Source organism: Talpa europaea (assembly GCF_964194135.1).
Source record: "Talpa europaea genome assembly, chromosome: 4".
NCBI lineage: Eukaryota > Metazoa > Chordata > Mammalia > Eulipotyphla > Talpidae > Talpa > Talpa europaea.
Window position 1 is genome coordinate 138,118,910 of NC_140070.1, and position 130,674 is coordinate 138,249,583.

The 130,674-nt window shown below is 36.8% G+C and overlaps 8 protein-coding genes across 10 annotated transcripts; all 8 read right to left on the minus strand.

Annotated features, from left to right (window-relative positions):
• Positions 1–35,263: 35,263 nt before the first annotated feature.
• On the minus strand, positions 35,264–35,590 carry LOC311169308 (uncharacterized protein; the record flags this gene model as incomplete). Its single annotated transcript, XM_084231128.1, has 1 exon — positions 35,264–35,590. One exon carries the CDS (start codon positions 35,588–35,590, stop codon positions 35,264–35,266), a length of 327 nt encoding a protein of 108 aa, XP_084087254.1.
• A 4,843-nt stretch (positions 35,591–40,433) lies between these two features.
• LOC311170371 (uncharacterized protein) lies at positions 40,434–40,813 on the minus strand (the record flags this gene model as incomplete). The annotated part of the gene is made up of 1 exon (XM_084232735.1): positions 40,434–40,813. Exon 1 carries the CDS (start codon positions 40,761–40,763, stop codon positions 40,434–40,436), a length of 330 nt encoding a protein of 109 aa, XP_084088861.1. The 5' UTR covers positions 40,764–40,813.
• A 3,157-nt stretch (positions 40,814–43,970) lies between these two features.
• Positions 43,971–44,255, minus strand: LOC311169313 (uncharacterized protein; the record flags this gene model as incomplete). Its single annotated transcript, XM_084231135.1, has 1 exon — positions 43,971–44,255. The coding sequence occupies one exon, from the start codon at positions 44,253–44,255 to the stop codon at positions 43,971–43,973; it is 285 nt and encodes a 94-aa protein (XP_084087261.1).
• A 5,045-nt stretch (positions 44,256–49,300) lies between these two features.
• On the minus strand, positions 49,301–97,561 carry LOC311169310 (keratin-associated protein 19-5-like; the record flags this gene model as incomplete). 2 transcript variants are annotated; one of them, XM_084231131.1, is made up of 2 exons in its annotated part: positions 49,301–49,365; positions 97,432–97,561. In XM_084231131.1, the coding sequence occupies 2 exons, from the start codon at positions 97,559–97,561 to the stop codon at positions 49,301–49,303; spliced, it is 195 nt and encodes a 64-aa protein (XP_084087257.1). The 2 variants fall into 2 exon arrangements, with proteins under 2 accessions (XP_084087257.1, XP_084087256.1); XM_084231130.1 differs by lacking the exon at positions 49,301–49,365 and having other exon boundaries at positions 97,256–97,561.
• LOC311169312 (uncharacterized protein) lies at positions 56,846–57,259 on the minus strand (the record flags this gene model as incomplete). Its single annotated transcript, XM_084231134.1, has 1 exon — positions 56,846–57,259. The coding sequence occupies one exon, from the start codon at positions 57,257–57,259 to the stop codon at positions 56,969–56,971; it is 291 nt and encodes a 96-aa protein (XP_084087260.1). The 3' UTR covers positions 56,846–56,968.
• On the minus strand, positions 60,424–60,726 carry LOC311169866 (uncharacterized protein; the record flags this gene model as incomplete). Its single annotated transcript, XM_084232110.1, has 1 exon — positions 60,424–60,726. The coding sequence occupies one exon, from the start codon at positions 60,724–60,726 to the stop codon at positions 60,424–60,426; it is 303 nt and encodes a 100-aa protein (XP_084088236.1).
• LOC311169867 (uncharacterized protein) lies at positions 84,341–84,637 on the minus strand (the record flags this gene model as incomplete). The annotated part of the gene is made up of 1 exon (XM_084232111.1): positions 84,341–84,637. The coding sequence occupies one exon, from the start codon at positions 84,635–84,637 to the stop codon at positions 84,341–84,343; it is 297 nt and encodes a 98-aa protein (XP_084088237.1).
• LOC311169311 (uncharacterized protein) lies at positions 90,488–90,790 on the minus strand (the record flags this gene model as incomplete). 2 transcript variants are annotated; one of them, XM_084231133.1, is made up of 2 exons in its annotated part: positions 90,488–90,579; positions 90,706–90,790. In XM_084231133.1, 2 exons carry the CDS (start codon positions 90,788–90,790, stop codon positions 90,488–90,490), a joined length of 177 nt encoding a protein of 58 aa, XP_084087259.1. The 2 variants fall into 2 exon arrangements, with proteins under 2 accessions (XP_084087259.1, XP_084087258.1); XM_084231132.1 differs by having other exon boundaries at positions 90,488–90,790.
• Positions 97,562–130,674: the final 33,113 nt, after the last annotated feature.

Sequence of the window (130,674 nt, forward strand, 5' to 3'; positions counted from 1 at the left end):
ATAAATTTTATTGTTATATTCCCCATACAATTGCAGCCCCCCCATTCTGACCCCAATCCCTCCCCTCCTGCCCCCGCCCCCCTAAAAGTGTCTCTGGTTCATAGTTTTTTGTTGATTTTGATTTTCACTTTCTTATAGTTATTCATTTTCCTGGTCCCTTATTTAAGTTTTCTAGATTCCTGCTATGAGTGAGACCATCTGGTATTTTTCTTTTTCTTTTTGGCTTATTTCGCTGAGCATGATCCCTTCCAGCGCCATCCATGTTGCTGCAAATGGCATGTGTTTATCTTTTTTGAATGCTGAGTAATATTCCATGGTATATATGTACCACATCTTCTTGATCCAGTCATCTATTTTTGGGCATTTGGGTTGTTTCCAAAGCTTAGCTATTGTAAACAGTGCTGCTATAAACATAGGGGTGCAGGTGTTCTTTGGAATTGATGTTTCTGTGTCCTTTGGGTAAATACCTAGGAGTGGAATTGCTGGATCATATGGAAGCTCTATGTTTAGTAGGTCCAGAAATCTCCACACAGCTCTCCACAGTGGTTGGACCAGTCTGCACTCCCACCAACAGTGCAGAAGAGTTCCTTTTTCTCCACACCCTCGCCAGCATTTGTTGTTGCTAGTTTTTTTAATATGTGCCATTCTCACTGGTGTAAGATGGTATCTCATGGTAGTTTTGATTTGCATTTCCCTGATGGCAAGTGATGTTGAACATTTTTTCATATGCCTGTTGGCCATTTGCATTTCCTCTTCAGAGAAGTTTCTTTTTAGCTCTTCTGCCCATTTTTTGACTGGATTATTTTCTTTTTTGTTATTGAGTCTCATCAGCTCTTTGCAGATTTTTGTGATCAGTCCTTTATCATTAGTGTTGGGTGCAAAAATGTTCTCCCAGTTGGTGGGGTTTCTCTTTGTTTTTGTTATTGTCTCTTTTGCTGTGCAGAAGCTCTTTAATTTGATGTAGTCCCAGCTGTTTATCTTTGCCTTCACTATCACTGCTTTGGGTGATGTGTCTGTAAAGATGTCTTTGATGTGCAGATCACGTAGTGTTTCGCCTATATTTCCTTCTATATATTTTATGGTTTCAGGTCTTATGTCTAGTTCTTTAATCCATTTTGAGTTGATTTTTGTGTATGGTGTGAGGTAGTGGTCAAGCTTCATTCTTTTGCATGTAGCGACCCAGTTTTCCCAGCACCATTTATTGAACAAACTTTCTTTGCTCCAATGCATAGTCTTTGCTCCTTTGTCAAAGATTAGTTGACCATAAATCCGTGGGTTTATTTCTGGATTTTCTATTCGATTCCATTGGTCTGTATGTCTGTTCTTGTTCCAATACCATGCAGTTTTGATGATTATGGCTTTGTAGTATAGTTTGAAGTCTGGGAGTGTAATGCCTCCATTCCCTTCTTTTTTTTTCAGGAGAGCTTTGGCTATTCGGGGTTTTTTGTGATTCCATATGAATTTCATCAATAATTGTTCTATTTCTTTGAAGAATGACATTGAAATTTTGATTGGAATAGCATTGATTCTGTATATTGCTTTTGGAAGGATGGCCATTTTAATAATGTTTATTCTTCCAATCCACGAGCAGGGGATGTCTCTCCATTTCTTTGTGTCTTCTTCTATTTCTTTTAACAGTGTTTTATAGTTTTCTTTGTATAGGTCCTTTACCTCTTTTGTTAGATTTATTCCCAAATATTTGATTTTTTTTGTTTCAATAACAAAAGGGATGGTTTTTTGATTTCTTCTTCTTCAGATTTATTGTTTGTGTATAGGAAGGCTACTGACTTTTGTGTGTTGATTTTGTATCCTGTCACTTTACTGAACTGATTGATGATTTGAATTAGCTTTTCTGTGGAGTTTTTGGGGTTCTCTATGTATAATATCATATCGTCTGCAAATAGTGATAGTTTGACTTCTTCTTTTCCTATTTGGATTCCTTGGATGTCTTTCTCTTGTCTTATTGCCCTGGCTAGGACTTCCAGTATTATATTGAAAAGCAGTGGTGAGAGTGCACATCCTTGTCTTGTTCCAGATCTTAATGGAATTGCTTTCAGCTTTTCACCATTGAGAATGATACTGGCTGTTGGCTTGTCATAGATGGCCTTTATGATGTTGAGGTATGTTCCTTGTATCCCAAGAATTTCAAGGGCTATTATCATGAATGGGTGTTGCACTTTGTCGAAAGCTTTCTCAGCATCTATTGATATTATCATATGGTTTTTATATTTCTTTTTGTTGATGTGTTGGATAACGTTGATTGATTTTCGGATGTTAAACCATCCTTGTGCCCCTGGAATGAATCCTACTTGGTCGTGGTGAATTATCTTATGGATACATTGTTGGATTCTGATGGCTAAAATTTTATTGAGGATTTTTGCATCAGTGTTCATTAGGGAGATTGGCCTGTAGTTTTCCTTTTTTGTGTTGTCCTTGTTCGGTTTTGGTATTAGTGTAATGTTGGCTTCATAGAACGTGTTTGGTATTGTCCCTTCCTTCTCAATTTTTTGGAAGAGTTTGTGAAGGATAGGCACTAATTCATCTCTGAATGTTTGGTAGAATTCATTTGTAAATCCATCAGGTCCTGGGCTTTTGTTTTTGGGGAGGTTTTTGATTACCATTTCAATTTCGCTAATTGTAATTGGTCTGTTTAGGTGTTCTATTTCTTCTTTATCTAGCTTTGGGTGATTGTAGAGTTGTAGGAATTTGTCCATCTCCTCTAGATTATTAAACTTGTTTCCATATAACTGTTCATAGTAGTTACTGATTATTCTTTTGATTTCTGCTGTGTCCGTTGTGATTTCTCCTCTTTCATTGATGATCCTGTTTATTTGTGCTTTCTCCCTTTTTTCCTTTGTGAGCCTGGCTAGGGGTTTGTCTATTTTATTGATTTTTTTCAAAGAACCAGCTCTTGGTTTCATTGATCTTTTGGATTGTTTTTTTAGTTTCAATTTCATTTATTTCTGCTTTGGTTTTTATTATTTCTTTTCTTCTACTGGTTTTGGGGTTTTTTTGTTGTTCTTTTTCTAGATCTTTGAGCTTCGAGATTAGGTTGCTTCTTTGAGTTCTTTCTTGTTTCTTGATGTGAGCTTCTATTGCTATATATTTTCCTCTTATTACTGCTTTTGCTGCATCCCATACATTTAGGATATTGGTGTCCTCCTTGTCGTTCAATTCAAAAAATTTTTTAATTTCTTCTTTGATCTCCTCATTAGCCCAGTGGTCTTCCAGTAGTGTGGTTTTTAATCTCCATGAGGTAGGAAAGTTCCTTACCTTCTTTTTATGGTTTATTTCTAGTTTGATGCCTTCATGGTCAGAAAAGATGGTTGATATGATTTCAATCTTGGTGTATCTGTTGATGTTTGTCTTGTGCCCCAGTATGTGATCGATCCTGGAGAATGATCCGTGTGCGCTTGAGAAAAATGTGTACTCCGTTTTTTGGGGGTTTAGTGTTCTATAGATGTCTGTTAAGCCCAATTGCTCTAGGTCTTTATTTAGAGCTTTGGTTTCTTTACTTATTTTTTGTCTTGTTGATCTATCCATTGTTGATAGTGGTGTGTTGAAGTCTCCCACTACGTATGTGTTTTCTCTGATGTCTGTTTTCAGAGAGGACAACAGTTGTCTGATATATTTTGGTGCTCCTTCGTTTGGTGAGTATATGTTAATGAGTGTTATTTCTTCTTGAAGTATTGTCCCCTTGATCATAATGTAGTGACCATTGGGGTCTCTTTTTATCTTTTTGAGTTTGAAATCTGTTTTATCTGATATAAGTATAGCTGTTCCTGCTTTCTTTTTTGGTCCATTTGCTTGTAGGATTGTTTTCCATCCTTTAACTTTGAGCCTATTTTTATCTTTTGTAGCTAAATGTGTTTCCTGGAGACAGCAAAAGGTTGGGTTTTGTTTCTTAATCCAGGCTGCAACTCTGTGTCTTTTTATTGAAGAGTTTAGTCCATTTACATTTAGAGTTAATATTGATATGTTAACATCTGTATTTGCCATTGTGTTTGTCTTTCCTTTGATTTTATTTATTTATTCTTTTAATAACTTTTTTTTTTTTTGGCCTTCTTTCATTGTTATTCGTCCCTCTGAGGTTCTGGCTTTAGGACTCCTTGTAGTATTTTTTGGAGTGGGGGTTTAGTTGCAATGAAATTCCGGAGTTTCTGTTTGTCTGGGAAGGTCCATATTCTTTCTTCAAAGAGGAAGGAGAGCTTTGCGGGATAGAGTATTCTTGGTTGGCATCTGTTTTCTTGGAGTCTGTTGACTATGTCCCTCCACTCTCTCCTTGCCCGTAGTGTTTCTTCGGAGAAGTCTGATGTCAGCCTGATTGGCTTTCCTTTGAATGTTATCTGTTTCTTCCCTCTTGCCAGCTTCATTATTTTTTCCTTGTCCTGGATTCTTGGGAGCTTTACCATTATGTGTCTTGCTGTATTTTTTCTTTCATCGTGGAAGTTTGGTGTTCTTCTTGCTTCTTGTATATCAATTTTCAGCTCCTTCTTCACATTTGGGAAGTTCTCTTCAATTATCTTTTTGAATATTTTCTCTGTTCCTACTTCTCTCTCCTCTCCTTCTGGTATTCCTATAACTCTTATATTTCCTTTCCTCATGGAGTCAGATAGTTCCCGAAGTCTTTCTTCATTCTTTTTCCTTCGTACTTCTCTTTCCTTTTCTGTTTTGGTTCTTTTTATTTCTGTGTCTTCAAGAGCACTTATTCGTTCTTCCATTTCATCAATTCTGCTTTCATTGCTTTTCCCAGAATTCTTTAGTTCTTCCACTAATTCTTTGATCTCCTGCATTTCTTTTACTTCCCTCTTTAGGGACTCAATTTCATTCTTCTGATCGTTGATTATTTTTCCCTTATCATTGTTTTCCTTTATGACTTCTGTCAGTTTTTTAATCACGGCAATTTTAAATTCTCTTTCTGGAAGGCTCAGAAGTTCTTCCAAGTTACTGTCGTTGCAATCTGGGGGCTGGTTTTCTTTTTGTTGTGTGCTTTTTCTCTGGAGAGTTGCTAGGTTGCGTGTGGTTCTTCTCCTCCCTACTGTCTGTTTTCTAATTTGCCGTATGCGTTGGGACACTGTGTTGTTGGGACTGGCCGGCATCTTGGGTGGGCTTCTCTTCTCCCCACTGGTTCCTCCAGGAGTCATCTGTCAGTTTCAAGCAGTCTTTATTGGAGAAAGGTCCCTGTCCTAAAATGTCGATGTGGGGACACACTCCCCTGTGCACCTGGTCTGCCCCGGCGGTGGGTTCCTGCTCCCCCTCTGGGCTTGGACTGCAGGCCAGAGGGGGTCTGGCGTGGGCGAACTTCCCCCGTTCACCTCTGGTTCCTGAGGAAGCCTTCTGCAGGTAGTCTTTACTGAAGAAATGTCCCTGTTCTAAAATGGTGATGTGGGACACACTCCCTGCACGTCCGGTGTCAGGCACACTCTTCTGCGTGCCTGGTCTGCCCTGGCTGTGGGTGCTCGCTCTCCCTGTGGGCTCAGACTACTTGTTCGTAAGGGGCCGGGTGTGGGCTAACTCCCCAGCTGGCCACTAGCTCCTTCAGGAGCCTGTGCTGGCTACAAGTCGCTAGGTGGTGCCAAAGATCTCTCCTAGAGCCCTTGGGGAGCTGATTTTCCACCCCGTGGGACAGGGAGCAAAGCGGGGATGGTAGGGTACACCTCAACGGCTTTGGGGTGCTGTGTCTGCCTTGTGCCCCACCATCGTGGGGAACCCACGCCCCTAATTTCGTGCCCCGGGTCTCAGTTCAAAGCCCTCAGTTCCAGGACGCGGGCTGTAGCCCAGTTCAGTGGCACGGGAATGGCGCCTTTTGCACCGCTCCCGTGCCTGGGCGCCTGGTTCCTGCTTACTCAGGGAGGGACCTTCACCTCAGTGAGGACCTCCGAGCGTCTCCCCGCAAGCCTAGGTCGTCTCCCAAGCCTAGGTCGCAGGCGCGGGGACCTGGGCAGCTGTGATCCTGGTCTGCACTTGCTTTTTAAGCGCGCCGAGCGCGCCGCTATCCAAAAAGCTTACCGGCAGCCCGGGCTGTGTGCGTGTCTCCCGGGGTCTTTGTTCTTCTCTAATGGCGCCCGGAGCCGTTCGCTCACCGCCGCGGCGAATCCTGCAGGGTTCGCCTCAGCTCCTGTTCAAGGGGTGTGGTGGCTGCAATAGTTCCTTTCCACTCACCGTCCCGCTTGCTGCGTCGTTTGTTCTTGTTGGCCGTTTTGGTTTTTGTTTTCCTCCTCTCTGCCGGTCGGAGAGTGCCGACTTTGTGGGCGGGGGAGGGGAGCAGTGTTCTGCGCTTCCCTCCCTTCTAGTCCTCTTTTATGGCCACTTTCTTCTTCGGGTAGTTTGCTGGAGTCACCCGTTTATCTTCCGTGTCCCAGTTCTCACTGGGACCTGCCGCTTTTCCTCCCTATTAACTTTTTTTAATGGGAGATCTTACTCGCAGCGTCTCCTCGCCGCCATGTTGCTCCGCCCCCCGCAAATGGCAACTTTTTAAATAGCTGAATATTATCCTATTGTGTATGTATAATACATGTGTTTATCCACTCATCTGTTGTGGGTCACTTAGATTGTTTTATATCATGGCTATTTTAAATAATGCTGTAATGAACATTGGGGTACACATATTTTTTCCACTTAATATGTTCATATTCTTCAGCTAAATACCCAGATGTATAATTGCTGAATCATATGCTATTTCTATTTTTAATCTACTCTATTCTTAATTCTCTTTTGTTGAGAAGCCTCCATGCTATAAGAGCTGCACCATTTATATTTGTACCAGCAGAGACTGAGATTTCCTTTTTCTCCACATCTTTTTTTAAAAGATTTATTTATTTATGCATACAAGAACTGGGGTACAGGCCAGAGGTATGGGGGTGAAAGGATCTACCAGAGACAGGGTGGGGAGTAGAGTAGGCAGATTGACTGAAACACACTGCTGAGGGGAGCAGCGGGTGAGACAGGAGAGGTCTGCTGTGCCATGTGTGTTGCTCCCTGGCTGGCCAGGGATAGAACTTGCTCTGCAGAGGCTGAGGACAGCTTTGTAGACTGCTTCTTAACCCCTTGCACCACCAGGGAAGCCCCCTTTTTCTCCACATCTTCACCAATGCTTATTATTTTTGGTCCTTCTGATAAGTCATCTAAACTAGAACACTTATTTTACAACATATTCAAAAACAAAATCAAAACAAATTAAAGGCTTAAATAAAATACAAGAAACCACAAAATACATAGAAGAACACAAAGATAACAAGTCATTTGACATTGACCTTAGAGTCCTCTTTGTTTCCAATGTCAAGGGCAACAGAAAAAAAAATAACGAAATGAGGCTACATCAAATTAAAAAGGATCTGCACAACAAAAGAAACCATCAACAAAATAAAAAGGCAACCTACTGAATGGGAAAAGATATTTGTAAATCATATATCCAATGAGACACTGATATCCAAATACATGAACAACTCATACAATTCAACAACAGAAACAAAACTATCTGATCCAAAAATGGTCAGAGGCTCTAAATTAATATTTCACCAAAGAAGATACCCAAATGGCCGACAGACACATGAACAGATCTCTTTTGTCACTTACTAAGGGAATGCAAATTGAAATCACAATGAGGTATCAGCTCACACAGAATGGTTATTACCAAAAACTATATAAGAAATGCATTGTTATTATTAATAGAGTTCATATTTGTGATATTCATCATATAGTTTTGCATGTGTAACAGAATAATTGTAAATTAATAATGAGAAGTTACATTCATTATTAAATAGAACTATAAAATAAATAACAAACAGCAATGCATGCCTCAGTATCTCTGAAGTTTGAGAGAAGCAATGGACAAAGTAAATAAACCCTAATTCTTCTTAATAGAATTTGCATAAAATTGGTATATTTTATACTTTTTTAAGGAAACAGAGTGAATTTGCTATCATTTGGCTGGAGCATCACAGCAGCGTGGTAATCTGAACTTGAGCAATTTAGAATTTATCATTTCAGACTCATTACTCCATTTCAATATGCAGCAAAAACATTCTGAGCATGACATATGAGAGAGAAAAAATATTCCATAGTCTTAATTTTCTTGCTGGTTTGTTTTGTGTTCTCTCTATAATTATGCAAAATCCAATTACCTCAGTCAATATCATAATAGTTAGAAATTTCTAATCTAGCATTTATGAGAATGTAGTAGCCAAATGGGTTCTGTGAGAGGAGATAGTGTCTTACACAAGGAAACCTGCTCTATACTTTAGTTCACTGTGTGCACACGCTTGTCTGTGTGCAGACAAGTCAAAATGGAAGTGGGACCTTCCTTTCACTATGCACAATTCCATTTCACCACACTCTATGTCACACCACTGTGCTTCCATGTGTGAGTCACTTGCACAAATAAATATCCTTGGGTCCTTCATCCTGTCTGCTGCTGCATCCATTTACAACATTTTCCATCAATTATTCTGCATTCTACCGGTCTGTACAAAATAAATTTACATCTTTGTGATTTGTTCATGGCACAGATTCCTAAGAGAATGCTATATATTATCCAGGATATTTAAGAAAACAATGTTCAATCTTCCCATGGTTTCAAATGCTAGAAAATGTTTTATTACCCAGAAGATTGTGACTATTCACCAACATCAGAAGAATGTGATTTTCTTTATTCATTTTACTCTTTGCATAGGGTGACATGGTTAAAAATAGTTTCAAATGTAGAGCAGAGTTTACAATACACCACTCATTAGTTGTGTGATCTTGGACAAATCAATTATTTTGTACGTCAGATGTTTTACATGTATTTGTCATAGATAAATATATACATAAATATGTATAAATATATACACACACATATACATGCATGTATTTGTATATGTAATATATAAATAAACAACATGAACTAATGAGTAACACAACTACTCTTTGTGACATGTTATTTCATGGTTTGTAAGAGTATGTTGCTAATCCATGTTGTGAGAAGTGAAAAATCTGCAAATTTGAATTACTCCTTTTAAAAATACCATGAAAGTGAAAGATAAAGGATTCCAATTTTCACAACTAATTTTTATTGTTGTCTGCAATGAAACTTTTTTTTAAATTCCATGATCTTGTTTTCAGCCAGCCATAAAAGCCTAACAATATAATTTGTTTTTAATGGTGTTACATTCTTCAAAATGTCTTTTACTCCTTTATACACAATTGCTTGTAATGGTCATTATTAAGAAATAGCTGCTGCTTCGAGGATAGGACATCCATCTCCTCCAGGCAGTTTGCTTCTTCTCTGCAAGGTTTCCTTGGTGCATCAGGAAGCTTGACACTCTAAGTCTTCACACTGTATGTGTGACACAGCAAGAGACACATAAGAAACACTAAAATAATAATGGACATTTTGGCCATCAGACAATTTCTGAGGGATAGAAGATATAGAGTTAGTTTGCTATATTTAAAAAATAATGCATATATGAGGAGCTGTGCTCACTTAAAAAAGATTGAATAAATCACTAAACTTTTATTAAATGAAGTTCTGTGAGTAATAAGTCATGTAAAAATTACAGTTGGTGGTAAGAGTTGGAAAAATAATACAGGTCACAAAGTACAATACAGTTCTAATACGTTTGTGATCAGGAGAATTCCAAATGATAAAACATGAAAGTTGAGTTGCAAATATTATCTCAAATGAAATAATGACTAAAGCAATCAAATAAATATGCTCACTTATTAATCTGCCTGAGAAATGTACATTGTTTTGGCCACAGGATAATTTAAAACTAATGCTCATAAAGTTTTATTGATTCCTAGGTTTATGTAACAAAATCTGAATTTGTTAGCATGGTATCCATGACCACAAAACCTGACTCGTTCAAGTTCTACCAGTTTTGCACATGCAAAGAGCAATAGAGAATCCTTAGCCTTCAGCAAAGGATTGTGCTTTGAGAATTTCACCTGTCCTCTTTCTCTCCTGTGACCTCACTCTGCCTGTCCAACTGTATTATCTTCTAGCTCCTAACTTAAGCTTCACTTGTTCTGGGAAATGTCTTCCAATAGTCCTTTTTTTTCTAGTGAGATTCCACCAGTCTAGTCAAAGTTATAGTTAGTTTACAAAATTGCTGATAGCTGTGTGTGAATTCCATTGCATGTTTCCTTATACTGCATCCTGCAGGCCTAGTATAAACCAAAGTAAACAGCAGAAACAATGGATATTTGTCTGCAAGGAGTTCCTTTCTTCGTTTTGAAACAATCTCTGAGTAGATGCTGGTTAGCACAAAATAGTTGGAAGACACAGCTGAAGAAGTTCACAGTCAGAAAAGCACTCACATCGTGTATTAGATTGAGATTCTGAGATACTTAGAGAGGAAAAGCTGTGCTGTCAGTTCTGAAGCTTCAGAATGAAGATATTTAGTATATGGTCTGCACTGTCACTATTGTCACTGTCAATAGATACTAAAAGAATTGAAGTCCTGTGGAATACAGAGAACAAATCAGATGTATTGGAGAAAGCTCTCAAAATACCCAAGAGATATTAAAGCAGGATCTATATAAAGCAGAAATATTAGAGCAGAGACCAGCAAGTGGTCTCAATTGATCTTGATTATTTGAACCATTGTGAGAAGATAACCCAAGTACTACTATTGCTTCTCAGTCTAAGAGGGTCAAAGAATGATATGATTCCAACAGACAACTTAGACATTCTAGAACTGAGAAGCTTACCACAAAAAAAAAATAAAAATCATTTTCACTTTAATTGTAGCTGAACAGATGATTATAATTGTAAACATAACAAATACTCTGTTCATATGCAATGATAGAATAATATTTGCCAAGGTAGTAGTTCAAATTTGTTTTAGAGTTATGAACTGTAAATATATTTATTTGGAAATCATCAGTAATAATATCTCATTTATACTTTTTTTTTTACTTTTTTACCCCCAAATCAAATGGGGACAAACCAAAGATCACAGTTAGGAACTATCACAAGCAACTCATTCCCAGGATATATATCTAAATCAGTGATTCTCAGCAGGGAATAACTTTGGCTCAGGGCGACATTTGGCAATATCTGGAGATAAGTTGCCACCTGGGCTGGGGGATGGTGATGCTGCCTGCACTTGGTGGGAAAAGCCAGGAATGATGCTAAATATCTTATAATGCACAAGACAGTTATATGCTAAAGAAGTTTCCAACCCACATGAAAATAGTGTGAAGATGAATGGAAATCATGGATAGAGGAAATCATGAATAGAGTGAGTTCTTGGTTAAAGTACAAAAAAAAAAAAAAAGCAGGGGGGAGGGTATAAAAAGAAAAGGACAAAGAGCAATTTGACAAAGCACATGATTAAACACATGAACTATGACATGATCAGAAATAACAAGATGGGCCAATAGTTTAAAAAAGATTTTGGAAGTAAATTTTTCTTACACCTGTGTTGTGTTATCAGAATTGCACTGGAGGCTATGAAGGACTTATTAGCAGAAAAGAATATGCATAGGCACTTTTTTAAGAAGTTTAATTACTCCAGTGAGTGAAAGTATTCTTGAGCTGGGAATCTCTACTATAAACTGACCATAAGAATCTGAGAAAAAAGCTTTTAATTAACTCTGAAAATAACATTATAAACTACAAGGAAGATTATTTAAAAGCATTTTTTTTTCTTTATTCAAGTGGATTGCAGTCATTTAAACTGTGTTTTTAAGAAATTTGAGGCTCCTGGTCCAGATTTTCTAGAAAACGGAGCCCTTGATTGCTCATTCAAAATGTCAACTGGTGTACAGTATTTTGGTCAGATACGAGTCTTGCTTTTGTGAAGGCATTTTGTAGATGTAATTAACATTGACAATCAGTTGACTGTAAAAGAGTTTGCTTTAATGGGATAAAGCAAAAGCATGGGGGTAGGGAGAGCAATACCCTAGGTGGAGATTTATGGCTGCTTTGATGGGTGGTGATTTACATCTGAAGAGATGTGAACTGATTCCTGAAATCATATACAGTGTTGTAAGCCAATGTTCACAACATTCGTTGTAATGGTACAAAATAAATTAAAAAATAAAGAACTAAAAATGGACTTAAAAAAATAAATGTAGGTGGTCTTCCTTCAATCAGGAAAGGACTTAAGAGCAAAAAGGAGAGGTAGCTCAGAGAAGAAACTCTGCTTCAAGATTGTAAACAAAAACCCTGCAGTGATAATAAGATCTAAGTGACATTTCACACACACACACACACACACACACACACACAAACTATATACAATGTCCAGCAAAAACACAAAAAGGTGTGTTTTTCATTGCTTATCACTAGGTAAATGCAATCGAAGCCACAGCTGGGATATCATCTCACACCAGTCACAATGAATATTACCAAAAAAATAAAGAAAAGAAAAAAATAAATGTTGGCCAGGATGTAGATAAAAGGGAACTCTTACACAGTGCTGGTGGAAATAGAAATTGGTACAGCCATTTTTGAAAATAACATGGCGTTTCCTCAAAAAAAAAAAATAGAAATGTCATAATCCAGCAATTCCATTCCTGGGCATTTATCCAAATAATTTGAAAATATATGCTTCCTTATTTTCATTGCAACATTTTCACAATGGGCAGGAGTTGGAAATCAACCTAAGTGCTCATCAGTGGGTGAATGAATAAGAAGATGTGGTATAAGCACACAATGGCATTCCACTCAGCTATATAAGGAAATGAAATCTTCCATTTGCTTCAACACAGAAGACCTTGAGGGAACTGTGCTTATTATGCTAATTATTCTGCCATAATCCAGCTGCTGGGGGATGTACAGGATCCCAGACTCTCAAGAAATGCATTTTTCTCTTTCTTCCTTTTGTTCTTTTTTTCAGTTCTTTACTTAGTCTTACTGCTCTCTAAAACACTTTTCTTCACGGACGGTTTTAAAATTGTGAGGTAACAGGGGCCTCCCTGATGGCTTAGGGGTTAAGTCTCAGCTCTATCACTGCTATGCCTTAGTTCCACCCGCAGCCAGGAAGCTAACTCACATATGGTGCAGCAGACCTCTCCTGTCCCACCCACTGCTCCCTTCGGCAGTGTTTTTTAGTCAATCCACCTGTTCTGTTCCCCACTCTGTCTCTGGTGAATCCTCTCATCCCCTGCACATCTGACCTACACCCCAGTTCTTCTATGAAAAATAAATTAAACATTGTTTAAAAAAATAAATTTAAAAAACAAAATTTTGAGACTATAGTGGTTGCTCATACTGCCTAAGTTTCAAATGTACAGCTTCCCACCAAGACGACAATATCTGCCACTGGGAGTCCAGTCAATCCCGCCACCCTCCCATTAGTCCAGAGAGATGGACGCAAGAGCCCATCTCTCAGTTTCCAAGAATCCTTCTTGAGAAATCTACCTCTATATTTATTTACCTTTTAAATTTAGTTATCAGGGGTAACTTTTTTTCTCTTATAGTAGCTTCCAAGGTAAGTAACTTTGCTGACTTATACCTCCTGGCTTCAATTTCTTCATGTTTGTCAGTAGAAAAATAATCTATTCGGTATCATTAGTCCAATAGAGGGGATATTTCATAAAAAGCACATGTTATCTAATAGAAGGCAGTGGGAAAATGATGTCATGTCATTCCTGCTATTATTTTTACTAGTTTTAATCTACATATTTGAAAATATGGAGATTTCTTTGGTGGATAGTTAAAAACATGTACTTATATTCTTAATACAGCTCAATTTTCATCTTTATGTAGTGTTTTACAGCTTGCAAGTTTCTTTAATACACATACATTATCTTATGAACACCATCTATTGTATGATACATGTATTTACTACTTTCACAAAGGCATGATCATGTCTTTGTAACAGAGATTTGCAGGTTACTACAATAATATTCATCACTAGAAAACTTTCCAAAGGACTCTAGGGCATTAGCTGTGAAGTCCCACAATTTCAACAGTAGATTCTAATGTTTATCATCAGTCACAGGGTGGCCAGGTTCTTCACATGGTGCAATGTCACAAAATGATAATAACTCAGGGCCTCCCCTGGTGGCACAGCGGTTGAGCGTTGGGCTGCGAAGCTGCCCGCAGCCTCTGCAGTGCCAGTTCGATCCCCGGCTGCCGGTGAGAGTCCCACATGGCGCGCTGACCTCTCCTGCCGTGCCCACTGCTCCCCTCAGCAGTGTATTTCGTCAGTCTGCCTGTTCTGTTCCCCGCTCTGGCTCTGGTGAATTTTCTCACCCTTCCATGCTTCTGACTATGTCCCGTGCTTGTATAAATAAATAAATAAATAAATCTTAAAAAGAAAAGATAACTCAAAGATGGAAACCCAGGAGATCCTCTGCTTCAACGGCAGAATCTGCTCCTTATATTTCCCTAAATCTGGTATAAGTTCTTTGTCAATGATGGGAGAGTTGTAAGCCAATGTTCACAACATTCGTTGTAATGGTACAAAATAAATTAAAAAATAAAGAACTAAAAATGGACTTAAAAAATAAATGTAGGTGGTCTTCCTTCAATCAGGAAAGGACTTAAGAACAAAAAGGAGAGGTAGCTCAGAGAAGAAACTCTGCTTCAAGATTGTAAACAAAAACCCTGCAGTGATAATAAGATCTAAGTGACATTTCACACACACACACACACACACACATACACACACAAACTATATACAATGTCCAGCAAAAACACAAATGACACTACAGAAAGAACCATGGCAGTCATTGTGGAATTTGTAATGATCTTGAAAGGTATGGGGAAAAGAATAAAGTTTCTTGCATGGGAAGTCTGAGGGAGAGGTGATGAAGGTAAGAGAACCTCTAGGTTGGGATTTAAGATCCCAGAAAAACAGAAGATATGATTCTGATTAATTTGTTTTTAGGAACTGGTCTGAGATAGTATCATCCATTATTCTAACCTTTTATGCCTTACTAATGGATGTGACATCTATACATGATAATTCAAATTAATTTATCTCATTAATTAAATTGCTGGCAAGAATATGTCACATATATTAAAACTGAGTTAAATTTCTTGGGAGTTGGTGGTGAAGAAGACACATTTATATGTTATAAATCTTAGGAAATACTTCATTTTTAGAAATCACTTATCTCCTCAAATAAATTATTTAATATAATTTTAATTCTGAATTCTCAAAACATTGAGCTAGAATATTTACCAGGATAGAGCACTTAGTGCAAGCAGAGACAACTGGAGGCGTTGAAAAGTACTCAGACGAAAAACTATAATTTAAAATAATTGCCACCCACCTTTCTTGACACCTTTTAAAAATATTACACATATTCAAAGGGAATATATGTGGGAAACCAGAAGAATTAAAAAAACAATACTCATGCCCTTAAGATACTTAGAATTTTGGGGCCTCCCTGGTGGCGCAAGAGTGTATGCATACCACTGTGAAGCTATCCACAGCCTCTGCAGCATAAGTTGGATCCCCAGCCAGTCAGGGAGCTACCCACATGGTGCAGCAGACCTGTCTTACCTGCTGCTCCCATCAGCAGTGTATTTCAGTCGATCTGCCTGTTCTGCTCCCCACTCTGTGGTGAATCCTCTCACCCCCACACACACTTCTGCCCTGTACCCCACTTCTTGTATGCATAAATAAATAAATCTTTTAAAAAGACATGTAGAATTAATTAAGGAAATAATCAATCTATTAATATAACCCTAGAGTATGAGGTAGAAAGTTTACATCAGTCATCATCAGTCAAAGTACTTTGACCCATAATGTGTAAGACCCCAGATGAGTGTAGAAGGCTGACAAGACAGAGAAGCTTCCTGACCTCAGAGAGCTTACATTCCAGGGCTGCTGCCCTGTCTGGAAACTAAGTCAAAAAAAACCTAAGACATACCTGTTGGCAGAGCTCCTGCCCACCTGTGACTATGCAGGTGCCTCTCTTTTTCTTTCTCTTCCTAATAAACCTGTGCTTTTAAAATGTAAAATAAATAAACAAATAAATAATTCAAGTCAAAGCTGGCTGAGTTAGTACTACTAACTCAGATAACAGTTTGTCCTGAGTAAAGGAATCCTATAAAATGAAGTAATATCTTCATGATTCAAGCTATTCATTTTTAAAGAGTCCCATTTTGGTTTTAGTTAATATTCAACCTGCCCTTTTGGATATAACTAATTATAAAAAACATGGTGAATAGTGTTCCAGTGAAATAAGGGACTCACATCACATTGACAATGCAAATTTAGCTTGTAACACCTATTCTATAAAATGGGAATTACTGTATGTGAAAATAGTAGAACCCACACATAACCATTACTAGATTAACACCAACAGTGAGGTCAAATAAGGTTTGTACCTTTTTTCCAACTCTCTCACCCTTTCACTCAAAGGGATGGGCATAAGGTAGATGCAAAGTGATGACGTTCTGAAAGGTTCAACAAATATGTTTTTTTCCTTTGTAAAATGCCATGTTGCTAAGCAACAGTTGTGCATGGGTATATTTCTTTCCAAAGCTTTCTACCATGAGAACAGTCTAGGTTTTTTTTTTTTTTTATTTGCAATTACCAGGGTATCTTGAGAAATAAATGACAAGTCACTAAGCTTTGCTTTGTGTTTTGCATTGAATTTAATAGCAGAGGAGTGTCCCACTTGACACGCAGATACAGAGGTGATTGCCAGCAGAGACATTTCCAAGAGCAAATGGAGTCTGATTGATGATATGCCTCAAAAAGTACATCAGTTGTTTTTCTCCATTATATCGGCTACCTCTGATCTGTATGGAACGCTTGCCCTACGAAGGCTTTACTCTGGAAGGCACAAAGAAAATTGTGTTTTCTGTTATTGAGACAAAACCTCTGTTTCCTTGGGTTCAAATGTTAAAAATCAACAGGCTGACAAAGCCCTTTCTCCAGAACCTTGGTGCACCACACACTAAATCTCTGATAGGTTTCCTCAACAAAGAATAAGTTGTTGTATTCAATTTTACATTTGCCATATGTGCTGAATTGTAATAAAGCTACATTTATTTTTTCAGTTTTGTTGACTAAGGAAAAAAATTTCAGTAATAGCATAACCAGGGGTTATGTTACAGTAATTTCAAAAATCTATGCCCTTTGATAACCCAAAAGAAAGGCCTTTTGCAAATGAAAACTTTTTCTGTCAGAGCAGTAAACTGATTCTTTTCTACACATCCTGACATGTTACTGATCTGGCATTGATTTGGAGGGGAATTGTTCTAAGCAAAGTCCAAGATCCCCAGCAAACTGGCAATAGAGCACAACCACCCAAAGCCTGTGACTCACGGGAAACTAAGTCATACTCAACCTAATTTGAAGGCATTTCTAGCCTAACAGAAATGTCAGTCTTCATAGAATAAAGATTTAAAGCTTGTAAATAAAGAATGGAAAGTTTGAAGAGTTTTATTCCAATCTTAAACTGGCTTTCAGCTGGTTTATACATGCTACTTAAATAGAAACTCCCAGTCAACTTCAGGTCTTTGGACTCCAGGATACTAGAAGATACCAAGAGTACTCTTGAAGAATAGCTAGAAGACCAAGGAGATGATGAGGAAGAGAGGGAGCAAATGAAAGAATGTTGGAAATAATTTTTAAAATTGTAGAGTGGAAGAGCGAATTGTAGAGTGAACGCGTTGTAACACGCCCCCTGGTGTACATAGATGGAACTACAGTCACTTTGCCTTATTCATTTTATTTTTTTAAATAAAATTTATTTTTATATTCCCCATACAATTGCAACCCCCTTATTTTGACCCCAATCCCTCCCCTCCCCGCCCCCTCACCCCCCACAGAGTGTCTCTGGTTCATAGTTTTTTTGTTGATTTTGATTTTCACTTTCTTATAGTTATTCTTTTTCCTGGTCCCTTATTTAAGTTTTCTAGATCCCTGCTATGAGTGAGACCATCCGGTATTTCCTTTTTCTTTCTGGCTCATTTCTCTGAGCATGATCCCTTCATTTTGCCTTATTCAATAACAAGGGCCTCAACAAACATGTATCAGGTAATTTCAGAGATTTTTGAGTGAAAAAAATCATATATATTCTTCCCAGAATCATAATAAAATATTGGTTTGTTCATTCTTTTATTTAATAAATATCTTCTTTCTTACCTCTGCTCTTCAAACCATCTCCCTGAAGTAAGGAATGCCCAACTACATATACCAATAAAAAGTTAGACGCTCTGCATTAAGCAATAAAGCAAATTAAAAAAAAATAGTTTGTGATGAAGAGATTTGTTTCTTCTTTTTTTCAGAGTACACCCTCCTTCTGGATTATACTTGTAAATTTTTTTTTTCATTCCAAACACTGCCTTTATGTGAAATATGGAAGCATTCTGGCAAAATTTGCCTTCATAAAAAATTTGCCTTTGCTACTTTTTTTTAAATATTTATTCATTTTTACAAACACTGGAGTACAGGCAAGAGGTGCGGAAGGGTGAGAGAATTCACCAGAGACAGAGCAGGGAGCAGAAAAGGCAGAAGGACCAAAATACACTGCCGAGGGGAGCAGCGGGCGAGACAGGAGAGGTCTGCTGTGCCATGTGGATTGCTCTGAGGCCGGCAGGGATCGAATCAGCACTGCAGATGCTGCAGACAGCTTCACAGCGCTGTTCTCAGCCACCTGCACCACAAGGGGAGGCCCGCCTTTGCTACTTTTTAATGAAGTATTCTGTCCATTCTCTGCTTCAAGTCATGGCTCCTGTTCATTAGCCATGCACAACATATTTTTGATATCTATTGCAATTTACCCAAAACTGGAAATGCTAAAATACTATAGAGAACTATTCACAACTGGCTTATACTAGAGTCTCCTTCATTTTTCTCATGTCTGGTTCAATCAAAAACTGGTGCTCTCAAGCAAGATGCATTTTCTCTCTTTTGTTCGACTTCTTAAAATTCTATTGAATTTTACCAACCTATATTCAATCTAAATTAACCACTGAAGAGCCTCCCCGGTGGCGCAGCAGTTGAGCACTGGGTTGCGAAGCTGCCCACAGCCTCTGCAGCGCTGGTTCGATTCCCGGCCACTGGCGAGGGTCCCACATGGCAAGCAGACCTCTCCTGCCACCCGCTGCTCCCCTCAGCAGTGTACTTCGTCAGTCTGCCTGTTCTGCTCCCTGCTCTGGCTCTGGTGAATTCTCTCACCCTCCCGCGCTTCTGACTGTACCCAGTGCTTGTATAAATAAATTAATTAATTAAAAAAGACCAGAAGGGAGACATTATTTTAAAAAATAAATAAAAATAAATTAACCAGTGAAGACTGAAAACAATCTCTCATTTCTCATAGTCCACAGTTTATACCAAATATCCCTACTAACATTAGCAGAGGAGGGAGAAGGGGCAGGAGAAGAAACTTGGATTTTGAATCCAGATTCAAATTCTAACAACCTACTAGCTGTCTGTTCTTGGGTGGGTCACTTAGACTCTTTGATTCAATCTTCCATTCTTACAATGGGCATAATAATGTTTACAGAACTTATATAACAATACCAAGGTATCTGGCTTAAATTAGGTAATACATGCTAGCTCTGCTACACTATTTTGATATATTTCTATTATTTCATTTGCCTCTTCTAAGGTTTTTAGTATATTTAATGCTAGCTAATTTCATTTACCTTCTTCAACTGTAATTCTGTCCATTTTAATCATTATAAGGTTAACACTTTAGAAAGCTACCCATGGAATTTTCAATATCATTTACTCAAAATAGAAAAGGAAAAATCTGCACTTCAATAGTGTAGGCTTAGCTACATCAGTCATGGTAGCTAAGCCATGAAAGAAACCTAAATGCTTATCTATCAGCAGACAAATTGATCAAGAAAACGCAATATGCATGCACAGTGGGATAGCATTCAGCCTTTAACAAGTAGGGAACCCTGCCTTCTGTGATGACATGGATGAACCTGGAAGCTATTATGTTGAGTTAAATAAGTCAGACACAGAAGGACGGATGCTTCATGATGCACCTATATGAGAATCTGGCAGAGTCCAACTCAAGGAAGCAGGGAAAGGACAGTGGGTGCCAAGGTTGGGGAGAAAGGACATGAAGAGTTATTATTCAAAAAGTAGAGAATTTCAGCTGTGCAGAGTAAGCCTTAGAGATCAACCATACAATATCCCGAGTACAGCTGGCAATATTGTATTGTCTACAAAGAAATTTTCTAAGGGGTGAGAACATTTTAAAGATGATGAATATGTTTGTAACATAGATCATGATAGGTGATGATTTCATGGACGTTTACTTATTTAAAGTCTCAACAATTTGTTTATTTTATTTTAAGTATGTATGGCTTTTTGTATGTCAATTCACACCTCAGTAAATGGGTTTTAGAATGAATAAAAGAATAGCAGAGCAGGGAAGATTCCACTAAATAAGAACTGATAAAAAGATATTACATTTTCCTAGATCTAGAAAATATTACAATTTTCAAGTGCTAGCCATAGTATTTTGCAGCTGCATAAGAACATTGCTTATATAAAGAGGAGTTTATTAAACTTATCAGAGCAAGTTTTTAAACTCCACATGAAAGATGAATGTTTTCATTATTTCCTGTTGAACAATGAGGTATATGTGAAAAACAAGCTTCCTTTTATGAAACTGAGGTATATGTGAAAAACAAGAAGATTCCTTTTATGAAACTGTTGCCCAAACTTTGACAAGAGTAAAAGTAATACAGCAAAACATTTCCTCAGTTTCCTCTCTATTGTGGAAGACTCAACTCTTCCTTCATAGGCTCAAGAAACGATATAGACAGGGCTGCTCTTCAAATTATATCCTCACAGGGCTGCACTTCAAATTATATCCTCATTGTTTTGGTGACTCTAGCAGATGAACACTAAGATGAAACAATTAACTTCAATATGAAAACTACTCTCTATTTTCTTTCCTGGTTTTTAGATAAAATTCTCAAAATTCTTTCAATCAGTCAAAATTGAACATTAATAAAGATTACTAAAAAAAAAATTCCAGTTAAATGATCTTCACAGAAAGATCCTAACAAATAAAAACTCAACATCAAATGTAAATACACAAATACATTGTTCAAATAGAAGCACATCTGGCCATTTACCCAAATGCAGTTGTTTTTGATACTTGAAGTTTCTCGTTCATCAAGGAATATTTAAATTCATTCTGTGTACTTTTACAACATAGCCCTTTAATTTAGAGATATACTATAGAAAGAATTTAGAGGCAAACATGTTGGAAAGAACATTTTTTTTTGGTCTGTTTCAGTACAGGAAATATTTAGAACAACAAATGAGGAATTTGGATTAAGGGGATAAGATAAATGAAGAAAAAGATGGAACACATAAAAGAAAATTAGTGATGTCTAAAGCTATATATATATAAACAATGATATATGTAGACATTGTTAAGTGACAGACACAATCAATCCAACTAACATATCTATTACCCTTTTTGTTCTGAGAACACTTGAGATTTCCCTCTTAACAAATATTGAGAATAAAATCCATTAATATTAACCACAGTGATGACACTATACCTCCGGTCTCCAGCACTTATTCATCTTATAACTGGAATTTTGTTGCCTTTGGTCATCATCACCCCATCTGCCTGACACGCAGTCCCTGGTATCCACCAGTCAATTTTATATTATTTCAAATTTGACTTTTTAAAATTTCACACAAAAGTGAGATCATGCATTATTTGTCTTTATGTATCTGACCTATTTCACTTAGCATAATGTCCCTTAAGTTCATTCATATTGCTTCAAATTATTTAGCCTGAAGTGGTGTTTTTTTTTTTTTCAAATGGTGGATTAAATTCAAATTAAGTGATCCCAGATGGTTCAGTTTGAAGCCAGTCATACTAATTGCCAAGCACTATAACACAAACTAGTCAAAAAGTGCATTCAAGTTTTTTGTTTGTTTGCTTTAACAACAACATTGATTCATGAAGAGAAAGAAGATGTCTTGAAAATCAAAGTCAGTTAGCCCAAGTTACCACAAGTCATGAATTTAAATATTCCCTAGATTCTAGTGGACACCAGAAAGGCAGTTATTTTTTATGACTTTGTGCTTCAGGTAAAACCAGAGATATTTGGCTTGAAAGTGGTAGCATTTGTAAACCACTTACTAGCTAACCTGGCAATTAACAGAGACAGGTGATAAACATGTCAGGAAATTCTGTTAATATCAAATTAAAAAAAAAAGCACATCGATTGTATAGAAGCATATATTTCATAGTAGTTACTAGAATCCCTAGCCATTTGTCTTAAAAGGATATGCAATTTTTAAGATGTTTGGCTGCATTTTCTAAGTAAAATTCAAATATTGAAAAAGAAACTCTTCTAATGATAATGGCAAAAACAAGATCATAGAATGTAAAATTACCTTTGTCATAAGATCATAGGACACCTGCTTTTAGAGCTCAGCGTGAGGATGGATTTGCAGTGGAAGCTGTAGATTGTACTTGAGCAGGAAACATGAATGATGTTTGATGCCACTCTTTGGGAAAAAAGTTGGATAACTTAACTGCACAGATAGAGTCACAACTGTTATCATGTTGGACAAATGTGCTTCTAAATAGAAAGAAGAGATATATTTTGTTAAGAGTTAAAAGACCATTATATCAGCTGCATCATTTAAATTGGCTTTGAGAAACAATTGTACCTACCTCATCATTACAATCAGGTGTCAGTGGGAACAACATGCATTATTGCTAAAAATAAGAAATTATTGATCGCATAGAAGGTTCAGTCAACAACACAAAACTATGATACTTTAGAAATCACCACTGTTTGTCATCATAGTAAGTGGATTTGACATAAAAATACAAAGGGAGGGCCTCCCTGGTGGCTCAAGGGGTTAAGATGCACCCTATGAAGCAATCCACAGCCACTGCAGCTGGAGTTCAATTCCCGGCCAGCCAGGGAGCAACCCACATGGCGCAGCAGACCTCTCCTGGCTTGCCTGCTGCTCCCCTCAGCAGTGTGTTTCAGTCAATCTGCCTGTTCTGTTCCACACTCTATCTCTGGTGAATCCTCTCACCCCTCCACACCTCTAGCCTGTACCCCAGTTCTTGTATGCATAAATAGATAAATCTTTAAAAAATACAAAGGGAAAAATAATATTTAACATAGCTATTGTATAAAATATGAATTGAACATTGGGCCAAAGTCAAGCAATTGTTAAAAAGTTATTGCATAAACACAACAACAATGTCGTGGCAAAACTGACTTCCTAAATTGAAGAGTTTGCACAAATAGGTCAAATAGGGTGTATTAGATACTGAATACTCATTGAGATCAGATTGCCATTTCTTCTTACATTTTACCATAAATGTGGATCTCCCCGTGTAGGGTAAAGAAAATGTCAGGCTTTTCTGCCCTTCCGCCATCAGGATAGATGATGGATCCTTGTCCTGAATGCATGCCTGATGGCGGGCACCTGGAATAGGGTGTGGGCATAGGTAGATGGGATTCAGCTGAGCTGAGACTGTGCTTTTTAAGGGCGGCATCACGGGGACGCCAGCAGCAGCAGCAGCAGCAGTAGAAGCCGAAGCCGAAAGAGAAGCCGAGAAGCAGCAGAACGAACGCCAGAGAGCTCAGCCTCCCAGCCCCCCAGCCAGCACCCCTGTCTGCCATATGCCTGGTGAACCCCAATAAAAAACCTGCAAAACTACTGAGGACTCTGACTCCTCCCTTACCCCGTCTGCATGGGATCAGAGAACCTGCACTGTGTCCTGTCCTGCCCTTTACACCCCCCCAACCCCAAGAGACTGTGTATGAGATAAAAAGAAAACATAAACATAACCTAGCATTGCTCTCCATGTTGTAGAATTAATTTGCTTGATTAGCTTGGACTGACTTGTTTTAATTCCTATAGTTTTTCACTAGCATCCGACTTGTTTCTGAGTGCTAGTACCAGGGGTATTTGCTTTTGTCATTTGTGTGGTGTTTCTATTTTTCTTAACACTCAGAATAATATGTAAATACATATATATATATAAACTACTATATATATCTATAGTTACAAATTTGTATAAAAATTTATACATATAAAGACTGTCCATAGCTACTAAATGCCCCCAATAGAAAAACATATCTGTGATATAACTCTCACATGAAAAAATCCACCAGCAAATATGCTCTTTGAATAACTTATCATACTTCATTTCAGTCACGAGAGCACCTCAGGAGTTTGTGACTTTCTTCCCATAGAAACTTCCTTCCATAGGATATATCTGAGCTAGAAATGAAACAATCTGAAGACTGTGATGTGACTTGTAAAGTATCAATATTTAGATTTATTCAACAACTAGATACAGAACTAGTCATTTGGTGAAATTGTTTGAAAGAAAAATGAGTCAGTCTTTAAAGGTCTTGGTCTACAAATGATCAAGACAGTTCCCAGTGATGGGACAAAGATGCCATAACTCAGGGGAAGCAGAATTTTCACATGTTGTGAATGGGTGTTGGAGCACAAGAAGATACATAGTCTCTGACTAGAGGCCAGACTGTTAATTACACTCCACCTTCCAAACTCATTTCCTTAACCAAAATGAGAATGCGGAGAAATTGAGGTCGCAATATCCCTTGCAAAGTTTCTGTGTAAGCCCAGGTTGCCAATGACCACAATTTGCTCTCCATGGAATTCAGTTGAATAGTAAAAACTGAGTTATTGGAGCTTAAATGTCACTCTCTGCACAATGATTTTACAAATCCTCAGAAGTGGAGTAGGTAAAGCCTACAGCCTTTACATCTCAAGTGGCATCTGGGCCCCCAAACCTTGTAATGTTCCCTTGATTCCAGCAAGGGAGGGCCTCCTGCACATTAACATGTTTTAATATGGGGTGCCTTTAATCAACTTTGTGTCTATTAGAGGCAATATTTCAATCCTCAAAGCCTTGGCTTTTATCTGACCCTCCTTGAGATCCTATAAAATCCCTCCATGACATGAGGTAATACCCCAACTGCATTTCAAAAGATTATTCTGGTTCACTAATTACACATGCCCACTTCTGACATTCTAAGAAGTTACTTTATGTAAACGTGACCTGTCCACCCTTATTCAAAACCAAACTCTATTGAAGGGTTAACTACTTCAGCCAAGCCCTGGGCTAGACACATCTCAAGTAGGCAATAAGAAGGGCAAGAATAGGAAGGGTTTAGTCCTGCTGACTGTGGGTCAGAAACTTTAAATGCATTAATTCATCCAATACAATCAGCTTTTTAGGTGATACCATCATTACCCTCATTTCACAGATGACTTAGTGAGCTTAAGTAATAACAGGCTCAAAGGCATCACAGCTATTAAGTGCACGTTAGATTTGAGCTTAGGTAAGCAGATTCAGAGCTTCTGTGTTGCCCTCTTTCCTGCACTGATGTGGAGAGCCATGCCCAAGGGGAGTTGATAGAAATTTCTTGATGGTGATGTCAAGCACATTCAGATCAAGGAATAGTTTAAGGCATGACTTGTGTAGAAGGTCTTGATCTTTGCTGACTTTTCATCCATGCCCTTTGGTGTCTCCTCTCATCCCTGTCACATCTGTTCTTATTTGTTCACTGTCTACTTGCTCCCTGTAGATAGCAGCGTTCTCGCTCACTCACACATGAGCTCACTCTTTTTTTTGTAAATGTAGGCAACATGTTTATGCATTTTTTACATTATCATCATCATCATCATCATCATCATCATCATCATCATCATCGATGTAACATTGTTTTTTCAACACCACACATGATTTAGGGGAATAGGCGCACCTCCTCAGTCTATACCACCATACCACACTCTTCACACTGCATGTCCCCACCCTCATTGGTCTTATATTATTTTCCCTGTCATCATCCCTTTCTCCCCAACATCTGTGTGTCCAGTGTGCCGGGAGTTGGTTGGAGTAATGCAGAGACTGTCCTCAATCCCTAGGAAATTAATTGAAATTCTAACCATCATCGCAGGCCAAAACCCTGAGTTAAGTGGTGATTTAGGGGAATTTTCTTGGCCTATAGAAACTAATTCTTCTCTCTCTCTCTCTCTCTCTCTCTCTCTCTCTCTCTCTGTCATCTGCCCATCAATCTATCTGCCTATATTCAATACTGTTTCATTATAATGTTGATAAGAAACAATCCTGGTCTATGTTGAATAAAAAGTCATTATGGGAAGACCTGTTTTCATTTAATATAATTTTGATTAAAATCAGTATCTAAGACCCTATCAACAATGTGAAGTGAGGATTACAGATTCATACAGTAAACTATTCTCTCCATAGTGTATATAGAGTGTGCACATGTATTTGTGAGTATGTGTGTCCATATATATGTGTGTGTTCACATATAATTGTACATAAACAGAGAGAGACTTATTTTAGGGACTGGTTCATATAATTCTGGGGTCAGGAAAACCCAGAAGGGGAAGAGAAAGCTGGCAAGCTGGAAGCTCAGGCAGGACTCTATACTGCAGTCTCCATGCAGAATCTCTTCTTTTGGAAACCTCAGCTTTTGCTTGGAACGGCTCCATACTGGATCAATTCCAAACATATTATGCAGGGTCACCTCCTTTACTTATTGCCAGTTGACTGTAGATGCTAATCACACCTCTAAAATAGTCTCACAGCAACACTGAGATTGTGTGTGATTAAATCACTGACTTCTGTAACTCAGGCAAATTGACACGCAAACAAACCATCACAGGGGACTGACTGAGGGTTGAAATAACTTATCATGTCACTTACTTACAAGGATCATCCCCTTATTTTTATTCTGGGCTTAACCTGGTTTGGAAGAAAACAGGTAGTTTCACTTTAAATTACTTTTTTTGGTCGTTAACATCATTAATTATTGGGCAGAATGAGGGGAGAGAGGAGGGACTACTTCGTAGACAAGCCTCACTCCAGAAGAAGTATCCTGATCCAATATAGAACCTGAAGAGGACTAGATAATTCCTTTCATTAATACTGGTACATGAAATAGGAATTAAGATGCTACCTGGTCCTGGGGCTTTGATAAAATTATGCAATGACAGAATAAATCAGAATTCATCAGAATTATAGCATCCACAGCAGAAAGGATGGTGCCAGCAGTGTCCAGGAATAGCCATCACTGACTCCAAGAGTGGCTAAAAGCCACCACAACATTAATGGGAAAGCGATTTTATAACAAGACTACTGCAGCCCTGGCTTGGTTGCTATTCTAGCCATCCTTGCATCTCAGTGTCCAGCAGAGTTTGTCAGTCTAATGTCCCAACTTAACCACACGGTCTTTGTGTTACCCATATTCTCAAAGAGATTCTTAATTTTCAAGTGATTTTTACCTCTTTCAATTAAGGAACATGTTAGATATTTCACACTTCTCCTTGTATTTTTTTATTTCTGGAAGATAAGTATGCTAAAAGACAGTGACAATAGTTTGATAATCTTCTCTTTACTTCATTTTTTTAAAAAATTTATATTCCATTTTATTAAGTTAACATTGGTTTACCACACTGTATATGATTTAGGGGTGTAGTTTCATAGTTCTTCAGAAGCTACCACACCTACCACCAAAGCACCCACAACCCTCCACCCTAATCCATTGCACCCCGTCCACTACTCTCCTTCTGTTAGTCTCAGTTCTACAGTCAGATCTCTGTGGTTTGCTTTGACTTAGGTTTGTCAGCTCCTTTGTTTGGTTTCTCTGTGAACCACATATGAGTGAAATCAGCCTGTATTTGTCTTTAATTCTGACTTTCGTGGCTTAGCACCATTCCCTCCAGTTCCATGTTTGTTGTTCTAAAAATATCACATCTTCTTTATCCACTCATCTGTCATTGCCACTTTGGTTGTTCACATATTCCTTAAAATTAGTGTCTTTGCACTCTCTGGGTAGATGTCCAGAAGTGGAATTTCTGGGTCCTATGCTGGATCTATTTTTTTTTTTTTAATATACTGAGAAACCTCCATACTGTTTTCCACCTGAACTGGACCAATCTCCCTTCCCACTTACAGTATACGAGGGCTCCTTTTTCTCCACACCTTCTTTTCCTTTTTATTAAAGAGTTCTTTCCTAAAATCTCTGAACAGAGCCCTGGAGTAAACTAGTGGAGAAAGTCTTGATTTGAGTACAAATGACTCGTAATGGGGTTTGAATCATTTATTATACTTGTATTTTTGGTGTATCAAGAAGGCTATTTAAATCTTAAATCTGGAATATTATTTCAGTTATTTTAACATAAAATTATAGTACAAAATAAATTCAAATCATAATAGGAAGCTATCAAGTTTAATAACCATCTGGTATTACCGCTATGAGTTAAAAAAGAAAATGAGATATTTCACTATATGAGTGTATAATGAATTCCAATGTGCATGCATTTATAGTTGAATAAACTTGGATATCACTGAAGGAGTTACACTGAGCAGGGGAAAAAAATATCAGACATCAATATCAAACGTGACCATACATAATAAGGGTTATCATGAAAAAATTGTGTATCAGTTGAGAAAAGTATATCAGTTGAGAATTTTTTTAATGTTAGTTTTTGGACCATGATAAAAGAGTGCTTTTTATATGCTTGGTCTTACAGGATGAAAATATATTGTTTCTTTGGAATTAAATAGTGAAAAATATATTATAAGAACATAAAAGTATGAAGGTAATAATAATGATAATTAAAGTGAAGTGTTATTGTCTGCTAGGTGTGTCCAGCCATTCTTTTGTGGTTGCAAACATTAGCCCACTTACTTTTCCCCACATTACAGGGAAAACTAGGAAATTATCCTCAATGACAACATCAGATAGCAAAAATGAGGCTTAATGTGATAAAATTAATTGCTCAACATCATGGATTTAAACAACAGTTAGGTTGCTATTGTGATGTCAGCAGCAGAACTTCAAACTTTGGGTTTCTGGCCATTAGTAATGGACTTGAGGGAGAATGGTATCTTTGAGACATAAATGGAGTAAAAGATGAGTTATCAGGACACTTAGTGGAGAATATTAGCATGAAAACATAAAATATTTGAAATAGAGAAGGAGAATTGGTGATGAAGCATATAAATAGGGAGAATTAGTAGTCAATGAATAAGAAGTGGAGAGAAATTGAGAGCTATTTTCATGACTGACTTTTTAATTTTGGAAAGTGGGTGGAAATGTCAGAACAGAGGGTCAGAAAGAGTTCATGTATGAGAAGAAGAATCTATCTATCAGAACATGTTGAGATTCAGTTGCCTGTATTGACATTTTTGAAAACATTTTCCAACAGAAAAATAGCAAGAGAAAGGCTAGATTGGGAGAGATGTCACATTACGCAAATAAAAATACAATGTGCCAGTCAAATGTGAATTTCAGGTACATGATTTTAATTTTTAGGGTATGTTCCATGTGATAATTTGCATTGTAATAATTTACAACATATTTTGTTGATCTGAAATTCAAATTGCACAGGTTTATCTGGCGTCCCTACAGACTGGACATTTGAGAGTCTTTGGTGTGCAGACAAGAGAACACGGATTGCTTTGAGAGGATGGCATTACCAAAGAAAAAGATTTGTTAAAAGGAGACACTGGGCCTCCTTGGTGGTGCAGGCAGTTGAACGCTGTGTTGTGAAGGTGTCTGGAGCCTCTGCAGTGCTGGTTCTATCCCCAATGGCCTCGGAGCAACCCACATGGCGAGCAGACCTCTCCTGTCTCACCCGCTGCTCCCCTCAGCAGTGTATTTTGTCAGTCTGCCTGTTCTGTTCCCCGCTCTGTCTCTGGTGAATCCTCCCACCCTCCCATGAATCTGTCCTGTACCCTGGTTCTTATATAAATAAATCTTTTTAAAAAAGGAGACACTAACTTTTGGGGTCTAGAATAGAATCAAAGTTTCACCCCTCCTCGTCTACTCCCTTTGCCTTATGACTTTGTAGTGTTCTCTCACTCTCGCTCTTTGCTCAGCTAGAGTCCATGCTTACTCAATAAAATAAGGCAGAACTAAAGGTGTGTCAGTTCTGGTTTTGGCTAGCCAATATTCTTGCAGATTGTGCTGTCATACCAATGCGATCTCCCTGACAACCTGATCTAGCTTATGGGAGAATGACACGTGGAAAAGAGCCAAGTCAGCCACTGACCCAAGCCAACCATCAGCCAACCCCTGTCATATTAGTCAACCCAGCAAGTCCATCTCACTTCCCCAGCTCTCAGATGAATCAGCGTTAAAATTCTTGCTGTATATCACAGATTTTATGGTGGTTTGCTCCACAGAAATGTCACAGCTGCATGCACAGAGCATTTTTATAATCATCTTTATCATATGTGCTAAGGTTCATGAACTTGTGCTGAGAGCGAAAACCCTTCAATTTCCAATTTATCATTGCTTATTATTATCTCATACCTCATTATTCTATGATTTGGAATAAGTCATTTAAGCTTTTCAAACTATCATTTGTTTCAGCAATGATTACTGATAGTGATTAGAGCAATATCTGTCTCTTAAATTCAGTTACACTGGAACAGCCATGCCAATATCTTAAACTCTGAAGTTGAAATGTGAACAATGTATGGCAGGCAAAGGAAGTATGAATGGAATATGTTTTTATTTTAGTTATATTGAAGTTAGTTTATGTTATACCTTCATATCAAGCAGGGTGGCTAACATATTATAAATGGTTTATACCTATCTATGGAAAAAGATTAATAAAGTAAGATGTTTAAAATTATAAATGTTTATTTTTTAATTTTAATTAATGAAAATAAAACTTTTAATTTAATGGAGAATCTGGCATATTAATGAATAATAGACTGGCTCCATCACAGGCTCATTCAGTACATATTTTATGGAATATTTTTCTGTATATTTTATAAAAACACAAACATTGCTCCAGGCCCTGAGGACTCCATAGGAAGTAAACAAATTAAGTACATGTCCATATGGAGCTTAAATTCCCTAAGGAAACCAATATATCACACCAATTGGTAATAACCTCTGAGAGGTATAAGATACATCAAGGACTAGAGGCCAGTAGAAGCCCTGGAACTTAAATTTGTGCATGCAGCCTTGTGGGAGAGTGAAGGCATCCCAGGAGGAAATGTAATAATGCCTCTTTCAACAATTTCTACAGAAAGATTTATGAATTTTTAATGGAGATATTTCTCTTGTTACCAAAGGTAACCACTATAACTGCACAATAGAGTTTAGAAGCAATATAATGTCTAGATGAATGTGAAGTGACTGGCCTCAAGCTTTCTGCTTTTTTCTTGTAAACACTAGATCTGGCTTCGAATCACTTGGACTTACCACTAACTAGGTGACCAGAAATCCTACGTGGTCATGATTATATATCCCTGGTCAGTGTTGGAGGAAAAGGGACACTCCAAGAGCCCCCTCTGGTGACCACTGAAAGCAAGTTTGCTTAGGCTGATCTCTGAGGTTAAATAAAGATCATTCTGAAAGCTGAAGAGCCTGCTCTCTGAGGTCAAGGAAGAGCTAAGGACAAATATGTGAGAAAGGTTACAGATGGTTCAGGTGATAGCCCGTCTGGATCCAGTGTCCACTGAGCTTTCTACATGCAGGGTCCACTCTATGGCCCATGCTCTTCTCCATGCTGATTTATTGACTGAAATATCTTAGATTTCTTTCCATAGCAACACACTGAGAGCTGTATTATTTTCCTTACAGTAACAGCATTAGGTGCCATCCAGATGAGAAACTTAAGAAACCATTTTAGGTCCAACCACCAATGGAGAGCTGTGTGGAGATTTCTTGACCTACTAAACATAGAGCTTCCATAGGATCCAGCAACTCCACTCCTAGGTATTTACCCAAAGGAAACAGAAACATCAATTCCAAAGAGCACCTGCACCCCTATGCTTATAGCAGCACTACAATAGCACTACAATAGCTAAGCTATGGAAACAACCCAAATGCCCAAAAATAGGTGACTGGATCAAGAAGATGTGGTACATATACACCATGGAATATTACTCAGCAATCAAAAAAGATAAACACATGCAGTTTGCAGCAACATGGATGGAGCTGGAAGGGATCATGCTCAGCGAAATAAGCCAGAAAGAAAAAGAAAAATACCAGATGGTCTCACTCATAGCAGGAATTTAGAAAATCTAAATAAGGGACCAGGGAAAAGACTAATTTCAATAAAGTAAAAATCAAAATCAACAAGCAACTATAGACCAGAAACACGCTACAGTGAGGGGAGGGGGAAGAAGAGGGATTAGGGTCGGAAAAAGGGGGTGGGAATTATATGGGGAATATAACCAAAATGAAAATGCAACATTATACAAAAATGAAGAATGATGTAAGAATTATATAAAATAAAATAATTCATAAAAACTCAAAAAACTATGTATTACAAAAATATATGAAGAAACTACTGTAAGGTATACATCAATTATTATTACTAAACAGATTATCAAGCTTATCATTGTAATATTATATTTTTTATAAAAACAGTTCTGATTCTGGATACAACTTCAAAAAAAAAGAAACCATTTTAAACAAAGGAATTTTAACAAAAAGACTAAAGGGTAAGAGTAGGTTTTGAATCCTGGAAACCACAGAAGAATAAAGAAGGTATAGTCCTATTCCAGGTGACAAATGATTACTGTATGCATTAGAAAATGGATGTTTTGTATTAGCATGTGTATTATTATATATTACATGTTATATATGTAAATATATATTAAGGAGGTAGCACAAAAGATTTACTTCTTTATATGTATTAGTGGAAACGGAGATGAGAGAGGAGACATGGAAAGCTTCTACAGATTCTGACTTTAGTGGCTAAATGGATCATGATGCCATTTTCAATCAAATGGACAAAAGAACCCATAGATCTCTAGTCCATAGCAAGGTGTGTAAGTAGGAAGAAACGTAAGTTAGTATATAACTACATTGCGCCTCAGAATCTCCACATTCACTCTAAAGCCACAGATAGATCCATGGTTTCACTCTAATCCTCCAAGTTATTAAGATGAAAAATTATATTTGTTGACTATATTTAAAAACAGGTTTTAGGTGAGGGGGTTCCAGTGGAGGATGGCTGGAGCTCTAGTGGGGGGTGTGGTGAAATAATATATGATTATAGAATATAAACCTATACCCCTAAGACTTATACTGTGATGTAAATCAGTATTACCTCAATAAATATATCTAAAAAATAGATATCTCAAGAATCTCTATACTCAAAATAAATAAATGACCCTTTTATTCAGACTTGGGAAAATAATCAAATATTCTGAAATTCTATTCTGTGTGCATATATAATAAATTATTCTCTGGACTGTCCTTTTATGTTAATAGAGCACATTTCATTGATTAGAGATTTTTTAATATTGATTGCCATCATTGCATCGCCATGACAAATTTGAGCTCAGTGATGAAATGTGACAATGATTATTGCATCTCTGATGCTCTTTTTAGAGAGATTTTATTTTTGGTATGTAGATTTCAAGAAATTATTGCTCCTCCACTTCTATCGTTTAACATTAATCCCGGATCCTAAATTATACAATCTCTATACACCTAACATTATTACACCTTTTTCAGAATTAAGACCCATGTCTTTTTATTTAAGAGATTTCCTCCCTACTCCCTACTTGCATTTAGAAGAACGTATATTCTGACAATTCATTTATATAATAAACAGGAACAAATTTTATTTCTAGAGAACTATTTAGGGAATACAATTTAGGAAAATGTTTCATGTTCCTGGCTGTCAATTCTTTAACAATCTAGCCATAAATATAAGCAGATTTTGCAATGTGCCTCTAACAACTATAACATTCAGGGGAATCACTCATTGTGTTTGGCACAAATCAAATTTAATAGTATCTGGATACTTCCAGGACAAAACTAAAAATGTCCTCCAAATAAAACCAACATTTAAACTTAATATGTATGGTGCTCAGGAGATATTTAGCAGGATCTAGTGTCTCCAGGACATGACATGGTGCAGTCATATGCCATGTATTCCAATAAATGATTCTCTAAAAGGCTGACTATATTTTCAGTTTTAACAGAGCAAGTTGTATTTATACATCAAGCATGTGTGTGATGTGCATGCCCATTCACATGTTGCTAAACTTTGGAAAATGGAAAATGAAAATTTAAGAACATGTCACTATTGGAAAATAATAATGAGAGTTGTTATTATTAGTCTACACACACCATCCCACTGAACCTTTTGGTTAAAGCATAAAATAACTATCTGAAGAACTCCTCTACTTTATTCCAGGGATTTAGAACCTCCTATGATTTAGATTTCAAAACCTAACTACCAAGATTAAAGGCACATCAAGGGTTTCTGCTGGCAATTCTTTGAATCTTTGCCATCCGGGGTAACAGCACTGGCTCAGGTGTTCACACTGTTTTTTATGCCAATAGTTAGGACACATTCTATGTGACTTTATGAAATCTTCTCCTTTATTTTATTGTTCATTTGATTCCCTTGTTTGATTCTCTGATTTGAAATCTAAACTACAAGCTAGGTGAAAAGGGAAGAGTTTTCTGTGAGAAATTATTCACACAATAATCTTCCTCCTGAACCTTTACAGAAGGATAAAAAGAATTTCTCAAGAGGCAAATAGTAGGGGTCCAGGTTTGATTTAAGTGGATCCAGACATGTCTGGTCATGTCAGACAAACTAGTGAAACAGGTTCTCTGGCCACCTTAAACATTGGCTAGGAAACTTTAGGATTCAATCCGTTCACAGTTGATCTTCAAAGAAGCCTGACCCCAGCGATGCATTGATAGAATATGCCTAAAAGAAAACCTCTAGAAACTTCTGGGGAGAGAAAAAGTCCTGAAGCAAGAAAGAGCCAGGTGCCCAAGGAACTGAGTAATGGAGAACAACCTGAGGAGATTTCCATCAATAAGGCATCTTGTCTGTTAGTTTTGTTTAGTCTAAGTATGTTCTCAAACTTCTGTAACATGGTGAACTAGAAACCTTTGTATCACATAGACCAGGTAAACACAGACCTTGGAGCTTCTTAAGTAATTTGTTTATGTTACTCACACAAGATGTTGAAATAAAACAAAGATATCAAAAGAAACCAAAATATTTATATTTTACCCAAATAATTTATTAGACAAAAGCAAAATACAAGTTGTCTATATGCTCTTGCTACAAATATAACATCATATTAATGGTAGCCAAAAAATTAAACCGTAATGAGGAGGTTAAGCAGGAATGGTTACATATACTGAATATACACTTAGATGATGGATTCTGAGGTCAGGGATGGAAGCACCAAATATTCATGGAGCAGTTCAAGCAATCATGAATAGCTGTCAACTGATTTTGGAGACAACTTGATAATGTTTTTAGAAATGAAAGCACAAGGTAGACCCGCACCTATTGGAAGGTTTGCCCCCTGCATATAATTTCAGTAGTTTTCAGTAGGAACCAGAGAATCCATATCCTCCACAGCAGGACGGGCGGCAGCAGCCATATTTGTAGCCCCCATATCCAGAGCCATATCCTCCGAATCCTCCAAAGCCAGAGCCATATCCTCCGTATCCTCCAAAGCCAGAGCCATATCCTCCATATCCTCCAAAGCCAGAGCCATATCCATAGCCTCCATAGCCACCACCACAGCTGGATTTGCAGAAGCTTCCACAGCCCTGGCCACCAAAGCCACCGAAGCCACCGAAGCCACCGAAGCCTCCGAAGCCTCCGAAGCCATAGCCGCGGCCTCCATAGTAGCTGCCATAGTAGCTCATGGTGTCAGAAGTGGAGAGTTGTTTGCTATTCAAGGCAAGAATCAGACTGCGACTGTCGACTCCTACAGGGAGGCTTATATACCCTGTTCAGAGAATGTGATACAACACGTGTCCTCCTAGGGTGTCACGCCATGAATTATCCTCGCTTGACACAACTCATGAGTCTGTTGTCCTCTGACAACCCTCACAAAGAATGTTGGAACTTGCTTGGCTACCTGGTTAGGCTTCTCCTGAGCACGTTGCTTTAATTTTCTGAGAAGAAATAGTTGTTTCTTCAAAGTATTGACATAATAACCCTCAATATAATTAACATCACTTGACCTCAATCTCATTAAATATTGTTGAATTGCTGATGAAATATCTGTTCCTCACAGCCCTTTTGAAGAGTTGTTACACAATTGATTCTGCAAAATATCAAGAAAAACTCAAGGCTTTTATATTTATCAATTTCTTCAAAAAGAACTCATGTTGTAGCCTGAGAACAAAGGGTGCATCTCTCTTCAGAAGGTAAAAGAACACGCCATGTCAAGAAGACTTGGTTCACCTGCTGTGCATGCCCGAAGAAACAACAAAAGTTACCTGATTCTAGTGCCTTAGAACCATGCACAATTCATTGACTTATTCTTGGCTTTCCACTTGTTTTGCTTTAATGAGAAGACTTCCCAGGGATCTTTTTCTCATACCGCACCGTTTCCCCTAATCTCACTGCTACTACAAATGCACATTATACTCACCTCCACATCCCATTCACCCCCCTTTCTGCACTTTATCATCTATCCATGTATCTTACATTTTTTTAAAATTTTACCCAACTGGGCCTCCCTGGTGACACAAGGGGTTAAGCACAGTACTATGAAGCTGTCCACAGCCTCTGCAGCACTGTTCGATCCCAGGCCGGCCAAGGACCTACCCACATGGCGCAGCAGACCTCTGCTGTCTCACCCGCTGCTCCCCTCAGCAGTGTATTTCAGTAGATCCGCCTGTTCTGCTCCCCATTCAGTCTCTGATGCATCCTTTCACCCCCAGCAACTCTGGCCTGGACCCCAGTTCTTGTATGCATAAATAAATAAATTGAAAAAAATTTCACCCAACATCCTCTCTCCACAATTCATTACTGCAGCCAGATGCACCTGTGAAGCAGGTGAATAGGTTTATCCTCCAACCTAGAAGCTCAAGGCAGCACTGCTTTCCACCCATTTACATCTCCATAATCAAAATATTACTCTTGGCCTTGTTTCCTCTTTACCTAATTTCTCCCCATTTTTTTCTTTTTAGGCAATTTCTAACCAGACTTTCCTAAGAAGTGAAGTAGATCTTTTAAAAATTTTGAATAGTGTTACCGTGTAAAGCATATTCCAACTCCTAAAATCATCTAAATTTTGAAAGGACTTGCAAAACCTGCAGAAGTTAAGAAACATTTAACTATGTGATATGACAGTAAAAAAACAAACAAAAACCAGAGAATAAAGAGACAGACTTTGAATACATTTGGCCTCGCTTTCAGAGTTCCTCCCAATGAGTGAGTTACTAATACCCAAAGCTGATTCCATGCCTGATTAATTCCTGAAAATGACAACCTATCTTAAAACTTGGTACTTAAAAGTTTTGTTCTATATTTTTATAACCATATTGATAAACTTATATTTACCAGTAATATTTGAATGCATATTTTTCAATGAGTTTGTGCACTAACCTGACCCAGTGTCTAAACACAATGTAGCATTTAATTAGCTTTCAACAATATATTTTGAATGAATTATATGACTTTAACTTACATTAAAGACTTTAACTTACATTAAAGCAAAGACCAAGCACATCATTATCTGAATGACTTACTGGCTCTTCTAGAAATCTTCTAAGGCTGGATTGAAATCCAGAATCCAAAGCACTATGGTCTCAGAGTGTCATTTAACTTAACATTAACCTTCAAACTACGTCCTACACTAGTCCAACTTCATTCCATTTTTAATCCTCATTGTAGAAAATCAGCCAATTGATAAAACATGTTTTTATTTTTAGTGAATCATTTAGAATTATGAATGCTTAATGCTAAATTACATAGCATTTAGGGTTCCACACTTTCTTGTGTATGTAGCATTGTCAGAGCATGTGACCATGATTAAGGACTATTTGTTTTTGGTTTTCATTCATAAGACCATCTCTGCTTTATATATGAAAGTGAATGGGGTCAAATGAAAAACTTCAGTAACACAATAAATGCTAAATGTATTTTCAAAGAAGAAACATGACTCTGGAATGCATAACATAAATAACCATGGCTTTGACACAGAATTTAAGATTGAAAAAACATGAAACAAATCTGCTTTTCCCAACATAAACAACTAAAAAATTCAATTGGAAATTCCTTTGGGACTTATCATTTTTCTGTCCAATCAGTGGATCAAAAACAGGTTTGGATCATTATCATTTTTAAGAAGTTTTAACTCATGATCAAAGTTTTATTCATGCTGATGGATGTTTTTACATTTTCTTTGAAGTAGAAACTTATTATAAATTCATGACATTTTCTCTCACCTAAGAGGTAAATCAATACAATTTTAAATAGAACACAATTATGATAATATTGTTTATGCTAAGAATGTCAAGCATAGCAATAATTGTATTGATTACTTCTTATCAACCCCATGAAACCTGTCACTGGAGATATTAACCAAAGGAAAGGAAGATCAAAAATCCTATTCTAGGGCCTCCCTGGTGGCGCAAGAGGTTAAGACGCAGCACAATGGGGCAATCTGCAGTCACTGCAGCACAAGTTCAATCCCCGGCCAGCGAGGTGACCCACATGGCACAGCAGACCTCTCCTGTCTTGCCTGCTGCTCCCCTCAGCAGTGTATTTCAGTAGATCTGCCTGTTCTGTTCCCTACTCTGTCTCTGGTGAATCCCTTCACCCCCACACCTCTGGCCAGTACCCCAGTTCTTGTATGCATAAACAAATAAATCTTTTAAAAAAGAGTCCTATTCTACTGAGTCAAACTACATAGCCTGATACAGAAGAGTGACTTGGGTCTATTTTGCCTTCTCATCTCTCCGAGATGCTACATGGAACTCCAAGGAAGTATTGGCTCAATGAAAGAAGTTAAGATGTATTGTGTTAATCTAGAGTTGAGTTTTAACATTGCTTATTATTTAGTTACATTCAAAAGCAGATCAATTAGAAGTTGATCGGTACCATTATGTCAATCACAACAATCACAATGTTAAAGAAGCATAGGTGTTAAACTAAGTAAAGAAATTGATGTCCATGACATCAGCAGTGATAATCAGCTTTTCTTATGATCATGATAAAACTTTCAAAATGGTTTATTTGACAATGTTCAAGGAGAAAATAGCGTCAGCATAGTGTAATTTGTATTGATCATAAGCTACAACACTGTTCACTTGAAACCTATATAGAGTTATAAACCAATGTTATATAAATATTTTTTTGAAAGAGTCAGCATAATCTGGTAGAATACTAGGACTTGGCACAGTAGGGTCCTGACATGAATATAGCTACCAGGAAAAATCACATAGTCGAAGTTTCCCTGCATACAAGATTATTGAACAGCATTGCCATGTTTCATTGTCTCATTCAGCTCTTGCAGTCTACAATTTATTTTTTGTTCTTAATTTACCACATTTGTCCAGTTTATACCAGATGTCACTAAGTTCAAGTTCATATCACTACTTGAAAATGCCATTAAAGAAAACCAGTATTTTTTCAGATATTTTACCTATTTTATTCCTTATTCTAACACTACCAATAAAATGGCAATTTTTGAAAGGATGATGTTTTACATGAATTGAACATTACAAATTTTAAAGTTCTGAATAAGTTCTTGAATGGCAATTTTTGTCTTGAAATCACACAATGTCTGCCCCTGATGATATTTTTGTTCATTTATTATCCTTTCTGGTTAAAAATATATCACTTTAACTTCTTGGTGATGATGATAGTGAAGAACAGTGTTTCCACAGGAGGGCAGCTAAGATAGTGAATTGAACGACCAGGGTCATATTTTATTACATAGTTTGACAATGACTTTTAGGTCAGTTTTATTTTATATACACAATAAACTCAATGAAAACAGAAGATTGTGTATAAAGGAAAAGTATGGGTTGGAAGACGTTTTCTCTGATTGCAGTTTCATTTATTTTTCAAATAATTTATTTTACAGTTTTAATGATATGACTGACTAACAACTATATATAGGTATATCTAATATCACTAAATGTTATAAAATATAAAAAGAGACAGCAAAAGTTTTTGAAGGAGGCAGAGAATTAGTTCCAAATTTTGATATCCACTGAGAAACAGAAATAGGTGATCTATGTAATATGTAAAATAATCACATCTATTAAAATGCATATAGATTTAGAACTCCATAGCTGATATGTTGTTGTTGCATTTAATTCTAAAGGTTACTAGCTAAAATAGAGAAAAAGAGTAATATTCTATGTTCTGAATTACAAATGCTCAAATGAAACTTCTTTTCTATATGTTAATATATACACACGTGCACACATCCTTGTGTGTTGCATTTCTAATTTAAAAGCAATAAGATTTGCATAAAGTACATACACATCATGGTGTTAAATGAACAAAGAAAACATTTTTTTAATTTCAAATTATGTCATTTATTGGGAATTCTGCATTACATCATCCGTTAGTGCTCCAAATCAGGAAGCCAGGACTCATGATGTAGATCAATTGATACATTACAAATTCTCTGAAATTATTAGATTTACTTGCTAAATGGGCCTAGAGTAATCTCTAGCCCATTGACAGAGACTGTGCTGGCAAAATCATTCATAGTAACAGATGTAGGTCAGGGACAGTAGTTCAGTAGGAGCCGAAGAAGCCATATCCTCCATATCCTCCACAGCAGGACGGGCGGCAGCAGCCACACCTGTAGCCCCCAAAGCCAGAGCCATAGCCTCCATAACCCCCAAAGCCAGAGCCATAGCCTCCATAACCCCCAAAGCCAGAGCCATAGCCTCCATAACCCCCAAAGCTTCCATAACCTCCATAACCCCCATAACCTCCATAGCCTCCACAGCCACAGCCACAGCCCCATCTGCGGAAGCTGCCACAGCCACAGCCACAGCCCAGGCCACCGAAGCCTCCATAGCCGTAGCCTTGGCCACCATAGTAGTTGCCGTAGTAGCTCATGGTGTTGGGGGTAGAGTTTGTTTAGCTGTTCAAGGCAAAATCTTCAATGTGAATGCTGACAGCCGTACAGCTTTGCTTATATACTCTGAGCAGAAAGATATCACAAATCATGTGACCATTGTTTTGTACCATTCCAAATTACTTCAGGCAACTCATTAATCTATTTGCTGACACATGGAGAGGAGCACATTCATTAAGGTTTTGAGCTGGCTTAGTTGCCTGGCTAGAATGCCCTTGAACTCATTCATTCTCTTGTGTTTTAATGAGAACAAAAAAAAAAAAAATGTGACTTCAAAGTCCCAAAATAAAAATTCCCTAAATAGAATATCCCTCATTACTGAGCATATAGAGTCATTCATATTGAATGGTGCTTTCTCGTTAAATATTGTGTTTTTTTCACTTCCTCACCATTCTTTGGATTATTATATTTTACCTCCATCTAAATTCAAAGACATTGATCAAGCTTGCTATGCAAATCTATCAAATTCTTCACATGTCAAGTTTATTTCTCAAGTTGCCTACACACACACACATGAAAACTGTTTTGATTTAATTTCTCAAATTGTTAAATAGCCAATTGGTATATCAACTGAGCAAAACTTGCTTCAGAAAAAGAAATGATCCTCAAGAATAAGCTTGTTATTATTTAATTATACTCATTGAGTTAAGATTGGTTTACATTATGTTTTAAGAGTACAGGCTCACACTGCTACGCATGTGGATTATCACACCACTCCCACAACCCAGTCTAACACTCCTCCACATAGTCCATAGGACCCTCCTCCTATACACTCTGAGCCCCTTTGCTCTTTTACATATATGTATGTAAATATTAGGCCACTAGGGAGGTCCACTAATTAATTTCTATTAATATGTTAACATGGGGGCCTCCCTGTTGGTGCAAGTGGCTAAAACGCAGCACTGTGAAGCTACCCGCAGCCACTGCAGCACTAGTTTGATCCCCAGCCAGAGAGGTGACCCACATGGTGCTGCAGATGTCTCCTGACTGCCTGCTGCTCCCCTCAGGAGTCTATTTCAATCAATCCTCCTGTTCTGTTCCCTACTCTGTCTCTGCTAAATCTTTTCACACCCCCTCCCCAGCACCTCCTGGCCTGTACCCCAGTTCTTGTATGCATAAGTAAATACATCTTTAAAAAAAATGAAAACTAGCAATTAAAAAAAAATACATGTTAACCAGGGCTCTTAAAATCCTGATGCCTTGAAAATCTCCAAAAATGAATATGCAATGGTGAAATCACTAAGGCAGGGATGTTAGGATGCATGGATGGATGGATGGATGGATGGATGGGTGGGTGGATGAGCCAATGTACAAGGTAGATAGGTGATAGCTAGCTATCTAGAGGATAGCTAGCTAGCTAACTAGATGATAGATAGATAGATAGATAGATAGATAGATAGATAGATAGATAGATAGATAGATAGAATCTTGGTAATTGGTAATGTAGCAATTAAGAGTTTTGATTCTCTGTACCAGGGAATAAAACATCACAAAAGTGGTAATGTCTCAAAGAATAGGAATCCTCCACATCCCCATAAATTCAGCTATGTTCATGGGAACTGAGCAAGACTTTGAAGATGCTCTATTTGGTTGCACAAAGGGAGAACATGCACTGAGATAGGAGGCTGCGACCCAGATTCCAAAGATGGTGGTGTAGGTCCTCTCATTGTCACTAGAACTCATCAAATACTGTAGAAGCCAATCACTTTTCTGAGCATTTTTTTAAAGATTTATTTTATTTATACAAGAACCAGGGTTCAGGCCACATGCGCGGGAGGGTGAGAGGATTCACCAGAGACAGAGCGGGGAGCAGAACAGGCAGACTGAAGAAATACACTGCTGAGGGGAGCAGCGGGTGAGACAGGAGAGGTCTGCTCTGCCATGTGGGATTCTTGTGGGCCGGCTGGGATCAAACCGGCACTGCAGAGGCTGCGGACAGCTTCTCAGCACTGTGCTCAACCACCTGCGCCACCAGGAAGGCGCATTTTCTGAGCATTTTTTAAATCTGTAATGTGAGGCATCTGACACTACAGCCAGTGGATGCTCTAGTTTCACAAGTGTATGATGTGCTATTGGAAAAAAATCAGACATTTTTCACCAAATTAAGCAAAATATCTTAACTTTTTATTATGAACTAGATATGTCACTTGATTTGGGAGAAAACACTATTATTTGTTTGCGTATTTTTCTCATTTCATTAACAAAACATCTCTTCATGTTCATTTTGATCAGTTTTATAATAAAGCTCTTTGGTTACCCATGGATTGAAAAAATTTTCAAACTAATGATGATGGTGAAGAAGAATGACAAATCACTCCATGAAGAGCCAGGACAATATAGGAAAGCCAGTAAAAAATTTAGCTAAAATGTATGGTGTTAACAACATCAAAATGAAAAAAAAAAATTCAGTTCATTACTGACTTACAGATCAGTTACTTGGTGAAAATGCAAAAATAGCGTGCAGAGGAGTGTGGTACACATATCAATTACATGAAATGCAAAAGTTGATGCAAAGTACTTTACTTTTGTAATTAGTGGTATGGTTTGATCTCTGGCCATTCGTTTAAGATTACAATAAAAATTGCATTTTAAATTAATGGTTTCATTATTAATTTTGACTGAGTTAAGAAATGTGTGTTAAATTTAATAAACACATATTTAATAAGTAATTATAGAGATATATTAAATTGACCTTACTTTCTGTTTTGACAAATCTGAATATTATTTAAATAAAGCAAGTGATTAAAAAATATTAGCAAACTCATCATTGGGAAAGTTTTTCATTTCATCTAGAATTTTTAGTTTTTTCATCTGTAACATACTCATATGTTTTTAAAATAAAAGAAAGTTTAAAGCCAAGGAGACAGTTTTCCTTATTGACTATTGAATAGAACATAACCCTCATCACCTCCAAATAACTGATTTGCATGAACAAACCAAAAAACATATTTTGTTTCCAAATTTAATGTTTTATTAGAAGTGAACATATAATCCAATCATTATAAAAGCGACAACAGAGTGTTCTATGGTTATTATGAAGATACAGGTTTAAATTGAAAATGATCTAAAATGTTGAGACATTAAATACTTTCATCAAATAATTCCAGCATGATTTTGGTTGTCCAGTTATTAAGCTCCAATTTGGGAAGTTCTTTACACTTTCATATGTTGGGTTGCAGGACAGTAGTTCAGTAGGAGCCGGAGAATCCATACCCTCCACAGCAGCACGGGCGGCAGCACCCATATCCGTAGCCCCCATAGCCAGAGCCATATCCATAACCCCCAAAGCCAGAGCCATAGCCTCCATAACCACCATAACCACCATAACCTCCGTAGCCTCCATAACTCCCAAAGCCTCCATAGCCTCCACAGCCCCATCTGCGGAAGCTGCCACAGCCACAGCCACAGCCCAGGCCACCAAAGCCTCCGTAGCCGTAGCCACGGCCTCCATAGTAGCTGCCATAGTAGCTCATGGTGTCAGGAGTGGGGAGTTTCTTGGCTGTTTAGGACAAGAGTGTGAATGTTGACATCTGCACAGGTGTCCTTTTATACCTTGATGAGATCACGATAACACACATGTCACATTTTTGTGACGTTCTTTGTGTTGCTACTACTTAACACAATCCTGGCATGTGAAGAGGCCCTCAAACTCATTAACGTGTTTGAGCTTGCATTGTTGCCTACTCATGGTGTCCCTTAAACATCGCATCCCTTTTATGAAAAGGAATTGCTGTATTGTCAGAGTTTGTGCATGCCAACCTAAATAGAACAGGTATCTTACAGAACACATTTGATAGCATTGTAGTTTAAAATTTAGTATTGCTTCATCTCTGGCTTCCTTGAATAGCTATTCTTTACTTATGATTACATGAAAGGAATTGGTTAAATTCCAGACGCTACAATTTATCTTATCCTTTCAAAGACATCCAGTTCCTCATGGCAATGTTCCTTTTCAAGCTAAAGAAACATTTGAAAACCAGGAAACATCAGCTCACCTGCTGTGCACCAGTACAGAACTTCAGGAATAAATGTTGAAATAGAGCCATCTTTTTTCTATTATTTCATAGCATTTACAATCATAAATAATATTTTTTGTTATTGTCTATTAGTTTTGAAAATGTTAAAAATACATTTTTAACATGGTGTAATATTGTTCAAATATTAAAAGTAAAGCACAGCTATCAAAAATATTTTTTGAAGAGAAAGCCTGTTCAAAATACCTCTTTTTACATCTTGCCTCCCTTTCTGACATATATATCCACTACCCAAGACGCTTCCAAAATTGCAGATTGGATCTGCTTCTGTGCCTCTATATTTCCAATTTCCTCCCTTTTCCTAATCAATATATCTGCTTTTTATTTTATTGATTTTCAAATATCACTTTGCTTAAGTTTCTTCTTAGGGTTTGGCAGTAGATAAAAGGTGATATCTATATCTCTCTATCTCTATATAAATATATCTTTTATTCTGCTCAATTTTCATCCAATTATAGCTTATAGTATTACATGTAAACCATTATCTTTACAATAATATTTTTATGGTAACATTCTGTATTTTCCCTTTGTAAGAATCAGTTACCTAGTTTCTACTAAGATATTAAATATATTTATCAAGATCTTAGATATTGAAAACATATATGTTTCAAAACCCTATGAAATTCAGCAAAAAAACGAACAAACTATTAATGCTAGAAATGTCCTCAGTATCCCAAAATTGGAGGTGTGATGTAAAAATACAGAGTGGGGGAAAAAAGAACTAATTGAAAACAAATTGACCTTCAGTTTAGTTTGTAAGTATTTAAGCACAGATACCCACAACTGACCTGACTCCTTGTGAAACCCCACCCATGTATGCCCTTATCTTTGACTAAGCTTCTGAATTCTTAACTTTATATAAACTCAAATATACTGTTCAATTATTGTTGAGTCTACAAAAAATTACGAAATTATGCATTTTCCCAACTGTACATGTTGCCTGCTGTTCAATGCAGTAGAAACTCAGTTGCACAAGTGCTGAATGGATGAAAACATTCTAAGGTCCCCAGGGGCAAGGATCTTTTATTTTGTAGACCTGGATAGCTCTGTGAATTCTCCTGAGGACGTAAAAGAGGAATTGGTTAAAATCAATTTTTTGCTTTAAAGAAATATATAACCCATCATTTCATTTGTTCTTTTGTTGCTGTTTAATGTCGATTGCAAAATACACAAATCTTAAAGGTACACACTGGTGACATTTTGCATACATTCATAGGCCATCTATATTACACACTTCAAATTACCCAAATTTGTCCCTTGATGCCACCAACAAATATTACTCCCTTGAAGTTCACCTGTTCTTGATGTCACATAATGGAATCATGCAGCATACTAGCACTATGTCACTCCCCCAAATTATACTATACATCACTGCCTGTGAAATACCTATTTGTTGTTGCATGTAGTATTAATCTTACTGCTTTTATTGCTACAAAGTAGTTCATTGTATGAAAAGAACTGTTAATTGTATGAATAGTTACTGTTCTGATCCTTTCTTCATAAAAGAATAGTAGGCTAGGGCCTCCCTCCTGACCTAGGGGTTAAATCTCAGTGCTATCACCATTACTGCCTGTGTTCCATCTTGGTCAGGGACCTAACTCACACAGTGCAGCAGACCTCTGCTGTCTCGCCTACTGCTCCCCTCAGCAGTGTATTTCAGTAGATCTGCCTGTTCTGCTCCCGACTCTGTCTCTGGTGAATCCTCTTATCCCCTTCACCTCTGACCTACACCCCAGTTCTTGTATGAAAAAAAAAAGAATACTTGGTAAGTATGAATAAAGCTCCTATGTACCTTATAATTGAGATCTTTTTGTTTTATAGCCCTAGGCATTCCTTTACTTTGGGTATACCTAAGACATTAAATCAAAGTGAAGTAAGAAATCACAAGAAAATCAAGTGCTTTCAATGCACCATATTCTGCCTTTATAACTGTGCCTGATATGCATCATTTGAGTTAGAAACCTGTTGTATTGTGTTCTCCCTAAGATAAACAATAGTTCTTCTCTGGAAATAGAGATAAGCTGGAATTACATTAAATAATGTGTCTTAGTTCCCTCAATCATTAAGAGTAGATAATAAGAAATTTTATTTCAGAACCCAAGTTTTTATTTTGTCTCTGGTACTCATATGACACCTCTTAAGTTCAAAATAGGAAAGGGTTTGCCTGGGAAGTAAATGAGAAAGTGAATAAGTGGGATGATTTCATGATTTTAGGGTGTGTTGAGAACACATCATCTTATGAACAGATGGCAGTCTTCTACAAACAATAGATTCAAAGACTACCTGGAGGCACTGCTTACACACCCACACTTCTCCAACTTGTAACCTAGATTATATTTGGGGAATAAAATATTTTGTATTTCAATTCTCCTTATACAATGTTTCATGCCCCATTAAAACAAGGTCTGAGATTTATTGCCCTGGAAAAGAAAATAAATGGTACCATCTAAAAGCAAAACAATGCACAGGGTAGAGAAAAAGGGGTCACTGATGAGGGAGGGATGAGGCATTTCTACTAGACAGGAAAAGCAAAGAGAGGTCCTCATGAAACAGCAGGGGAAATACAGAAAGAAAGCAAAAAAAAAATAAAAATTAAAAAAGAAATTCTGTAGTATTTCCCTTAAGTCCATAAGAGATCTAGAAAATCAGTATATTCAAGACTTAATAATATGAAAACACCACATTACACTTGGTCAAACACCTTTTCCAACAAGTTATGCTGATTATTAGTCTTCCTTATAGCTACGGAAAGTCTTTCCCCAAAATGTGGAGAAATACTATTAATCACTAGGAAAGAGAGTGGCTATTGCTGCACTCTGTCAAACTAAGCATTAACTCCCCAAGAGACAGAACCATCACTTCTCCGGTACAGTCAATATAAAGCTAACCCTTTGCACTCCGCTGTCCCCTCTCAGGGGACATCGGAATTCTAGCATATCACTCGGATGTCCCCTCTCAGGGGACATTGCAATTTATTAGTGATTATGGGGAATTGAGGTTATTTCAATGCAACTTTTTGAGACATGCATGTTTCCCTGAAGTTTTATCTTGAAATGGCACAAGAAATTAAATCAAAATATCGTAAAATGGTTCGGAGTGCAAAGGGCTAATATTATCTGGCTAGAGTGACTAGCACATAGGTCTTACTAGCTGGCTGAACAAATTTACTCTTTATTTTTCAGTGATATTATTAGCAGGTAGAATGATACCCCCATGTATCTTAGGTTTTCTGAACACTCTTTGGAAATAGTTTTTTTCAGATATGCTCACTATTTATTAATGGGGTGTTTTCTTTTTCATTGTTAAATTGTATGTTTTTTTATGTGTATTTCTTGGCTATTAACTCTTTGTTGGTCATGAAATGTGTGAATATTTTCTCTCATTCAGTAGGACATCTTTTTAGTCTACTTAGGTTTTCTTTTACTATGTAAAGGCATTTTAATTTGAGATCAACACAATTGTTTATTTATTCCTTTATTTCCCTTGCTCTGAGGGCTGAGTCTCCAAAAACATCTTTATTATTAATTTCATGAAATGTATCATCAGAAAACATATTACTGTGTTTTCTATTTTATGTTTTGTTGTTTCTGGTCTTCTACCTATGTCTTCAATCAATTTTTGTGTTTGAAGTTAAAAGATGATCCAAATGCTTTCTTTTACATGTGACTTTGTAGTTCTCCCCACAATATTTGTCAAAGAGACTCTTCTTTCCACACTGTATGGTTGTGACTCCTTTAGCATTAAATATTAATATATGCGTGGATTTAATTTTGACTTCTATTCCATTGATCCATGTGTCTATTTTTGATCCCAATAGCATATCATTTTAATTACTATTGCTTTGTAATATAGTTTAAAGTCAAGAAAAATAATTTCTCCATTTCTGTGTTTTCTCAGGATTTCTTTAGTAGTTATTCAACAAATCTATTCTTACATTTAGTAAATACATCTGGAGTCTTTGCATCTTGATATTTTAATAACATTTTACCTTAGAATTATTTACTAGTGTTTTTCTTTTTACAGATTCAGCTAAACTAGAGAATAGGCTCAGTATTCCAAATAAAAACTAACGCTACTAACAAAATAAGGTGGTTAATGTGGAAAGCACATCAGTCCTTACAAACTTTGCATTTATATTGTTATTATATTGAAGGGATACATAACCAAAATTCAGGATTGCTTTTCTAGAGGTCCAAGAAAAGAAATGTATTGTGAAAGGGAGAATCAGAACTTAATTAAATAAATAATGAAACCATATCACCACTTCAAATTAGGAAAATTTATTGCAAAGAGAATAAAGAAAGAAACGAAAATTGAAAATACAAATAGGGCATACCAGGAAACATGAAACAGACAAACGTAAGATGATAGATCTTCTTAAACTCAAAGATGCTAAATATTTTCAAAGATGGCTTGGTTCAAGTGTTAGGTTCATTTGGTTAACCATCTCATGGTCTCTGATGCTGGGCACCCAGAGAAGGATTTCAGTAGAAGCCAGAAAACCAGTATCCCCTACAGCAAGATGGGCGGCAGCAGCCATATCCATAACCTCCATAGCCAGAGCCATATCCATATCCCCCATAGCCAGAACCATATCCTCCATAACCTCCAAATCCAGAACCATATCCTCCATAACCTCCAAATCCAGAGCCATATCCTCCATAACCTGCAAAGCCACAGCCCAGGCCACCAAAGCCTCCATAGCCATAGCCCCGGCCTCCGTAGTATCTGCCGTAGTAGCTCATGGTGTTAGGGGTGAAGTTTGGCTTGCTATTGAAGACAGGATCTGGAATATGAATGTCAGCACATGTAGAGGGATGTTTATATACCCTGTTCAGAGAATGTGATAAATCACGTATATACCCCACTTGTGTAATTTTTATTACACCTACTAGAAACAATGCATTCATTCATTGTCCTCTGACACAGGCAGAAGCCTTCACACTCATTAAAGTGTTTGAGATAGCTTTGTTGCCTAGTTAAGGGGGCCTTTAAAAGTCATTGCATCACTTTATCAAATCATTAAGTTGCATACTTTAAATATATACAATTTTATCTGTCAATTATACCTCAGTAAAGCTGGGGGAAAAGTTATTGCATCATTTTATAAAGACAAATTGCGTATCTTCAAAGTGTGGACTTTCCAGACCCTAGTGTCAGGCATAGAAATCACATTTGATAGTGCTGTGTTTTTCCATTAAATATTGTTTCACCTCTAGTTTTCTTTTGATTGTTATTCTTCACTTACAAATAAAATAAATGGGTTGAATCTAAAGCTCTGTAATCTATCATGTATTTTTAAAGCACTTTATACTTCAGTCTAAAAAAGAGAGTTATCTATTTATTTCAGAGCTTGGGAAATAGGAAAATTTGAGAGTCAGGAAGAATCAGCTCAATTGTTTTAAATACCAATTGTTGGAAACACTAAGAAAAAGAAAGAAGTTTTTTTTTTTTTTTTTTTTTTTTTTTAGAATATTGACCATCATACCTGGTATACTTTTAACTTTTCATACTACTTTGAAAAACAAGAAAAAGCATTTTTGCTGTTACAATTGATGAACCAATACTGATAATCATTATTTAAAATTCACATCTTATCTAATTCTTTGTATTGTGCAGTTCTATGTACTTTGACAAGCATGGGATACAATTGTTCAGAAATTGAGGGAAAATCATAATCATCAAAATTTTATTTCAGAAGTAGCTTTAATTATTTATAATAACCAAGTTATGGAAATAACCTAAGTGCCAAATAACATATGAGTGCATCAAAATGTGGTATATATACACAATGGTAATTACACAGCTCTGAAAAAAAAGATGAACTCTATCCATTTCCATCAACATGGATTGACTTGGAAGGATTATGCTAATAATATCATGTAAAATTCTGTTTTATCAGGCAAACAGAAGAGTATAGTCCTCCAGTGGTGACCTTGAAATTTATCTAAACTATAGGTAAACATGTTTGACATTTTCAAATGAACCCCAATTTTTTAAAATAGATTGGATTCAGTAATAATTACTGGTTACTTTCACTCAAACATAGATAAATGAGAAATTGAAATTTCAAGAGTCTACATCATAACATCTAAAAATCAAAATAGAGGTAGTCTATCACTTTTAATTATCACTATGATAGTTGACCTTTTCAAGGACATATGACCAGGATTTTCCAAATGCTTTATTTGCTCTTACTCATGAAAGGAACTATGAAATGAGTAGGATAGTCAGATGGTAAAGTAGAATGTCTGGAGTGCGGTGAAGCTGGGCCAAGTTCAGCAAGTCACACCCTACTAGCTTGCCAGTTTTGGCCCATAACAATTCATTTCACTTCTTGGCAGGACTTTCCCATCCAAAATGGTGTCCATCTTATCATTATATCATTACCTAGGTTTTATTTAATTTGTTTAACATGTTTAACACAAATAAAATATATTTACTTTTGTTTTATTTCCTAAATAGAATGATTTTTGAAGCATGGTGGCATATGTTTCTTAAGAAAGTATTTATTTGGCTTCCCTGGTGGCGCAGCAGGTTGAGTGTGGTGCTGTGAAGCTGTACGCAGCCTCTACAGCACAGGTTCGATTCCCGGCTGGCCAGGAAGATACCCACATGGCACGGCAGACTTCTGTCTCGCCCGTTGCTCCCCTCAGCAGTGTGTTTCAGTCAGTCTGCCTGTTCTACTCCCCACTCTGTCTCTGGTGAATTCTCTCAGCCTCCCACACCTCTGGCCTATACCCAGTTCTTGTATAAATAAATCTTTAAAAAAAAAAGTACTTATTTGAACTACTAACAAGAAAAGTCCTCCTTTTGTAGAAGGGTGGTTAAATAAGTCAGCATTACAGGCACTTGCTAGATGTATAAAGCTTCAGGTCAGCCATGACCTCAACACAGATTACTTCACTGGTGATAACAGAGAGGTTTAAATTTCACTGGTAAATTTTAAATTATATCGATCAGTTGACAATACTGAAGAAGAATGTCATGTCACATGATGACAGATCAGGAAGAAAACATGATCTGAATTCACAAAAGCAAATTCATTTTCAGTGTATATTTAAACATACATTTTATTCTATGACTACATAATCTTTGAACAAAACTGAAAAGCACTTGCAATTCATGTTGGCTTCAATTTATATATGAAAATATATACAGTTAATATTTCAATGCTCAATGTTGTTGACCTAAAAGGTCTTAATAATGTACAAAAGGAAAAGCTTCATTTCAAATGACTGCTATGGTTAACATATTGTGTATCTATCTAGTTATACAGATGTGTGTATGTATATACCTTTTATATGTGTGTGTGTGTATATATATATAATATATGCACAAATTACTTTAGCTTTTTTTGTGAAGTTATTTTCTTCATTGTTGGTTTGGTGCAATTTTCTCTTTTGAGTAAAATAAGAAAATGAAAATAAAAGCCATCCATGCTATTTTAATTTAGGATCCTTTACTGCAAAAGAACAGTGAAATTCCACAACTATGAATATCTAAACAGGGCATACCAGGAGACAAGAAGCAGATGAAAGATGGTAGAAGTTCCTAAAATCTAAGATCCTAAATATTTTAGAATTTGTCTTGTTCAAGGTGATGTTGTTCAGTTCAAATTTTTGGTTCATTTGGTCATTTACCTCATGGCCTCTGATGCTGGGCACCCAGAGTAGGATTTCCGCAGAAGTCAAAGAAGCCAGATTCTCCACATCAGAATGGGTGGCAGCAGCCATATCTGTAGTCCCTACAATCCCCATGGTCAGAGCCATAGCCTCTGCAGTCTCCAAAGCCACAGCCATAGCCCCAGACACCATAGTAGTTGCCATAGTAGCTCATGGTGTTCTGGATGGTGAATTTGGTTTGCTGGTCAAGGCAAGATCTTGAGTGTGAACGCCAACCCTTGCAGGAGAATGCTTGCACACCCTGAGCATAACTTGTGATAAATTATGTTTATTTTCCCTTGTGTCATTCTGTCTATTACCTTTAAAGTTATGTCATTAATCTACTGTCTCTGACACACACAGAGACCTTCATTCTCATTAAAATATTTCAGCTCACTTGGTTCCCTGATTAGGATACCTTTGAGTCTGTTGCTTTGTTTTTATGAGAGGAAATGGCTGACTCTTCAAAATTTGTACATTTCAAGCCCTACATGGAATTGCTTATTACTGGGTACATTACATCATTTATATTTTATGACAATCCTTTTATAGTTAAGCATTTCTTCTGTTCTGTCCTGTGCCAAGAGGATAATTCTATCTCCAACTAGATTCACAGATAATTGTTCAACTTATAGGTACTAAATCTATGTTGTTCAAAAGCAAACTTGTTTGTCAGGGTTAAAAGTTTAAAAAGCAGGCCTCCCTGGTGGCGCAAGGGGTTAAGCACTGCACTATGAAGCAATATGCAGCCTCTGCAGCACGAGTTCGATCCCCGGCCAGGCAGGGAGAAACCCACATGGCAAAGTAGACCTCTCCTGTCTCGCCCACCCGCTGCTTCCCTCAACAGTGTATTTCAGTTAGTCTGCCTGTTCTGTTCCCCACTCCGTCTCTGGTGAATCCTCTCACCCCCGCATCTCTGGCCTGTGCCCCAGCTTCCAGCTCTTGTATGCATAAATAAATAAAACTTTTAAAAAAAGAAGAAAAAAAAGTTTAAAAAGCACATCTATTCCAAAGATATGAAAAGAGTTTAAATTTAAAATTAGACATATATTGATTTTTAGCATGTCATGTCTTTCATCCAAATATCGCTGATAGTAAATTGAGTTTGCCGTTGTTAGTAAGTTCTATTGAAGAAACACCAATAGCTTGGACAGAATTAAAATGATCCCATTTGTCCTATATAACTCAGGTGCATCCTGTGAGAGTGATTCATGACTAATTTAGGGTTGTTTGAAATAGAAAAGGATATTTCACCTGAGAGAAAAGACTAGATAAGACATAATGGAAAACCTCAACAGTCAAATAAGAATCAAAGTCATTTCAAAGAATAAAACTCAATAGTGTCACATAAAACCAATACTAACATTAGTAGTTATCAACACTAAAATATTACAAAATAAATAGAACAAATACTTTTGTTTTAGAGTTCTCTAAGTACAAACAAAATCAAAATGGAGGCATCCATTTGGAAAATGCACTGGTTTTATGCTTGGTTGTGAGGCCAAAAGTAGATTAAACATTGACTTTCTAAATATTTTCCTTCTTTACTCTTTTAGAAAGATTCCTTTGAAATATACATTAAGTAACCCTAAGATAATGGGTAAGAAAGAATAAAATGTGTTTTAACTTCGGATCACTTCTAATTTTAACATATATAAAAAGGAAATATTTGTTGTTCATTCCAAAGATTTTCCTATCACTCAGATAACTTCAATAAACAATGAAAATGTAGTTTACAAATGTATGATAGTATAGTGTGGGAGAAGTTTCACGCTTTTTTTTTTATTTTGGCTAGTTTTATTTATTTATTTTTAATTAATTAATAAATTTTATTTTTATATTCCCCATACAATTGCAATCCCCCCATTCTGACCCCAATCTAATCAGAATTATAATTTTTTATAATGCAATATCATCCTTCTGTGATGATACTGCCTTGGATAAGCATGCAATAGGTTCAAATTATATGCAGTTATATGGGTTAAGGTCCCTTCAATGGAGTTAACAAAATTAATCTACAATGACATGCTCATGAGAAATACAACATCTGAGAGGAATGATGAAAAAAATGACTGAATTTATTTTTTTCTGTCTTCCTGTAATATAAATTCAAATCTATCTAATAAAAAGCCATGGTGTTGAGAACTGAGTTTTAATATTATTCATTCTTCATTTACCTTGAAGTAGAAGTAAATTAGAAATTAAGAAGTGGGAGATTATATACAATAAAATAATATTAACCATAAAAATAAAATAAAACACAGTAAGAGGTTGTTCATCTAAAGAGGGAATTAATCTCCATAAACTCAGCTATAAAATTGTACTGCTTATAGAAATATGACCAGAACTTTCCAGGTCATCAACACGTTGTGAATAAACAAAGAAGGAGAATCAGTTTTGATTCTACGGTAGAATCAGATTCTGGAGCAGTGCACAAGAATTCAGGTAAACTGTTTTCTGATATTAGTCTGACACATATGATACTCAGTGGACTCTAGGTATCATTTGCTATTTGGAGTTTCCCTACCTGTACCCAGGGGAGCAGGTAGGTCCTGCTCTCACTTCTGTTGCCTTTGTATTATGATTTCACCATCTCCAACAAAATGCCATTCAAATTTTAAAAGACAAAAAATATTTTATTACATCTCTCATGTAGTCTATTCTATGAAATCCCAACAATAAGATGCTTGCCTTTTGCTGAGTGGCTATTGAATGAAATGACCCTTAAATAATAACTCTTGGATGTTTTCAATTGACGTATCCATGTATTTATTTTCATTCACAGTTGCAAAGGGCTTTAATATCACCATGAGGATGATGCTCATGTTGATGGTTAAAAAGAAGAGCATCATTACATGACATAGAGAAACACTGCCATAACAGATAATGAAACACATTAATATTTTGATATTACATATATTTTAGTTAACTTGAAATACCTCTAGTAAGTTTGTGAAATAATTATTGTTAGCTAAATGCCAAGTAAAATAAAAGGAAATAGCAAATGAATCATATTACACCTAGAGATTCATTTAAAAAATATTTGTCTTTCTTAGGAGCTTAGAGAAATACTTTGGTCTGCCACTGTTCTTTTTTTTCCCTCCACAAAGGGTTGCCTAAAGACAAATTTTGAAAGAACAAATTATTTATATATTTTCAACTGTATTGACAATCAAATTTGGATGGCATTGAAAAGTCAAGTTATATTTGAGGAATTATTGTTTCATTTCAACTTCAATTTATTATTCTCCTTATCTCTGTCTTATTTACCTATCTGTTAAATAACTATTTAATATGCAATAATTTATATTAATCTCTATATTGAAGTCTGAGTATTATATATATTTATATATGATTGAGAATAAGTAAATGAAACAGAAGCTATATTTGCTGTTTCAATTAAAGGGGTTTTACAGACAATTATAAATCAGAGACATCCTGCAGGGGAGGAGCGGGGAGAGGGATCAGAGGGAGGGAGGGAGGAGCACAGGGGACTGAGGTGATGGTGCAAAGGTGCATTGGTGAAGGAAATTCTGTGGGGACTACACCTGGCGGGGGGGAGCAAATATTGTTTAAAAATGAACAATGATGCAAAAAAATAAAATTAATATATCAATTAAAGGGGTTTTATTAAAGAAATTGAGGAGATCTGATGTAGAAAAGTGTGTGCAATTATAAATGTACTGGAAGTTTTAGATGCTAATTATTGAGTATAAAAACAAAATAATCTTGATTGGTCAAATGATTGAAGTTAGATTTATCAAGTACACTTATGGAACCAGATATCGGATTCAGTGACATGAATTTCAAAGAAGCTACAAAGCCATATCTTCCATAGAGTAAAAATAAAAACACTGAAAATAACCAAATATTTCTATATTAAGCAAACAATTTATTAGACAAAAGCAAACTACAAATTTTCTTTTGCTAGAAAGATGACATCATGGGGCTTCCCTGATGGCTCAAGAGGTTCAGATGCAATCTATGAAGCTTACTGCAGCCACTGCAGCACGAATTCCATCCCCCCCCAGGGAACAACCCACATGGAACAGCAGACCTCTCCTGTCTCACCAGCTGCTCCCCTCAGCAGTGTATCTCAGTCAATCCACCTGTTCTGCTCCCCACTCTGTCTCTGGTGAATCCTGTCACCCACCACACCTCTGGCCTGTATGCATAAATAAATAAGTTCTTGTATGCATAAATAAATAAATCATTTAAAAAAAAAGAAAGATGACATCATGGTAAAATAGTGGAAAGAAAATAAATAAAAATAAGAAAATCAACTGGAATGGTTATATACATTGAATATGTATTGAGATGGCAAGTTGTGAAGTAAAAAGGAATCAAATACTCATAGACACAGTTTAGCATTGATAAATAGCTATCAATTTATTTCGGAGAACATCAAATGGATGTTTGAGGAGTGAAAGCACGAGATAGAACCAAACATGATGGAGATTTCCCCTCCACTTATAATTTCAGCAGTTTTCAGTAGGAGCCGGAGAATCCATAACCTCCACAGCAGCATGGGCGGCAGCACCCATATCCGTAGCCCCCATAGCCAGAGCCATATCCATAACCCCCAAAGCCAGAGCCATAGCCTCCATAACCACCATAACCACCATAACCTCCGTAGCCTCCATAACCCCCAAAGCCTCCATAGCCTCCACAGCCCCATCTGCGGAAGCTGCCACAGCCACAGCCACAGCCACAGCCCAGGCCACCAAAGCCTCCGTAGCCGTAGCCGCGGCCTCCATAGTAGCTTCCGTAGTAGCTCATGGTGTCAGGAGTGGGGAGTTGTTTGCTGTTCAAGGCAAGAATCAGACTGTGACTATCGACTCTGACAGGGAGGTTTATATACATGGCTCAGAGAACATGCTACCACACGTGTCCTCCTGGGGTGTCACGTTTCAAGGGAATTATCCTCCCTTGAAACAACTCATTAGTCTGTTGTCCTCTGACAACCCTCACAAAGAATGTTGGAACTTGCTTGGCTACCTAGTCAAGTTGCTCCTGAGTATGTTGCTTAAATTTTCTGAGAAGAAATTGTTTCTTCAAAGCATTGACATAATAACCCTCAATATAATTCTTCATTGCCAGTCAGTAAACATCAGTTGCATAAATATTGTTGGTTTTCTGATGAAATACCTTATCATAGGAATTTTGGGGAGTCATCACACAATTGATTCTACAAGATATCAAGGAACAAAGTTGAGACATCAATTTCTTCAAAAAGAAGCATGAGGAACAAAGTTGTGTGAGAACAAGTTGTGTGGAGAAGTCTTGGTTCACCTGCTGTGCATGCCCGAAGAAACAAAACTTACTTGGTTTTGAGAGCACGATTCATTGACTGATCCTCGACTTTGCATACCACCATTCTTGTTTTGGTTATAATAAGTGAAATTAGTCAGAAGGGGAAAGATAAGTTGGTATTCCTTATATACAGAATATAGAGAAACCCAACAAGGGCTGAGATAAAGCCAAACCTCAAATCTAGGTCTTGAATGCAGACTACAGAACTGAGACATCCAGGGGAGGGTGCAGGGAAGGATTAAGACTGAGTGGAGATTTCTGGACCTACTAAACATAGAGCTTCCATATGATCCAGTAATTCCACTCCTAGGTATTTACCCAAAGGACACAGAAACATCCATTCCAAAGAGCACCTGCACCCCTGTGTTTATAGCAGCACTGTTTACAATAGCTAAGCTATGGAAACAACCCAAATGCTCAAAAATAGATGACTGGATCAAGAAGATGTGGTACATATACACCATGGAATATTACTCAGCATTCAAAAAAGATAAACACATGCAGTTTGTAGCAACATGGATGGTCCTGGAAGGGATTATGCTCAGCGAAATAAGCCAGACAAAAAAAGAAAAATACCAGATGATCTCACTCATAGCAGGAATCTAGAAAACCTAAATAAGGGACCAGGAAAAAGAATAACTATAAGAAAGAAAATATCAAAACCAACAAACAACTATGAACCAGAGACACTCTATGGGGGTTGGGGGGGCGGGGAAAGGAGGGATTGGGGTCAAAATAAGGGGGTTGTAATTGCATGGGGAATATAAAAAATAAAATTTAAATAAAATGTGAAAAAAATAAAATAAAAGAGAGTACAAGAATGTTGCCAGGATTATTAAAAAAAAAAAAAAAAGACTTAGTGGGGAGGAGCACAGTGGAAGATGATGGTGGACTATGGGTTCTTTGGTGGTGTTGCACTATGCTTATAACACCTGAATGGGGGGATACTGTACTCCCAAAGAACAAACAATAATCTAAGCCAACATTACCTCAATACAGATAAACAAATGAAAATATAGCACATATTTTTCATAAATGAAAAATTGGAATCAGAGACTAAAAGTGATCAGAACTCCTGAGAAGACTTCTCACAGTTCATTTTCTTATCCTGGATCTCACAGCTACTACAAATGCACTTATACTCACCTCCATACTCTATTCCCCCTCCTCTACCTTTTATCATCTATCCATAAATTGTACATCTTCTTTCAAGTGTCCCTTAAAACATCACCCAGTGTCCTTCCTCCATGATTCATCACTGCAACCAGATAAATGTCTGAAGCAGCATAAATTCAAGATAGTACTGCATTCCTTCCAACTGCATCTCCACAGTCAAAATAACACAGTTGCCCATATCATTTCTTTGTCTAAATGTTACTCATTTTTTTAATTTCAGACTATTTTTTAAAATTTTATTTTATATATTTTACATCATTTTCATTTTTGCACAATGTATGCATTTTCCTCTTGGTTATAGTCCCCCTACAATTCCCACCCGCCTTGTTTTGACCCTACTCCCTCCTTTTTTATTTCAGACTATTTTTAATTAGACTTTACTAAGAAATGAAGTAGACCTTTATAAGATTTTGATAATATTGTTACTTGTTGAAAACATATTCCATGGGGCCTCCCTGGTGACACAGAGTTTAAAGACAGAGCTATTCAAGCTATTGCCAGCCACTGCAGCACAAGTTTGATTCCTCAGCCAGCCAGGGGGGTGACCCACATGGCACAGCAGACCTCTCCTGTCTCACCCGCTGCTCCCCTCAGCAGTGTATTTCAGTAGATCTGCCTGTTCTGTTCCCCACTCTGTCTCTGGTGAATCCTCTCACCCCACACCTCTGGCCTGTACCCCAGTTCTTGTATGCATAAATAAATAAATCATTAAAAAAAAAGAAAACATATTCCAACTCCTAAAATCACATGACATTTTTAAGAGTTACAATTGCAGATAGTTACGAAACTCATATGGGTGTGTATATGCATGCATGAGCACACACACACACACACACATTATTAAAGTGGTTGGTTTCCAAAGTGGCATATGATTCAGAAATATAGGGTCACACATTTCAGGTGTATGTCACCACACTACACCCAACACCAAGGCACCCACAGTGTTCCACAGTAGTCCTTTGTGACCTCCCTCTTCCTCTTCATTAGCCCCAGTTTTATAGTCAGATTTCTGTCAAAATCAACCTGAGATTTATGTAAGTAAAATAGATAAAAATATATATTCTATTGTTCTGAACTATTCATTCTCAAATGAGATTTTTTCCCCTATATTTTAATATAGATGCACATATGTATAAATTATTGTATGCATTGTATTTCTAATTGAAAAACAGTAAAATTTGCATAAGTATGTATACATAACTGAGTGAAATGAACCACAAAAAGTCATATTTTCAATTTCAAATTATGTCATTTATTGGAAATTCAGCAGTACATCATCTATTAGTGCCCAAGAAACGAGGGGAGGCAATGCATACAAGCTGATAAATATGTAGTCTCTGAAATTCTTAGATCTGTCTTGCTAAATGGACCAAGAGTAATCTCAGCCCATTGGTGGAAGAATGTTTTTGGTCATTTCATTAATGGTACAGATGTTGGGATCCTGGTACAGTAGTTTAGTAGAAGCTGGAGAATCCATATCCGTAGCCCCCATAGCCAGAGCCATAGCCTCCATAACCCCCAAAACCAGAGCCATAGCCTCCATAACCCCCAAAGCCAGAGCCATAGCCTCCATAACCCCCAAAGCCAGAGCCATAGCCTCCATAACCCCCAAAGCCAGAGCCATAGCCTCCGTAGCCTCCATAGCCACAGCCACATCCCCATCTGCGGAAGCTGCCACAGCCACAGCCACAGCCCAGGCCACCGAAGCCTCCATAGCCGTAGCCCCGGCCTCCATAGTAGTTGCCGTAGTAGCTCATGGTGTCAGGAATTGAAAACTTGATTTGCAATCAAAGGTTTGTGTCCTGAGTATAAATCTCAGCTCAAGTACAGAGGTTTTTATACCCAAAATAATGGGTGTGGTAAACCACCCAGACCTCCCTCATTATCATTCCTCAGAAAAATTTCTTGAGACAAATAGTATTGGTTCTTTTGCTTTGTTTACTATGCATGAAATAATCTTCATCTCAGTAAAGCTTTTAAATTGATTTTAGCTCAATTAGAATTCTCTGATTAAGTTATGTCTATAATGAGAAATATTATTTGCAACTTCAAAGACCAGACATCAGCATTCACATAACCACCACCTCCTTTAGGCTCATCAGAATGGAAATAGACAATCATGTGCTGGCACCCAAGATCTGATGACATTCCTTTGCTCCACTTACGCTGTGTCTCTGTTTCCCATAATGACTACCTACCATTACTTGAGGTATGCAGAGCACTAATGTTGCTCTTATAGCCATGCTTCATTTGAACCATATTCACTTGAGATATCAAATATCTAAAAAATTTGAGATACAAACAACTTCTACTTGACTATTGTGTACTCGAGGCCAACGTGGTAGTGATCTTGCTAAGTGTCTCTCATATTTCCTCTAGCTTAGATTTATTTTTAAATTTTTAACAGATAATACTTGAAATCTTGATATTTCCTTTAAAAAAATAACACCTGAAACTTTAGGAGAACAAATAAATATTGTATGTTCCCTGTATTTGAGCCTATTCAAAATCAATAATGCCCCAATAAAATAAATGATGGCATTCCTTACAATGATCATGACCTCAAAAAATTCAAGAATTCTGTCTGATAATTTAGAAGTGGTTTCTGAGATCCATGAGTATGATAATGCTGGAAAGATAGAAATAGCTCTATTGATGTTCTTGTACAGGATTAGGTAGATGAATAAAAATGTGGAGAACTGGAGTCAGTGAGTTTTCTGAGGTTAATCTAGACATACGTTTGAAATTGTGAAATTTGAAAAATTTAGACATTATAAAAACCCATCACCACCAAAGGTTGAGCAAGTTAAATAAAAATGTTACGGCTTTGCATATAAAATGTTTGTAATATTAATGGGGTGTTTGATATTTCACTGCCAAGTATTTTATTTTTGGGAACCTGTTACTTAATGAGTAGAGACATATTTGAAGTTCTTTTCAGGAAGGCTTAATTACCACATGATTCAAGATTATTATTATATTTTAGAAAGTCACAAGATAGGTCATTATTTCATTCTATATTCACAAGTCTGAACTATTGAACTATCTCAGTATTATGTATATTGATCAATCAATCAAAACACTGGTATTAGCTACATCCTATTCAGAACTAATGCAGTTGAAATAAATTTGCCTGATTTTCAAAATGCCCTGTTAATACCAAATGTGCTGCGCTGATCTCTATACTGAAATACAATACATGGAAAAAGTTAACAAATCCCTCAAAATAAAACTTTCAGTAACACTGACACAAGAAGAAATAAAAAGATTACTTTTCATGAGAAAATTAAATTTGTATTAAAAAAGCAGAGTTCTAACAAAGACAAGTCCAGGTCTGAATAGTTTAATGGTTAATTTTAGCAATTACTTAAGGAAGAAATAAGACTAATTTTACACTGATTCTTTTAGAAAATAAACTCAATCTAAAAATCCAGATAAACGTACACACATACATTAAAATATATAAAATATATGCATAATATAACAATCACATATATATTATATATACATAATATGTATGTATAGATGTACACATAGTATCCTTGCTAATTGAAAGTTTTTCTTTCTAGGATTTCAGTTATCTGCAATCAACCACGATTTAGATTACTTAAGATTTACATAAAATTAAGTATCAGGTTAACTTAAAAATGTTTAGTGTGATTTTTAATTCAATGTCCAATATAATGTCTCAATTGCAATTATATCATTATTATAGATTTCTAAGAGTACAGTATAAGGTTTTGGTACATAGTGGCATACTTACAGAGATTTTGTTACATGTTTAACTTAAAGCAATAAAAATGGAAATAGCAAAGCTTTGGAGACAGAAAATCAGTCCCCCAAAGTTCTGAACAATAAGCAGATGATTTTTTTCCTCACCCTATACAAATAACGTATGAACAACTAGTCAAGTAAAAATATTTAACAGGATTTATCTGATAGAACAGGTAGACTCTTCAGTTCCTTGGTTCAATATGAAACACTCACATAGACATGTGATATCCATTTTCCTTATGTGATTCAGAATACTACAGATATAACAATACTGTGAATGTAAACAGCAGCTAAGTGGTCAAATAAATTAAATTTATAATCAGACTACTTATAACCATAACCTCAGCCCAGGGATTTTAGCACCCAAAATCATTGCCATAAATCAGAGTTCCCATCAATATAAATTTTTACTAAGAACTCAAAAAGCCATCTAAGCCATATTTACTGTCAAGTAAGTACGTTCAGTGATGAGTGATAAGGCTTGGGGCTGGAAGTCTAACTCACAAATACCAAATAGGGAAGAAGAGCAGACTAGGCAAGACCAACAGTCTCTCTTTCTCAAACTAAATCTAAGATATTTGTTTTTCACTGATTTAATAATAGGAATAAATGGTATCCTCAGGAAGGGAAATATTTCCCTTCATTTCAGATATCAGAAAACAGGAAACTTATTAAGATAAATGACTAAAGTTAACACCATATTGTTATGCCATATTAGACACATTTATTGGAAAATGATTATAGATATTGCTGCCAATATAAAATACACTAAAGAAATTTCAGATGACAAATTAGTATCTGGAGAGTGAAAGAAGTAGCTGTTGTAGAAAAATATCCAATATTTATGGAATAAGTCAAAATTGCTATTGAACAGCTGTACATTTACAGACAGCTCTTAAATCTTATGCCAACAAGCTTGTAAATCTGTAATTTATCTTCCTTGCTTGTTATGAGCTGGAAATAGATTTAACAGAGGAAACATTTGAAAAGTTGGATTTTGTTGTTGGGATAATTCCCAAGAGTCTTAAGTCCTACAATTTAGTAGAACCCAGAGTTCCAACAATGTCCATAACAACTGGATGGCAGATTTATATCCACAAGCCCCATACCCAGTGTCACATCCATACTTTGTTCTTACAAGTCCCCACATCCACAGGTGTAGTAATAGCCCTGGCCACTGTATCCAGAGTCCATGCCTTCTAGGTAGTTCTCAGCTGGCTTATTGTATAAATCGTTGAGGTTTCATGATTAAAGATATTTAAGCATCTTCGGTGGTGTGACAAGCCTTAGGTACTCTATGTAAAATATTTATACCAAATAATACACACAATACATTTCATTATGTATGGGAAAACCTCAGTAATTTGCTTTCCCTTATGTAAGAGAGCCTCAATTCTATTAAAACAAGGCTTGCTTTGGTGGATCCATCAATATTTCCTAATTAGTGGTATTAAGTTTTAATTCTGTTCTACCATAAATTCATCTTCAGTATAGATTTCGTACTTACTGTGTCTGCAAGGGCCACATGATATCAATCATGTTTTTAAAAAATATTGTATTTCTTTCCTGACATCTTTAGTAAGTCTCAAAAGCAAGTGGAAAGAATACCAGCCCTCTGTAATCCTGAGTTCATGCTTCAGGGATATTTTGTGCTAAACCACTGAATTATTTTATCAGTTCTCTTTTAAAGAAAAACATATAGTCCCATATAAACACCTATTTCAAAGTCTATCTCTAGATTTTCTCCACCAGTGATTATATCTTGTTTTGCTGTAGATACTTGGTGACAGGTCAGACTTTAATACTTCTAGATAGAGTCCATGTAAGATTTGTTTTTATCTCCATCAAATATATAGCACATTAAATCTATGTTCAACAATTCTTATTGAATCAATGTACCTTCCTTTGATCAATTACACACAAAATCTCTGCCAACTTGGCAGTCAGTGCATTTGGCATTCTTATAGGCAAAGAGATTCTCCTTTTCACCCATAAATTCACTAAGGACACATTTTTTTAAGTGTTCACAATTATTTACTTATTTATTTATTTGCTATAATATTGGATTACAATTTTATATATGATGTAGAGTATAGTACCTCCCTGTTCAGGTTTTTAACACATCACACCCACCACCAAAACACGATAGCCCTCCACTCTAGTCCATTGTGCTCCCTCTCCACTTGGCTCTCTCTGCTTTCCCTATTCCTTTGGTGGCCTTCTTTCTATAGTCAGAACTCAAGGATTTGCTACTGGTTTGGTTTTATCTGAATCTTGTTTTCCTATATTCTACAGATAAGTGATACCTTCCAGCATTTGTCTTTCTCCTGATTTACTTTGGTTAACACACTCACTTCCAGTTCCAATCATGTTGTCATAAGTGACAAGAGTCTGTCTTTTTTTTTACAGTTGAGTAGTATTCCTTTGTGTGTGTGTGTGTGTGTGTGTGTATATATATATATATATATATATATATATATATATATACCACATCTTCCTGATAAATTCCACTTTTGTAAAGATAAACTTCATATCCAAGTTTTCTAAGAGTGGTAGGTCTCCATCCAAACTCAAGAGTTTCTCTCCTTTTTCTGGCTCTTTAAAACTCAAATTAATTTAATAGGAAAAAAATTGTAAAAGAATGTTTTGCTGAAGTTGCTAAGGCAGGTCTCCCTGGTATCACAAGGGTTAAATACAGCACTATCAAGCTACTGGGAGCCACTGTGCTGAGTTTGATTCTCAGCCGCCCAGGGAGCAACCCACATGGCAAATCAGACTCTCCTGTCCCACCCCTGTTTCCCTCAGCAGTGTATTTCAGTACATCTGCCTGTTCTGCTCCCCACTCTCTCTGATCAATCCTCTCACCCCCACACTCTGCTGGCCAGTTCTTATATGCATAAATAAAATAAATCTTTTAAAAAAAGAATAATGCACTCTTATAAACAAGTAATAAAGTTGCTAAGACTATACTAAAACGAAATTCTTTTAGTGTTGCAATTTAACCATTTACTGTTATTTCAAACTGAAAAATAAAGCATCAGTATCAACTGAAACCTAAGGTGCATGAGAGATCAATAGCATCACTTATATTACAGAATCATGAAAAATGTAACACTATTCATTTTTAACACTTAAAAAATAATTACCATCAAATAAATTCAAATAATTCCTTGAACTATCTTGTGTCAGTCATTTGAAAGAGTTATGCCAAAGAAATAGTCACACTAAAAACCTCCTACTCCAGAAAGGAAATTTAATTTCTTGATTGGATATGTTCTTAATTTTTCTTCAGTTACTGGGAGAGGAGAGGAGTGGGGTAAGGAGAATTTGTAATGTCCAAAGAAAAAAACTTTATTGAAAATATATTAGAGCATTAGAAACAATGACCACATGTGAGTAATTCAATTCTCCAGAGAGGAATCTTAAGTTTCAACCAAAGAATCCACAGTCTTGTTACTGATGCTGCTGCCACTGTAGCTGTTGTCACTTCCAGTTTTTGTGAAATGTCCCACCAAACTTTTAAGCTTTTTATGGAATTCAAGAAAAACATATTAAAAACCTTTTGGAGAAAAGGATCCAGAAATTGAACGTCCTGTTTCTAAGATTTAGAAAAATCAATAGGTCTCTCAAAAGATATCAAATCCACATCTTCTGAGACCAGAGTCAAAGACCACATTTCTGACAGAAGAACCATGATCTGAACACAGTGGCTTCCACAACCAGACCCAGAACCTGAGGGCAGGCCACAGTCATCAAATTCTGGGCTCATAATAGCAACTAGTGTCACAACTAGACTTGTGGGTGTGGTTGATGGTTGTCTAAGTTCCCCTGTGGGTGAACTTACACCTGCAGAGTCTTTTATAAACCCTCAGTGATAGTGTGGCTAACCATGCTGATTTACTTCAAGTTTATTCAAAATCAAGACTTTTCTACTATAGAAATCTAATTAAACTACTCTTTCCTTAATTAGAAGAGCCTCTATTAAGGAAGTTTAAAATTTTAATTTGATATTCCTGCTGAGCTTGCTTTTCACAAAACCTATTGTTCCCATAATGAGAGAGTTGATGGACCAGGAGAAGCCAACCATGACTTAATCCGCAAGTCAACTCAATGTCAGGCTTTGAAGAATCAGGCAGCTCTCCAGCTACATCACCTGAGAGGGTCTCCCAATTCAGTCCAATTCTGGGTCATGGGTTCTGTTATCAAATTAAGTGATGTACATTATTTCTATCTCTTTAATATTCAAAATGTCTTTTAGATCTATTGTTTATTGAAGTTACAATTTTATATGAAACTATAATTAATTGAATATGACAAGAAGATAATTGTCTAATAATATATGTGTTTATTTTTGTCATGCAAATTTTCTCAACTATCTCATGTTGTATATTAGCATTTATTTCCTGAATCATGTTTCAATCTTTTAGTAACATAAAAATATTTTAGGTATGAAACCTTTGATTTTCACTTTTCAGTAGACCATCAACAAGACCAGGATATTTATAAGCAAAGGTAGTAGGAAAAATGAAAATATTTTTATATTCTTCTGTCAATTCTACTTCATTGAAATATATCAAAAAGTAATAAGAAATAATTAAAGCATTTCTACCAAAATGACTCTTTGCATTTGCAGGAACAAAGAAAGTTTCTCATCTCATATTTTATTCTTAAAGAAAAATCTTATTTTATTTATAGTTGATTTGTTCAGTTGATTAGTTCCTTCATTTCTTCCTTACTTTTTTTCTCATTTATTCTGTTCTTTCCGCATGTACTATTACCTCATTCTAATGCTGTCTATGCTATGTATGTATGTATGATACTTTATGTATCTATGTATCTATCTATCTATAGTTTATATTGAAGTAAAAATAAAGATACAACCCAGTGTAGAGGAAATTGTTATGTACAATTAAAAAAGATTCTACTGAGGAGGTAGAATTTGACCTATGTTTTAAAAAAGATTAGTAGACTCTAAGAAGGAAAGTCATTCAAAAGAAAGAGTAATCAAAAAATAAAAAGTAACTGAGACATTCAAGGAATAAATATGTGAAGATATTGTCCTGATTAATTTTAGTATTAATTCTTTGGACATAATTGTTCTAAAGAACAATGATAAAATGTGATATAAAATAGGAAAAACTTCATGACAATTTTGAAATGATATTTTAATTCAAAACTCATTATATGCAGGAAACTCAAAAGGATTAACAAAAATGAAACATGATTTGCCATGTGAGCTAAGGACTTCATTAATTGGCATGCAACACATTTTTTTTTTATTTTTTAAAAAGATTTATTTATTTATACAAGCACTGGGTATAGTCATAAGCGCAGGAGGGTGAGAGAATTCACCAGAGCTAGAGCGGGGAACAGAACAGGCAGACTGATGAAATACACTGCTGAGGGGAGCAGTGGGCACAGCAGGAGAGGTCTGCGAGCTATGTGGGACCCTTGCCCGTGGCCGGGGATCGAACCGGCGCTGCAGAGGCTGCGGGCAGCTCCACAGCCTAGTGCTCAACTGCTGTGCCACCAGGGGAGGCCCATGCAACACATTTATTTAGGAATAGTGTGACGGTGCTAATAAATAGAACATTTTCCTGATATTGAATCCATGAGGATGTTGAGACATAAAATTCTGCCAACACCACTGGTGCTGGTATTCATTCTCAAGCACACACTCTTCATCATTACACTTGCTAGTGGCCAAGATTCTCTCCTCAACCACTTTATTCAAGCTCCCCTGAGCTCTCTCTGAAAAAAGTTTCAACTCTTGTCTATAAGAACTGCAAGTTTCATCCTCCTCTTAAATGCTACCAACGGAATTTTTTATTCCAACCAAAACCTGACTATAGGTTCCTGATTTCCCTTTTCTTATAAGTATTTACTTTAAAAAATTGCAATTGTAATTCCTTTTTCAATCCCATTGAGATGTATCCCCCACAAAGGTAAAGATCTGTGTCAAAGATTGGGTGTCATCTTTTTTAAAGGTGCACTCCCAAGACTTCGCAAGAGCGCCAGTATCTGTGGGAGAGAGAGGGCTTAACTTCATGGGCTGTCACCCTCCAATCTGTAAAATGATCACCTGTCTTGAAACGTGAAATGTTTGCTTCTTCTCCAGATAAGAACATAAGATGAGCCAGAAGGTCTTCAATATGGCCACAATCCCTTCCCACCTTATATAAAATCTTCCCTACCCTGGTCCTGCTCAAGGATATTCTTCTCACCTCATTTTCTCTCTAAAACACCTGCTCACCTCTGTGTACATTGGAACTGAGGTCATTTGTGTGAATTATCTTCTCCATACTGCAGTAATATTGCATAATACCTCCCTTTCCATCTTACCGGTAGCCATTTCTGTTTCTCTTTGACACTGGAAGCCGGATAACTAGCTACAAATCAAGGAAGATAAATAAAATACAAGATATATGATGCAGAAGAACATTCAGATGGAGTTAGCCCATTGTAGGTCACAGATTTGAGATGCTAGGAGATCACCTAGTTCTACTGAAAAAGTAGAACCCAGATGCTTTCCATCAGTAGAGTGAAGAACCTTCCATTCATTGGGGGATGACAGTAGCCATAGACATAACCACCAAGAGCTGATGAGACTCAACAACAACAAAGAAAATAATCCGGTCAAAAAATGGGCAGAAGAGCTAAAAAGAAACTTCTCTGAAGAGGAAATGCAAATGGACAACAGGCATATGAAAAAATGTTCAACATCACTTGTAATCAGGGAAATGCAAATCAAAACTACCATGAGATACCATCTTACACCAGTGAGAATGGCACATATTAAAAAAACTAGCAACAACAAGTGTTGGCGAGGGTGTGGAGAAAAAGGAACTCTTCTGCACTGTTGGTGGGAGTGCAAACTTGTCCAACCACTATGGAGAGCTGTGTGGAGATTTCTGGACCTACTAAACATAGAGCTTCCATATGATCCAACAATTCCACTCCTAGGTATTTACCCAAAGGACACAGAAACATCAATTCCAAAGAACAACTGCACCCCTATGTTTATAGCAGCACTATTTACAATAGCTAAGCTTTGGAAACAGCCCAAATGCCCAAAAATAGATGACTGGATTAAGAAGATGTGGTACATATATACCATGGAATATTACTCAGCATTCAAAAAAGATAAACCCATGCAATTTGCAGCAACATGGATGGCGCTGGAAGGGATCATGCTCAGCGAAATAAGCCAAAAAGAAAAAGAAAAATACCGGATTGTCTCACTCATAGCAGGAATCTAGAAAACTTAAATAAGGGACCAGAAAAATGAATAACTATAAGAAAGCGAAAATCAAAATCAACAAAAAACTATGAACCAGAGACACTTTTTGGGGGGTGAGGGGCGGGAGGGGAGGGATTGAGGTCAGAATGGGGGGGGTTGCAATTGTATGGGGAATATAAAAATAAAATTTATTATTGAAAAAAAAGATCATATTTTATAAATTACAAAAAAAAAAAAAGAGAGAGAGAACACCACTGGAGTCATCATATAACACAGGTAACCAAGATTCAACCTAAGGCTGTTGTGGTTACCATAGTAACTCATGCAGGAATGGAAAACTTGGTTCAATAGTGAAATATATGTCCTAAACTTGAAGATTGCAAGAAACCAGTATATGTTTACATTCATAGTGAGAGTGTTCAAACCACAGCAGATGAGCTTCATGCTCTCTGAACCTAAATCTCTGATGAAAAACAGTACTACAGGTTCTTAACTTTATTATTCAAACACAGTTTCAAACATGCAGAAAGCCAATTTTTCCTTTTAATTGATATAACTTGTGTCATAAAATCAGTCTATATATGAGAACATTAATTTTATTTTCAAAGCTAGAGTCTACACAAATTGCTGCATTTAAAATGAAATCATCAAATCCCTTGCATTGGGCAGCTCATTCCTCAAATTACCAGGAAGTTAAGATTTGTCAGGTGATGTTCCCATCACTTTGTCTACAAAAGAATTATAATTTGCACCAAATATGCTTTCTCTTTTTTAAAAATTCCAGAAGCTAGCATACAAATGGTAAACTTATTATGTATAATTATTTAATTTTGAAGCAGGAAACAGAATTTGTTTAGAAGAAAGAACATTCTAGCTCCCTGCATATTATATTGATTAAATTTTATTAGATTATGTTGAAATCCTAATTTGTAGCCTTTGCTCATTCCCGTGATGTAAATATTCTCACCATGGCCTCTTTCAATCCAAGAATATGATACCACTACAGATGGAGTTAGAAACAGATGCTCAAAAATGACTCTTATGAGTCATTCTATGTCACTTTCAACACAACACCAAAAATATGTACACTAAAGGGCAAGTCAAATTCATGTTCAGTTAGAAATGACTAAATTAATCAGTTCCATTGAGTATCACAGAAGACTAGAAGGTTGATCTGAGTGAAAATAAATAGCAACTGGGCCTCCCTGGTGGTGCAGCGGTTGAACACTGGCCTGCAAAGATGCCTGCAGCCTCTACAGCACCAGTTTGATCCCTGGCCACCGGGGGAGGGTCCCACATGGCATGGCGCGCAGACCTCTCCTGCTGCCCACTGCTCCCCTCAGCAGTGTACTTCGGTCCTTCTGCCTGCTCTGCTCCCAGCTCTGGCTCTGGTGAATTCTCTCACCCTCCCGCACTTCTGACTGTACCCAGTGCTTGTATAAATAAACAAATAAATCTTAATTAATAAATAAATAAATAAATAGCAACTAAACAATGTGTTCTTAAGCTTCCTATAGGCTTCATAGCTAAAGAAATGTTAGTATGAATTCAGAGACATGGAGAAAATATCTTGAAATGCATTTTTTTAGACATAGAAAACTCACGTGCAGCTTTAGTCTATTTTTTTTTTGTTATAATAGACTGATTTTAAAAAAAAAAGACTTATTTCTCACAGTTCTAAAAACTAGATGTCCAATACCAAGGAACCAGCAGATTTGGTCCCTGGTGAGATTCTCCTTCCTACATTACAGAGAGGTGTCTTCTTGCTGTGTTTCATAAAGCAAAAGTGACGAAGCTCCCCTGGGTCTCATTTATAAAGACACTAATCCCTTTTATGAGATTTCTTCCTCCAAGGCTTAGCCAATTCCCAAAGGCCTCCCCTCCAAATGCTATCACACTGGAGGTTAAGGTTTAACATATAAATTCTGGGAGACATAGCCATTCCATGGCAGTGCATTGGAATGAATAAAAAGAAATAAAGTTTTATAGGTCCATGAAGAAATTGTAATAAAATGTATCTCCAGAATTGCCGCAAGAAGGGTTAAGTAAGGCAGTGGTATATAGTTAGTGCAGTGGGAGGGACAATATGCAGCATGAGTGATGAAATTTTTGTATAAAAGGTAAGTTCCCACTGAAACTAATGTGCCCTTTGCATGGTGTATAACTTCCTCAGTAAGCCAAAACAAGGTCTCAGACATGTCACTGATGATGTCAGAAAATAAAAAAAAAAAATTATATCACAGAAAGGACTGTAAAATTCTGAATTCTGAAATGCTAATTATTCTTCACAGACGACCTACAAGGACAGTATCACCTATGGAAAGAGAAACAAGATTTTAGATTTCTTTTACAAAAGTTTATTAGGGAATATGTCCAGCAATATCACAAGAGATAAAGAAGGAAGCTGCGTGTCAATAACAGCAAGAATGAGGTTATCCAGCCCAGGTGATAAGATTCTGGATCAGGGGGGAAATCTCCACTGATTTAGAGGATTGTGATTCTGTGTTACACTATGATTTCTTCTTCAATGGACCAGGACAATCTCTTGAAGATGTCATTGATGATCTTGATGAATGTAAACAAATCACTTGATGAAATAATAGCTGAGTTTTGATGCAGTGACTGTTTTCAGAAAAATCCAGATGACCAGTATCTTCCATAGAAAGAGGGACGGTAGTAGCCATAGCCATCGCCATAACCACCATAGCCATCAAGACCATAGCTGGAACCGTAGCCATAACCCAGGCCACCAAAACTACCAAGGCCATAGCCAAGGCCATAACCCAGGCCACCAAAACTACCAAGGCCATAGCCAAGGCCACCATAGTAGTTGCCATAATAGCTCATTGTGGCAGGGGTTGAGGATTTGGATTGATACTGAAGGTAAGTTTCCTGAGAATGAGAATCACCAGCCACACCTGGATTTATATACTGCCTCAATGTGGGTGTGGACCTCTAGAGATGCCTCTCATTCTTACTTATTTTCACAAATGTGTGAAACATTCCAAATACTCCTTTGTCTTGTGACTTTATAATGTTAATGCTACTGAGACATATTTTCGTTTACTTATTTTCTTCATTTGCATTTCTTGCCATTAGAGTCTTTCAATAAAAGGTTATGACTATCAAGTCTTTAAAGCCTACAACTCTTTGCATAACACACTGGACTGGATTATTAGATGCAATATTCCTCGTCTTGCATCATATCTAATTTTTCTCATTTTGAGCTTTCTCATTCTCTTCCTTTAGAAAGTGACAGAACACTCCCTGTAAGCCAAAACTCATTTTTCAATTCACTTCTTGGAGTTTGAAAAACCTCTATATAAAGCCACACATACCGTTAGCTCCAATCCTAGTTCTAGTCACCATGTTGTGTCACTTAAGTTCCTCAATCTCTTAAATTATCAATTTTCATATATGTGCAAAGAGAATAATTTCCATCCATGTTTTTGCCACTTAAGCAAAGCTCCCTCTGCACAGAGCAGAAAGCTCTGTATGCTATTTTTTCCTCTTGGCTCACAAAAGTAATTATACCAAAGAAATGAACATAGGACCATGGGCAATTTCTTCCACATTCAAATTAAAACAACAAGAAAAAATATATGTGAAATGCATATCCATTAAGTGAATAAACAATGTCTTTATCATTGGGGGGAATCTATACTTCATTAATTCTGGAATATTTGAATTATAATAATTTTGAGTCACTGCAAGAAGTGATACAAAACTTTTACAGAAGTTTTAGTTTAGTCTTTTATAGGCAATCAGTAATAAGAAGTATAATGCAAAAGGAAATATATTGCTGATTGCAAAAATACTAGCTAAATCTAAGGGGAACAGTCCATTCTGGTGAATAAATAAAATATGAATCAAATTTATTACATCAATAAAGTAATTTTATTGGAAACATTCACAGATTCTAGTTACCACAATGTTTATAATGTGGAAATGATGAAATTAATTCCCACTAGTATAGTGAAATTCTATCAGGGAAATAGATTCTGTGAGTTGAACTTAATCCTGAGTACTCAATCTGCAGGATGGTTGTTTGGTTGAAGATACAAGCAAGGCTCACAGGAGAGTACTTTTAATAAAGAGGTCAAGACTGAGATCAATCTTGATGAAATCAAGAGAACAGAAGATGAACAAAGTTAAATAATGAAGGTTCAAAGATTATAACAACTTATTGAATTGAATGGAATGTAAAGAACTAATTTCTTCCATAGAGAGAAAGCAGCCCTTAGTCAAAGTTTCAGTCATGATGTTCACCTGATTTCCAACCCAAACCAGCCATCTCAAGGGCAGTCAGTGACCTTGTTAACTCACAGGAGCTAGAGCCCAGATTTAATGGGGAAAGTGTGCTTCCAAGTCCCAAGAGGGCTCAAAATGATAACTATAATTCATCCTTGAGAAGACTAGTTAGCAGAAGCAAGTTTTTAAAATTAATTTCCTAAGAGAAATGCAAAAAAAAAAAATAATGAGCAGCTTGATGTTGTCAAGGTAGGTTTAATTGCAGTTTGTTTCATTAACACACTTCATAATTCATACTACTTAGTACTAGATCCTTTCATGCTATCATTTCTATGGCACCCTTGCTATTTGACCTTGAAAAAGCATTTAATCTATTTTGTTTTCTTTATGATTATGTTTTTCTGAAAGACTGAGTTGTTAAGAATTTCATGAAATAAAACAGATTCCCTATAATTAGAAGCTAAACAGAAAACATATAAGGGAATTTTCTCCAGTCGTGTACACTTACCAAGAATTTATCCTAAATTGTGAGCAATTATTCCCAATGGAATTCCAAAAATATAGTAAGATAGTGAGGGCAGGGCTCCTGAAAAGGGAATAAGGTCAGTGAAAACTTCTTATTTAAGGAACAACTTAAACTATCTAACATTTTCTGAGAGCTGGGTGCCACAATTTGCAGGTCAGTGTAATTTTGGTGGAGGAAGTAGATCTTATGGAGACCTATGCTACAGGAATGCAATTCAGGGTTAGTTGACTAAATTCAAGTTTTAACACAGCTGAGACTCAAATCTGAAATTAGAAAACCTGTCAAAAGTTTGAGGAGTATTGCATAGTCCTAAAATTTCTTTTAAGAAAGTGTATTAGCTACATTATTAGAACAATAATTTCTAAAGAATTTTCCCTAAGAAAAATAATCCCAGAGGAAAAACAATTTTCAGTGTGTAGATTTATCAATTACAGACTGCAAAACTTACATAATACATGCTCATCTTAAAATATGGACAAAAAACAAAATTTGCAATGGCAATAAAATAAGTTTTTTTTTTGAAATATGCCCAACATCATTACCAAAAATAACTGAGTTATTTTGAGATATTTTGAGATAACTTTGTTATACATTCTAGAAATATAGTTTCACTCTTCTATAAATGTATGACACCACACCACACTGAAGCCCAAAGTCTAATGACCTTCTACCACAATCTATTAGACTCCTTCTATCCTTTGCTCCTAACACCCATCTCATTCCCCTAAGGTAACTTCAGTTTAGAGCAAATTTTTCTGTAGAAAAGAAAGTACAAATATATTTCAATGAGAGAGTAAAAGAGGAAGCCACGGTTATGTCTGCCAATCCATCAATCTATAGTTAGAAGTAGGAATAGAAGTCAGGCCACCATGACTGACTGATGGACGTTCACAGTGCCAACAGTTGCCCAAAGATTTTTATATTCTCTCATGGAGGGCAGTGCTAATCACATAGTCAAAAATTCTTATTGAGTTGAAATAATGTCCAAAGGGTAATATTTTAAAAACCCTAAAAATGGAAAGTTGGACACAGAAATAGTTGAAGGTGGAAAACACAGAGGCCAAATTATATTGAAAACCTGTGAAGAGTGTAATGAGAGGCAAATACCTGGGTTAAAATAAAGAAACAAAATATCAATAAGCTATTTTAAAATAAATATTGATCAAATAATTATATCGATTCACCTATAAATATTGGCATAAATATACTTAATTTTCAGAAAATTATTACTAAGGATTTGCAAAATATCATACTTGGGTGTGTATGGAAATCTCTTACATAAACAAACAAAATGAAACTAAATTTGTTCTTATGTCAATAAGGAAGTTTTATGGGGGAACAGGCACTAACTCTCACAAGGGGACTAATGAATTAGCAACACTTCCAAAATGCAGCCATTCTGAAAGAACTCTAGTTTCTTTGATGATATTCTGTGGAGAGGAATGAGCCCTGTTTTCTTCAAAGTGACTTCTCTAATGGTGTATGACGTTGGCATTCTTGGCAGTTAATGAGGTTAGCAATATGTTTGACTTTGAAGACAGGAAGAAGAGAAATAATAAGTTCACCAGTTGGAGTGATAGAAAGGTTCAAATATTTTAGTGACTGACAGACTTTTAGGTGGAATCAAATGAACCAACATCTTGTATAGAAAGAAAGATGGTAGCCCTCCTAGCAAATCTTGCATAGCCAGTGTGGCCATAACCATTGCCACAGCCACATTACAGGCTTCTAAAACCACAAAGAGTGTGGCTGAGGCCTCCAGAATAATAGACATGGAAGCTCACAGGTTATAGGATCTTGTAATTACATTCATTTTTAGTCTGTTTTCCATGAGGTCCAGGAACTTTTGTAAGCACTTCTCTGTGTGTCTCTGGGGTTCTTGGGAATCTGGGGCTATTCTTATTATAACATTTAAACCTAACCTGCTCTTTTTGGACTTTAGCTGGTGCTGTAACTTGCTGGTACAAGGCTTTTCTCCATTGCTCAATTCACCACGGGAAATGGTCCAAAGTGAAGTAACTACACCCTCTTGTCTTTGAGTGTCCTCCCTTACTATCATAGTTTAGCCAATTAGAAAAGGATGAGTCCTTGAACCCAATTTTATAACCCAATTATAACATACAGAGCACAAATTGTAGGGATTCCCTGCCATGATTGTCGTCCCAACAGCATCACTGTATCATATTAACCCACATCAAGCTTTGAGCATTTCATCAAAATATGTGATTTAAATGGCATCTTCCCCATGGAAGAAAATGTTTGGAGTCTATTTCCATAGTATCTATCTCCAAATTTCAGAATGGTCATTTCACCTCTAATTTTAGTCTCCACTAGATCAAGAAAAATCACTGATTTCCCCATTTTTTTTTACCTTTATAACTTTCTACATCTCTGAACTAAAATCTGAAGTCTCAAGTATGAACTATATTAACTTCCATTGTTATCATGAAAAAAAAATTAACATTAAAATTAACTTTTATTATGACGTATAAATATATGAATTTTATACATGGTTGGATTTGTGAAAATAGCACCATGATAAGGATATGGGACAGTTCCACCACTCCCAAAACTATCTTGTGTTGCCACTTAACGGTGGCATTTGATTCCTGCCCACAATCCTGTCACCTGTGAATCTGTTTATTGCTAGTTTGACTTTTTGGAAATATCAAACAAGTGGAGTCCCTGGTGCCTTTCAGATTTATGTCTTTGATATTTATGCAATTTATAGTTCTTTCCTTTTAATTTGAGTAGAATGCTTTGTACATATGTGGCACAATTTATCTCTTCATCATTTGAAGGATGTATAGGTTGTTCCAGTTTACAGTTGCCATAAACCATGCTGCTATAAACATATGAGCAATGTTGTATTAAATTAATTTTATATATTTTAAACACCAAATTTATCCTCAATAGAGAAAAATATTATCAACTCTAAAAGTAATTCCAAATTATGATTATAGAAAAAAGTCAAAATGACTAAGTATGTATCTATGTAGTACCCCAAAAGGAAAACCTGTTCAGAAGTGTATAAATCAGCATCTTTTTAAAGGCACTATTCATATAACTTTAGAATCTAATTTTATTTGCCAAGTATTACACTTTTGGCTGTAACAAAAATGGATCCATGCTGGTTCAATAAATGAGCTCTTGCTCAGTTTTGTAAATTGCACATGTATTCTTTGCTCTGAAAAATTCCAGTTGTTGCCTGATGCCAGAATAGGCTCCTCCACCTTAATCCCATTATTGGGTATCAGTGAGACAATTCTCATCCTTTAGATATCAGAGAAAGGAACCAGATCCCAGTCTATTGTGTACATAACTGAAGAAAAGTGATATAAAACACATGAGTGGTTTTACTAGAGCCCTGATCATTCATGTAAAGGAAAGTGAATAGTCTCTTTAGAATGGGCATTCCCACTTGCCAAAAAAATAAAGAATCTAGGAAAAACCCACAGCCACGCTCTTAAACCATCTGCTTTTATCTGTAGTTTATTGAGCTATTTAGCTAATTCTTCTAGATTGACTTTGAAATTTCTGATAGTCACTGGAAATATCACATTTGTTATATGTTAATTCTTTAGTAAAATCTGAATTAACCTCTCTATCATATATGGTTGGCAGCAGATGTTATATCCATAACCACTGAGAAATGTATCTGTTCCCAGCAAAGGAAAGACCCAGGTCCCGGGGTTGCCATATCCATAGCCACAGACTACAATACCTGATTTTAGTAGCTCATTGTGTCAGGAGTAAAAAATTAAAATAATTTATTGAAATAAATGATTGGAAATGAAATCCATAATTGATTTCATTATTTTTTAATTAAGTCTTACCAAGGAAATGAAACAAAATGATCATTCATTGATAAGATGTAGATATATGTTTGTGTGTATGTATTCATTTAAAATCACAATTGTATGACTAGGAACCAACATTGCCTAACTGTTGAAACCTTATCAGACAAACACTGAATACATCTCTGTAGAGGGGAAATAAAAGCGTATGGAGATTGACTTGTTCAAGGTTAGTGAGTAGTGGAGCCAAAACTCACACTGTAGTCTCTTTGACACCAAAATTTGCTAAATGCCAACTATTTTTTTTGAGGCATAAATTACACGTAGCTGAACACATGATATAAGTACAACTCTGAAATAAATTGTCTTATATATGCAGTTGTTGACTATGCAGACATCATAGGCCAGTGGTGGCCTTACAGGCTGACATCTACTTTTCAGCGCTACTTGGAATACCCAGTTATCAGGTAACCAAGACCCATCTATGCAACCTCCTCATCCATATCTACGCTGGTTGCCCAGGCTTCTTTAGTAATTTCTATTGTGTTGTATTATGCCAGGAAATAAGGACTTACTTCAGTAGCTAACTACTGTTATGGTAATTCCTGAGTCCCTTTGAAAGTAGGAATAAACATTCAGGAAGTTGCATCAAATTCTCCTTCCAGATAAGAATTGCACAAATAAGTTGATAGAATCATTCCTCTCACATTTGAAAGATGTGAACTTACTTTCTTAAAAGGTGTGACCCTATACCTTTGAGTCCTTTACAGTGTTGTAAACCAATGTCACCCCCAAAATTTTTTTATAATTTTAAATATGTATCTGTATCTCTATCTATCTATCTGTCTGTCTGTCTGTCTATCTAATCTATCTCATTCTGTTAGTGTTCTTCCAGTTTTGCATGCATCTTTCAAAACCAGCATGTGGCTATCACAAGAAATGACAGCTATATCTTCAAAACATTTTCTTGTACATTTGCATTTTAATAGGTTTCATAACATCAAATAGATCTCTTATAAAATGACCTAATACTGTTCACCCATTAATTATGTTAACTTACTAAGGTGTTTCTAAATATCACATGCTATCTGCATCATTTTCCTTTTATTACTTTGTATTGAATTTATAGATCAGTTTCAAAATGTGTATCCAGTTTTCCTATTAATGGACATAGCAGGCAGGTGTCTGCATTTATCAGGGTCCTTTTTAAAGACTTTGATTAAAGTTTTAAAATTTTCTCCATAGTTTATTTATTTATATTTAACACCTTATAATGTTTTAGTATTAGAAATGATATCTTCTATGAAGATATAGTTCTATGTGTTGATAATGTGTAACAATGTCACTGATTTTGTACACTGATCCAACAACTTCCCTTTTATTATTAAATAATATAATTTTTTCAGGAAAATAATGCAAAACGATAATCCCTTTTACAAACGATGTGAAAATGTATCAATCTCCTAAATTTCATTCATGGTCAGTAAGAACTTTCTAAAGCAAACTTCTTGTATTGTCTTAAATTTTGTTAAATGTAAAAGATAAATAAATGACAGAGCATGCAATCAAACAGGTCTTGAATAAAATAATACTATTTGCATTATTTAGAAATAGTTCTTCAAGAACGATCCATAAATACCACTAACACTTATCAGACAAAGCCAAATGTCCTTAATTATGGGTCTTTTACAGCGTTGTTTGTTCCTTGGTCTCTAACTTTCGTAAGTGAAAAATCAAAGAATGATATGTTTTTCTTTTTCTTCCAAAAGGTCTTAAGTTCTTGGTGCATGCACAGAAATCCAAGGGCATAGTACAGAAAATAGTAACTCTATGAAGAGAGTAGTTCAATGATTGACAATGTTGTTGGAAGTTTAGAATATCGGGAATACCAATGACCTCATATGTGGAAGTTCAAGTAGGAACTAGTTGCAATCAAATATTAGGGTAGGAGGGTTCTACAGTAATTCTTCACCCCATAGGTCATTTACATAGCAATATTTGGTTCAAATGATGAACTTACTTAGCTATACAGACACAAGGCTAAAAAGCTTACCATACCCCGCCCCCTTGTCTACTTCAAGTCCTGAAAAGACAAACTTCTTTTTGTAGTTGCCTGAATTCTTCTAGAGGAACATAGAATAGTGCAACTAAAAAGAATTTTTGTAATTATCCCAAGTTTTCATTTTTACAAATCTTGTCCATGGCATTCATGGTGGAGTTAGGTGACTATCTTGCTCAAAGGCCCAAGACATGAATTTTCCCTCTTGCTTTTTGTTGAAAAGTCAGACAAAATTGATAAATGCTGTTGGAAATGGGAAAAGCATCATTTTGATGGGCGAAAATATCTATTTGTTATTTTTCTAAATAGATATTTTGATATATGTAGAAAATCTGAATATGTCTTTGGGGTGACCATGTTTGTTTACGGGGTGAAAGAAGTGGAGACAAGCACGCATAATCAAGAGAAGTTGAAATACTTGACAATGAAAACTTGGAGAAAAGCTTGGTTTGCATAATTAATTTGAACAGATAGTAAAAAATCACAAGCCAGTTCTCTAAAATTGATTATAAGCTGCCTTGGGCTAATGTCTCTGCTTTTGTTGATGAGGCTGTTTAGCAGTACATATTTATGAGAAGATATAAATTAAAACCACAATCTCTCTAATAGGCAGTTATAAATGACCTCTAATTACAGGTTTAAACACAGTCCATTCTAAAACAAAGTCATCATTTTCCCTTCCCATATGTTTCTCAGTTATAGGAAGAGGTGTTCAGAAATTTGGAAAGAATTTGAAGACTGAAATCAAAACATGTTGAATCATGTTTCCAGTCTATCACCTATTAGTTATATGATCTAAATAAAGTTATATTAAGCACACATTACTGATCACCAATAGGGGTTAGATTATGCCCCCCTCAAAAAAGATATATTTAAGTTCTAACCTGTGCCCCCATACTTGTGGATGTGATTTTATTTGGAAATAGGGTCTTTGTGGATTTCATCAAGTTGAGATGAGATAAAAGTGAGGTCATTATGGTAGCCCTTATTCAGTCTGATTATTGAATTCAACTTGCGTCCATATCAGAGGAGGAAATTTGGACACAAACATACCCAGGAAGAACACCAGGTAACAAAAAAGGGAGATTAGAGCACTGCATCTGCCAGGTAAGGAATGTCAGATTACCTCGGGGGCTTCTCCAACAAGTTTTAGAGGAACTCTAACCTTGCTGACCCCCTTATGTGAACTTCTAGTTTTCAGGGTAATGAGACAAAAAAATTATCTTGTTTTAAGCCACCCAGTCTATGACACCTAGGCAGCCCTAGGTAATATTTTATATTTTTCTAATTTTGTTAACTTGCCAATTGTTAACACAACTATATAATTCTGGAATTATAACTTCATCTCTGCCTATGTGCATATGCTTTAATCACCCTCCACCAAAGCCTCAAGGCCCAGACCCAATCACTTTCCCTCCATGATCCTTTTCTACCCCTTGATCCCCTCGAGTAACCAATACATTTTTCACAGTCCAGGTATTATTTTTTATTGTGTCTTGCCAGTTTGTTTTCTTTAGCTACCTTATTCTGCAAATGAGTGAAACTACCTGGCAACTGTCCTTCACTTTCTGTCTTATTTCACTGAAACTAATCACCTTAAATTCCATCCATTTTACCCCAAAAGGCACTATTTTATCTTTCTTTTTTTAAAATATTTTATTTATTTATGCATACATCGGCTGGAGTGCAGGCCAAAGGTACAGGGGGTGAGAGGATTCACCAGAGACAGAGTGGGGAGCAGAACAGGCAGATCTACTAAAATACACTGCTGAGGGGAGCAGCGGGTAGGACAGAAGAGGTCTGCTGTGCCATGTGGGTAGCTCCCTGGCCAGGGATCAAACTTGTTCTGCAGTGCCTCCTAATAGTTTGATAGTGGTGAGACTTAACCCCTTATACCACCAGGGAGACCCCTACTTTATCTTTCTTAATGGCTTTGTAATATTCTTTGTGATCTATCAGTACCACAGGTATGTATTTACCCAAAGAATATGGAATGACTAATACAGAAGGACAAAAGAGCATGCCCTGTGTTGCCAGCAGCATTTTTCACAATATAGTCACATCATGGAACCGACCTAAGTGCCCAAGGACAGATGGTGGGATAAGTCCTAGGAAATAAACGAAATCACCAGGTATGTCTGATACGCCACAATATAAGCATATGTGCTTGGATGCATATATGTATGGTGGGAGTAGCTTTATTTTACAACAGTTCTCAAAAGTAAAAATTATCAGATTTTACTGATAAAAAAAGATGTATAATGAAATTAAGAAATTTGCCTATACAGTTAGTCAGTGGGTCGTGAAGAGGGTATTAAATCCCTGTTTGTCTCCAAAATCAATTTTCCCCACTATTCTAACTACTACATAGCATTGGTCAGAAACTTAAATGCTTCTTTATACTTTATTTCTCATGTTTCAGATTATTTAGAAAATTAATGATAAAATATGTATATATATGTACATATATATAAGCTTGCAAATTATCTTACCCATAACTTCAATTACTCCCCCCATTCTCACTAATTTGTTTTGTTTATTTAACAAATAATTATGGAACTGATGTTTTGTGCTAAGCACAGTTCTAGAAGCCTGCCCACTGCAGGTTCAGAGCAGCTTAACCTCAAAATCACTTCTTTCATCTTTGATTTTTGTGTCATTCAACTACCCTCCAACTATTAATAAATTTCAGGGAAATAAGAATCAACAATCTCATTATTCTTCTCTTAGGACTTATAAGAAAGAAAGAGCAGTCTTTATTACAAAGAGCCTGGCACAATCTTTCAAGTCACTCTTCTCTCTCTTACTCAACTTGAAGTCACTCTGAATCCCCAAGCCATCGCTTGCACCAATTGGTAATTAGCTTTCTAATCATCACTTCTAAGAAATGTCAGCCTTGCAAGCATCGCTAAGAAAAAAAAATTTTTCCATATCATGATTCTTGCTGTAACACTCGAACAGATTTTTAAGAAACGATTAAAGGACTTAATTTTAAGGTAGAAACTAAAAGAAGAAACCAAACATTTAATAAAAATCATAATATGGGGGCCTTCTTGGTGGCACAACTTGTTAATCACAGCATTATGAAGCTATCCATAGCCTCTGCCACACAAGATCAATTCCCGGCCGGCCAGGTGGCTGCCCACATCAGACTTCTCCCTGTCTCGCCTGCTGCTCCCCTCAGCAGTATATTTCAGTTGGTCCACCTGTTCTTTTCCCCACTCTATCTCTGGTGAATCCTCTCATCCCTCACACCTCTGGTCTGTATTCCAGTTCTTATAGGCATAAGTAAATCAATCTCAAAAAAAATAATAATAATAATAACATGAAGTCCTCTGCAATGGCCATCCCCAAAATACTTTCTAAAGCAGAATCATCAGTGTGATAACTTTAAAATTAGTAAACATTACCAATGAGATAAATAAAAACATACAATGTTCATGCAACGAAAACAGCTTTATTGAAAAATAGCCAAGAAGATGCCACATGTGACCCCATCTGTGACGTGCCCAGTCACCTCCTGGGATGAGGCTCTGTTGTTATTATTCATCAGGGTTTCTCTCTGAGTTCTGACACTTTTCATTGTACAGATGGTCAGGCAGTCACAGAGGCATCAGGATTTTGAAGTGCATAGAAAGAGTTGAAGAGCTTGCAGTAGGTTGAGGTCTAAAGTTCCAAAGTACCAGTTGTGTTATTCTTTTCAGTAGGAGCTGGAGAATCCATATCAATAGGCTCCAAATCCAGAGCCATATCCCCCATAACCTCCAAATCCAGAGCCATAGCCTCCATAACCTCCAAATCCAGAGCCATAGCCTCCATAACCTCCAAATCCAGAGCCATAGCCTCCATAACCTCCAAATCCAGAGCCATAGCCTCCATAACCTCCAAATCCAGAGCCGTATCTTCCATAGCTTCCAAATCCAGAGCCATATCCTCCATAGCCTCCAAAGCCACAGCCCAGGCCACCAAAGCCCCCGTAGCCATAGCCCCGGCCTCCGTAGTAGCTGCCGTAGTAGCTCATGGTGTCAGGAATTGTGGATTTGGGTTGAAAGGAAGGAGTGTTTCTCAAGTGTAAATGTCTCCTTCTGCCCAAGGACTCTTATATAGCTCAGAAAGAGGTGTGGCGATAAATATAGACCAGTATAATCCTCATTCCATGGCCTCAAAGACATGAAAGGCATTCTCTTTCATTTCTTTGTCTTCCAATTTAGGACTGTTTGAACAGATTCCAATGAAATACTCTGTGTCCATGTTGACAATGATTATTGTGCCTTCAAAGACACATGTGAGGTGAGTACTGCCATAAAACCCTTTGGTCAGGCATCACAGCCCCTCATTGTCATTCAGAATGATGAATTCACTCTATTGATTGATGGCAATATCCTAGGGTACAATGCTAATTAGGTAATAGGGCTGCAAAAAAATGCTGGTGATGCTTGTTTAAATTCTAAAGTATGCTACTTTTCTAGTTCACTCTGCTCCATTACAATTTTGAGAATTTAATGTTTCTAACTGAATTCAGTTGTTTATAAGGTTGACCACCATCAATTTCATACTCTTTTTAGAAAGAACTTATGGGATTTTTTTTCACAATACACTGAATTTATAACATTTTTCTCAAAGATCTGAATTTGGCAGTGAATTTAATATTGAATTTCCATATAATTTACCAGCCTGGTCTAGGTCATGAAAGAATTCAACATCATACTCTTATATATTTTTACAATATATTATTAATTTTTTAATGGAGGTAATGCTAATTTACACCATTGCTTGTAGGTTTGAAGTGCAGGATTCCTCCCCTTCAGGTGTTACTACCATAGTACACCCACCACCCAGGCACCCATAGTCCATTGTGAGCCCCCCCACTTTGTTCTCATCCCTCTCTCTCTCCTCTCTTGAACCTGTTGGATTTTCTTTCTTGAGCCAAAGAGAAACCAATGTAAAAGATACATTGATTTTGTCTGCTAGTTGTCTATAGATTCATTTTTTATAATAAAATCACCAATAACAAGCATCTAAATGATCTAATGGAAACCAATGATATACCTGAAAGATAATACAAAACAATAGTTTCATTGTTGATTGGCAACAGGACCATTTTTGCACTCAAACCACAAAATGTTAACTTAAATTACACATCCATTATCTCACAAAAGCAATGAATGCTCATTGTTCCCTAAGTGGCAGAACTGTCAATATTACAAAACTTAATCTAGCTAAGATTTCCATAAGCAAGCTCTCCATAAGGCTCTCTCTCTGACCTTTTGAGCCTTGAGTGTGAAATGTCCTGAAAAGACAGCAATTATATCACTTCCTGAAGGAACTCTCAGACACAGAATTAACCCAAGGTAAAACATATGTGTGATCAAGAGCATATCTCTGACCTACTAGGAAATCCAGGGATGAGAATTTTCATTGTTAAATATAATGACAAGAGATGTTGAACATTTTTTCATATGCCTGTTGGCCATTTGCATTTCCTCTTCAGACAAGTTTCTTTTTAGCTCTTCTGCCCATTTTTTGACTGGATTATTTTCTTTGTTGTTGTTGAGTCTCATCAGCTCTTTGCAGATTTTTGTGATCAGTCCTTTATCATTAGTGTTGGGTGCAAAAATGTTCTCCCAGTTGGTGGGGTTTCTCTTTGTTTTTGTTATTGTCTCTTTTGCTGTGCAGAAGCTCTTTAATTTGATGTAGTCCCAGCTGTTTATCTTTGCCTTCACTATCACTGCTTTGGGTGATGTGTCTGTAAAGATGTCTTTGATGTGCAAATCACGTAGTGTTTCGCCTATATTTCCTTCTATATATTTTATGGTTTCAGGTCTTATGTCTAGTTCTTTAATCCATTTTGAGTTGATTTTTGTGTATGGTGTGAGGTCATCAGGGAAATGCAAATCAAAACTACCATGAGATACCATCTTACACCAGTGAGAATGGCACATATTAAAAAAACTAGCAACAACAAATGTTGGCGAGGGTGTGGAGAAAAAGGAACTCTTCTGCACTGTTGGTGGGAGTGCAAACTGGTCCAACCACTGTGGAGAGCTGTGTGGAGATTTCTGGACCTACTAAACATAGAGCTTCCATATGATCCAGCAATTCCACACCTAGGTATTTACCCAAAGGACACAGAAACATCAATTCCAAAGAACACCTGCACCCCTATGTTTATAGCAGCACTGTTTACAATAGCTAAGTTTTGGAAACAACCCAAATGCCCAAAAATAGATGACTGGATCAAGAAGATGTGGTACATATATACCATGGAATATTACTCAGCATTCAAAAAGGATAAACACATGCAATTTGCAGCAACATGGATGGCGCTGGAAGGGATCATGCTCAGCGAAATAAGCCAAAAAGAAAAAGAAAAATACCGGATGGTCTCACTCATAGCAGGAATCTAGAAAACTTAAATAAGGGACCAGGAAAATGAATAACTATAAGAAAGTGAAAATCAAAATCAACAAAAAACTATGAACCAGAGACACTTTTAGGGGGGCGGGGGCGGGAGTGGAGGGATTGGGGTCAGAATGGGGGGGCTGCAATTGTATGGGGAATATAAAAATAAAATTTATTATTAAAAAAATAAAAATAAAAATAAAAAAATAAAACCAAAACCAAAAAAAAAAAAATGTAATGACATTTCCCTTGAACAATATATTTAGTAAAAATTTATTTTTGAAGCAACTATGATTTTTTTTTTGGGGAAAAAAAACCTGCCAAAAAATGTTTTTGCATGCCTCCCTGGTAGCGCAAGGGGTTAAGACACAACCTTTGAAGTTGTCCTCAGCCACTGCAGCACAGGTTCAATCTCTGGCCAGGGAGCTACCCACTTGACACAGTAGACCTCTTCTAACTCGTCCGCTGCTCCCCTCAGCAGTGTGTTTCAGTCAATCTGCCTGTTCTGTTCTCCACTCTGTCTCTGGTGAATCCTCTCACCGCCCCCACACCTCTGGCCTGTACCCCATTTCTTGTATGCATAAATAAATCTTTAAAAAATGTTTTTGCAAAGTAATTTATTTAAAGTGAAATTAGTAATTTCAAAACAATTTCACATACATAACTTTCTTTGATCTTATCAACAACTCTGTGACTTATAGCCGAAAAATGTTTCATTTTGTAAAAGTATTTTGCATTTGGAAGTAGAATTATGCAATTTTGTAATGATTTCTGAAAGTCTGAGAGATTTTGTTAAAATTCTGTGATCAAACAAATGTGACTTAAGTGAAATTCTTCTCACTTTATTCTTAATTCAAATTATGTGAAGGAAATGCCTCCAAAAATGTTTAAGAATCAAAATATAACAGCTAAATATACAATCTGGTTTCTAATTAAGACTGGGAAATGAATTGCTAATAGTTTACAATTTTTCATGTTGCCCATTGCTTTTGTCATTGGAAGTTCCAATTAGTCCTAATCCATAGCTTCTTTGGATCACAAAATCCTATTAATGATTTTTTTTCCTTTAACAAACTTTCATTGAGCACATTTCTCTGTGAGGTAGGTTATTAATATAAGAGGCAGATACAGAGCCTGAACTCAAAGCTTGTGCAATAATAGAGACAAGATCATCAGCGCAGCTACTACCTGTGATGGTAATTCACAAGTCTGCCCCCTAGTTCTACAGTCCAGCAAATAAATATGGAACAAATCATTTAGATCTGAATTAATTTCTCAATAAAAGTGAACAATTTTATTTCACAGCAATTTGACACAATAAACCATTAATTAATAAAAAAGCAGCATCCATGCCACTACATTGCTCTAAGTATTTATGATTTCCTTATTTTGTACTAGAAAGAAAATAGCCAGCAGTCATTAAAAGCCTGCTTAAAGAATGAAAAAAATCTTTTGCCAGGTCTATTTCCAATTTTATTGTATTTAAAGGTTTTAAGATTAAATGATATGTAAATGTCCCTGGAACCCAGTTCTTCCCCAGCAAGATGTTATATTAAAATTAAGCATTGAGCAGATGCCTCCAAAGTTCATCAAATGACCATGCTTTAGGAAAAGACAGCAAAATAAACCATAGTAACGTGAATTCAACATTGTCCATCCTCATCATTATTAAGAATTGCAATAAGCTGGACCTCCCTGGTGGTGCAAGGGGTTAAGCACAGCACTATGAAGTTATCTGCAGCTTTTGCAGCACGAGTTCTATCCCAGCCAGCCAGGGAGCTACCCACATGGCACAGCAGACCTCTCCTGTCTCGCCCGCTGCTCCCCTCAGCAGTATATTTCAGTCAATCTGCCTGTTCTGCTCCCCAATATCTGGTGAATCCTCCTACCCTGCACCTCTGGCCTGTACCCCAGTTCTTGTTTGTATAAATAAATAAATATTTAAAAAAAAAAGAATTGCAATAAGCCTACCAGGCACAATCTAGAGGAGCATGGTGCAGTGTCAGTTTATTTTTCACCTTTTGATGTAATTGTCACACCATCTCTCCCAGATCCCATTCCAGTGTACAAAGTCCTTGTACTAACATTTCAGATGACATATTCTGTAGAGTTCAAAACACTGAAAGTGGCCACAAAAACAGAGCTCATGAGGAATAGGGCAGAAAGTGATATCAAGTATTTCTATAATACAGGAAACTGATGAGACCTTGAGTACTATCCAAAATAGTGATATTTCAAGGAAGTTCAGATTACTAGAAAGCCTGGAACCCATAATAAACCTGTTAAAAACAAATGATCTAAATGTATACCCCAAGTTAAAAGGGCAGAAGGGTTCGGTGGATGATGGTGGAGGATTATTGAGGCTTTAGTGGTGGGTGTGGTGTAATAAGATACATTTGTAAAGGTGTGTGTCTATATCCTGAAAACATATGCAATATAAATTAATGTTACCTAAAGAAATGTAAATAAAATAAATAAAAGTATACTCCAGGAAATAAATTGGTAAGCGCACTTCTTGTTTTAAATTCACTTTTCAATTTTACTTTTGAGAGACAATACCTTTTGGAAGCGAGAAACTCACTTTGCAGGCTAGAAAACAGAAGTCAATTAAATTAACTTCTTAAGGAAGCAGAGTAGATTCCTCTCTCTCTCTCTCACTACCTACCTATACATCTACATTTATATATTTTTAATTTGAGATAGAAAAATGTCTTTAATATGCACATCTATATGGGGCATTAGAAATTTGAAGATTCAGCATCACTGGGTACAAGGGCATTTATATAGTAATTTTTGATCTTACATATTAATGTAAATCTTATTTTCACCACTGTAGATTTGCTGTCTCAGATAAGCCTCAGTATACACACCATGCTGATTAGAATAAAGTTTGCAATTCATTTTAAAGTCATAAAAATAATATGCACAAAATGATTTTATAAAATCAAAATCACACACACAAACCATTGCAAAGGAAGGTGAGGATGCGTGGATATAGAGTCCTATCCAACTTATCATCCCGGATCCTCAAGACTTAGGGCAATGACTTGCACATACAGTGAACCTTTGTTGAATCAAATTCATTCATGAAACAAAACATTGATGAATCAAAACACCACTTCAGAAGAAAGAAAAGCTGTGTCCTGGGTTAAATCCTTCATACCCATCAGAAATGTACCAAAATGAACCAATTAAACCACATTTCCTATGTCAGTCAAATATCTTTATTCAAAAATCTTTTAAAATACAGGTTATACATAGTCACAAAAGATTTTAGTGATCAAATAATAATGTATAATTTTTCCTGATCAGTGGAAAAGTTCCAGATTCTTCCAGAGGGAAAAGGGCTAGTTCCTTGCTGCCACAATGAGGCCAATAAGTGATACTTTCTCTACATCAAGAAAAGTGCCGCCATGGGTGAAGAATGTGGCCAGCTGCATGGGGAGAGAGTGTGAGGATCTACAGGCTTCTAGTAGGAGCCGGAGAAGCCATATCCTCCACAGCAGGATGGGCGGCAGCAGCCACACCTGTAGCCCCCATAACCTCCATAACCCCCATAACCTCCATAACCTCCATACCCTCCATAGCCTCCATAACCCCCATAGCCTCCATAACCCCCATAGCCTCTGTAGCCTCCATAGCCACAGCCACAGCCGCAGCCCCATCTGCGGAAGCTGCCACAGCCACAGCCACAGCCACAGCCACAGCCCAGGCCACCGAAGCCTCCGTAGCCGTAGCCCCGGCCTCCATAGTAGCTGCCAGAGTAGCTCATGGTGTCAGGGGAGGTAAGTTTGGTTGGCGGCTGTAGATGATTTCCCACAGTTTGAGTGTCTCTAGTTTCCCAGAGGGGTTTTATACCCTCAGAAGTGGGTGTGGTAAACATCACTGCCAAGTGATCTCGTTTCCATATAACAGAATAATTTAAAGTCCACACATTTTTTGAATAGTTCTTTTTCTTACTTACCAAAAGGTCCAGATTCTTATTAAAGGACCTTTGGTAATAATAATTATTTTTCAGCGAGTTTGCATTCCTAAGTACAAAATGCTTCCAAGATGAAAAATGATGATATTAGCTTCTTCAAAGGCCATGCTGGTGTTCTAATTAAAATGGTCTAATCTGGTTGATAGCTTCCAGTAGCCTTGTAATTACATAACCTCAGATTGCTTCTCTCTTTAATTTGCATTCCATTGTCTTAGCTACTTATCATTCTAAAAACCCAAGGTCTTTTCTCCATGGTGTTCAAGACAAAGGTACAAAGTCATTAGTGCTTTCCAGATATCAAATTTAGAGCAAACCTCATTTTTCAACTTGTTTTTTTCTTTTTGCTTTTTTGTTCAGTTTGTTTTGGTTTGTTAAACTTTTCTTGACATTTGGCATTGCTGCGCTCCTACCATCCTCCATTGTGCTAAGCTCCCTTCTCACATTTTCTATGGCAAACTTTCAATTAGCTTTCTCTTCTAATTCCTTATTAGTCTTTTTCACAATTCCTTATCCCTCCATTACCTTTAAAAGTGTCCCTTTCCCTTTGTATTCAAAGAATGCACTTCTCCTTGGAAGTTCATTAAATGTTATTTTTAATAACAATGAATATACTAATGACTTTCAAAAGAGTTTTTAAACATCAACTCCATTGATTTGAAGAGTGAGGATCTGCCATTTGAACTATACTCAAATTTCATATCTTCCCCAAAAACTGTCTCTGTCACTCAAGCCACATACCACACTGTGATTTTGAATTCTCACTCATATTTTTCTCCAGACTGACCATCAGAAATTTGCACCCACTTGGTCACCCACTGAACCACTTAAATAATATTTCATTACTACTACTCAAATTTGTGGGGCCTCTCCCGTGGTGCAGTGGTTGAGTGCTGGGCTGTGAAGCTGCCCACAGCCTCTGCAGCATTGGTTCGATCCCCAGCCGCCGGAGAGGTTCCCACATGGCGCACAGACCTCTCCCGTCGCGCCCACTGCTCCCCTCAGCAGTGTACTTCGTCGGTCTGCCTGTTCTGTTCCCCGCTCTGGCTCTGATGAATTCTCTCACCCTCCTGTGCTTCTGACTGTACCCAGTGCTTGTATAAATAAATAAAATCTTAAAAAAAAATACTACTCAAATTTTTCATTGCTGTCACTTCATTCAGCCCTCTGTCACTTTCTCCTGTGTTAATGTAAGGGGTTTCCTAATGGTCCTCATACCCCAAAGAAAAGGCCCTCATCTAATTTGTTCTCCATGCTGAGTTCACGTTGAGATACTAAAAAACAAGTCTGATCATTTCATTTTTAAGACACTGTATCTTTTAGTCATTGGGAAAAATATTAAACTCCTTAAATTCACCAAAAAAAACCCTGTTTTTCATCACCAAACCTATTTTGTCTTTATTCTGGTCTCTAACCTAACAATTAAAAGCAGTGAAAATGGTAAATTCTAATATATATTTTAACACAATAAAGAAGAAAAGAAAAAAAAATATTCAGCACATCCAGAAAAAGATCAAATAACTTACAAAGACCAAAGAATTATACCCTCTGAGGCAGCACACAAAGCAAAGCAATAATTTTGCAACTTTTTCCAAGGAAAGAAAATATGAGCCAAACATTTTGTATCTGACCATTATGTCCATCTAATATCCCAGCTATTAAAAAAATTAGTTTTTAGCTAATCAAAATGTTCGGGATTACCGGACCCAATGGAGGATCCAAATTATATGGAAAAGTTTGGCCCAAGATTATGTTCAAGAATTGAATCTATTTAATTTTTTATCTAAAACAAAGCCAAATATGAGGATATGTAAACATAGTACAAGAAAGTAATTGATAGTTGATTAAGAGCTAATTATCAATGTTTATCATTCGAAAGAGACAAATAAGAGAGTGAAAATTTAAAGAACAAAAAGATCATATGAAATTTCTGTTTTTAATTTTTTGAGCATCTTCACTGCTTCCATAATGACTGTGCCAATTTATATTCCATCAACAGTGTATAAGGTTTCCATTTGGTCGACATTCTTTTCAACACTGATTTCTTATCTTTTGGATAATAGCCGTGCTCACAGGTATGAGGTGATAGCTCACTGTTATTTTGATTTGCATTTATCTAATAATGAGATAAAAATAAAGATTCTCCTGACACAGATTGGACAAGATTTAGAAGTCAGCACCTGAACTCTGCTCCTTGTGTAGGCTTCATCTGGCTGCTCATTAGCTTCTGATTTTCAACAGAACTATAGTCCATAGGTTTCAGGTTTATTAACAATAAACTAAAAGTGTTTAAAAGAGCACTAAAAGCACTCATAGCACATCAGCAGTGAACAGAAAATTCCATTCAAATTCTCTTTCACTCATTTTCATTTTCAGCCAGTAAACTCCATTAATCACTGAGGGTCAAAATTGTCTCATCTGACAATTGTCTCATCTGAGGGAAGAGGTTAGAGGTTTATCATTAATCTTTTCCCTGTTACCATGTATTTAATATTTTGATGCTATCATTGTTTTCATAAACCTGAAGGATTTTTAAATTTTGTTTTCTATTTCTATGTAAGTACAAAAGCAATGCAATTTTGTAAACTAAGTATATACTAATTAAATGATAAATTTATTATAAATTATAATAATTTCCCAATTATTATACTTACTAATAATAATTAGACATGGTCAAATGGTTTTCTATATTAGCATATGAATAATATGATTATAATATATGATTATTATGTTATTATTATTATTATAACACTACTTTTATTATTTTTGCCTAGTAAAAATTGTTAGGGTAATGATCAATAGAACTGATAAGAGAAGAAATCCATGTCTTTACAAGCTCAAGAAAAAAACATTTATTTTATCATCAAATAGCACATTAGTTTTAGGGGGAGAGGTTTGTTATTATTAGATGTCCTTTTTTATGGTTCACTTCTTGTTCTAATGAAAAAGCACTTGCAAGTCATCACTTCCATTCTTGTGACAAGCAAAAGGTCAGGGAAAAAGCACCCCGAAAATTATTGATTTTTATTGGACTTCCCAGGTAACTGATTTCAGAGCAAATTGAGCAAAAAAGCCTGGAGAAAGTGGGTACATTTATACTCACTACCCAGTTCTGCTTACCTGGAACAGAAGCCACTGGTGCCCCGAGCAGCTTACATGGCAATTTTGACATATTTTTTTAAATTTGTTTTATCTATTTATGCATACAAGAGTTGGGTGTAGGCCAGAGATGTGTGTGTATGGCAGGAGGAAGGGGAAGAGATGAGAGGATTCATCAGAGACAGAGCGGGGAGCAGAACAGGAGGATCTACTGAAATACACTGCTGAGGGGAGCAGTGGGTGAGACAGGAGAGGTCCCTGGCCTGGGATTGAACTTGTGCTGCAGTGGCTGGCGATAGCTTAATAATGCTGAGACTTAACCCCTTGTGCCACGAGAGAGGCCCAATTTTGACATCTTAATGGAGGTTGAGTGGTACTACCATGAGAAACCCCGGGGTCCAAAGTTTTTAAGGGCCGGCCAGTGGTTGCCTGCAATAATTTCTTCAGGTTTTCAAAATGGTCAAGTTCAAGTCAAATTAACTTCCTGGTTCTGGCAGAGGGAGGGAAAAGCAATCATTATGAAACTCTTCTGGAGTCTTCTCAATAACAAAAGGCGACTCAACAAAGAAAAAGACCTAGACATAGCTTTACCCTAGGGAAAGGTAATTACTTCTTCTCCAGCCTCTTTGAGTCCTGCAGGCTCACCTAAGAGGGAGAAGAGTGTACAGGGAACAGAACTCGAGTTAGATTGGACACCAGACATCCAGGGAAGGCAGTAAGCGAGGTCACTGAGGAGCACCTGTGAAAGCCAGCCCGGAGATGCACGACCACTAAAACACCGAGATTTAGTTGTAAAATTGCAGAATGATCTTCCCCCTAAACCTTATCACAGCAACAGGGTTCCTGTAGAATAATGGATCACAGCAGAGAAAGCTGCTACATACTCTCTCTGAAGAAGAGCACTTAGTAAATTCTAGTCAGAAGGAAATAAGCCTCTGGCTCCCACGGGGACAGCACATTTAACACAACCCAACTCTCACACATCAGGAATTCTCACAATAATGGTCTCTGTCTCAGCTCCAAGTTCCAAGTAAAACACATCTGACTTTCAACAACAAAAATACAAGGCATGCCAAAAAGGCAAGGAAAAAACCCACTTGAGAGAGAAAATCAATCATTAGAATCAGATGTGATGCTGGAATTAATAGGCAAAAAATTTCAAAGAAACTATGGATAAGATATTATGTTTTTTCCCAATTTATTTGGCTAATATATTGACTTGGGCATATGTGGTTCTAATGTTAATCTTTTCTTGCATTCTTCAAATAAATCTCAATTGATCATGATATATTGCTTACTTCATATATTGCTAGATTAAATTGGCTTTTATGTTTTTAAGAAAGTTGAATTAATAGGAATACCAGAGTGTGACTTTTTCTGATAATAATCTAATATTTTAATTTTGAGATTTTGCTGCAAGTGTATAGATGTGTTCCCTCTTATTCTCTGAAAGAGAATGTGTTTAATATTCATCTGTAAAGCCATCTGACCTGAAATTGGTATTTTTGGCAAGATTTCTAATCATTGATTAAATGTCTACATAAAGTTCAGAACTACTCGTATTTTTACTTCATTTTGCATTAGTTTTCCTATTTTTAATTTGAATTAGAATTTTTTTAATTGTGGTAATATTGGACAACGTCATCAAGTATCAATACCATAGTGCACCCACCACCAACTCCTGACATCCCACCACCATAGTCCATTGTGCTTCCTTCCCATTTTGTTTTTACCCCACCCCCAGCTCCTCCCTCCTTGGTGCTTCAGCTATCAAGGGCTAGTTTTTAAGTTTGTCTTTAACCAATTATTAACTTATTCTCTAGTCCCCATATTAGTGACACCATCCTTCTGACTTACTTAACAGCATTATCCCATGGTTGTTGAGGTAACATTTATTGACAATACGGGATATGACTTAGGGAGATAGGTTCACAGGACTTCAAATGTATCTCACCACCATAACCTCCACCAAAGCACCCTTATCCCTTGATCATACACTGTTGGGTTCCCTCCCCCTTTTTCCCACACCTCCTTGGCCCTCTAGTAGCCCCAAGTCTGCAGTCATTTTCCTATGGTTTGTTTTAGTTCAGCTTTGTTAGTTCCTTTGTTTTGTTTTTCTATATTCCACATCTGAATAAAATTTAATTTAGTACAATTGATAATATGTATTTGAGGCCAGGATAAATGGTTTATGCATTTATTTTACAAAATATTTTAAACAAAAGAGAAGAGTAAACACAAGAAAGCACAGGACCATTTTTGTAGATTTAACAATTATTAATATTTTGATATCACACATTCGCTTTCATTTCTCAAATGATCTAAACTAATGTATATGCAAACTGAAGTTTTTCCTTATTTTGTTTTGAAATGATCATGATAATTTCCAAGGACTAGTGAATCAAAAAATGAAAAATAAGCTGAAGTTTAATATCACAGAGCCTCTTAAATTTTTAGACAAAGAATCCCTACATTTGGTTGGAAACAAACATATAGATCTTGATAATATTTATGAGAGAGAGAAAGATGAAGGAGAACAAAAGGAAAAGGGGGAAGAGACAGGAGTAATGGAAACATGAAAGGAAGACATAATCATGAAATAAAATCTATTGGTACATTTCTTAGACAAGAAGAAAGTAGCGCCATGGTTGTTGATTATCTTCATGCATTATAGAAAATTTGTTGTGATAAAAGGAATGAAATTCAAAACACATTTGCTATGTCAGAAAAAGTTTATTGTAGATATCACATATTGAAAGGCAAAGTTTTGTTTGGAGTATAAAGACTTTCCCCATCTAGAAGGGGACCCCAAAGAACACCACTAACCAAACACTATCATCCAGTTCATCAAGTCCTCTTCACCTTGTCAGAATCCACGTGGTCCTAACTGCAGTTGAACTCACAAGACAGGATAACAAAGTATACAGGATGGAAAGAAATTTTCTAGAAGAAGTAGTCATACAGAAGTTTATGTGCATGAATTATAAATTTTCAAGTATTGGGCCTCTCCTGGTGGTGCAGCAGTTGAGTGCTGGGCTGTGAGGCTGCCTACAGCCTCTGCAGCGCCAGTTCGTTCCCCGGCGGCTGGCTAGGGTCCCACAAAATGAATGAATGAATGAATGAATGAATGAATGAATGAATAAATTTTCAAGTATTTATTCAGTAGAAGCCAGAAGACCAATATCCTCCACAGCAGGACGGGCGACAGCAGCCACACCTGTAGCCCCCATAGCCAGAGCCAGAGCCCCCATAACCTCCAAAGCCAGAGCCATAGCCTCCATAACCCCCAAAGCCAGATCCGTAGCCTCCATAACCCCCAAAGCCAGAGCCATAGCCTCCGTAACCTCCAAAGCCACAGCCACAGCCCCATCTGCGGAAGCTGCCACAGCCATAGCCACAGCCCAGGCCATCGAAGCCTCCGTAGCCATATCCCAGACCTCCATAGTAGTTGCCGTAGTAGCTCATGGTGTCAGGGGGTGTGAGTTTGACTTGGTGTAGGCAGTTCTGTGGCTGTAACTGTGCAGGGACATTTATATACACTGATGGGTATGGAAAGGCACGCCTCTTGATGTCAGCCAATAAGGCACTACATGACAACTATGTCAAATATCTTATTTCCAAATACCAAACCATGACTTCCAGTTGTTTAGGTATCTAGTTACATAAAAATTATGCAACACATTTGCTTTTCTGTTTCAGTCAAATTCCTAGAAAATTATTTAATTATTAAGATGACATTGTATTTATCGTCCCCATAATTGTTTGCATTTCTGAATTTGAAATTCCATTAACAATTCTCTATAGCTTCAGGCACCTTCAAATTATATCACGAGAGATTGCATTTACCCTTCAAGTATACTCTTTCCTTTGACATTGCACAGTTGTTGACTGTTTTCTAAGCCAAGGATATTATCTTTCTTCTCCCTAGAATTCACATAAACCGAATCATAATTGTTCCCTGAAATCTAGTTTATAAAAACATGACAATCAAGTATGATGTATGTCTCAATACAATGTGCTTTCAAAGTCAGCTGATAATCCCATCCGGTGGTGCAACAATGATTTTATTTTTTAAAAGGGCTACAAACTGAAATCAAAGGAATTCCTCAAGCATCTTGTCTCCTATAGAAAAAGCCTGCTTGGTAGATACTACTGAAGACTGCATAAAAAGAATTCCTGCTAATCAATAAAAAGAGCTCCCATTCTACAAATCTACTTTTATTTCAGATTCTAAATTCCATTTTATCATAAAAGTATAAAATTTAAGAACTCAAAGAGACTTGAGGCAACATTTACTTCAGTGTACTTCATTTTTTTAAAGCTGATGAGAAGGGTACATCTTAGACAAACAATTACCTTTAATGACAAGTGAGGACTAAAACCTAACTGTTCCAACTCAGCCTTCCTTCAGCAGACAAATCTGAAATAGAGGCTATGATTGCAGTTAGGGAGTTTATTCTCCCATCGTGGGCAGCTGCCTTACATTGTTGTTTATCTCATTTTTTTATTTCTACTATCATTGCAGGTAACACAGGTGATATGAAACCAGCTAGCACATACAGTCAGTTAGCTCTGCTTTAAAAAAAAAAAGTTGAAAATAGTTGAGTATAAATCAGTATTTTCTGAACTACATTCACACCTTTTACACCTGCTTCCCTTACCAGTTTATTTAGTGATATGATTAGATGCTTGTAGACAGGATTCTGCAACCTATAACTGAAGGGCATTATTAATAGCAATGAACTTCTTTATTTGAATCTGTTTCAATTAGAAGAGTTTAGATTAAATAACATTTAAGGTAAATTTTTTAAATACTATTAATTTAGTGCTTGTCATAACCAATAATGCAGATATTTTTGCCTGATAGAACAATAATTAATAGAGGATCTCATAAAAGAAATGTTTTTCTTTCTTTTACCCCTAAAAAAGAAGTCAGCTTCAAGCTCTAAGGTTTGCCAACAGATGAAACACCTTGTCATCAACCTCCTCTTCTCATTCTAAGCAGCACTGCTTCCTACCCAGCCCAAGAAGGAACAAACTCTGCCCAGCACCCCTGACCCCACCCCCGCCAGTACACTTTCTGGTGTCTGCAGAAAGAACATTCTTCCCAGCCTTTTATCTTTCCCAGATATTGCTGCATTCACATCTGCATTTATGCCTTTATATATAGCTACATGTCAGTATTAAGGATTCCTTTTATTCTTACAATAATTCTTTATTTTCTCTTTAATCAGCATATATTTTAAGAATATATTCACATAAAAGTCAGCGCTATTGTGTGGTTTTTGAAACAACTATAGGAAAAAAAAGCAAATAATAAAACAGAAACTGCAAAGGATAAGAGAGAAATCCAATTCGCCAAAATGTCTTTTAACCAAATAAACTCTTGATTTCAACCAATTCAACAAGATAATGAAATGTAAACTTTGTTGTCTTCACTTCTTATACCGCCAATAAATGCAAAATGAGTGCAAGAACTTACTAGAAATTTAAAAATTAGCTCAGATTATCTTCATTAGCAAGTTAAAAACTTTAGGATGGTTCTCAGGGGAAATTATCATATGAAAAACAGCTTGATTGGAAAAGAACTGTATACAATATTTATAGAGCTACTCTCTGCAATTTATATTTTTGTTTTTTCAGCAATTTTAATAACTCCCCACCTTTACACTCTCATGTTCACACTCACTTTCTTTGAAACTTAAATTCAATTTTTAAAAAATGTTTTTAAAAATGTGAATCTTTCTTTTTACCCACCACCCAAAGTTTTACCTTTCCTTACAGTTTCTGTGTTGGCAAAGAGCCTCAAAGATCACCCATTTCTTCAAACCAGGAAGCTAGATGCATATCCATGTCAAACTTCTTTTATTTAATTTCCCTAAATTCAAATGAACCCTCATCATTTATTCAACAAATAATGCAAAGCATGAGCCTACAATCTGGGAGATAAAGTAGAAAGAGAAAAACAAACCCTTCATCCCCACAGGGCAACACTTTAAAGGATAAAACAGACCATAAACAAATAACAGACAATTAATGCATTCAACAAATATTGACTAACCGGCTATGCCATGCTCAACGTTTTTCTAGGCACTGGGGATCATATTTCAAGGTAGCAAAAAAAGTAGATGAAAAGCCCTATCTTCCTGAGGTTATACTCTAATGAGGAGTCAACTGATCAAACAAAAGATAACACTATATAGTGATGACAGCCAAAGAGGAAATATAAAGTAGAAGTGGGAACTATGCAATGACCAGTTGAGGGCATTGAGATTGTAGAGAGATTGGTAGGGAAGGCCCCTCCTAGGTAAGCAACTTGTAGGTAAAGACTTACATGATTATTATAGAACCATCTCAGTGAAAGGGGAGAAGCATCACAGCAGATGAAGGGCCATCATTCCCCTGCCCCTACTCACACACATTCCCAGCAGACCATTAACCAAACCCTGCAAAGGGGGACTGCTGATTAAGAGAAAGGTGGATATATATTGGAGGTAGAACAAAGGAAGAGAAGAGAAACTTGGAGCAGACACAAGGGGGTGAGACACATGTTGGGCAGTCAGTTGTGTTAAAAAACAAAACTCACAAACTTACAGATCTCATTGCCTTTATTAAATTGTTAGGGGAAAAAAGGATGTCCCAAAGCAAATTCCATATAGGCTTTGTGGACTCCACCCCCACCCCAGGTCAAAGCCAAAGACACCAGGAACTCCAAATCCCATCAATGGACTGGTCCATATGACGTTTTGCTAAGCACACATACTTCTCTAAAACTTGCAGGTATAAAACCCTGGGTACATCATTCCAGAGTTAAGAAAGCGCCAGAAGGAACTGACCCAGAGACGAAGTCCCATTGGTCTTGTGAACCCATTGAAGACTTGAGATATTTATTTAAGAAACAGAAAGAAACTTGAATGTTACTGACTTCTTTTCCAGTTATTGTTGCAGGATACCCAAGAACTCGTTTTTTTTTCTGAAGAAACCCTGAGAAGAAAAAAAACTAACATGGTCTAACCAATCTCTTCCTTTCAAAGTTTAGGAGATGTGAAATAACATCTAGGATCATGCATATGCTGACAGTATTTTTTTTTTTCATAGAAAGGTTTTTAATCTTGATTTTGTTATTTCCTAATCAACTTTTGTTTTTTTTTTACTTTGAAGTTTTTTTTTCCTGCTTGTTTTTTTTATTGTTACTTTGGCCTGTCAGACAAACTGCAGTTGTATGGGATATCCCACGCGTGATGAATGGTAACAAAAGAGCTCTTTGTGTCTATATGTTGTCTGTCAGTATGTCCTTGTGTCTAACCGTCTTGACCTCCAGTGATCGACAAATTGGTATACATGGTGCCCATAGACATTGAAAAAAAAAAAAAAAAAAAGAGTCTCCAGTAATGAGAAAAACTAAAGGTTATGGTTTGATTGTCAACATTGTGCTACTGAACTAAGACGGTGCCTTCATAGAGATTGAATATTGTTGTTTCTGTTACTTTTCTGATATTTATGGCAAAGCTTCCCAGAAATCTAAATTCAAGTACAAATTTGGTAGCCTGTCATTTGACTAATGCAAGGAAATTTTGTGGAACCTCAGTAGAGCTCCTGAGACACTCCACGAAGTTTCTCCTTTTCCTCCTGGGAAGGCATTACATGAATTTGTTCTATTTGGCTTTTACCTAATGAAGTAAAACTGGAAGGGAAGCATTGTCACTTGGGAAAATGGTAAAACTTTGGTATGTACAAAATGTTAACAGTAGTATCTGGTATGTATGTAAATTGTCAATGGTGATTGTCACCTTGTAATATTGTATAATTCAATTGTTTCACACCTACAGAAATTGTTTCCGGAAATATAGGGAGAAAAGGTCTCAACAGATTCCTATTGATGGAACTGTTGAGAGTAAAAAACTTTCCTATAAAGGACTGAATAGACCTGGAAATACACCTGACATTTACTAAGGTTTCTTTGACATAATACTGGAAATTTTTTTATGCATTCTGTCCTGAATCCACGAAGTTTTTTGTTTTGTTTTGTTTTGAGTAACCAGGATCTGCAGAAAGGTTGCAATTTTTTTCCAGCAAAGCTAACTTGTCACATTTTCTCTCCCCTTGATACCAACACAGCATACAAATAGTGGTAGTAATTTTTGCTACTTATCTTAGAGTCTGTTTTTGCATAACTTCCATAGGGATTTTGTCTGTTTTAACAAAAATTGGACACGAGTTTGATTGTGTGGCTTTGTGTGGAGTTCTTCCAAAAAGTTGAAAAAGAGCTGAACCAAGAAGAGGAGAACCTGTTTGCCTTGTTTGTAGGGTTCCAGAGACCTCCAAAGAAGGTGAGGAAGCTTGCCTCCATTGGCAGGACTGGACAACCCGGCCAACAAAAATGCCCTGGTACCCTCGAGAAGAGGAAAGCCCAGGTGGAGTCTGATGAGACCAACTTTATACCTGAAGCATACATCGACTGGATGCCACCGGTTCGCTCTGATCCTGTATGGAATATTTCAACAAAGCCAGCTAAAAATTGCTGTTAGTTATTTCTACCCTGTGATTTTATGCAAAAATAGGAATAATGGTTTAAAAGTAGATTTAGTTTGCAAACTTTTGCTTTGTTGTTAAAAGTTTGGGATCAAGGTTGAAAAAATTTGTGTTTTTTTTACATCAGTTGAACCATTTTAAGATTTTTTTTTCCTGTAATTTTTACATATCTACTGTCTTGTTTTGGCTAACGTCTCCAGATTTTTTTTTTTTTTTGGCTTAAACTGATGAACTATTTTTCCTGGAGTGGAGGACTTTTTGCTTTCCACAATGGACAAATACCTGGAGAGACTGGTTTTCTTTCACACTGGAACCTGACAAAATGTTCATCTGATACTGCATCCCAACCTCCATATATTCGATCTTCATCACCATGGAAATGGTGGCAACAAGTGAAAGGGGGGAATTGTTAGGGGAAAAAAGGATGTCCCAAAGCAAATTCCATATAGGCTTTGTGGACTCCACCCCCACCCCAGGTCAAAGCCAAAGACACCGGGAACTCCAAATCCCATCACCACCAAAGGGAAGGTGGCTGGGACCTGAGGGTGGGGTTAAGCAGCCAGGTGGTTACAAAAGGCAGACACGTGGGTTTTGGGGCTCTCCATTTTTTGGGCTCTCCGCCAGCTCACAGAGTCCGGTCAGCTCGGAGAGTGACTTTGGGTTTCCAGGTCGTCGGATCGGGTAGGACGCATAAAAGACTTTATTTCCCTATTTTCTCCCTGAGTTGTATATTTTCCTTATTTCTTTTTCTCTTGTAAATAAACCTTTTATTAACCCTTTTGCGTGTCTGTAGTAGAGTATTCATAAGTCCCTTTAAAGCGCGCGGGTGAGGACCCACAGCCAGGAACCCGTTTAATATCGGGGCTGCTCTATAACAAAATGATTAATGAATAGAAAACATCTTGTGTAGATAATGCAGCAATTTACACAAAATGGTGGTTGCTTATAGATAGAAAGAGGGTGGGACAAGATTATTAGCAAAAGAAAATAATATTACAGTTTAAATCACCTTCCTTCAGGGAATTCAAGAGGGTCTCACCATGCAGATTATTTATGCTGATTGGGAAACTCAAGATTGACTGTTTTAGAAGTACACTTTTAGGGAATTTTGAAACTGCAATAGGTGTTATGTCTGGGTGGGGACCCAAATTGAAGGACTCCATCTTGAACCTGTTTTTTTAATATTTTTAGAATCTAAGAAGTGACTGTTCAAAACAGGATGGGAATAGGTCTCTTAGTTAAATAACATGTGAAGGGAACCCTCTAGTCCCTTCTGGTGTACATGGCTTCTATTACTCCAGCATCATGTATATGCTGGGTATTATATTTATCACTAGTATATTTCATATGGCACAGATATTAAGACAGGGAACATCATCTATATGAACCTGGACTAATTACATGAGCCCTGCAAAGTAGACTATTCCCTAGCTGGTAGCAGAATAAGAAGTCACAGACTCAGACCATGAGGATGATTTGACAAATATTTGTTGGCTGCAAGTGGAGGGTGCCATGTGCTGAGGAATATAAGAAGACTCTGATTGCTGAGAGTATCCCCCTCCATGGCCAGGATGATAATGGACACTAGCCCAACTGTCATATATATTAATATTGTAATGATCCTGACTGATCAAGATGCATTGACATTGTGATGATTCTGACTGATGCAAGGGTGGGGGCAGCAGAGACAGAGTGATATAAAAAGCAACGACTTTATGAAGTCACTTTATGATAAACAGTCATGTGTAAGGCAAGGGTAAATAAAGATTTGATGAAGCAGAGAGGCACTGCATAACTCAAAATGATCAAGTGGTCCTGTTAATATGCCCTTGAAAAGTGGCATAAATATGGATACCAATTGGAGGCAAACTGAGAGGTAATAAACTCTGTAACCAAGATCCTGAAGCTTTCTCAAAGGTTTGGCAAGAACCCTGGGGTTCTCACCCTCAGAAGTGGCAATGCCCCTCCCTGTGGTTTGACAGCAGCCAGCAACTCACCAGGTGTGCTTGGTCCAACTCACTCTGTGTGCCTGAACTTGGCCAAAAAGTTGTTATCTTCCTCCCTTTGCTATCAAATTAATTATATACTCATATCATCCAAATGTGGACTCCCCACAATAAGTACATGTTGTCCTTAAGTGCATTTGGCTTGAGTCTTAAGTGAGAGCTTCCTGCTTCATAGACAATAACACTCTAGAGATCTGATAGACACACATGCCTAGAATTTAGTTTTAGGACTGAAGACAGAGAACTCAATGACGTCTTGCCAGACTGTCCTACAGAAGTGGGAGCTTAAACAAGGATAATATCTTAAGCTGATAAATTTGTGATGATTCATGAAGCAGCAACAGAAAACTAATAGGTTCTTAATCTGAATTTTTTTTTAAGATTTATTTATTTATACAAGCAGTGGGTACAGTCAGAAGCGTGTACTGGGTACAGTACACAAGAGCCAGAGTGGGGAACAGAACAGGCAGATCAATGAAATACACTGCTGAGGGGAGCAGTGGGCAGCAGGAGAGGTCTGCACGCCATGTGGGACCCTCGCCCGTGGCCAGGGATTGAAGCAGTGCTGCAGAGGCTGCGGGCAGCTTTGCAGCCCAGCACTCAACCACTGCACCACCAGGGGAGGCCCAATCTGAATGTTCTTATTGCTCAAATTACTATTTTTTTAATTATAAGTATTATTCCTCAATGCTATCACATCAATTTTGGCTCACATGATGATTCAAATGGAGCAGAAGGAAAATTGAGAATATATACTACATATGAAATATTATATATATTAGTATATATCTCAAAAGTAAGCATATTAGAGTTTGAGCCTTTAGGACCTGCTTTTTGACTCTTTCCCCATGAATAGGAGACCAGTGGTACTTTAATGCCACTTTCCACCTGCCAAACTTCAAAGGATTATGTTGGTTTTTATCCAAAGAAAGTTTTTTTTTCTCTATACAGATCAGTAAACTACGATTAAAGAATTTAACTCCTAGTTCTGGCCATTTACTATGATATTGGACATTAAGCTGAAAATCATTTTGAAAACTAGGTAAAAGTGGGTCTATATAATTTAAGATATTAAAAAATTAAAGGAAATCTGTAGGAAATATTTTGAAAATGGAAAAAAATAACATATTAAATAGAAATATCATTACATAAAGTTTTACTGTAGAAGTCAATGAAAACTGTCAGCAGTATATTTCTAATTAAAACCTATGACCACTAAAATATTGTCTTTCTGATACAACTGGTTCTAAAGCATTAACCTTCCTTAGACTTATAATGGTTACAAAACAGGGCACGATTCTTCTAAGTTATCTGTCTTCCATTTCATATGCCCACTCACAGCAATTTTTAGATAACTGCCACCATTATTTTTGATGATGGCTATCACCTATGAGTTGGAAGAGCTTTGCAGGTAATCTAACGCTATCTTCCAATTTCTACTTCTCAAATGAATCTCTACTGAAAATGTGGAATGAGGACGTGCCTGCTAGAGAAACCTGCATCTAGTTATTGTTACAGAGAAATGGGCTGCCAAGAGCACTCAGACCAACATAACACTGCTCCTCAACACACTCTCCATCCCTCTTTCTTGAGTTTTTCTTCAATACTAAACTCAGGAAACATCTTTTGGTGGAACAATCACTGACCACAAAAGGCTGGATTACTTATTTGCTCCTCATACGAAGTCTCATCGCTTCCAATGCGTAAAACTTTCTTACAAATTAACACGGACCACTGTGATCATACATTTACTATCTGAATTTCTATCTGACCTGTGATCTCATCAGTATCCCAGGAAATTTCTTCTTTCTGTCCCTTAATACAGATTAGGGGGGATAGGATGATGTATCTTCTTACCCTTGGAAGAAGGTCAGATAAATGCACAATAGAATCTACCATGGCAGCACAGCCACTGTGGCATCACCAAACAGAAAAAGTAAATCAGCAGAAGCTTTTGTTATCACACTAGCATGCTATTTTTCCTTAAATGTTCCATTCATCTAATAATATGGACATAATTTTCTGCGATGTGGACTAGTATATAATTATTTTGTAAGGCTCATAGAAACTGTAGTATCAGTCCCTTGAACCTGTACAGCATAAAAATGCTGTGCCTCATACCTACCATTCATTGCTTGCTCTGTCTGACTCTAATCTATGTCAACCTCTAAAGACATTCATCAATATTTTCAGGAATACAAGTAGAGATATTGCTTGATTTGCCATGATCATTCTATGTTACTGAAGAAAATTAAATGTGGCAACTTTCAGTCTTTTTTCCATACGTAATGTGCTTCTCTCTTTGATCATTTTGGTTTATAGAATCCAAAACTAAGAATGCCACTGTCATAAATTTATAAGTAGGTCAAATGTTGACCTATTTTTGTGGTTATAACTTGAATTCAATTGCCTTTCAAAAGCTGTCATCATTCTATGAGCAGCTTAAGAAATCTTTCTACCTGACATATGGAAAAAAGAAAGAAGCTTCCTCAGAGAAGACAAAAGAAACCCATACAATCTCCATTTTTGCAGGGTTTTATCATCAGTGAAGCAAATCTTGTTTAAAAAAATAAAGTCGAATGAAAGGCAAAGACATCAACTCGAGGTACAAGCAATGACAGAGACCAAGCAAGAACAAAGTGCACATTTCTGAAATGTTCAAGTACCCACAGCCATGAGCTTGGCATCTGGTCCCTTAAATAGGACCCCAAACAGGGTTAGATATACCCCACCTGCTTAGCAAGGAGGTAAAAATGAATGAAGGTGGGAAAAATTCTTTTCAGGACCTTTTGAGATGTAAACTCTGCAGTGTAATAAACGTTCATTTGCTCACCCAAATATGTAAGCACCTTCTGAGCCATATATCTTTCAAACATAATGGAGAGTTCTGGACTCCAGAACTCTGTACTTCTGAACTCTGGACTCCAGAATTCTGGACTCCAGAATTAGCTAGCAATTGTTATGTGAGGGCTGATCAAGTTCCCTTTCAACTGCTGTTTAAGTGAGGCCTCAAAAGAAGCCACAGTAGAAGAAATCCATGAAGAACATAGCTCCCAACAGCCTAACAGTTGTGTCCTACTTGGAAACAGCAAAAAACAGCAGGACTTTGTGTACAACAATGGCAAACAGGACTCATGTGCCTAAGGATCCCGCTGCGGACATGGGAGACAGGCTAAGAGCAGCTGTCGCTGTGTCTATAGTTTCCACCGAGTGTGAGAAGAACAGTCGGGCAGACTCTACCTTCACAGCTATGTGGGCTCCAGATCCCAGCCGTGGACAGGAGCTTTTCACCAAGCACAGACATAGATACAGGCAGAGACGCGCATAAACTCACACAGCGCTTGTGCATTTGGAAAGCTATTTATGAGCCACAGACAGGATAACTAGGACACATTTAAAATGCCAAAGTCAGTTTAATGCAAAGTGAGTTTTCACACATCTCACATGAACAATTTTGGGTGAGAACTGTGCCGAAATACGTCTCCAGAAGGAGAACCATCACCCAAACTGTAAATCATCCCCTCCCCACAGGATTAAAATTGTAGCTTAGAAGATTTTGATCAAGGGAGCCTTGGCGTGCTGAAATCTGAAAGCCTTAGCACAGTCACCCAGGGGTGACTTGTCATTATTTAATCAGAGCGAGGCATTCATGGAATGGTGCCCAGCAGGTAGGATCAGCAAGAGGAAAGTTCGCTGAAAGTTCTCAGTCGGGCATAGGATTTCTCAGTAGAAGCCAGAGGACCAGTATCTGCCATAGCAGCACGGGCGGTAGCAGCTGTATCTATAGCCCCCAAAGCCAGGGCCGTAGCCAGCACCATAGCCACCGCCCAGACCTTGGAAGCAGCCGCAGCCGCAGCCCAGGCCACCGAGGCCACCGAAGCCACCAAAGCCACCGAAGCCACCGAAGCCTCCGTAGCCACCGTAACCCAGGCCTCCGTAGTAGTTGCCGTAGTAGCTCATGGTGTCAGCAGTGGAGGGTTGAGGCGAGAGCAAGGTGTTTGCAGAATATGAACTTCTCTGCTTCCACGGGGCCTTTTATACACCCTCCATCGTGGGTGTGACAAACCACAAGCGATCTGCCTTGCATTTTATCAATTAATTTGTATAAAGCCCAAGTCATTAACCAGGTTGGGTTCACTTAGAGGAGAAGCCCTCACTTCCTTTCATCTCGGGATTCCTTTTATGCCTCTAAATTCTTGAAGGTGTATATCAAATACCTCCGGTAATAATAAAAATGACTGACCTGCTTCATCTCTGTAACTAAGTTTCTTGAATTAGATAATTTGACAGCTACACATATGTTTAAGCTTGCCTCAGAATAACAGCATCATATATCAAAAAGCAGAATGAAAGCTCGGGTACACAAACAGCTGGGGTGCAACAAGCTGGGTGGAGCATCTGATCGTGATATCACCAATATTTTTATTGATTTTTTTTTTTTTGGCCAAGGAATCCAAGTGCCCAGATAAATATTCCTTTTTGTAATGTTTTAGTTTGGGGTGGGGATAATTTGGTATTTGAATACAATGTTTTTAGGTGAATTAGTGGTATTGTTATTCTTATTGGTTCTTGTGTTTATAGTTTTATGTACATCAACATCTCCTAAGTATGAAATATCTAAAATACGTTTTCTACGAAAAAGATGTATATCATTTGTATTTGTGAATGACAACAAATATATCCTTTTTTTAAAGATTTATTTAGGCATACAAGAATTGGGGTTCAGGCCAGAAGTGTGTGTGTGTGTATGTGTGTGCATTTTCCAGAGACAGAGTGGGAAGCAGGGGGATTGACTGAAATACACTACTGAGGGGAACAGCAGGTGAGACAGGAGAGGTCTGCTGCACATGTGGGTCACCTCCCTGGCTGGGAATTGAACTCCTGCAGTAGCTGTGGATAGATTCATAGTGCTGACGCTTTACCCCCTTGTGCCACCAGGAAGGCCCAGCAACAAATGTATTCTAATCCATTTAATGTACTGGAAATATGTAGATTAAAATGTATACAATGGAGATACCTATTTAGTACACTAATATCTCACCTGTGTGTGGGGGGCCAGCACAATGGGGCTCTCATGATGGACTAGGGCTGCTTTGATGGTGGGGAACTACAGAGACCACACCCGAGAGGAGAAATCCTAGTCTGTCAAAAAACTAACAAGGATGTAAGAAAAAGGTGCTTCATTAAGAATAACTTCATTTAGGGCCTCCCCAGTGGTGCAGCGGTTGAGCGCTGGGTTGCGAAGCTGCCCGCAGCTTCTGTAGCACCAGTTTGATCCCCAGCCGCTGGGCGAGGGTCCCGCATGGTGCGCAGACCTCTCCTGCCGCCCGCTGCTCCCCTGTGTGTATTTCGTCAGTCTGCCTGTTCTGTTCCCCACTCTGGCTCTGGTGAATTCTCTCACCCTCCCGCGCTTCTGACTGTACCCAGTGCTTGTATAAATAAATAAATAAATCTTAAAAAAAAAAGAATAACTTCATTTAAAAAACTGAATTAAATAAAATTGCTAATTAATGATTTCTAATAGTTCCTGATTTCCTGGTAATACTCTTGGTTGGGGGAGGGGGCTGTCAAGAAATGTTATTGAATACAAAAAAGAAAATCACTATGACATCAAGACAATGAGAAGAGTTCATCATATATAAGATATAGAGGTTGTAAATGTGTAAACATAATAAGCAATGTTCCATTCACACAGAATCCCGCCTGAAAAAAACAATTTAATAAGTGCTTTGTAAAGCTTCAACTTTTCTTTTTTTCATTGCCATATGCAACATCCAATTGTAGTGCTATTTTTGTTAATAAAATATTTTCATCTCTATCTCGTTATTGAAATGTGAAGAGATGTGCCAGTAAAGTTCTATTTACTCAGGAAATGTTCAGTCTTTATGAAATGGCATTATTAGAGGCAAAATATTAATTTTCTATTGATGGAGATTTTTCAGAAATATCCGTTATTAATTATCTATATTATTTTCTTGACACAATTCCATGCTGATAATAATTGAAAGAGATAAAGATAAAACTTCTATTATTAAATAACTGAACATTTTGCTATGGGAAAGCTAACCTTTATTTCCCTACTTTCCAAGATGATTGTTTCAATTTAAGTATACTGTTAAATTTTATATTCTTTGTGTCATTATCATCAATGTAAAAGTCATGCATCTACTCTGCAAAATAACAATGACATAGGGCAAGATTTTCCACACTTGTCACTGGTATTGATCATCTCTCTGTAGTGGATGAAAAGAAAATAGAAAGATGATACGGTGGAATGCCAATATAAAACTGATGATATGCTCAAATTTGGAAAATGCAAGAAAATCAAACGGCCAATGAGAATAACCCAAGAATGCAATAAGATGGCTACAAAATAAATATTACAAAACCATAGATTTTCACATTTACCAATAACAGCTTTTGAGAGTATACTTGACTAATAACTTACTCTAATTTCAATAACAATGTCAAAAAAGAGCCATGGAATTAACAAGAAATGTGCATAACTGATTAAAAAAAAAGCCTCATGGCAGAAGATAGAAAATTTGAATGAATGAGGAAATTTGCCATTTATTTCACTGTATGAGGAGATACAGAAATTACCATCCCTTCCATTTTTATTCAAAAATATAATAGGATCTTAATCAAGATCACAGTGTGATTTTTGGAAATCTTACAAAATTTTCTTAATATTTTCCAAAAAAAGAAGGCAGTTTTTCAGACTAGAATTTCACCAGTAAATATTAAAATAAATAAAGGGAAACAGAATGATATTGTCAGGATTAACAGTTCATGAGAAAACAACCAAAAGTCCAATTAATTATTAAGCTTGCTTATCACCACTGTTTTATTTAGGAGTGTTACAAATATAAAGGAGTGTATTCAATTTTTACTTGTCTTTTTTGATAGCATTTTCAAGTTTAAGTAACAAGAATAATGTGAACATCACAAAATGGTTTTTTTCTTATTGTTCTATCTGATCTTTGAAAGTCTCAGAACAAATTATTTGAAAATACCTAATAGAAATATCTTTATTTGCTATCATGAATTACTGCTCTAATTAAATTTTTCATTCATTCTTGAAATATTTATGGAGTAAAGCATGACCTCTATTCATACTGTTTTATCTTCTTAGTCATATTTAGATTCATTACACACAGACATGATTTACATCACAAGATTTTTTTCATATTTTCTAAATTTCTCAAACCAACTGATCTGTTTATTAGATCAGTTGTATTTCTGCCTTCTAATTTTTTAGTGTTTGCTGTAATTTTATTTCTTCTTTCTATACTTAGCGTAATTGCTTTCTTAGCCTCCCCTTTTGAACTACATGTCTCCTTAATTTTACTCCCTTTAGATTTTTTTTAACTGAAGTAACATGACATTACATAAGTCACCACTCCTTTCATTGTAACTGTTAAATAATGAGCATATTTGAAGCTCTGTATTTGTTTCTCTTCTATGTTGAGATACCAATCTCGGATTCAGTGTTCTTATTTTCTAAATGTTTAACTGTCTCACTCTTTATGTTTTTACTTCCACTCACTGCTTAATTAAAATACACATTTAAGTAAGATTTTTATTAAACTAATCTAAACCTTTCCAGCTTCATTGATGGAAAATACAAGGATAATTTAATCTTTATTTTTGTGAATTATCGAGCTATTACTGTAACAGAGATTTGCACTATCAGGGATTTGAGCTATTTGAACTAAATACACTGCATTTATACTTTATTTCATAGGACTGCTGGACTTGTTTCATTCTGCTTTGCTTTTGTATTTTTGGCTACCTTTTTTTTTTTTTTAAGATACATATTATCCCTGTTAGTGTTTAAAGCAAATGACTACTACTGACATCTAGTGGAGCAAGCTCCAGTAACATGAAGTAGATTCATTTGCTAGACTTATTACTCATTAGATAAACCTTATATTTGGAACAATAAAGTAACTGTACCTTAGGCAGTGCCACTAAGTTCCGGAAACTATAAATCACTGAAAATTGTGAATATAATTCTTACAAAGAAAGTATTTGAATACAGTATCCAAATACAATCTAAGGGATAAATGAGCATCTGGTGATTTAAGGCACATGTAAAGTTAGATGATTCCATAGGTCACACATGCTGGGACCCAGTGAGGTATACTCAAATTTAAACTAAAGTATTGAGCAATTGAAGGTATTTATTAGATAGCAAAATATATTAATCTTACTATTTCCAATTCTCTTTTTACCTACACAAAGAGTCATTCTCTTACATGTTACAACAGTCAATTCTTTGAGTTATGTAATTATTTCCAGAAAGAGTATATTGATCAACCATTTGAAACCCAAAAGTATGATTATTAGAAGGGAAATTTGTCTAATTTTTTGACAAGCTTAATGGAGTCTTAATATAGTAAGAATTCAGTTAAGAAATTCTCCATCAGTTTCCTAGGCAGACAGTGTGAACAGTTCATCTAGCAGATGTGTCTAGAAATGCTCATTGATCAAGGGGCTATCAGGACGCTAGAATTACAGGGACCCAAGTACACTTCAGAGCAAATGTGATCTTAGTATGAGACTTCAAGTACCTCCTGTCATATTAAAATGATCAAATACACTATGTAATGAGTTTTTAAAGGTATCTTAGTCTGATGTCATTTGATGTTCAGTTTCTGTAACTCCCGATGTTCTGATTCTTGACCCAGAGCACGACTTCCAAATTATTCTGTGTCACCATCCTTACAGGAAAAGAATAAGCTGCTTATATTGGGTTTAGGGCCTCTGGTCGTTTTGATGATGACATCTCAGGATAAATTAATAAATTGGTCTCTGATTGTGATTTCATTCTCCATATAAAATAGATGAGGTGCTGCTACAATGGGATTTGGGCATTTCTATTTCCCTATGACAATAATTCATCTCTGTAAATTAATAAAATTATATGATTATAATTTGGATTGCCTTATAAGCTAACTGCAGGGGGAATTTGCAAATCAAGCAAACCAAATATGACAGTTCCAGCAACAATTATTTCTTATTGTATATTAATGAATTGGTATTATGTTTTATAGATGATCCACTTGAACTTGCTCATATTAAACAGCCTCTGAGAAAAGATTTGTTCTCAATGTAGTAACTAAACCATACCATCTAACTGGATCTACACGCTGAAGAGCTGGGATCTGTATACAGATGCATTTATCGGGGCAATTAATGTATTCCTGGGGGCGTCTAGATATATGACTTTTCACCTCAGGAGATTCTGGATATTTCTTTCTGTCCTCTGTGAGTTGTAGAGAATTAATCATGCAATAAAACTGCTTGTGTCAACTTTTACCTGGGGTAAACCCCTTTTCCCATTGTAATCCAGAAAATGTTTACTCAACCATTTATTTAATGCAGTTGGTGAGCAATAATCAGGGCTACCCTAGTCAAATGAGTGTGAAGACCTGTAATCAGCTACCACAATGACCCCTGTGCACTGGCCTTGGAGGTGCGCTCCACTACCTGAGCAAGGTGAAATATCTTGCTTTACAACTGTCTTATGACAATCCACATATTGCTTCTGTAACCAGCTCAATGGGTCTGCTCTCCTGGTGGGTGTCTGGACCAAATAAAAGACCCTGTAGCGATGGGGCACACAAGGGACAGTATTTATTTCCTGCAACAAGAAAAGGACCTCACTTGGGGAACCTCGTTTCTCTGACTTTGCATCAAGGAACTGGGAGAAGTTAGAAGCGGACGCGTGGGGAAGCTGACAATGCCAAGCTTTACCTTGATTTGCTTTTCACTTCAACCCTTTGTCCCAGAGCTGCCTTATCCTTTTCTTGCTGTTTCCTGCCAGAAGATGCCTTAGACTCTAGCTAACTTTCAGGACTAACTGGCCCTCCTTTGGGCTGACCCTATTTGGCTGGGCATTTGCCCATGAGGGATAGGTAATTTTGACGGTTTTGTCGAGAAATCTATTATTAAGAATATCATTTCTTCTCCCTCTCTATGGACACAAATTCTATTAAAGATCAATCACACTAAGCGGCTGCTTAGACGTGCAGTAGATGGCAGATCCATTTTAAGGTATGTGCCCTTAAGAGCATGGGGTCCCTAGGTACTCCTCAATCATGTGCTATTACCAACACATTCCTTGTCATTTTTAACCCCATAAAGTAACCCTCAAAACTACTGCACCTTTTATTTTACATGTCTGAATTTTTCCCTTATACTGTATTACTCAGATGCCTTTTATGCTGTTCTGTTGGAATCCTGGCAGTCTCTTTCAAAAATACCGAGAAGGTTCCCCAAAACAGCCACATAAATGTACAAGATAAACATCAGCACTTGTTAGTTTTGAGTTTCTTTAGCTCTTTCCTCCAAGGACAAACCAGATTGATGCAAAACCATAGTGTTGTAGTTTTACAAATACAATCCTCATTTTATTAAAAACAAAATCATCACAGTCACAGCAACTTTCTAAAACCCTACTGTTCACACAGCTAGTTGTTGAAGCACATGGCATCCGACTTATGCATGCCATGGAATTTCTGAATTCCTGGTACTCTTCCAGAAATTTAGCCTAAATATCAGGTAGAGTTCTCTAACAATACCTTGTAATAAATTCAAAGAAACAGCATTAAACACCCAGACTATATATTCTTCTTCAACCACAATAGGATTGCATTCACTGATGTGCTTTTTGTAGTCACACCATCTGCCATTATTGAGGACTCTGCTAAGAATTAGGTCTCTGAAGTTTATTCTTATAACTACAATAAAAATAAAACCTAACTCAAGGAGCTTGCATGGTCCCACTTCATTCCCTTTACTGTATGTATGTATGTATGTATGTATGCATGTATGTATGTATAGTTTACTACATTATGCAGTATGTTATGCACACTGATGGAAGTGCTTTTTCTCAGATGTCAGGCCAGACATAATATCATCTGAGAAGCAGATTTACTTTTTCTTAGGGAAAACTAAATTTCAAAAGCAATATCTACTGAAGGAAGAAGTTAGGAATGTAGTCAGTCAGGACCCCCCAGAGGGCCTCAGCCTTGAGATAAGGCCATGGAAAACAGGAAATTCCAAAGCCTGGCCCATCCCCCAAAACACATCAATGATGGCCACTGCTCGTGTATTCAAAACTAGATGTCATGCAGCCAAGGAGACCCCAGCCCCAACTGAGGATGAACGCCCAAAATCCACCACAGAGGAATTCACCATGGAGCCCTGCCCATCAAGAAGACACAGCAGAGCCACCACTCAACAACTCATTTTTGACTAAAGCATACAAGCCCCTGCTTCCTGCCCCTCAGTGGCTACCTACTGGGGACTCTGGTCTGCACCCTCCAGGTACTTTCCTTAACAGCCTGGTACCTTATTTTAAAAAAAAAAGATTGATTTATTTATGCATACAAGAACTGGAGCACAGGCCTGAGGTGCAGGGGATGAGAGGATTCACCAGAGACAGAGTGGGGAGCAGAAGAGGAGGATTAACTGAAATGCACTGTTGAGGGGAGCAGCGGGCGAGTCAGGAGAGGTCTGCCACACCATGTGGGCAGCTTCTTGGCTGGGGATTGAACTCGTGCTGCAGTGACTGCGGATAGCTTCGTAGGTTGTGTCTTAACCCCTTGCGCCACCAGGGAGGCACACCTGCTCAGTACTTTCTATAGTGGTTGGAGCCTCGGGATTTTTCCTTTCTACAGATGGTATAACGACTGTGTTCATCATTTCTGCCCCCACCTCCAGTCCCTGGTCTGTGACACCTCCATCTTGATTTTCTACTGTCAGCTTCCATCGCATTTACAGAGTGAATGTATTCTCCAGGATAATTCTCTCATCTGGACAGCATGAAGGATGTCACTTAATTAGTCAATACATCCTACCGGTAATGCTAAGCTGGGACCCTGGCTGCGCTCTGAAGGCAAGCAAAAACCCAAAATCCCACAGGTCCACATGTATTTGGTTTTATACCAAGCATGGCCGCTTAACTTCATCCTTAGTTCTGAGCAATATCTGCCTTTCAAAAAGTCAACAGTATGATGGGAATTGAGGTCCTTGGTTCCTGGGATATCTTTATCATGGAGGGAGGGTTTGTGGATGGAGTTCATTCAGGATACACGTTCCCCCAAACAGGAAGAATATGGCTTTTCCCCTTGTGATTGAGTAGCTAGTTGGATTATTTAGTACAGACAAGTCTTACAAGGTTTGATCTCATCTATATGCCCACCTCAATTTGTCATTCATCAAGGCTGCCTGTAGGGGTCAATAAACTCCCAGGCAGGTCCAGCTCTCCCTGCAGGTAGGCAGTAGTAGTTTTCAACAGCCTCCATCACATAGATGAGGACTAATAATTTGGAGGTGAAAACAATCAAGGAGACATTGTGCTTACAAAATAACTGGCAAAGAGATCCAAGGAGATATGAGTGCAACATTAAAGCACCTACTATGTGTAGGTTGGACAAGCATTCAGGTTATAGTAGTGGAATTAGCAAGAAATGATTGGATTCTTCATTTATTTCAAAAGTAGACTTACTGTAACCTTTGATAAATGGGATATATGCTTTACAAGAAAGAGAAGACTAGGACTCAGTTCTTGGCTAAAAATACGGTGATGCCATAAATTAATATTGGCAATTTTCTTTGGAAAAGAGGAAGATCAATTTAATTTTAAGTACTTAGTTTAAGATTAATAAGATTGAGATAGTTGGAAAGGTGAATTTGGTTTTCAGGTTTCATTTGGGCCGGAAAGGAAAAGAAATCAAGGACATTGCAAAAAATTGAAAAAAATAATAGGCTGGAAATGAACTGGCTCCTGGTGGGTTCCACCCAAACTTAATATTTAACCCAATTGCAGTTTTAACCTCTTCCCAAAATCTTTAAACCAATCAACCTGGGGTTTTTTGTTCTGCACAAGTAAGTTAACCTGCATGAAAAAATCTTCCTGCCTTCCCCAAGGGAAGGTGGCTTTGCCTGAAATGATCTTTCTTTACTTTTGCTGATAACCTTGCCCCACTCTCTGAATATAAAACCATTCACTCCTGAAACCCTCGGGACACCTTTCTACTTGCAAGAAGGGATGCTGCCCATTCATCTATTGTTTCATAAATCCAATTGTATTTCACCATTTGTGGATTTTGTATTTTTAACAGCATGTGAATGGTGTTTCACACCAGCAGGATGAATACATTCCCCAAAGGAGGGAAATGATTTCTTTGGAAAATTAAGGGACAGTTATTCTGACTGGTTCATCACAATTAAAAACTCAAGTCCCTGCTTCCTCTTGGAACTTTTCTCAGGCACTTGAGGCACTTTCTTTCTGCCTGATCTGTTGTGGCAGGTCTTGTCTTTACAATTCTGGTCCTTCAACTTAGTAGAGAAATAAGAATTCTAGGTCCCAGTATTTGGTCAAAGAAGAAAGAGAAAGAGAAATTTCTGATTTTTGATTTCGAAACACATTTCTCACTTACATACTTGCAATTACTACGTTAGTTTCCTTGAAACTATGGATCAATCAATATATAACCCTATGGGCAGCATCCTGAGGAAGTGATTGTGTACCCCAAGGTTTCCAATAAACAGCAATTAAATTAAACTCCAAGTACCATGTGAAAAAAAATTTTAAAAGTTACTGACAGAATGCTTGTTTAAGCTGTCCTCATCATCTATATATAAAGTCCACTACTAAGAGAAATCTTTCACCCAAACTATCAGAAAACCTCAGGTACAAATATCAGAGATCAATAAATAAAAGTAAAAACTTGCTATGATGTCAAAGTCAGATTTCATTTAATGAAATACAAGATTGAAATTTTCTGAAATTGGCTATTAAATTAAAATTATTTCAATATATGAAGTCCACACCAAAAGAAAAATCTAAATCCTAAAGAAAATGGAAATTATCCATTGAGCTTGTCTAAGCTATAGATATTTATCATTTGAGTTTACGTATAATGAAACTTAAAGATTATTAACACTAAACATAATCTCGTTTTTCTCAAAGAGGCTAAAATCCCTGTCATTCAGGTAAGCAACTTCCTGAAAAAAACCTACCAAATTCTGGCTAAAGCTTTGACAACAAGGAAGTAGTTGGTTATATTTATGGGGTTAATATGTTTCACGTCTGCCCAGAATACGAAGCCAAAACAGCAAAAACACCTTTATTTCACCATCACCATGGTCTCTTACATCGCCTCTAACTGCCCCCTTTTCTAGGCTTCGCCTGGAATCCAGATACTGAGGTTATACAAATAAATAAGCAAATGAAGAAGACAACTAACATGCTTTATGTTGGAAACATAAGGAAATAAGCAATAATGCTTTCTTGTACACACCCATCTAATAACATGGTACAGCATCCCGAAATCTTGAAATGACTTCAGTATTCTTTACCTGAGTACTAAGAACCTAGCATATTATGTGCTATGTTTCATATATCTAACCACGCAGACACATGTCACATGAAGAAGAAAGGGACAATGCAAAAATGTTCTACATACACTCTAAAGAGTCAGGATTTTCATGAAACAGAAATGTTACAAGGGAAAACACCCTATTTATAATTTGCAAAAAACAAATATCTTGCAACAATAGAGGTCATCAACTTGGAGTAGTAAGCAAGCATTAATAATAAATGTCTATATATTTAATTTGGCACTTAATTCTCAGAAGAATTATTGATACAGGGTGTGTGTTTATCTTCCCCATATTATGGAAGATAAAATCTATGGCTCAATTGTTTCCCCGAACTGCACAAGCATGTAGATGTTAGAGTTGGCTCCAGATTCCCATGACCACCATTCCACCTTATCACCTTCAGGATTTAGACTTCATACCTGCTTTCTGCTATGTTCATTGTCCTTCCACAATTTTTAGTTTTGTGAACTTCTGTACATCAACCTCATTCTACTACCATTCAGACGCATGTGACAACTTCAGAAAGTAGTAGCAACCCCGTCCACCTCAAGGTGAGTCTGGGAAGTTGATGATTCAGCTGTAATTAACAGACACAGCCCTTGTTTGCATCACAAAGTGATGTTCATATTCACACTCTTGGAAAAAAAATTGCTGAAAGTGAACTTCAAGTATAGTATTCAGATATTAAAAATATGATAATTTTGATATCAAACCATTCTCCTTTTCCCATTCTCTCTGAATTTTTCATTGTTTCTTCACAATGAATTTCTTCTACCAGGTATTTGAACTCATGATGCTTTCTCTTCTCTCTTATTATTCATCCTGAATCCCTGACACTCTCCCCTCTTTGCTTGCACACACACAGAGTACTTTATCATTCAATACTCTCTGATTACCTGTTTATCCTGCAGGTGTCTCTTCTTCCAAGAAGGTGTCAACTCCTCACAATTTATGATCTCAGGATATCTTCTATTATTCTAAGAATAAAAAAAAATATATTGCATTATGATTATCTAATGAATTAAGCATATCTTTCCAACTAGATTGTGCATTCAAGAGAAGAGAGACCCTATCCGTGCTGTACATATCTGTATCTCTGATAACTGGATGATAAGTCATACATAACAAGCAAGCATTCCAGCAACAATTGTGTGTTTAACCCAAACTGACTGCCACATTAGAATCACTGGTCATTAAAAAAATACTATAAAGACACTGGTGCAAAATTATTGCAATAAACAAATATGAAGAAAAAAACTTCACAAGAAAACAGGAATTTTACCACAGATAAAAATTTTAATTAAAATTTTTTAATTAAAAATAGCAATTTAATTAAAATAGTGTAACTTTAGAAAAAACAAAAAATGGGTGATACTTTTTGTTCAATTCAGATCTGCAGGTTTGTGTTCAAGTGAAGCCTAGATTAGTTATTTATCATTTGGTGACATTGCAGGGATGATGAACTCTGGAAAAGGTGTTAGCAGTGGATGGGAGACCAATAAGATGAGTGTCTCTGGGGATTCCTCAGTAGAATCCATAGCAGGGACACCTGCCTTCTGGAGAAAGATGGTAGCTGTAGCCACCATCGGGAGGGCAGACATAGCCACACCCATAATCCAGACCATCCAGATCATTCCTGAAATAGCACCTGGCGTCAGAAGGGCACTGTTAACTCAAAGGCCAGTAGGTTGTCTGAGTGCGAATGTCATCATCTATAAATGCTCTTCCACAGGCAGAGGCTGCAGCAAACCACAGACACTCCTGGGCTCCTACTGGTAAAGCCTGAATATCCTGTCATTTCTAAATTATTTTGTTTCCTTCCTCTAAAGGGCTCAGCATGTCCTCATTGTGTCATTCTGACTCCCTAATATGACAATACTCTACTATGATTATTCATTTATATCCTTTTCTCATATAAACTATGAACTACTTCAGGGCACAGACTCCATAGTACCTTTACCTTGTGCATAGGAAGTGCTTACATAATTGTGGAATGAGTTAGTGAATGAATAGATGAAGGAAGGAAGGAATTTTCATAAGAAGACCATTAATTCCTCAGAATGTTTCTAGATAGAGACTGTTTTAAATATTTTTATTTTATTTTATATATTTTTACATCATTTTTCATTTTTGCACAATGTATGCATTTTCATCTTGGTTATAGTCCCCATACAATTCCCACCCCCCTTGTTTTGATCCTACTCACCCCAACCCTTACCCCCGTAGTATGTCTTTGGTTTACAGTTGCTTGTTGATTTTGACATTTACTTTATTATAAATAGTCTTTTTCCTGGTCCCTTATTTAGGTTTTCTAAATTCCTGTTATGAGTGAGACCATCTGATCTGGCAGTTTTCTTTTTCTTTCTGGCTTATTTCTCTGAGCATGATCCCTTCCAGCTCCATCCATGCTGCTGCAAATTGCATGAGTTTATCTTTTTTGATTGCTGAGTAATATTCCATTGTGTATATTACCGCATCTTCTGGATCCGGTCATCTATTTTTGGGCATTTGAGTTGTTTCCATAGCTTAGCTATTGTAAATAGAGCTGCTATAAACATAGGGGTGCAGGTGCCCTTTTAAATTAATGTTTCTGTGTCCACTGGGTAAATACCTAGGAGTAGAATTGCTGGATCATATGGAAGCTCCATTTTTACCAGATTGAGGAATCTCCACACAGCTTTCCATAGTGGTTGGACAAGTTTGCATTCCCACCAGCACTGCAGTAGAGTTACTTTTTCTCCACATCCTTGCCAACATTTGTTGTTGCTAGTTTTTTTTAATATGTGCCATTCTCACTGGTGTAAGATGGTAACTCATTGTAGTTTTGATTTGCATTTCCCTGATTACAAGTGATGTTGAACATTTTTTCATATGCCTGTCAGCCATTTGCATTTCCTCTTTAGAGAAGTTTCTTTTTAGCTCTTCTGCCCATTTTTTGACTGGGTTGTTTACTTTGCTTTTGTTGTCTTTTCAGCTCTTTGTAGATTTTTGTGATCAGTCCTTTTTTTTTAATATTTATTTATTTTTATATAAGAACTAGGGTACAGGCCAGATGCATGGGAGGATGAGAGGATCCACTGGAAACAGAGCAGGGAACAGAACAGGCAGACTGAAGAAATACACTGCTGAGGGGAACAACGGGAGAGACAGGAGAGGTCTGCTTCACCATGTGGGATTCTTGCCAGCCAGCTGGGATCAGACCTGCACTGCAGAGGCTGTGGACACTTCACAATGTGGCGCTTAATCACCTGTGCCACCAGGGAGGCCCCAATCAGTCCTTTATCATTGGTGTTGTATGCAAAAATTTTCTCCTAGTGGATGGGGTGTCTCTTTGATTTGATTACTGTCTCTTTTGCTTGCAGAAGCTCTTTAATTTGATGTAATCCCAGCTGTTTATCTTTGCCTTCACTATCATTGCTGTGGGTGATGTGTCTTTAAAGATGTTACTGAGGTGTATGTCATGTAGTGTTTTGCCTCTATTTCCTTCTGTATATTTTATGGTTTCATGTCTTATGTCTAGTTCTTGAATCCATTTTGAGTTGGTTTTGTGCATGGAAAGATTAGTTGATCTTAATTTTGTGGGTTTATTTGTAGATTTTCAGTTCCATTTGTCTGTGTGTCTGTTCTTTTCCAATGCCAGGCAGTTTTCTTTATTATGGTTTTGAAGTATAGTTTGAAGTCTGGGAGTGTGATGCCTCTATTCCCTTCTTTTTTTTTTTTTTTTTTTCTGGAGAGCTTTGGCTATTCAGGGTTTTTGGTGGCTCCATATGAATTTCAACAATATTTGTTCTATTTCTTTGAAGAATGTCATTGAAATTTTTATTGGAATAGCATTGAATCTGTAAATTTCTTTTGGTAGGATGGTCATTTTGATAATGTTAATTCTTCCAATCCATGAGCAGGGGATGTCTTTCCATTTTTTTGAGTCATCTTCTATTTCTTTCAACAGTGTTTTACAGTTTTCTTTGTACTGGTCTTTTACCTCTTTTGTTATGTTTATTCCCTAGTATTTGATTCTTTTTTGTTTCAGTAACAAAAGGGATGTTTTTCTTGATTTCTGCTTCAGATTTCTTGTTTTTGTATAGGAAGGCTACTGATTTTTGAGTGCTGATTTTGCATCCTGTTACTTTACTAACTAATTGATTAGTTTGATTAGTTTTTCTGTAGAGTTTTTGGGGTTCTCTATTTATATTATCATATCATCTGTGAATAGTGATAGTTTTACTTCTTTCTTCCCTATTTGGATTCTTTGTATGTCTTTCTCTTGTCTTACTGCTCTGGCTAGGACTTCCAGTATTATGTTGAAAAGCAGTGGTGAGAGTGGACATCCTTGTCTTGTTCCAGATCTTAATGGAAATGCTTTCAACTTTTCACCATTGAGAATGATATTGGCTATGGGCTTGTCAATATATGGCCTTTATGATGTTGAGATATGTTCCCTGTATCCCAAGTGTTTCAAGGGCCTTTATCAAAATAGATGTTGTACTTTGTTGAAGGCTTACTCAGCATCCATTGATATTATCATATGGATTTTATATTCCTTTTAGTTGATGTTTTGGATTACATTGATTGATTTTTGGATGCTGAACCATCCTTGTCTCCCTGGAATAAATTCTACTTGGTTATGGTGAGTTATCTTATGGATACATTGTTGGACTCTGTTAGCTAAAATTTTATTGAGGATTTTTGCATCAGTGTTTATTAGAGATATCAGCCTGTAGTTTTCTTTTTTGTGTTGTCCTTGTTCGGTTTTGGTATTAGTGTAATGTTGGCTTCATAGAACGTGTTTGGTATTATCCCTTCCTTCTTAATTTTTTTGAGTTTGTGAAGGATAGGTACTAGTTTGTTGCTGAATGTTTGGTAGAATTCACTTGTAAATCCATCTGGTCCTGGGTTTTATATTTGGGGAGGGTTTTGATTACCATTTCAATTTCACTGCATACAATTGGGCTGTTTAGTTGTTCTACTTCTTCTTTATCTAGCTTTGGGTGATTGTAAAGTTGTAGAAATTTGTCTATCTCTTCTAGATTGTTGAACTTTTTTGCATATAACTGTTCATAGTAGTTTCTGATTATTCCTTTGATTTCTGTTATGTCTGTTATGATTTATCCTCTTTCATTTGTGATCCTATAATTTGTGTTTTCTCCTGATTTTCCTTTGTGAGCCTGGCTAGGAGTTTGTCTATTTTATTTATTTTTTCAAAGAACCAGCAAGAACAAGACCTAGATAGAAGGCCAACATTCTTTAGGAGATAGTGAACTATTTATTATTTGTGTCTGTGAACCTAATAATGGTGACAATACTACGTTACTCAAATGCATCATTATTGCTATTCTGAGTGTACAATGGAAATCTTTTATTGGATAATGGTACATTTAGATAAGAGCATTACTTCAGGTACATGGATCTGAGTAACAAGAGGAAAGCAGGAGGTGGATATTTATGTTGTTGTGATTAAGCACCTAAGATACTACAGTAAGCTATAGGCATATATAGATGAAAATAATCAGAAAAAAACATATAAAAGTTTTTACTAAAAAAAGATAATTTCCTGCAAATCAAAACTACCATGAGATACCATCTTACACCAGTGAGAATGGCACATATTAAAAAAAAACTAGCAACAACAAATGTTGGCGAGGTTGTGGAGAAAAAGGAACTCTCCTGCACTGTTGGTGGGAGTGCAAGCTGGTCCAACCACTATGGAGAGCTGTGTGGAGATTTCTGGACCTACTAAACATAGAGCTTCCATATGATCCAGCAATTCCACTCCTATGTATTTACCCAAAGGACACAGAAACATCAATTCCAAAGAACACCTGCACCCCTATGTTTATAGCAGCACTATTTACAATAGCTAAGCTTTGGAAACAGCCCAAATGCCCAAAAATAGATGACTGGATCAAGAAGATGTGGCACATATACACCATGGAATATTACTCAGCTATCAAAAAAGATAAACTCATGCAACTTGCAGCAGCATGGATGGAGCTGGAAGGGATCATGCTCAGCGAAATAAGCCAGAAAGAAAAAGAAACATACCGGATGGTCTCACTCATAGCAGGAATCTAGAAAACTTAAATAAGGGACCATGAAAATGAATAACTATAAGAAAGTAAAAATTATAATCAACAAACAACTATGAACCAGAGACACTCTATAGGGGGTGGGGTGGCGGGGAGGGGAGGGATTGGGGTCAAAATAAGGAGGTCGCAATTGTATGGGGAATATAAAAATAAATAAAAATTATATTAAAAAAACTAAAAAATAAAAATAAAAAATAAAAATATAATTTCCTTCAGAGATAAAAATATAGTTTTCAGTACTGGAATGTGACTAATAATTGATATAAAAAGAAAACATCTAGGTTCAAGATAAATTAAATTATTGTTAAATACTTGTTGAAAAATATTATTCTAATCTATTTTCTATAAATTCTTTGAAGAAATATTCCTTTAGATTCTATCATCCCACCCATAACATAGATTCTATTTCAACCTAGTTACCATATTTACATCATCAAATTTGACTAAGCATATTTTTCCCATGTAAATAATTCCCCCATCCAGAGGCATCCACACTATAAGTCTTTCTTGAATTTATTCATAGAGCTGTTCGAAATTGCCATCGCCTACAGCAAGCATAATGACAAGGCAGCTCATTCTGGTAAAAAGAAAACTGATGCTTTGATTTAAGAACATAAGACATATGAGACATCAAGCATATATGTGCACTCTGTTGTTTACAAATATTACAAAAAACCTGTAGCTCCGATTCTGATGCATCCTACAAACTGTAGTTCTATCACCTCTACTGGGGCTGTATCAAGTCTGAACTCATCTATCAGTTGGCACAGAAGTGATGGCAGCAGAGCTTGGCTTGTCAAAAACAATGAATATCACTACTCCTCCGGTTTTTGAACTTATTAAAAACCCTTATCATGCCCAGAACTCTTGGGAAACTAACATTTGTTGGGTTCTATTATCCCATCTCATTAAAATGTCACAAAATCTAAGAGGCAGACATATCCCCAATTTAACAATCAAACAATTGAGACACAAAAAGGTTGAGTAATTGACCAAAAATCACACAAATGATAGAGTGATGGAAGAAATTCAAATCTGCTCAGCTATATGCTGCTGGCTTTGTATTATTATTATTATTATTATTATTATTATTATTATTATTATTATTATTTCCCACAACCATTGATATCATTTCCTCCCCTGGAAAAATTGAGTTGAAATATTTGACTTCTTTTATCCCCCACCACACTTTTTGGACAAGATAGGATCAAAACATGTTTGTAAACTTAGTATTAAGATTGAAAATGAAGCAACTATAAGAGATTAAGATTGAAATTGAAGCAACTGCAAGATATTTTCCAAAGACATACTGTAAAGACACACAATCTCTTCTTCAAATAAGGGAGCATCAGTAGGGGAGAGTAAAGAAGCAAGCACACCAGCTATGAAACCATGAGATACACTGCATGAGTTTGCAAATCTTCTGCTAATGAACAGCAATAGCCAAAAGAATGTGAAGTAGAAAGTTTTTGTTTTAATTATGACCATGAAGAAACTCAATATTAAATGATATGGTAGAGTGTCGTCAGACAGAAAAGATGTAAGGGCCAAGAGTCAGGGTGATGAGTGAAAATGAAGCTACTGCTTTGGATGACGGCATTTGTTCTGCTATGGGTACATTAGCTAGAAAGTTTATCATGATTAGGGATAATTAATGTCAATTACTGCAGTATCATGCAGAACCTGGCTCTTAACAATGTGGAAAACAACTATTGGTATATTTAACTGCACAAAAAATAATAACATGAATTGTTTGGGGATGCATGTACACATTTCTTCATTGATTTATTAACTCATTCATTCATTTTTAAAACCAGATAGCTCTTGTATAGCAACTCTGCTAAATGTCAAGAATACAAATATAAACAAGGCAAGAAAAGATACTTAAAGAATTCACAATTATAGTTTGTTTCCTGAAAGCCATATTGTTCTATGTATCTATACTTATTTCATCCCACCACCCAGAATGACTTCTCATGTTCATTTTATCTGGTTACTTCATTATTGTCATAGAAAACTTAGTTTCTGTGTCCCTAACCCTGGATGATTTACTGTCTAGGGTATGTCAGTTTGATGTCTGTCTTTTTTGCTCCCTGACACCAGTGCCCACCTCTCTCAGAGCTCTTCCTACATGTAGACTTACCTGTCTGTTAGATTAGAATCTAAGCTTTTTCAGGGAAGTGATTACGTCTTATTTATCTTCTTATGTTTCATTTACACAACATGCATGAATTACTAAAATAGTAAATCCCATTGGAATCGACCAAAAATAAAGTTATAAACCAAATACTAAGTCTCACGATAAAGTAAGTGTAAAATTCTGTGGTGGATATGTAAGGAGATCATCTAGGTATGCCTGACACAACTAAGTAGGTTGTGTGGGAGACAGATAAGGAAACTCTCCTCAGATGATGTGATGCTCAAGTTAAAACTTAACAGTTGCTTTCAGATATAGGCTGGCAGACAGATGGAAGAAACATTTTCACAGATGGCATAGTTATCCATGGACAGGAAGGGCTAAGAATGCGTGATATGATCGGCAAATTCTACGTAGGAAAAACAGGATACAACAGCTGTTTTTATATGAGAGGGTAGCTGGAAATGACACTAGACACTAACCTAGGGGCTGCATCATGAAAGAATTTCATGCCCTAAGTATGAGATTGAGTCTGTGTATTTAACAGTGGAGCTAGTGACCTAGGGCAGATCTTCAGTCGACAAAGAAAGAACAGCATCACAAAAAGACTAGTAAGAAGTGCAATAAAAGCAAGAGAATCCAATCAAGAAAAGCATATACCTCCCTGATGGTGGAAGGGGTTAAGCCACAACCAATGAAGCTTGCTGCAGCCACTGCAGCACAAGTTTGATCCCCAGCCAGGGAGCAACCCGTATGACACAGTAGACCTGTCCTGACTCCCTGCTGCTCCCCTCAGCAGTGCATTTCAGTCAATCTGCCTGTTTTGTTCCCCACCCTGTCTCTGGTGAATCCTGTCACCCCCCCACAACTCTGGCCTGCACCCCAGTTCTTGCATGCATAAATAAATAAATCTTAAAAAAAAAGAAAGAAAGAAAAGCATATAATGGAAGAAAAAGAAGTAGTCATCAGTGGCAAATGTTACAAAACAACAAAGACCAAATGTGAAATGTGCCAAGGAGACTGGTTAACTAATTGGTCATTGGTGACCTTAGTAAGAATAATCCTTAAGTTTTGAGAGTAGAATATAGGTTAGAGAGGATTGATGATTGAAGGGGAGGCATCAGAGAAAACTATTTAAAATGTTAGGTTAAAAGAGAAAAAGTTGAGAAAAAGCTAACCGGGGTGATCTGGTGTTGATACAAGCTTTTTAATATCAAAAGACTTGAGCATGTTTATAGGACTAAAGGGAAAGTGTCTGTAGAAAAAAATAGAAGCTGAAAATATAATAGACAGAGAGGATAATTTATCAAGCAGGGCACTGAGGGAGATGGCATTTAAAGCAAAGTGGAAGAATGATTTTTTTGGACAGGAGGGAGGACAAGGTTTCTGCAGAGACGAAGATAAAAGGTTAAAAGACAGCTGCAAATGTAGATAAGTGTGTAGGAACGGAGTTGATAGAGTTTTCCCCTGATAGATTCTCTTTTTTCCATGAAATAAGAGGCAAGTGTTGCTGAGGAGGCCAGAAGAAGTAAGTAAGCATTGAATAAGAGGCTTTAGGGATAATGGTGGAGGGGCAGAATAATTGCAGTAAAAGTGAGAAAGAGAGAGGCTTGAGAACAAGTAAAAGGATTATCAAGTAGCACTGTGGACTCAGCCAACAGGAGAATGCTGCATATGTGTGGTGGCACCAGGTCACATGGTAGTTGGATTTTCTCCAACAGCTATTAGGGAAACTGAGTTTGGAGTACTGAAGACTTGAATTAATAGACAGATGAGAGTGGATAGAGTAGAGAGAAATGGGGAAAGCATGTAGAAAGAAGTGTGATTAATGAAAAGCAAACAGTTGGGACAGTTCATATAATGTATTGTCCAAACTGGTATGCATGAACATTAAAGGTGGCACTACTAATAATAATGTCAGGGCAATAAATGTAAACCATAAGAAATTAAGTGAAGGTTATAAAAGATTAAAAAATGGAGCAATGGTAAGGAAAAATTGATCTTGATTATGTAATTGAAATAGTATGGCTAAAACAAAGGTATACAAAACTGGAATAACAAACGATTTAGAGATGCTGGCTTTTATTTTTAGAAAAAAAAAGAACACCCCCTGATATTGATAATATAGGTTATAAGGGGATCAAGAAATTTGGGGGACAAAAGTGTTTAAGTTAGTCATCCACATGATAAATCAGTGTACAAAGTATAGGATCAATGCCTAGCCTTTAAAATTTTTAAGTTCAACACTATGTAGTTCTCAAACAAAGATGTCAGAAAGTATAACAAGATGTTGGATCAAGAGAAGTGAGTATCAGGGATCTATAAGGCCAGTCTGATAGTACTCCAAGAAAAAAAGCCACCTTAACTATCTGCCAGGAAACCCAAGAAGAGATGCCTAGTCAACCATCAGCTGGAACGGAGAACTCCAAATCAACCAGCCAAATAAGATTCTTCCATCTCCTTATTTCTCCTTCTTCCTTACACTGGGTTCAGTACTGAAGTAAAATCAGCAACTATTGCTTTTCTAATGAAGTTAGCTTTAAAAGTAGAGAACAAAATAATGGTGTTCCATCTCCCTTCCTTACTCCAGGAGGCTGCGCCTGTTTCCACTAAGATACTGTTTCTTACACATGTGCTTTGATTTTTCTTCTCTGCAAAATGTAAATGACATTTGAATCTTCTTTCCAGGGTTGTATATGTTAAGTGAGTTTATATATGTCAAGCACTTAGAAGACATTTGTATAATACTGGATAGGTGCTGGCATTTGCCATTATCACACCCATGATCATCATCATCATCATGATCATCATCATCATCATGTGTTAATAGAAGTTGAGTGTGGAGTCTAAATTCTTCTCCCTATAACCTACCTAAACTTTTCATGTGCAATTAATACACATGAATTGTGTTTGGATTGGTTGGATTGGTTGGACTGGGGAATTGTGTTTGGATTGGTTAAAAATAGCCAAAGTTGGGCCTCCCCTGGTGGCACAGTGGTTGAGCGCTGGGCTGAGAGGCTGCCTGCAGCCTCTGCAGCGCTGGTTCGTTCCCCGGCCACCAGCGAGGGTCCCACAAAAAAAAAAAAAAAAAATAGCCAAAGTCAGTGTGGACAGATCACATGCCATGTCACAAGGTATTTGTGTGTTTGGACAAAACTTTCACCAGATGAGCCTCTCTCACAGCATGCAGAGGTGAGGTGTGGCACATCTCTCTCTTCTCTGTAAGGATATTAGAATTCCCAGCTGCAATGATGGCTTTGCCATGTGACGTGTTTGGCTTATGAACAGTGGTGATTTCCATCGCATCCTTTCAGAGCTATCACGTTTTGCTCGTAAGTCTGTTTTTTTCTCTTTGCAGTAAATGTCCTCAAAAATCACTTCCCTTCTGCATAGATCCCAGAAAGAGAAAACATGAAG